Source organism: Triticum urartu, chromosome 3 (genome assembly GCF_003073215.2).
Source record: "Triticum urartu cultivar G1812 chromosome 3, Tu2.1, whole genome shotgun sequence".
Lineage (NCBI taxonomy): Eukaryota > Viridiplantae > Streptophyta > Magnoliopsida > Poales > Poaceae > Triticum > Triticum urartu.
In genome coordinates, this window is record NC_053024.1 from 5,688,203 (window position 1) to 5,829,634 (window position 141,432).

The window sequence follows — 141,432 nt, forward strand, 5'->3', positions numbered from 1 at the left end:
ACGCCCCTAATAAAGTGCTATGATGATCATAAAAGCTACTTAATGACCGACCGTTTGCGTGCAGGGTGACTTTAGATCTCCTGGCAGTCGAGTGGTTGGATCTTGGTCGAATGATTGCTTCATGGTTGAGTGTCTTGAATCCGTCGAGTGGGATAGCTCCAAGTCGATTGAAAGGTGACTTCTTTTAGGGATGTCCTTGGGTAGGGTACTTAGGACAGGTCCATGCCTCTACCCTAGGTACATAGCTTCATTAGGGCCCTCCAAAATTTAGGACCCCAAATTACTAGGTATTAGTAGTATTATGTATACAGATTTAATCACACTTTGCCATTAATCCAGCGGCAAGGCCTAAGCAGCAGCGTACGCAGCAACAAAAATCCAGCCCACGAGGCCCGCTAACTGCTTATTCAGATATCTATCGAGTGTTCCTGAATCCCATCGATCGCCAACTCGCCGCCGGTTCGCCTGCTTCCGCCACGAGCAGACGTCGTGTCGTCTCCTACGGTCCTGCCTTCCGCCAATCGCCCGCCTGCTGGTTCCGCTAGTCGCCCAAGACGCCGTCCGCTGCTGCCTTCCAAGGTTCGGCCAGTCGCTCGCTCGGAAAGCCGTCCGTTGCTTCCTGCCACGTCCGCAGTTCTGCCATCGGCGATCGCCCAGGCTGCCATTAGGTATACTTAATTTTATCCCTGTACTTCACTTAACATTAGATTTGAACAATATCAGGGGTACGAAAGACATTTGGTTTCTTGTTTACTTTGGATAGGTTGCGATCAATTGATGACAAGAGTTTGATGGATGCTTGCATTAATCTTGAAGAGGCACTTAAGAGTGGAGTGCACACATATATTGATGGAGCTGAATTGTGTCGCGAGCTAATTTTCATCCAGGATTCACGTCAAAAATCTATGGGCCCTCTTGATATTCTGAATTATTTGAAGAAGCGCTCCTTAATCTACTCTAATGTTGTTATTGCATATAGAATTTTGTTGACCATTCCCGTGACAGTTGCATCTGCGGAAAGGAGCTTTTCTAAACTCAAGTTGTTGAAGTCCTACTTGCGGTCTACTATGACACAAGAAAGACTCCCTGAGTTGGCGACAATAGCACTTGAAAATGATGTCCTGGAAAAGATTAAATATGAAGATATGATTGAAGATTTCATTTCAATGAATACTAGACGAATGTTGACTTTCGACAGAACATGAGGTTAGTTTATAGCTTTAGTATCCCTTTACTATTTTTTAGCATTAGTATTTGATATATGTCTAAATATTATGCGAAAGAAATCAGACTGGATTTGTGTAATAAATGGAGAGTACGAATGAGCTATATTAGTTCTTCTGTGATATGACTCTTTTTCAAGTTTTGGGCCCAATTTTGATTTTCGCTTCAGGGCCTTGAATTTCTGAAGACTGCCCTGGGTGTGCCGACTCGGATGCGTACGCTCCCTCTTCTCCCCCGTTCCCCGGCCGTGTGTGGGGAGATCATGGAGTACCAGTGAGCTTTCCATCAAAACCAAAATGTGAGAGGTCGTCATTTTCAATCAAGAAAAGGGGACTCCGACCAAAATGCAAGATTTTTACCAGAAAGCATTCGAGTCATGAGTAGAAGGAATCATTTCCCACGTTGAAATCCATGCACCGCACCTGGCCGAGACATATATGCACATAGCACTACGTACAGGGTTGACGGAGCGACGACTTCGACTATTATGGCACAATCCTTCCTACCTTAGATTCCCAGCTTCCGTTAGCCTATAAATGAAGCAGAGCTTATATATGTAGAAGCTCATCAGAAGTGACGGATCATGCAGCGTTCTTCTTCTTCCATGGCACTCGCACGCGCTGTGGCAGTGCTGCTTCTCATCTGCTCTTCCTTGGCGGCTCGTAAGTCGCTACTCTCCTCTCGATTGTTTTTTACTCCTTTTTTTTCCTTCATATAGAAAGCAACAATATTAACTCTAGGCCCGGCCGTCCGGCTTACATCCATGTAGCTGCGCCAAGAGATACCGGTGGATCCCGTGTGCGACTAAGGCCTCCGTCGCCGGATGCCCGCCCAGGTCGTTTTGCCAAGGGCCCAGACTGCCACTCCACGGTCGTGGTCGGCACTTGCTCCCCACCGCAAGCCCCTGCAGGCCGCCCCGGACGTCGACAGTGAGGTGCTTGGGCGTCAGGCAGCACCGATGATGGTGGTGCCATGGAACTGAATAAAAGAGCAGCGTACTGTGGGACTGGAACAGCCATTGCATGCCCTCCAGCAACAGCATGTAGACCGAGCTTCTTCGCAGAATCAGCCAGATCGTCTAACTAATACTAAGAGAGAGCCAGCATGTTAGTACCGAGACATCTATTGTGCCAATGCTTACTAGTTACTACTACTACTGGTTGATGTTGTTGTTGACTTGTTGTAACGCATGCTAAAGTACCAGTTATGGTTGGATGGTTAGAGAGATAGTGGTATCTTCAGCTCTCAGGATTCAAATTCTGGTGCTTGCATTTATTATTTATTTATTCTTAAAATCTCAAGAAGACTTATTGACTCAGTCTTTCGAAGGTGCTCATAGAAGTAGAATATGCATGTGTGCATTTATAAGAGTGAATGTATGCACGTTTATGTGAACGTTTGCGTCTCTATTATGTTCAAAAACACAGAAAAAAGGTAAACTTGCCATGCAAATTGCGAAGACAAAAGAACATGCAAGTAAACGTGCCATGGAAATTATGAAAACAGACATCACAAATTCACACACGCGCACACACCACTCGGAATTGTTAGACCGGAACGACTTTGACCATTGCCAGAACCAAAAGAGAATCTGACTTCCAATCTGCTCTTGATCACGACCTCCTATAAAACAACCAACAATCAAGGAGAACAGCAACATACTCATTGCGAAAGTCTGGAGTCTCTGCTTCAGGACTATGAGTAGGAGACTCTTGACTTCATTGGTCTATATTGTAGAAGTGCATGCTCTAACCAATGCAATCAAAAGACCAATCTGATGGAAGAGACTATGCAACACATTATACGTCAACACCCCCTCTCACGTGTGGCTTCCTCAGGCCTAAACGTGAACCGAAAGTGGGTTGCAATATAATTGCGCCAGCCGGGTCTTGGACTTAAGACCTCTTGGCTCTGATACCATATAAAAATGCATGCTCTAATCAATGCCACCAAAAGACCAATCTGATGGAAGAGACTATGCAACACATTATATCTCAACATATACAAGACGAAAGGATAGATTTTGACGACTACATTTGCCACAACTTCGTTGTTGCCAAGCTGCATTTTTCATGGTGGCCTCGTTGATGGATACCTACATCGTCAGACTTTGACCATGAACTAGAGCATATGTACGCCGTCGTGTCTCCGAGACCAAGAAGAGAGCCCAACCATCCCCTATGTGTATAGTGTATTACGGAAAGTTATCGTTCAGAACCAAAGGCATGAAAGAAGTCCACATCACCCCCTGAAGTTTCACGAACTGATCACATAACCCCCTATACTTTAAAACCAGGTATTTAACCCCTGGAGTTTTCAAAACCAGATAAAACACCCCCTGAGAGCTTTGGGTGGTGGTTTTGAGCATGTGGCCCATTTCACACTAGCTGCTGCTGGTCCCACCTCAAACAACTCAATGCCACCATTGCTAAGCACACGTATTCCATCAAGCACGCAGCCTGCAAAATGCACAACTCTTTGTTGTTCCTCTACTCTCCTCCATCTATTTGACTGCTAGTACGGGTTCTTTTGTGAGCACGTTGCTTCTGCTCTTGCACTCAAAGTGCCAGCCTGCGTCACATTGCTCACTTGCTGGATGGTCGCACATGGCCAACGCAAAGTTTGCGACACCGTGCAGCCATGCCCACACCATTGCAAGCGTTTCACAGCTGCAGCGTGCATTATGCTGACATGTTCGCATATGCCGTGTTACCTGTGTGATCAAGACGCGGGGTTAGCGGAATAGCACGTGCTGAGTTCGGCGTTTTTTCCTGTGCACGCTTACTCTCCAAGCTGAGTGGTCAGTTGTAGATTAAGCAGCCTCGGCAGGATACGCAGACAAACCCCAAGCAGCCAAGCAGGGCGAGTGGCACATGCGGAGATGACAAGGCACCAAACCGCCGTGGCGGCTGGTCGTCCGGTGACGAGCATAGGTGCGACGCAGCTGACGGCAGGCAGCGATGACGAGCAGCAGCGCAGACATCATTTTAAGCTAGCTTTGTACGAGAGCTACTTTGTATAGGTTCCAAGTTGCATGGGCCAAAGGAAATTAGCTTCACATATCAGGTTGCTCCGGACGGACATAAACTGGCAATAGAGTTTGATGTTAACAGAAGAAGAGCAGTCTCATGTGAAATGAGCCGCTGGACAAAGCTGGTCTTAAAACCACCGTCCAAAGCTCTTAGGGGGTGTTTTATCTGGTATTGGAAACTCTAGGGGGTTAATTACCCGGTTTTAAAGTATAGGGGGTTATGTAATCCTTCTGTGAAATATCGGGGGGTTATGTGGACTTCTTTCCCAAAGGCATGTATGGTGCACGTCCTACATCGCGTCCCTCACGTCGCCATCTCTGGCGACGGCGTGGGTACCCCAGCGACCAACCGCCGCAACCCCTTCCCAGCCCCTCGACCACCTCGCCGCCACCAGAGGAGCCGGACGATGAAGCCGTGCCGGCTCCTAGGATGGTGGCGGCGGGGCACCTCGTCCGGTTGCAGCCTCCTGCTGTCACACCCGTCCGCTGGCCTCTGCGCCCTCCGACGGCCGATCCGCCCTCTGTCTGTGGCGGTGGCCTTCTCCTACGATGCCCGCCCTCCCTGCCACCGGTCTTGCTCCCTTCCCGGTCCGCTCTCCGCGCCAGATCTCGGCCTGGAGAGGTCTGTCCAATCGCTGACTTCTCTCTCCTACTGGCGCTGGACCCGGGGTTGGGGGTGGTGTCCTCCTCGGCTTGCCTTGGGGCCACCCTTGTAGCGCCGAGATGACTTCCTCGATCTGCGGCCATGACTACAAGGATTTGATGCCGGGATGACAAGAGGTGTCGGCGGCGACCCCTAGGGTCGTTGTGCTGGGCATGTGGAGCTGCGGTGATGTGCTGGCCTTCCACATGTCACTACTAGGGAAAACCCTAGTAATAGCGCGGGTTTTGAGGCTATCAGCAGCGCGGACAGCCGCGCTACCAATAAGGCGCTACAGCTAACTGTTAGTAGTAGCGCGGTTTGCACCGCCGCTACTACTATTGACTATATCAGCAGCGCTTTTCCACAACATGCTACTATTACTTAGTTGTAGCGCTTTCCTAGCCCTGCGCTACTGCTATGTGTTTCATCATTTTCCCCCGCTTCCTACCCAGTTTCCTACCCAGTTTCAGTTTCAATAAACTGCAATTTTCAGATACTAGGTACTACTAGATATCAATTTCATAAAGCATTATAGGTACTAGGTAGTACTACCTCCGTTCCAAATTACTCGATAACGATCATCATATGCATCCTCAAGCAGTACAAAAGTGATATCGATGACGATCATCATATATAGTTCTAGATGATATCAACGACGATCATCATATGTAGTTCTACATGATATCGACGACGATTATCAAATGTAGTTCTAGATGATATAGCCACACACACATATGTAGTTCTAGCTAGATGATATCGACGGCGATCATCATCCTCAAGCCTGGGCGGTGGGTGTTCCTGATAGCAATTAGGATGGCATGTCCAACACGAAGATTCTTGCCAACGAGGAATCTCTTCCACCCAATCGAGTTTAAGTGTGTGCGACCGTCTGTGTCCATGCGGTAAGTACAGGCGGTGACGGAGCCCCTTGCGGTAAGGCGTAGTCCAGCTGAGCCTTCTTCATCAGGCTCGATACCACAACTCACAGATAGGTTCTTTGACAATTTCTGAATAAGAAAAACATATCAATTAATAAATAGCCTCGCACATACTCTTGAGAATATATTCCTATTAAGTATAGATTTCTACACTATCAAAAGACACAGTACTACGCATTTGTACTAATTAAGCATGAATTCTACAAATAAGTATATATGGATTATCTACACTACTAATAGATCTTTGGATTCTACACTAATAAGCATGTGATCAGACTCTACACTAAAGCATATCATCGACTAGATTCCACAAAGCATATCATTGGACTCTACACTAAGCATATCATCGGATTCACTAAGCATATCATCGGATAATTTGCATTTGTAAGTATAACAATAAAGCATATATATATCATCAAATTGCTACAGTCAGCATAACATACCATTTCATGCCGATCGACCATGGTACTTGTCAGGCGGGTCACGAATGGCACCCTGACAAAGTCATCACGTGGCGGAATTATGTCTCATAGGTTGCACACCTCCTCCTTGCTCAGCCTCATTCTTTGAGCTACGATGGCTTCATGAAGTGGGTTCTCATCATCTTCATCAAGTGGCTCCTCATTATCTTCATCATCTTCATCATCTTTGTCATCTTCATTATCTTCGTCATATTCATCATCTTCCACCAGGTTGAGATAAATGATAGCCATCTTGGGTCTTTCTGCTCTGAAGAAGAAGCTGATCAACTCACCACCAGTAAGACGCATGCGGGCGAGGAAACGGGCCCATCCATCTCCTCCAATCTGCGACATATTGCGTCCTTTCTCGACCTCCAAGGTGTACGGCCCCCCAGGAGCCTCAAATGTCACCGTGTCTCCTGTCAGCTTGTTGAATTTCAACCTCACATTGCATGGGGCGATCTGTGTAAAAAAAGAAAAATGACAATGCAGTAATGCCAACACTAAAAATAAAATAGTTATTACATTTCATCTAATTTCTTACCGCCGCATGACGAAAACTCGGCTGGAAGTAGATGTCGAACAGCTTGCCAGTTGCAAGGCTGTTGGCGCACCTTGACTTGCACAGTCGACATGGTGGTGGTGGTGGTTGTGGCGCCATTTCCCTAAAGCAATATGAGCAAAGGATTAACGATCCACTTCATAGGAAAGAAAAACAGTAGCATGTTATATTTTTGGTTCTTCTTCAGTTATATTTTCATAGTGGAACCCGATCCCAAAAAGTAAACAACAAGCTCTCAATTAACTTACTAACACCTTCTATAATAGAACCAACAGCTAGCAGGCCAATGCCAAATCAGCCAACAAGACTCACAGACAACAAGTTCTCAATTAGCTTACTAACACCTTCTAGAATATCTCTAGATAAAGAGATTCTTCCGTGAGAAGCAATTTCAGGGGCACCTATCGCCAAAAAAAACTATTTGGCCCCTACAAAAGGTATAATCCCAAGATCTGTAATAAGTTATCTACCAAATCAAGGTACCACCTACCAAGACACATTTTATCTAATTTGGCCCCTATTGCCTAAGATAACTGATTAAAAAAACAAGTGGCAAATTTAATTGGGATTAACTTAGCACTTGCAAACTAAATACTTCTACCACCTACCAAAGCATTTCAACTAAATTGGCACCTACATTTTGCAAAAAATAACTTATTACAGAAAAACAAAAGCATCTAGTTATCCATATGAAATTCGTAAGCCCTCGCTGCATCTAGGTAGGGCAACCCTCGGGGGGTGCTGACGAGGAGGGGGGATGGCATGGTGACCTCGGTCGGGGGTGCTGACGAGGGGAAGGTCGGTGACTATCCTATGAGAGGGGGCAACGACAGCGGCCGGCGAGGGTATCAAGGGCAGTCTGCCAAAGGCGCCTGGCCAGAGCTCGTGGGCAGCGACAAAGTGGGCGACGAGAGGGTGGAGGAGTAGCTAGCAGAGGGGCCGCGAGAGGGGGGAGGAGCATTAGCTTCGGCAGTGGTGGTGGTGGCGCGCGGTGGCGGAGGAGAAACCCTAACTGCAGCTGCCAGCGTCGGGTGGAGGGGGACGACTAAGAGAGATGAGCGTGCGGGGGGCGGGCCACGTGTTTTGTTTTGCTGTAGCAGTAGCGTGTGTACAGGGAGCGCGCTACTGCTAAGCCTAATATCAGTAGCACTTTGTCCTGAAAAAACGCTACTGCTAAGGCTAAGCATCTAAAAACATCAAAAATATACATTGGTCATCATTGATCTTTTTGTGTAGAATCTAAATAGTCAACATGAATCCTCACCGTACCTGTATAGGAACAGGTGAAGATTCATATTGCAGCCACAAACTCTACACATACAGTTCAATGAAGACCAAGTGCTCGAGATAGTTTGAGAAGTAACATATTTAAGGTGGTAAACACCTTGTTCGTTTAGCAGTATGGGACTAAACTTAATTAGTTGCAAGAGGGGATGATACTTAGCAGCAGCGAGTTTTAAAGAAAAACGCCGCTACTAAGTACTTTAGCAGTAGCGCGTCCAGGAGAAGGGCGCTACTACTATATCTAGCCTGAGGGCAACACCATGGCAATTGTAATAGTAGCGCTCATTTCACGTAGAGCGCTACTGCTACTGGGCTATTAGTAGCGTGGTTTTCTGGAGCCCGCTACTGCTAATTAGCAGTATCGTTTGTTTTTAAACCTCGCTGCTACTAAGATTCTGTGTATAAGGTTTTCCCTAGTAGTGTGTGCCGGCTGGCGACGCTATTATCTTCGGTTGGTGGTGCTATATATTTATACATCAACACTCACTCTCACGTGTTGCTCCTTCAGGACTAAACCTGAACTGAAAGTGGGCTGTAATTTAACTACGTCAGTTGGGTCTTGAATTCAATACCTCTTGGATATGATAGCATGTAGAAATGCATGCTCTAACTAATGCAACCAAAAGACTAATCTGATGAAAAAGACTAGACAATACATTTATACGTCAACAATTACGTCGCTAATGTAACTGATGTTGGGCGCATGACAAAGAATACTAGCTGTCCTACAGTGACATTTAGAGATGAGAACATCATAGATCTTAGAGGAAACTACTTTAGGCATATTACAAACAAATGGAAATTATACAAAAGGCGAAAGTCTATATTTCTCCCTCAAATCAAGGGTTAGATTATTGGTACTCCTTTTTTTGCGGGAGGAACCGTTAAAAAAATGCATGATCATGTACTTGAGGCAACACAATCCATGGAACAACCTCAGGAGGATAACACCCGTCCTTGTTCACTGACTGATACGCAGAAGAATATATTGAGCTCACTGAAAGAAAATAATGTCAAATATAATGAGCTCACTGAAAGAAAATATTGTCTCTTACTTAAAAAGTATGTCTGGGTTTTGTCGGCACTCATCCTTACTTACCAAACTATTTTAAATCTTCTTTACGCAACTGAATTAATACGGGCAAATAAATCACAGGCTAATCTACATGAATATTTATGCCCCGTTGCATGCCACCGGAAATTATCTACTAATAAAAGAGGCCTAGAGCTGACTTGTGTGTTGTCATGGCCGAAGCGGAAGCTTCGAGCAAACTCCTTCGATAAGGGCATGCCTGGCCTAGTCGAAGGCTTGATCAAGCTTTTCATCATAAGACCATGTATACTTGTTTTTCGAAACCAATGCTACCAAGAACATGTCCAGTAGATGGAGCCTTCTCACTTGCCAGATCCATGCACGGAGAGAGCAAAAGGCCCGCCCACACTGCAAGTGAAAACACCAGAAGTAGGTTCTTGGCCTCGCTGCTCCGCAGTAAGACACTGTCGTGCCAGCTTTGATCCTCATTACGGGGATGATGGGGGGAGGGGAGGGGTGCATTTGACGAGGGAATCATTGGTCCAGTTTTCTCATACTCCCTCCGTTTCAAATTACTTGTCGTGGTTTTAGTTCAAATTACTCGTCATGGTTTCGTTCAAATTATTTGTCGTGGTTTTAGAAGAAGGATGTGGGTGGCAAAAGGTAGATGATACGAGCAAACCGGTCTTGTCCCTCGTGTGTCTCAACCTCTTACCCTCCACCCCGCCTACCTTGGTGGTTCCACCCGTAAAGAGCGGCTGCTAGCTAGATAGGGAGAGGCTTGAATGGAGAGGAACAATGAGAATATAAGACGAAAACAACATTTCTTTCTTTTTCTCGGAAGAAAACATTTCTTCTAAGCTAGAAAATCCGATTATTTTGTTTTTGTGGTGCTTCACCGTGGTGCCGACAAGCTAGAAAATTTGTTTCTGTGCTGCTTTAATGTGGTGCCGACAAGCTGTATAGTATTGACTCCACTGGTCTATACAAGACGAAAGAGGAAGATTTTTCCAATCGAGCTTGCCACTAATTCGTTTTTTTCTCAAGCTGAATTTCCCAAGGTGCCCCTGTTGACAGGAGGGCGGACCATGACCATTCCATCAGAGCGCGTCTGCACTAGCCTCCAAGACAAAATATGTAGCCTGGCAATTCTCAGTGTAGTAGCGTAGTAGCTAGTACCGCTGTGATCCCTATAAAACAGTGCATGCACTGAGAGAAAATAATCAGAAGCCTGTGACAGGAAGGGGGGGAGGATCATGGCGAGTTCTCCTTCTTCCTTGCTACACGGAGTTGCGATCCTTTCTCTCATATGCTGCTCCTTGTCATGCTCGGCGGCGGCCGGAGGTAATTCATTTACTAAACTCGCAGCATCATGGATGCATCTTCTAGGTTATTCATGTGAGTGGTAATGATGGATGGTTCATTATCATGGATGCATGCAGATGCAGTTGCTCTCGACGGACGTCGTAATCACTGGAAACCTCCGCCGACTCCGTTGCCAGGGAACCAGCCCACTCCGGTGACTCCAGTTCCAACTCCAGTCCCAACTCCGCCGACTCCGGTGCCAGGGAGACCGGTGACTCCATGTCCTCCAGTCTATGTTCCTCCGCCACCGCCAACGCCCGTGCGCAGATACCCGGTGACCCCAAGTCCTTCAACCCCTATTTGTGGGCCGCCGCCGCCCCCGGTGCAGCGGGAGGTGTCGGCACTTTCGCCGCACCGCAAGACCCTACAGCAGGCTGTTAAGAACGTGCTTTAATTAAGAAAGCACCAAATGCTACCGCTCAGACATATTTTCTATGATATACAAGGGGGCAGTGTTGCTAATTAATTAGGGTATTAAATAATATGGCATCAGGCTGGTCATAATGAGGAGTTACTAGTGTCATGCATATGACACTAGTCTAAATTACTATTTTTATAGTGCAAAGTAATATAGTAGTAGTGTCATAGAGGACTTCATTTATTAGTTTGTAGACTCATTTTGTATTGGGAAGCGCTATGTTACAGTAACATATTATGTTACCACTTCTCATTAACTACATGTCAGATAAGCAAAAAAAAATTGAAGTGCGCTATGTTACTAGCTAAGTTACTCCCGCGCACCTCAAGAATTTTTTGCTTATGTGGCAAGTAGTTAATAAGAAGTAGTAACATAATATGTTACTGTAACATAGCGCTTTCCAAGACAACATGAGTCTACAAGCTATTAAATGAGGCTACATATGACACTAGTATTATGTTACTTTGCACTATGAAAATAATAATTTAGACTAGTGTCATACATATGACACTAGTCTAAGTTACTCCCCACTATAACCAGCCTCAGTGTAGTACTCCCTCCGTTTCATAGTATATGACGTTTTGACACTAATATACAGTGTCAAAAATATTCTTATATTACGGAACCAAGGATTAGTACTTACGTACAGTGTAACCGTAATTTTGTTTGGTGTACTGGTCATGAGTCATCCGTAGCTTCATTTCGCCTGCCCGTGCAGCCCCGTGCGTGCATGGCGACTATTCGTTTATTCCTTCTCGATGTTATCCGCTCGAGTCATATGTGCCAGTCATAATTTTTTAGACCAAATATTTTTAATTTTTCAAGACTTGTTTCTCTCTTTAGATTCATCGTATACCCATCAAGGAACATCAAGTGTATTTCTACCGACAAGATAATTTTCCTCATAGCTGGCTTTTCAAGGCCTTTGGCTTCGTCCAATTATGCATTCCTTTCGGTTGTCGCATATTTTGTAACGGTCTATCACATAGAGCCTCCTGATCGACTCTAGCCTTAGGATTATCCTTTGACTTCTCCTCTATGCCGAACAATGTACCAAAAAGGGCCTCGGCAATATTTTTTTCAGTGTGCATCATGTCGATGTTATGTGGGAAAAGGAGGTCTTTGAAGTAAGGCAGATCCCACAAGTATGTCTTGTGAGTCCAGGCGTGTTTCGAGTTATACCCCTTGAAATACCCTGGGCGCTCTGGATCTGGCTCTAGAGCGTTTAACTAATCCAGGATCTGTTGGTCTGTCAACACAGGTGATGCAGAGTTTTTGAAAACTCTACCTTTGATGAAGTTCTACTTGTCTTTGCTGAACTGATGGCGAGGATCCAGGAACTGTCTATGCAAGTCGAAGCAAGAAAACTTGTGACTCGCCTGCAACCAACAAAACTGAAAAGATGCCTTGCATGTGGGGCACGGGAACGTTCCATGCACACACAAGCTGACGAATAGCGCATATGCCGGCAAGTCATGCATCGAGTACATGTACCAGACACGCATTATGAAGCTAGCAGTGCCGTATGTCTCGAACCCATTATCCCAAGCTTCTTGCAATTCATCCTTAAGCGGCTGCATGTACACATTCATATTCTTCCCCGAATAGTTGGGCCCGAGAATTATCAACATCGGGAAAATGTTCTTTCTTTGCATAATCTGTCCAAGGAAGGGGGTGGGAGATTGAGTGGATTGACAAATACAGGCCAACAACTGTATTGGGTTGCCGTCGGACCAAACACATTGAACCCATCCGTGCTGATGGTAACTAGAGGATGCCTTTGATCCGCCGCTTTTTGTTCATGTAATGATTCAAAGTGCTTCCACGCAGAACCATCTGATGTGTGTACCATCATCTGATTCCTATCTGCATCTAGTTCGGTTCTTTTGCCCATTTTGTGTCATGTCATTTGTCTGGCCGTCTCTTCTACCATGAAAAAAAGTTGAAGTATGGTACGGTTGTCATATACCGAAGAACATTAACGAGGATTTTTCTCTGCCTCTTCTCGCCCATACCGTTGTCTACCACAACATACCTAAAAGACTTGCAAAATGAGACAATAGTTCAATTCTGCATACTCAAGCCTAAATAAGGCACATCCTTTCTCACATGCATCTATCTTCTCATAAGGCAGTTTAAGTGCACCGAAAAATTTATCTGGCTGATACATGGCCTTTGGGTAGAAAGCGTCCAAATACTGCATCGCGTCCTAGCATTCTCTGCCCAAGTTGAATTGAGCCTTCAGAGCCATTACTTGTGCGATGGCATCCATCTCACAAAGCTCAGTGTGCTTGTGGAGAGGATGTTTTGAAGACTCCAACATTTCATTGAAGGCCTCTGCATATTCCTCCATCTCATCGTGTGAATCCTGAGCATCATCAAAGTCTTTCACCATGTCTTCGATCTCGGAACCATGCTCGTCCGTGCGACGACGAACCACCTCAGCTCTGGCACATTGGGCAGACTTACCATGAAATGTCCACACCATATCGTTAGGCATAAAACCCCACTTCTGCAGGTGTTTACCCGTTTCACCCTCTTTTCTCTTCTGAAAGTAGTCGCACCGGACACAGGGGCACCAGGTTTTTTCTGGCCATTTCCAAATGCGGCTCACGTCTTTCTGACTAGTTTCACCAGTGTACGTCCACACATGATCACTCATCTTGCTTAGCTACTGGATAGACAAGAAATTGGTGATGTCGTCCATGCAACCTAAATATGTTTCCACGCATGATCACTACATATATTTGTCAGTTTTATAACGTCCATGGAACCTACACGCTAATAGGTGATGTCGTCTAGGACTATGTCAGTATTTCCCCAAAGAGGAAGGGATGATGCAGCATATCGACGGTAGGTATTTCCCTCAGTGATGAGACCAAGATTATCGAACCAGTAGGAGAACCAAGCAACACAACGTAAACAGCCCCTGCACACAAATAACAACCACTCGCAACCGATGTGTTAAAGGGGTTGTCAATCCTTTCGGGTAATGACACCAGAAATTGGTGCGTGGACGGGAGAAAGTTGTAATAGATTGAATAAATAGATGGCTAATAAAATAAAGTGCAGCAAAGTATTTTTGTATTTTTGGTTTAATAGATCTTAAAATAAATGCAAAGGAAAAATAGTTCGCAAAGGCAAATATTTGAGAAAGAGACCCGGGGGCTGTAGGTTTCACTAGTGGCTTCTCCCGAGAAAAATAGCAAACGATGGGTGAACAAATTACTGTTGGGCAATTGATAGAACTTCAAATAATAATGACGATATCCAGGCAATGATCATTATATAGACATCACGTCCAAGATTAGTAGACCGACTCCTACCTGCATCTACTACTATTACTCCACACATCGACCGCTATCCAACATGCATCTAGTGTATTAAGTTCATGGAGAAACGGAGTAATGCAATAAAAACGATGACATGATGTAGACAAGATCTATCTATGTAGAGATAGATCCCATCGTTTTATCCTTAGTAGCAACGATACATACGTGTTGGTCCCCCTTCTGTCACTGGCATCAAGCACCGTAAGATCGAACTCACTACAAAGCACCTCTTCCCATTGCAAGATAAATAAATCATGTTGGCCAAACAAAACCTAAATATCGGAGAAGAAATATGAGGCTATAAGAGATCGTGCATAAAAGAGATCAAAGAAATTCAAATACTTTCATGGATATAAAATATATAACTGATTATAAACTCAAAGTTCATCCAATCCCAACAAACACACCGCAAAAAGAGTTACATCATATGGATCTCCAAGAGACCATTGTATTGAGAATTCAGCGAGAGATAGGAAACCATCTAGCTACTAACTACGGACCCAAAGGTCCACAAAGAACTACTCACGCATCATCGGAGAGGCACCAATGGAGGTGGTGAACCCCATCCGAGATGGTGTCTAGATTGGATCTGGTGGTTCTAGACTCTGCGATGGTTGGATCAATATTTCGTCGACTCCCCTAGGTTTTTGGGAATACTGGGGTATTTATAGAGCAAAGAGGCGGTCCGGAGGGCACCCGAGGTGGGCACGACCCACCAGGGCACGCCTGGGCCTCCTGGCCCACCCTGGTGTGTTGTGCTCTACTCGGAGCACCCCCCCCCCAGGCGCAGCCAGGGCCCATTAGGTGTCTTCTGGTTCATAAAAAATCTCCGTAAAGTTTCGTGGCATTTGGACTTCGTTTGGTATTGATTTTCTGCAATGTAAAAAACATGCAAAAGACAACAACTGGCACTTGGCACTATGTCAATATCTTACTACCAAAAAATGATTATAAAACATCCAAGATTGATAATATAACAGCATGGAACAATCAAAAGTTATAGATACGTTGGAGACGTATCAATAGGTAAAGATAGGTCCTAATCCCACCCGGGTATGTGTATATTGCGTTCGTTTTCCCCTGCTCTGCTCCGGATCCGACGCAAAATTTCGGCAACACCTCCCCGCCATTCTCCTGATACACGTCTCGGCAATAAACAGAGAGGATGTGTACCCGAAGAACAACAGGGAGGCACTGACAAAATTATGCATCGAATCTGGACCAGAACATATGGGGAAATGAACCCAATCTACACATACTCGGGCTGTCCATGGATAACGTTGGACAATTCGAAAGAATCACGGTTATAAATATGCAAATGCATGCCTATTTATAATTGTAACCCTTTCGAACGGGAGACGCATACTGGTCACGCATAATGATGATTTAATCTACCTATAGCTAGCAAGTTTCATTGGCACAAACACCGGAACTGAGCAAATGAAGGGGGGAGGAGGAGATGCCATTTGTGCTCACCCACGAACACAGGGGTGGAGCTCGTCGTACGCACGGGGAGGTCGTCGAACACCAGACCCTCGCAGCGACGAAACAACTGCACTTTTAAATCCACCCGACCAACACAAATATTCAATCCTGGTAAAATATAATTGCACATATAAGTAATATTCTATTTTTTTTTCTTCTATTTTATTCCTTCTTCTTCTTCTTCTTCTTCTCCTCCTCCTCCTCCTCCTCCTTCTTCCTTCTTTTCATTTTTCCTCTTCTTCTTCTTCTTCTTCTTCTTCTTCTTCTTCTTCTTCTTCTTCTTCTTCTTCTTCTTCTTCTTCTTCTTCTTCTATTCTCCTCCTCCCCCTCTTCTTCTTCTTCTTCTTCTTCTTCTTCTTCTTCTTCTTCTTCCTTATTTTCCTTTTTCCTCTCCTTCTTTTTCTTCTTCCTTCTTTTCCTTCTTCCTCTTCTTGTACTTTTTCTTCTTTTCTTATTCTTTTTTTCATCATAAAATCTACTAACCTAAAATATGACTAACCTAAAATCTACTAACATCCCTAAAATCTACTAGCAGCCCTAGCACTAACCTAAAATCTACTAACAGTACCAATTAAATAAATAAAAAAGCAAGAAAAAGTACATCATCAAGGGTGGCGGCCGGCGGGTGTGATGGGGGTCGGGGGAGGAGAGAGAGGCAGAGAGAGAGAAGAGAGAGGAGGTGTGGGGGTGGGCCGTTAGGTAGTGACTTCTTTGCCATCTGCTAGCTGACGACAAAGAATCTTTGCCGTCAGCTAGCAGATGGCAAAGAGGTGGGGTGGGCCATTACAGCGTACTGCCCGACGCTGGCCTCTAGTGGCCTTCACCCACCTCTTTGCCGTTTGTTTTTGGGCACTTTGCCGTCAGTTAGCAGACATCAAAGAACTGGTTAATGGCAAATAGTATCTTTGCCATCAGCCCGTTCTTTGTCGTCTGTTTTTGGTAAGCAGACGACAAAGACATTATGTGTCGTCAGCTAGTAGACGACAAAGAACTAGCTGATGGCAAATTCTTTGATTCCAGTAGAGTTCAGCGCAACCACACTTCAAATTTACCTAGGCAACAAGCAACGGAAATATGGACGTCTTCCGATTCAAAATTAGTATGCTAAAATGGAACTCGGAGAACTTTCGATTGAAACTGTAATGCGCTAAAGTAGGAAATTGGAAGTTGTAGACATATATATGTATTGTTCCAAATTCCAGTTCTGAAAAAAAAGTTTACGATGAACATTTCATTATTTCTTTGACGGCTAAGTCTTTCGAGGGTTTGCGCAAATTTTCAGCAATATTCTTAACCAGGCCTATGGGATTCTGTTATGAGTGACTTAATTTCTCACCAAAGGAAGTCCCCGAGCATTACTGTCGTGCCATGGCGCACTTGTCAACGGCCTGTGTTTTCCTCCCAGGTTAAGATACTGTGATGTATTATACGGTGCTGTAGTCCGGATGACATGTAGGGCCGGGTCTAGACGGCAATGACCTTACAGTACTGTACAGTACTGCAGAGGATCCTAACCCTCTCCCCCCTCCTGATTGTCAGAGGGAGTGGGCCCCTCCTTCCTCCTAATCCTAATCACAATCTGCCAACTGTCTAACCACGTAAAATTTATGTAACACCCTCCATAGGTGTAGCATTGCTGGTTCTGCGGAGGTGACAACTAATGATACATTACTAGAATTTCCTACGCACCTTCTTCGTGTGACATGACTGTATTAGACTGCAGCAAGCATCTATCTCTTTCGTTCAAAAGACCGGAGCAAGTCAGCTTTTGTGCTCTCGAATCACCAGAAGGCGGTTGTGTTCATACTCAAAGTACTTTATTTTAACGATTTGGCTGGATGCACATCCGATCCAGCAGAGATGGAAACTCATAAATTTGAGGACCGCCAATTGTAAGACGGGCTGTAAACGACTTGGCAGTTTCGAATCATCTAATGTGTGTGCGTGTGTGATGGTTTACATAGAGATTCGCTAAATTTGATGGCAACGCACTTGGAAAACAAAATCAGAAGACTTTGACCGGCCGCATGGGATAGCAAATCAGAAAACATGAACATGCAATATGCATGTGGAACGCGGAGACACGTAGGGCGTCGACTACCAGCTGGAGTAATCAAAGCCACACAATATCGTGGGATGACTTTGACTGTTGTACTCCAGCGTACATGCTTAGAACAATAAGGGAACTTGCCTAGCAACAATTGTCTGCTGCTAGGATGACTATAAAAGTGACGCCGAACAAGAAGGTAGTATAGCTCATGGCGCCATCTTCTTCTTCTTCCCTCGCCCGCAGCATCGCCATCCTCGCTCTCATATGCTCTGCGTTGGCATGCTCCACGGCGGCACAAGGTACACTCCGAGACATGCTACTCATACATGTGTTGCATCTTTAATTCAACGGAATTGATTCTGTGCACACTTTCGAAATGGTGGCTAATGGTGACATGTGTAGTTGCTCAGGGCGGAAGCCGTGAGCCAGGTCGTCCTCCGTCGCCACAGTTCCCATCGCCAAGGCGGTCAGGGCAGGCACCCCTCACTCCACCGCCGCCGTCATCACCGAAAAAGATGAGGGCGTCCCCACCTCACCGGAAGACACTACAGGTTGCTGGTGGCTAGCTCTGAATTGAAGATGATGTCGACGTGTTATGTCTTGGTGTATCAATGCGTGCGCCTGATGTTATTAATAAGGCCTGGACGTAATTTTTTTACTTCTTCTGTTTTTTTGTACTACCTTACAACTTGATGAATAGATCAGAGGTTTCCTCACAAAAGAACACATTTAGTTGTACTCCTCCTTGATTCTAAAATAATTGAAGTTATATATGCGTGAGCATGGCATACGGACCGCATACATTCACTCGAGTAAGCACATCACCAACGCAGATTCCTAAAATGGATATAGTATTGTCTGACGACAATGATACCGGAGCCAGTCATCCAACGCTCATCATAAACCTCCGGCAACTGGACAAACAAATTTAGACAAAATTCATACAAATTTCATGGAATTGATTTATGTTTAGATATAATTTACATAGACCAAACAATATTAGGTCCACTGAACTAATAAAACCTGGAAAAAAAAGGTAAACTAGATTGTAGCGGATGCTGGCCTCGTACGTGTGGCCGGCGGCACCTCTGTCACCATGCTTGTTTTCATCGTCGTCATTGGACTGGTCTCTCGAAGGGTGCGGGGGCGCGGCGGCCCTGCTCGGCCGCTTTCTAGAACTTGCAGAGGAACCGCTTCGCTTCCTCCCGCGTCGTGCATAGGGCCATAGTGGCCAGCTCCCACCCTGGCTGGGGAGTCCCCTGCCGCCGCCGCTGGTGGCATCGGTCTCACGGACGGGTCCATGGCGAGCAATACTCTGGCGGGGGAGGGGTGCTACAGGGCCCAAGAAAGCAACTGTAGCGGATTGTGGGAAGAGACCACAAGGCAGATATGGCTCCTAGGCCCGGTGGGATCCACCGTATTCATTTTGTTCGAATACACACAATATAAAAAACAACCACCCACTACTTCAAACGTTGACTACGGTACACAGGTGGGCTTGTAAGCGCAAATCGCAACGCCATCCGACGTCTCTGCGGTACCCGGTAGGAACCCGTTCTGCTAGAATTGCATTTCCGGTGAATGAGATCAATCTATTTCTCAGCTAGCTGGGTTTTAGCAAAACCGAAATAATTTGGGAGAGAAATGTCGACCAGAGAAACATGTATGTTTGTGCCGACGAGATGCATGATTGGGATAGCCGATAATGTTGACTTCGCTGGTCCATACAAAACAAAAGAGGACCATATTTTCCCTCATTACCTGTTGCTGTCACGAGTCAAGACTGCTGACCCAATGGCAGACTTTGACCCTTACGCGTCTACACGAATCTCCAAGAGCAAGAATGTACTATAGTAAGCAATCCTCACTGCACTAGTAAGAGTGCGCGTAGGTACCCTGCCGTAGAGCCACCGTTCCCTATATATGAAACAAGGCATGCTTGCACAAAAAGAGAAGAACCGTGGCGCGTTCTGCTTCTCCTTTTTTCCTTGGTACGAAGGGCTGCGATCCTTGCTCTCGTATGTTGCTCCCTGTCATGCCTGGCGGCTGACCGAGGTAATTAGTAAATCGCATCTGGATCACCGGCAGCAGCGATGCATCTTCTTTATACGTATATGTCAGGGATGCTGATTCACTCTTCATGCATGGATGCAGTTGCTCTTGACGGAGGCCGAGAACCAGGGACTCCTCCGTCGCCGGTGCACGGGCCAACAGTGGACACTCCAGGTCCTGGATTCCCTGTTCCTAGGATTCCTCGGGCATGTCCTTCAACCCCTATTCATGCGCCGCCGCCACCGTCACCGCCACCCATTTATGGGAACCCGGTGACTCCAACTCCTTCAGTGCCCATTCCACCGCCGCCCATTCTGGTGCCCGGGAACCCGCTGGTGACTCCAATTCCTTCAGTCTCTACTCCTTACTGCCCCCCGTGCGGGTGCCGGTGAGCACGCCATGTTATTCAATCCCTATTCCATGTGCCGCCAGTGCCGGAGATGTCGGCACTGACACCAAACCGCAAGACACTGCAGCATCTTGTTAAGAACATCCGTTAATTACGCATGAAACACTTTTGCTCCTATATCTATTGTGTGTTATATGTTACGTATGATCAATGATGTTGCTAGTTAATTGAGGCTGTAATAGTTGTACTAACAAAAATATGACATTGCCTCGTTGTAATCTTATAAATTCAGGTGTGATTCAATTTTTTGTGAAATATATATGGCATCCCAGTAAGTCCAGTCCAAAAGCGTTTCACATACTTTGTATGTTTTATTGTTTCTAGAATGTAAACCGATAACACCCTTACATTTGGTTTTCATTAGTTTTAGTTGTTTTTTACATCTATTTATTTATGTCTTTGCTTAACAAGATTAATGTGTCATCCCTATGTGAGAGATGTTGCAGATGCTTGTAGCAGCAGTTGCGGTGTGGCTACTTGCAATACCTGGTGGCCAGACTACAATAGTGTGCTTGCAGCATACGTCGGCGGTGGTGACTGACGGCGTGCTTGCAGCTGTGGGCTTTGGTGTTCTTTTTTGGAGCACCTGTTCTCTTTGGTTGATGAAAAAGAGAGGCGAGGGGATAGAGATGCGACCTAGAAGACACGGGGGCATATGGCAGATAGCCAAGACAGTTAACGCTTACGTATAATCAGACACCCAATTTTAATCGTTTGGCGCTGTCATCCCCAAAGGTGAATCGGTCCATTTCAAAAAAAAAAGTTGAATCGGTCGGCTACTCGACTGTTCATCTCAGTACCACAGAGGCCTCCCAATATTTTCCCTCTCATCACTGTGGTCCGATTGTCTCCATCAGCCAAATCCCATGCGTGGATCCGGCCACAACGGGGTTCTGCTGCACCGGAACAGCTTGTGTGACGGTGGCGTGGCGTGGCGTTCTTTCATATGTGTCGTTGGTGCTCCTAGATGGGGACGGAGGAGGGGCGGTACGACAATGCTCGCAGCCAGGTGGTGGCACGCCCATGCTCCGGCCATCAGTGGTCAGCGTGTTGTGTGTCGCCTCCTTCCATGGTATCGTGGACTCGAACGCACAGCTGGAGCTAGTCTCCGGCAGTTACTATCGTCAGGAAGAAATTTTTGTCCAAATGCTGACCGAGGGTCGATGACTTTGACCATGGGAGTCGTCGTAGCTCTCCATCAAAAGGAACCTTCCGCGCAGGAGCTAAGCAAGCAAGTGAACTTACAACCTTCTCTGCGCATGTATATATAAACTACTGAGGTTATGCTCCTAACGGAAGGCAAACTGGCCGCTTGCACAAGTCTGTGGCACTCTTCATCTCCTGCCATGGCACGTTCCTTGGCAATCCTTGTTATCATATTTATATGCTGCTCCCTGCCATGCTCAACGGCCACACAAGGTTAGTACTTAGTAGTTAATCAGGTTAATGCATGTTTCGTGCACTAGCTCTTATATTCTAGGCCCGGGTTCATCCAAGCTTTAGCACTTGTATAGTCGTATATAAATTTATGGTGCACATATACACAGTTCATCTGGATGGAAGCCGTCCGAGTTTTGGTCCTCCGTCACCGCAGGGTGCGAACCCGCATGGCTGTGTTGGTAGATGCAATAACGGGCGCCCAGACACCACATCTCCGGCGACGGCAGCCCTCACCGCACCGCAAGACCCTGCAGCAGGCTATTCTAGATTGATATGTGTATATATGACACATGCAAGTGTTCCGCGAGAGTCTTGGAAAGTTTACCATTGACTATTGCCTACACTTTTTGTCAATGGTGTCTGGAAATGATTACGAAGATGGTGTATGACAATAAATAAATATGAGGATGGTTGTACTGCTTTTATATATTATAATTGTGAACTCTAATTAATCAGTGTATTGCATGAATAAACTGTCTATTTAGTGCTCCAAAATCCATATAGTAGGAAGCCATATGGAATATGGAGCCGAGTGCAGATTTTTGGTCCCCGAGCTCCAAAAAAATTAAAAAGCATATTTGAAAGTTTCAGAAAAATCTGAAAAAAATCCATGGAACTCATGTGTGTTCCCATGAACATGTGGAATTTCATTTAAAAATATTGCGATGTGTAGGCTGAAAAAACAATTCCAGCCCAACAACAAAATAAAGGGACCATTTGTGAAGTATGTATTTGCAACCCAATTGACCGGGACGACTTTGAACATTGCTAGAACCAAAACAGAATCTGCCTACCAATCTGGTCCTAACCACCCCCTATAAAAAAAAGCAACCCACAATCGAAGAGCACAGCCATATATACTCATTGATTGAGCAGCTCTGGACAGGATCGATCATGGCGCACTCTTCTTCCTTGGTATGCTGTTCCTTGGCAAGCTCAGCGGCGGCCCAAGGTACGAGAGTGGTTCCGGCTACGCCTTGCTTCCCATATGCATGCACACGTACTTCCAGTTTACCGAATCCTGATTATTTGCAGGTGCTCCTCGCGGAAACCGTGTGCAGGGTGCTGCTCAGCGATGTGATGCCCACTAGCTCGTTCTGAATTCAATATAGGATCGACATGTCTAATTTGTCTTAGTCACGGATTCCGCTTTTGCATGAACTCAGAAAGCAGGTTATGGTACTCTCGGATCACCGTAAGTCGGCTGGCAGTTCTGCACTTGTTTTCACACTCGAAAGATTTCCTTTTTCCTAATGCAACCACCAGCTGGCTTATGGTTATTAGAGAGTATTACGGACTAGCCCATAAGGACGAACTAGGGAGGAAGTCCCTAGCCGAGGGGTTTTTCACCCAAATATAATTCTCTTGAAATTTCTTGAACTTTCAACGAGCTTTTCAGAATCTTCCGAAACTTTCCATAGAATAAAACTTTTCCGGACACATATCATACATTTCTGGAATTCCTGAAACTCTTCTGAGAACATCCGAAACACTCCTGGAACTATTTGAAACACTTTCCGTGCTCATTATCCGATTTTCTAGTTCTCATAAATATTACTAGTCGCTAAGTGTGCTATCCTACAGGTTCGGAAATAAGTGGACATGACCTAGAACACTTTCGGGTCAATAGTTACTAGTGGGGTCCTGACATGCTTGTTAACTCTCACATATATACGAAATTCCTGAGCGAAGCTTTTGTTCCCGAATACCATTTCCTTTGCTTCGTGATACTTTACTGTCGGTACTAGAACAGGTAGATCTCGGGTATGGGGCCCGAGCTGTGGATCTTGGGTCGATGGGTAACAGGAGACAATATTTACCCAGGTTCGGGCCCTCTAGAAGAGCTAAAACCCTATGTCCTGCTCTGGTTGTATTGATGACGATGTATCAAGTACAGGCTTCATCTACCTCAAGATCATATATTATGTCCTAACCCTAAGGTGAATAATGAATGTATCTCTACGGACTAAACCCCTCATCTTATATAGGCACTGGGGTACCTAAGGTTACACATGGTCGGTTGCTTGCTAGAGAAACGCATGCCAATAGCCGAAGCAATCCTTGGTGTACACGCTAAGTCTCCGGTAGAGTCCATCTTCACCATGCCAGGAATCGAGATTTCCGGAGTCCTTCCTTATGAGATTGGTGGTCCATAAGCTCACCCATCTTATAAGATCCCTTAGTCTAGGACACCATCAGCAGGATCGCCACGGCTGATGTCACTTTTGATCTACATGCAGGCTATTAGGATACTAATAGTATCTCCTGTAATTTGGTTAGGGTTACACCGCAGCCTTTTGCTGCTTGGCTTCCTACTGAGCCTTTTGCTGACAGTATTCTGGACTAAGGGGTACCAAACTAGTTGTCCCGCCGAGATCTGCCGGTTTTAATGACTCTATTATAGTATCATCATTATCTCCTTTTGCACAGGTAAAAGTGACCCATGAATACCCGAGGTGAGATACTATCAATCCGGTAGGAGGTACAAGCAAGTCTCCAATCTATGCACCTGCACAAATAATCAAACACTTACACCCAACGCGATAAATGGGTTGTCAATTCCTTCACGGTAAATTGCAAAGGTAAGATCTGATAGAGATAGGTATAAAAGATTGCTAAAATGTCAAAAGAAATAAAAATAAATAAATTGTAGCAAGATATTTTTGGTATTTTTTATTTATAGATCTGAAAATATATGACAGAAAATAGACCTGGGGGCCATAGGTTTCACTGGAGGCTTCTCTCTTGAAGGCAAATAATACGATGGGTGAACCAATTACTGTCAAGCAATTGATAGAAAAGTGCAAAGTTATGACGATATCCAAGGCAATGATTGTGCATATAGGCATCATGTTCGTGTCAAGTAGACCAACTTCTGCCTGCATCTACTACTATTACTCTACACATCGACCGCTATCCAGCATGCATCCAGAGTATTAAGTTCATAAAAAACGGAGCAACGCCTTAAGTAAGATGACATGATGTACAGGGATAAACTCAAGCAATATGATGAAAACCCCATCTTTTTATCATTGATGGCAACAATACAATACGTGTCTCTCTACCCCTACTTTGTCACTGGGTGAAATCACGCAAGATTGAACCCAAAACTAAGCACCTCTCCCGTTGCAAGAAATACCAATCTAGTTGGCCAAACCAAACCGATAATTCGAAGAGAAATACAAAGATATCAAATCATGCATGTAAGAATTCAGAGAAGATTCAAATAATATTCATAGATAATCTGATCATAAATCCACGATTCATCGGATCTCGACAAACACACCGCAAAAGAAGATTACATCGGATAGATATCCAAGAACATCGAGGAGAACATGGTATTGAAGAGCATCGAGAGAGAAGAAGCCATCTAGCTACTAGCTGTGGACCCATAGGTCTGAGGTAAATTACTCACGCTTCATCGGAAGGGCAATAGCGTTGATGTAGATGCCCTCCGTGATCGAATCTCACTCCGGCAGATCGTCGAAAAAGGCCCCAAGATGGGATCTCACGAGAACAGAAGGTTGCGGCGATGGAAAAGTATTTTAGTGGATTTTTCGGAGGGTTTGGGAATATATGTGAATTTATTGCACGAAGAAGTAGGTCGGTGGACTCCCGAGGGGGCAACAAGCCAGCCCCCCCCCCCCAGGGCGCGCCCCTGCGGCTTGCCGCCGCCTCGTGGGTCTTCTGACTTGGAATCCAAGTCCTACAGGTGTCTTCTGGTCCAACAAAAATCATCGCGAAATTTTTATTCCGTTTGGACTCCGTTTGATATTCCTTTTCCGCGAAACTCAAAAACAAGGAAAAAAACAGAAATTGACACTGGGCTCTAGGTTAATAGGTTAGTCCCAAAAATAATATAAAATAGCATATTAATGCATATAAAACATCCAAGACAGATAATATAATAGCATGGAACAATCAAAAATTATAGATACGTTGGTGACGTATCAATAGCATCCCAGTTACTTCAACAATGCTCATGATCAGGAAAACAAAATCAATCATCAAAGCTAATGTTAGAGGCTTGACTTGGGATCAGATTGGTGTTTATGTTTCCACACATGCAATTGGGTTATCCTCTAAACTCATATTCAAGAATCAATGCAATTATAGCACAAAAATATAAGCTCAATTATGAACATAGAAATAAAATAATACATTTCTTATTGCCTCTATGGCACGTCCCTATTACAAAGCACACCATCTGGCATGAAGGTACATGACATTCTCATGGTCTAAGAAAGTGAGTAACACTTTCATGAGTATGCTTATACATTGTGATGATGTGTTCTCATAGTATGTCATTCGGTTGGGTCTGTTCAACACCATTGTTTCGTTAACACATGCTATTATTGTTATCGGCATCCCTGTTACTTTAACAATGCCCTATTATCAGGAGAATGGGATCATCATGCAACACATGAGGTAGTCTTAGAGGCAAGACTATGAACCTACTTTGTGTTTATGTTTCCACACATACATATGAGCATTGCTCTGAATCTCAAATTCAAGAACCATAGCAATTCTAGCACAGAAATATAAATGTTTATTATAAACACATTTAAATAAATAATAACATTTATTTGTGCCACTAGGGCATATTTTCACCATGTGACATAACCTCTGTAGTATCCTCTCCAGCAAGCGCCCAATCGTTCCTCGCCATGGTGCACTCAATAATGGAGTGACCCCTGGTATCATTCTCCCCACATGTTGCGCTTCTACTCGTTGATGACATATTCCTATCAAACAAAACTTCCCCTGATGCCAGGGAACTTTTGACATGGACCACCATAGATTTGGTCATTCCTTCTCCTCTCTCGGGCCATTCGACGTTGTTGTCCTTCCCTCTAGCAAGGTCTCTCTCTTTCTCTTCATTCTGACAAGTAGACGGTAAGCAGAACAAAAACTCAATAATCCCATCTGCTTCCTCATGCCAACCCGGGAATGATCTTGAATACTCGTGTTGAGAGGTATCTTCACAACCGCCTCAACATCCATTGGAGCAAGGAATCTTTGTCGTTTATCTTTATTCCGAGCATTTACTAACGAGACAATAAATTTTCTTACCCTCAGGGGTGGAGTATTAGACATGTATGCAGATGGTATCTAGGTCTATGGATTTATGGGCGGAGTGCATATATAATATGAACACATCTTACAAAATCTGGCATAAGCACAAGATATTTCACTTCACATGTCTATGTTATGTTTACTCCACTTATATTTTATGGGGAGTTACTATTGGTGCAATTATGAACCATGGTCCAGTTTTGCAAAACTAATCATTTGGAGAAGACAAATTTTCTTCAAGTTCTCACTGAGCGGACGACTTGCTTCTGGTTATAAACTCCTGCACCTGGAATCCCAACAACCTTTCTAATAGTCCTAGTGTAAGCATCAAGCTGTGTTCCCAAAGGAACAAGTCATTGTGTGCTCCTGGCATAGAGCGCGAAGGTGTGATATATAGGACATGTCACCGGAGGAAGCCTCATCCGTGCAGCGGCTGCTTCACATGCAAACCCTGGCGCCCTCTCGAAGCCATGGAACATTCTCAATTCTTTTAGTGCAACTTCTTGGGGCGGTATCATGACACCATGCCATGTTTCGTGATTTCCAGGCTTCATTTGAATTTGTGAGAATACAAATGCCAATAACCACCATGTTGTTTCCCACGTCTTGGCCACCTGGTGTGTGAGACTCCTTTTCTTTATTACTTACGTAAGGCCTAAAAATCCACTAATTAATGACAGCCAGTAATATTTTTAACACCACTTCTGGATAAAATTTCATGTACCTACGTTTCAAATTCGAATTATATCCATTAATGTTCTTGTTAATCCATTGACATAAGATCTCTTTATACACTACACACGGTTTGTCAACTTCAGTTGGTGACAATCCATTAGCTCTGGAAAGCAAAACCATGTAAGTATTGTAGATGTGTGTGGAATACTTTTTTTCTTTTCACGTCATGGAATCCATTTTTTAACAGTGTGTAAAGTTCTAGTGGAAGATCATGGAGTTCCAGTGAGCTTTCCACTAAAACCGGAAAGACAGAGGTCGGCATTTTCAATCAGACAAAGGGGACTCCGACCAAAATGCATGATTTTAAACAGAATTTTTTTTAGTCTTCAGTCGAAGGAATCATTTCCCACGTTGAAAATGCCATGCGTACGTGCAGAGACACGGAATCCATGCATGCACCGCACCTGGGCCGAGACATACTACGTACAGGGTTGACCGAGCGACGACCTGGACCATATTAGCACTAGCATGCATGCATGCATGCTGATTTCTGTCCTTGTCGCTCGTGCAATGAACTGGCCTCTCATGCAATGAAATGACCTGGACCATATTAGCACTACCATGCATGCATGCATGTATTAGCAGCTTTCGTTAGCCTATAAATGAAGCAAAGCTTATATATTAGAAGCTCAGAAGCAACCCATCATGCAGCGTTCTTCTTCTTCTTCTTCCATGGCACTCGCATGCGCTATGGCAGTGCTGGTTCTCATCTCCTCTTCCTTGGCGGCTCAAGGTAAGTCTCTACTCTCCATTCAATTCTTTTCTACTCGTATAGAGGAAACAATAATATTAACTCTAGGCCCGGCTTACGTCCATGTAGCTGCGAGCGCACAGCCTGGATATCGTCCGCCACAAAGGCCTCCGCCGCCGTATGCCCCGCAGGGCCCAGGTTATTCTAGGAAGTGCCCAGACTGCAACTCCGGCGCCACCCGGCGGGCGCCCTCGGCACTGGCTCCCCACCGCAAGGCCATGCAGGCCGCCCCGGACGTCGACAGTAAGACGCTTGCGCGTCACGCAACACCGACATATATATGATGCGGCGATCGCCGATGGTGGTGCCATGGAATTGAATAAAGGAGCAGCGCACTGTGGGACTGCAACGATCAGCCAGCCCCTTCGCAGGATCAGCCGGATCGTATAACTAATAAGAGAGCCAGCATGTTAGTACCGAGACATCTCCTGTGCAATTCTTGTGCGCATGCTTTCTATTACTGCTTGATGTCCTTGTTGCACGCATGATATTATATCTTGAGTCGTCAAATTTTGTCATATCTCGTGCGTGCCAAAAAACTTTGATTACCGGTAAATAGCGTGTGCCGTGTGCTCATCCTCGGCGACACGGGTTATGCCAAGGAACTTTGATTGTTTCTGAGTTCCTGGGACTGTTTACAACCATGGGTTATGGTTCCATTTCCCACGACAAATCCGCTTACCGTCTTTTAATATTATACGTTTAACTTCTCACGGTATGCGTAAAAAAAAGGGTTATATTATTAACTAGAAGAAGTATGATGCTATATACTGATATAATATTTGGAAACTTTCTTTCTCAAATTAAATTGTAGTATCACAGGTAAATATAGAGGTATTCAATTGAAAATTGAAAGCTTTCTCATAGAACAAAATGTATCATTAAACTACTTTTTTGTAGCAAAGGCAAACCAGCAATCAAACATCCTAAGTCATCCATCCAACATCTCATTTTCGCCTTTTTCCATAGACCCGCACCCATTCAAGGCCCTCCCAACTCCCGCCTTTAGTTTTATTAGGGGTCTAAACGCAGCTTTATTAATCAACAATGTTCATGAGTATACAACTAACATAAGGTAAAGCCACAAGCGAGAAATTTCGGCCTACTCCAAGAGATGATGCGACCTTAGTTAGAGCGTGAGCCTCGACATGAAAATCGCACTTTTCGTCGACAAAAGACACTTCATTGATAGACATTCCCCAAGGAATTGCTGCAAATTTTTAACAGCTCCCCAAAGATGTGCATACAGTAACCTCCTTGCAATCGGATGCAGACAACATATCATTGAGGTTAAGTTCAAGGGCCAATGAAGAGCTTCATTGCACGAGTCTAGCCATATCGGTAAGGCCTTCAATGACGAACACAAAGACTCCCATTGGCATGCCACCTACTCCCATCTTAAATGAGAGGGAAGCTACCTACACTGTAAGCGCTGAATTGACATGCCATTGGCATAGCCCATCGGATAATCTGTTTTCCTTTTATTACTACACCTACTAATATAAAAGTAATTGTTAATTTAAAATACATCATTGCTGTTTTAAAATATTTATTACTATTATAAAAATAATTACTAGCCCAGGGACATTTGTAAAACTACTATTTATACTAATATATAGTAAATACATCATTGGTATTTTAAAATAATGATACATGGACGTATTTCAACTGAATGTTACAGATCCTCGCCACTTCCGAAAATATCCATATATTTGTTGAAAAAGATAAGAAATTATAAAGTAATAAAATAAAAACAAGATACTGAAGGCTCAAAACATAAAAGGAAAGAAAATGGTCTGCAATTTTTAGTAAGTTAGGAAAGATAGAAAAAGAATATAGCCAACTTAATAAAATGAAGAACAATTATTTTGAAAACATAGAAAATATAAAGTAAAAGATGATGGGGAGAAAGAAACCAAGACAATCGGGTGGGACTAAACAAGATCTGTTTAGGCAGAGGGTCATCGGCTTGTATAAGTAGGAGTTTGGATTTTCAACAGGTTTGCTCTTCGGGCTCTTGGGATAGGCACGAGGTCCCATGGGCTATCTAGGCTTGCTACTTGGCTGGTCAAGCAGGCACCACAAGTGTTTTAGCCCAAAGGTTCCTGGAGTGATGACTTATAAATGCTAGATGACACCCCACACGTTGCTATGGTAATCGGTTGGAATAGATTAATTTCAATGAGATTTGATTGTGCGAGATATAAATATTTAGATTAATAACACATGAACTAAAATTAAAAATTCATATGACTTATATAATTGATTATGTATAGTTATAATATATATATATATAAGTACAGTAGAATAAAAAATATTTTCCCATGCACAGTTGCATGTAGTGGTGTGTCTTTTCCCATGCATTGTTGCATGTTGAGGTGCACCTTATCCCATCAATACTTATATGGTGATGTGGCATGATTGCATGATGCATGAGATAAAAATGTTAGTGGAATCACTCTCTTAGGTATATAGGATACACATAAAATTCTAATAACTACTATACAGTACAATTGTTGAGAGGGTAAAGGAAATTATAACATATATTTTCAATTGTTTTTCCTCTCAAGATAAATATTTACCTGACGTTGTGCTAAATTTAGGAAAAATTTAACTTGGCCTTTAGGGTTCTTTTTGAAATCCCAACATTCTTCCACTTTATACGTGTGGCCAAAATATGTCCATGTACCATGCACGTAAACTTCCCATGCAAATTGCGAAGACAAAGAAAAAACAGGCAAGTAAATGTGCCATGTAAATTGTGATTGAATGGTTAGGAGGATAATTGTATCCCCAACTCACCATAGTTCAAGCCCTAGACTTAACATTGGTGCTGGCACTTTTCTGGGTCTTTTCTCTCGATGGATTATAAACTCAAATCACTCAAGAGAGTGGGTTGCTCAACTATCTTCTCGGAAACAAACGGAGCAGCCATCGGACAAAGTCGATGCGGGGTGTCTATTTATAACCGCAACCTTCCCTGATGAGAAATTACCATTTTGGACACTCAGTCCAGCCATTGGCCAACCGACACGTTCTCAACGATTGGATTTTTGGAGCAACTGTAACATTACTTGAGGTTTAAGTAATGCTAAATCTTCGACATATATATGATGAGACGACGGATGATGTTGGTGCCAAGGAATTGAATAAAGGAGCAGCGTATTGTGGGACTGCAACGACCATTTGCATGCCCTCCGGCAACAGTATGTAGACCGAGCTTCTTCGCAGAATCAGCCAGATTGTATAATTAATAAGAGGGCCAGCATGTTAGTACCCATACATCTCTTGTGCAATTCCTGTGCGCATGTTTACTAGTTGTGCGCATGATATTATATCTTAAGTCGTCAAAATTTGTGATATCTCGTGCGTGCCAAAAAACTTTGGTTACTGGTAAACAGCTTGCGCTCTTCCTTGGCGACATGGGTTATGCCAAGGAACTTTGATTGGTTCTGAGTACCTGGGACTGATTACAAACATGGGCTATGGTTCTGATTACCGAAAACTTTGGTTACGTAAGTGCATGTTCCATTTCCCACGATAAATCTGCTTACCGTCTTTTAAAATCATTAATATAACTTCTCATGATACGCATAAAAAATAGAGTTATACCATTAACTATAAGAGGTACGAAGCTATATACTGATATAATATTTGGAAACTTTCTTTCTCAAATTAAATTGTAGTATCAGAGGTAAATATAGATATAATCAATTGAAAATTGAAAGCTTTCTCATAGAACAAAATGTTTCATCACACTACTTTTTAGTAGAAAAGGCAAACCAGCAACCAAACATCCTAAGTCATCCACCCAACATCTCATTGTCCATATTTGTGCCTTTTTTTCATAGACCCACACCGATTCAAGGCCCTCCCAACTCCTGCCTTTAGTTTTTTTAGGGGTCTAAACGCGGCTTTATAATCAACAATGTTCATGAGTATACAACTAATAAGGTAAAGCCGCAAGCGAAATTGAGGCCTACTCCTAGAGATGATGCGACTTTAGCTAGAGCGTGAGCCTCGACAGGAAAATCCCACTTTTCATCGACAAAAGAGACTTGATTGATAGACGTGCGTCGATGAGAGAACTCCAGAATAAATGCTGCAAATTTTTAACAGCCCCCCCCCCCCCCCCCCCCCCAAAGATATGCATACAGTAACCTCCTTGCAATCGGATGCGGACAACATATCAGTGAGGTTAAGTTCAAGGGCATCATTGGTGTTTTAAAATAATGGTACATGGACATATTTCAAATGAATGTTACAGATCCTCGCCACTTCCGAAAAATATGTAGGTATTTGTTGAAAGAGATAAGAATGTATAAAGTAATAAAATAAAAAGAAGATAATGAAGGCTCAAAACATAAAAGGAAAGAAAATGATCTATAATTTTTAGTAAGTTGTGAAAGATAGAAAAAGAATATAGCCAACTAAATAAAATGAAGAAGAATTATTTTAAAAACATAGAAAATAGAAAGTAAAAAATGATGGGGAAGAAAGAAACCAACACAATCGGGTGGGACTAAACATGATCGGTTTAGGCAGAGGGTCGTCGGCTAGTTTAAATAGGAGTTTGGATTTTCAACAGGTTTGCTCTTCGGGCTCATGGGAAAGGCATGAGGTCCCATGGGCTATATAGGCGTGCAACTTGGCTGGTTAAGTAGGCACCACAAGGGTTTTAGCCCAAAGGTTCCTCGAGTGATGTCTTATAAATGCTAGATGAAACCCCACGCGTTGCTGCGGTAATCGGTTGGAATACATGAATTTCAATGACATTTGATTGTGCGAGATACAAATATTTAGATTAATAACACGTGAACCAAAATTAAACATACATATGACTTATTTTATTTGATTATGTATAGTAATAAAAAATATATTAATATAAGTACAATAGAATAAAAAAATCCCATGCATGGTTGCATGTAGTGCTGTGTCTTTTCAGCACTTGTTTTGCAGCACTTGTTTGTGGCGGGGGCAGCCACCGCCACCATGGGATAGAAAAGGAAACAGAAGTTGGCGGTGGCCATGGCCGGCCGGCATAGCATGTCATCTGTGAGGGAGGGCGATCATCTACAGAGGAAGAGGGGAGAGAGCGCAGCTCACCGTGCACAGGAGGTGCATTTGTGCACGAGCAGAAGAATGAGTGGAGCCTGTTTGCCCCTGAAGAGATAAGGTAAGTTAAAGGGAGGCAGTCATTCGGTGGTGGACAAGGGCTAGCTTCTTGAATATTTATGCCCTATTGCAACACACGGGCTATTATCTAGCAATAAAAGAGGCCAGCTTCTTGAGATAACTTGTTTTTATCATCGCCTAACCGGAAGCTTCGAGCAGACTCCCTCAACAAGAGCACGCCTGACCTAGTCGAAGGTTTGATCATGATTTTCATCATCAGACCATGGATACTCATTTTTTGGAACCAACACTATCAAGAACCACTCCACTAGACGGAGCCTTCTTGCTAGCCAGATCCATCCACCAAGAGAGCGAAAGGCCCGCCCTCACCGCAAGAGTAAAATGCCGAAAGTAGGTTCCTGACATCGCTGCCCCGCCTTCAAACAGTGTCACACCATCTTTGATCCCTGTCGCCGGAACGCTGGTGGGAGTGGGAGAGGTGCGTTGGACGTGGGAATCATTGCTCCAATTTTCTCATCCATGCCAAGATGTGCATGAGCACCGCCATCCTTTGATCTGAATGTTCCAACCATATCAATATGTACAAGGGCCACCTCTATCGGACGACGAACGTTGTCTTCCTGCATGAGACTTGCCATCAGAGATCAGTCTGTGCTGCGGGGGAGAACCAACACGTGGTACCACTGTTGGCCGAAGCTTTCAACAGCATCCTCCTGTTGCGACAAGGGGAGTGAGGGAGGAGGAGGATTTGGGCGGCACCCCCCCCCCTCCCCTGGCCCTTGGGACGATACGAGTGAACTGGTCTTGTCCCTCATGTGTCTCAACCTCCTACCCTCCACCTCGCCTTCCTTGGTGGTGCCACCGTACGTCAGAGGGTAGGTCCCTGGCCTATGCCAGAGCGGCTGCTAGCTAGAGAGAGAGAGGCTTGAATGGATAGGAACCATGAGAATGTATGACAAAAAACATTTCCTTTTTTCAGAAAAAACATTTCTTTTTTCTTTTGTTTTTGTGGTGCTTTATGATGGCGCAGACAAGCTAGAAAATTTGTTTCTGTGCTGCTTTAATGTGGTGCCGACAAGCTGTATAGTGTTGACTCCTTTGGTCTACACAAGACGAAAGAGGAAGATTTTTCCAATCAAGCTTGCCACTAATTCGTTTTTTCTCAGGCTGAATTTCCCAGGGTGCCCCTGTTGACAGGGGAGCATAAGTTGACCAGTACATCAGAGCGCGTCTACACGACGAGTTTCCAAGACCAAGAATGTATGGCCTAGCAATCGTCGGTGTAGTAGCGTAGCAACACCGCTGTGATCCCTATAAAACAATGCATGCACTAAGTGAAAATAATCGGACGGGAAGGAATCATGGCGCGTTCTACTTCTCCTTCTCCTTGCTTGCTATGCAGAGTTGCGATCCTTGCTCTCATATGCTGCTCCTTGTCATGCTTGGCTGCGTCTGGAGGTAATTAATTCATTCACTAAACCTCTCGCAGCTCCATCAGCCACTAATTAATCCCACACGTACGGCGGCATCACGGATGCATCTTCTAGGTTATTTGTATCTGGGGTGATGATTGATGCTTCATCGTCATGCAGATGCTCTTGATGGATACCGTAGGCCAAGGCGTCCTCCCGCGCCGAAGCCCCTGCAACCTCACACTCCTGCTACTCCAACTCCAGCTCCAGTTCCATCTCGGCCACCGCTGACGCCGGTGCCTGGGAGGCCGGTGACTCCAGCTCCCACACCATGTCCTGTGGTCCTTGTTCCTCCGCCGCCACCGCCACCGCCCCTGCCCAAATACCCGGTGACTCCAACTCCAGTAGTGATTCCTTCGATCCCTATTTGTCCGCCACCACCACCGCCGCCGGTGCAGGAGACGCCGGCACTTGCGCCGCACCGCAAGACTCTAGAGCACGCTACTAAGAACGTGCTTAATTAAGCATGGAAGTACGAAACACTGTCACTCTGTAAAAGGAATAAGAGAGAATTTATGTAATGGATGTTGTATTGCATGAGTCTCATGGGTATATATATAAGAGTACATGAACTTCTTGTAGTTCAAGACAAGCTAGAAGGAATAAGAGAAAATTGGTGTAATAAATGTTGTATTTCTTGAGCCTCATAGGAGTATATATATATAGGAGTACATGAACTTCTTGTACTACAAGACAAGCTAGAGCAAATCCTCGTCTATCCTATACTTTCTAAACAATCACGATACTCAACATCCTCCGCAGTCACAACTGTAACGACGCGGACAATGAGACTGGAGAAGAATCAGATGGTAAGCAGACAGACATACCCCAACAGTCGTAACGGTCGATGCATCGCGGAAGTCGTGGCTGGAGTGAAAACCAACAAGGTTGCTCAAGTAAGGTGTTAGCTCTTTGTGCTGATGTCGATGTAGCCGAGAGCGTAGGGTGGTGTAGGCATGGTCGAGGTATCCGATGCCGAGGGGTGCTATGGTCGATGACGTTTGAAATTTGAATCGTATCCATTATTGTTCTTGTTAATCCATTGACTTAAGATCTCCTTATACACTACACACGGTTTGTCAACTTCAGTTGGTGACAATCCATTAGCCCTGGAAAGCAAAACCATGTAAATATTGTAGATGTGTGTGGAATACTTTTTTTCTTTTGAGGTCATGAAATCCATTTTTTTAACAGTGTGTAAAGTTCTAGTGGAAGATCATGGAGTAACAGTGAGCTTTCCACTTAAACCGAAAAAAGAGAGGTCGGCATTTTCAATCAGACAAAGGGGACTCCGACCAAAATGCATGATTTTAAACAGAAAATTTCCGAGTCTTCAGTCGAAGGAATCCTTTCCCACGTTGAAAATGTCATGCGTACATGCAGAGACACGGAATCCATGCATGCACCGCACCTGGGCCGAGACATATGCACATAGCACTACGTACAGGGTTGACCGAGCGACGACCTGGACCATATTAGCACTAGCATGCATGCATGATTTCTGTCCTTGTCGCGACGAAGAAGAAAAGGCAATGAACTGGCCTCTCCGCTGAATACTAAATTATTCCGTTAGCCTATAAATGAAGCAAAGCTTATATCTTAGAAGCTCAGAAGCGACCGATCATGCAGCGTTCTTCTTCTTCCATCGCACGCGCTGTGGCAGTGCTGCTTCTCATCTCCTCTACCTGGGCGTCTCGTAAGTCGCTACTCTACGCTTAATTGTTTTTCTACTCTTTTTTCTCCTCACAAAGGAAGCAAAAATATTAACTCTAGGCCCGGCTGGCCGGCTTGCGTCCATGTAGCTGCGGCAGGAGAGCACGGCGGGTCCCAGGTGCCGCGAAGGCCTCCATCGCCGGATCCCGGCGGGTTCCATGGTCCTTTTGTGAAGTGTCCAAACTGCCACTCCGGCGCCACTCCGCGGTCCCCGTCGGCACCGCAAGGCCCTGCACGCCGCCCCGGAAATCGACAGTGGGACGCTTGCGCGTCAGGCAACACCCAAGGAATTGATTGAATAAAGGAGCAGCGTACTGTGGGACTGCAACGACCATTGCATGCCCTCCAGGAACAGCATGTTGAACGAGCTTATTCGCAGGGTCAGCCGGATCGTGTAGATCATAAGAGAGCCAGCATGTTTGTACCGAGATCTGTATTGTGCCAATGCTTACTGCTACTGCTTGATGTTGTGGTTGTACGCATTCTAAAGTACCAATTATCTTTCAAAAAATATGAATTTAACTTCTCACGGTGTGCATAAAAGATAGGGTTACATCATTAACTAGAAGAGGTACCATGCAATGTACAAATATAATATATAGAAACTTTCTTTCTTAAATTAAATTTTAGTATCATAGATAAATATAGAGACATTCAATTGAAAACTCAAAGCTTTCTCATAGAACAAAAAGTAGCATCACACTACTTTTTAGAAGAAAAGGCAGACCAGCAATCAGACATCCTAAGTCATCGACCCAACATCTCGTTGTCCATATATGTGCCTTCTTGATAAACCAACACCGATTCAAGGTGCTCACAACTATCACCTTTACTTTTTTATAGGGTCTAAACGCATTATTACTGAACAATGTTCATGGATATACAACTAACATAAGGAAAAAGCCCATGCCACACATTGCGCTGGGACTCACAATGGGCGGCACACAGCCGTGCCCATTGCCTTCTGCAACCGTTAAGGTCGCGATCACCTGCAGGCGTGTCGAGAGAGGCCGGTTTCTGAAACTTTATGAAAAATAAGGACTGGCTTTGTGAAACTTATGGAATCTTTCATCTGGTTTTGGGAAGGTTCCATATGTTTTTTTTTTGTTTTTCCCAGTTTCCTTTCTTTTAATTTTTATCCTATTTCTTCCTTTCTTTTACAATCAAAATCTACTTTTCTTATTATTCTTCTCTTTTTCCTTTTTTTAATTCGTTAACTCTTCAAAATTGGTGAATAATTTCTTAATTAAAGAACATAAAAATTCATGAACGTTTTCAAATTCACTAATATTTTAGAATTAATGAAAATATTTTTGAATTCATGTAATGTTTAAATTCTGAATTTGTTAAAACCCGCGAACAATTTGACGAAAAAGGGTTTCCCCCCGCTTTGTATTATAAAGCAACCAACCGATACAACCGACGATAGGGGCTGGGGCGGAAGCAGCACAAACACGCCCAAAAGAAAGGAAAGAGAAAAAAAGAAAAGAAACAAATGCCGATAACGGCGGATCGACAAAAACAACGAAGTCTCGTGACCGCTGCGTCCACCGGAGATCACCCACCAAGCTCCGAGACTCCGAAGTGCCGGTACCCAACAACACCTCCAAGAAGGGACGCGACGATGACAACGTTGCTGCCAAGAGTTTCCCCCGGTACACGGCGAGGAGAGAGGAAGGGTAGCCCCGACGCCCTCCAAGAAGGTCCGGCGGCACCCTCAGGCGCCACCGCGTCGGTGTCGGCCAAGCCAACAAAGATTTCTCCCGATCCCAGCCTCTACCTCAGGCACTCCGGAGCTCGCCACCAGACCGACCACCACCCTGCGCCAACACGAACACGAAGCTTCCCACGCTGTCTCACCACAGCACCGCGAAGATGGTCTGCACAACGGAGAAGAGGAGCCGGGACTAGGGCAACAGCACCATCGGCATACGGGAGGGCCCCACCTCCACCGTCCACGACGGTAGCCGACCGGACGCCACGGCAGGAGCCTACCGGGCCCGTGGCCCCACAGGCCCAGCCAGGCCCTCAAAGGCCCGGACAGCTCCCGCCTCCGCGCAGCAGCTGGAATGCCGCCGGCGTCGCTGTCCCAGTCCAAGCCACTCCCCAGCCTCCCCATACAGAGAGCGTCGCGGTCGCGCCGGAGCCGACCCGCAAGGACCCAGAGGGAACCCTACGGGCCCAGATCTGGGCCGGGAACGCGCCCCCGGCCGGCCAGCACCACCGGACCACCCCGCCGCCAAGAGGCGGCACCACCAAGGCGAGCACCGCCGGCCTCCACACCAGGACGCCGGACCGCCACCGGCCGAAGCGCACCGCCGCCGGCCATCACCGCCCGAGCAGGGGAGGACCGCGCGCGGGGAAGGGCAAGCCCACCGCCGCCAGCATCACGCGGCCGAGGGCCGGCGGTGCAGGCTGACAGCGGCGGGAGGAGGGATGCGCGCGGGGAGGAGCTGAAGGCGCGCGGAGGCAGGGCCCCCGGCCGCCTCGCTCGGGGAGGCGGCGCGGGGGTACGGGGGCGAGGAGGAGGGGTGGGGGGAGGAGGGGGCTGGCGGCTCCGGCGGGCTCCGGTCGCCGCGGCGGCGGCTCCGCGCGGGGAAGCCGGCGGCGGCGGGGGGAAACCCTAGGGAGCGCGTGGGACACACAACGGAGAAGGGCTGAGCGCAAATGAAGAATTCACCCGCGAACAATTTCAAAAACTTTGTGTGTATGTGTAATTAAAAAATGATCATGTATTTCATAAGATGTTCAGAAATTCCAAAAATTGTTAGCATTTTACAAAAATATCAGGAATTTTAAAATATATCCATGTATTATAAAAATATTTATAAATTTAAAACTGATTGTTAGTAGATGAGTTTCGAAAACCCTGTTGACCGGGACGACTTTGACCATTGCTAGAACCAAAAGAGAATCTGCCTTCCAATCTGCTCCTGATCACCTCCTTATATAAAACTACATGCACTCGAGGAGAATACTCAATTCACAAGCTGAGACAGGATCGATCATGGGGCGCTCTTCTTCTTCCTTGGCGCTGGTGGCTCTCCTCATATGCTGTTCCCTGGCATGCTCGGCGGCGGCCCAAGGTACGTGCGTTGTGTTTCCGGCTGCGCTCGGCCTGAGTACATGCAGCTTAAGGAACCATGATTATGCGCAGGTGCTTCTCGTGGAATCCGTGTGCCGGCTGCTCCTCCATCCCCTAAGCCCCGGACGCCGAATCGGCCGGGCGAGGAACCGATCGATCCGTCACCGCCACCACCACTGGAGACATCAGCGGCACTCGCGCCGCACCGGAAGACCCTGCAAGCCTCTGCAAGACTTTGTTGTTAATTAGGTAGTACATGAAGAACTGCCAGCTCGATCTGAATTGAATCTGGGATTGACTTGTTTAGTTTGTCTCACCGTGTGTGTGTGCCTACGCTGTTTTGGTCTCGGATTTCTCTTATTTTCGGATGAAATCTTTTGCCTAAACTCTTGAATCACCAAAAGTCAGCTTAAGAAATTAAAATCGTTCAAGTGTGAATGCAGCCGCAGTTGACTTAATGGTAATTCAAGAGCACCGAGTGTGAATGCAGCCGCAAGTTCCTTCCGTCAAGCACTCGGCAAACCCTTTGTCAAGTGTCAGAACAGACCCGGGAACGTGGCACCAACGTTTGCCGAGTGCCGTCTGAGGAACACTCCATGAAGGACGGGGCACATGAGGGCGCCACGTGTCCCTCCAGTGTGCCGAGTGCCAACACTCAGTGAAGAAACGTGTCCCTTGAGTACTGATGCTCGGCGAAGGCCAATGCATAGGAGGGCGACACGCTGTCCCTCCAGTTCGCCGAGTGCCGGCACTCGGCAAAGATTTATACTCTTTGCTGAGTACCGACACCCAACCTATCATCCGGTTGGCACAGTCCCAGGGCGTGTCATGTGGCATATTCTTTATCGAGTGTCTAGCAAAAGCTTCGAGGAGTTACTAGGTCGAGCCACATGACACCTTTGCCGATTGTCGCACTCGGCATACATACCTTTGCCGAGTGTAACACTCGACAAAGCTTGGATCAACAGATTTTAAAAAGTTGCTTTGAAATTAGCCCTACAATAATATTATTTAACAACTGAGAAAGATGTGATAGCTCCCGCGTGCCCCTATATCCTTTATGAAACAGTAAATTCAAAAAGAAAAATCAAAACAATCTGAAACTTTGCGACATCAAGTATGGTCAAACTTTGTAGGTTCTTGCAACTTTTCTTAACAAAATGTTATGTAGAGCTCCTCAGATATAACAAGTTTCAGATTTGAGTGCTTAAAGTGCTGAAAACTTCAAGCATTGAAATATCTTTCTTGTGTAGAGCTCCTTGAATGTTTTTTTTGGTATGAAAACTTGCAAGCATCTACAATGTTTGAACATATTTGATGTTGCAAAGTTTCTGATAGTTTTGACTTTGTTTCTATTTTACTTTAATTTACTGTTCATAGAGGGTGTAGGGGCACCCGGGAGCTGAAACACCACTCTCTTTAACAATTACATTCCACATATATATCACATCTCACATATTAAAAAACACTGAAACATATCTAAACCACAATTCCTGAACATACATCACAAAGTGACAAGCACACAAGCACAAATTCATAAGGTCACAAGTTCTCAAGCACACAAGCACAAGAACAAGTATAGAAAATCGACAAGCAGGGCCGGGCCGGCAAAATCCGGGGCCCTGTGCGAAACTCTAAACGGGGCCCCATCTCACACGGAAAATTGAACTAACAAAAAATTCCAATGTATGTGACATAATAATTACCGCTCAAAAAAATGTGACATAATAATTTACATAACAATTGAATATATCGAGAATCTTACATATTTAACTTCAAGTTGCATAATGGTTGTTTAAACACCATCATTCCTTTTGTGTTCTTTGAAATGAAACCTTCAATGTTATCCCACGATGACTTAAATCTGTATTCTCTTGAAACACATGATACACACATGAATAAAATAAAATTGGACTATTGGAGATTAACAAAATTGCTAATTTGTTTCAATCTTTAGCAATAAGATGAACCGTCTAACTCACCTAGTCTATATGGCGATTGTCACTCGAGTTGGCCAGAACCTATTATCCGTGCCGAAATCGCTAGATCACCGTCACTGGTGCTAGCCATTGGAACTTGCAAGGCAAGCGATTTTTTCTGCCGAAATCGGGAGGCAGGGACGCGAATCGCTGGTCGCCGTCGTCTTGGAATTTTTCCCGCGGAAGTCTGGATTTGGATTTGGAATCGTTGGCGCCTGGCATCGGGAATTGCAGTTCAGGTAACGGGCGACGCGTTCAACAATTCACATGAGCGAGCGTCGCCTCCGCTAGGGATCGTGACTCAGGACTCGGGAGGGACGCGTTCACACGACGCAAGCGAGCGACGCATTCGCGACGCAATCCAGAGGGATGCGGCTCAGCACAGCGTCCACGAAGGTAGCTATACACGTATATAGGCCTATATAATATTTTTGGGCCCCCAAATTTGTGGGCCCTGTGCGGGCCGCACAGTTGGAGCAACTATTGGCCCGGCCCTATCGACAAGCACAAAGTTCGTCAACATAACCTGCAGTTTATATGCTCTTCGAGTTCGGAGTGGGACCACTAGGAGGCGTTATTGTGCTTCCTTGCAGAAGTCCATATCGACCTACCATTTCACTGATTGACAGCCGGTAGAGGGGTTGCTCAAGTTGACGATTTTGATGGCAAGTATGCGTTTAGTCCTGGTGAAAACCCATGATCTTGTCTCTCTAGTTAGAGCAGGAATTGTCGACGCGGGCATGTTGTGACCTTGTTAAAGGGGTTGGTTCTAAAGCTCCATTTTGGGGATCAAAATTCTATATTCAAATCCCAAGTTTGGCCTATAGTTGAACTCGTCAACATTGGTGCAAGTGCGGCGGATCTTTTTCAAAGGCTTGTCTATTAGTATATTTTTGTTTTTCAGTCATATATCATGGAGTTTGAGGTCGGATTATGGAGATTCCTGCGGCGAGGCTGATGACCACCGGTTTTTCTTTATTGTTTTGTAAGCCAATTTGATTGACATTAATGTGTGGTTTTGCTTGACATTGTTGAATAATCAATAATAGGAAAAAAGTTCAAAATAAACCTTGAACATGTAGATGAACGCTAATTCGAACCCTGAACTCTTCATCCCGGAAATCAGCACACCAAACTCTTCAATCCCAGTCTATTTTCAACCTTGAGTGTGTTCCCAAACAGGGATTGTCGACGTGGCATGTCGAATCCCGGGATAGTTCAGTGCGCCTGCAACTGGGCTGGCCTAACATACACGAACATATTTTTCTTTTTCTGTTTCGTAACACGGAAGTAAAAATACCCAAAAAATTATGAAGTCTGGAGTAAGCGAACTTGCGCCCATGAGCTTTAAACTCCACCCGCTAGCCACTAGAAGCATTGGCTGTTAGTGCTATAATTAGTGTCCGAGCAATTTAACCACAGACCTATAGGCAAAAAAAAATTAACCACAGACCGTAGTGTCCAGATTTGAAAATATATTTTAGGGCCAAACGAATATTGGAAACGTGCAGGCCCAAATGACTTTTGAAATCTCTGATTTTCTAAATTGCAAACACTTTGTGAAAATTCTTAATACTTTTTTTAAACGAACAATTTTTTGAAAACACAATAAAATTTTAAAAAGCGAACACTATTTGGAACATAAACAGTTTTTGCAAAAATGCAACAAATAATGAAACCTGAACACATTTTGTTTTAAAAAAATGTTCGTATAGTTTTATGAAATGTAAAATGTATATATGGCAAAATGTTATCCTGTCACATTTTCGGAAAATGTTTTTGGAATTTCGTAAATCATTTTATTTAAAAAATATTCGTTATTTTAAAAAAATCAGATTTTTTCAAGAAATATTTCAAAGGTTTTAAAAAATGTATTCATACATAAACGTTCCTGCCTATTCTTATATGTGACGCGCAATTTATAATGACTAGTAGCTGTCATGGGGATTGGCTATGTTGGGCCGCCGCGAGTTCTAGGTCCTTAGCTAGTTTGAGACCTCTCACAAGCTCACTGCTGCTTCTACTTTTGTCGCTCCTAATATACAAAAAGTGGGCTCGTGTATATTTTAAAATAATGTTTAGTTTCATTATAAAAATGTAAATGAACTTTTTATCATTATTATGAAAATGTAAAGCAAAGGAAAAAACAGAGCATAACGAAGGCGCGGGCGACCGCGCTAATGGACCAACCCGATTTGTCCTAATGTCCAACCATCAACAATCCTTCCATGTCAGCAAATACCAGCTAAACGCTCTCAAGGTTTAAAATAGATCGGGATTAAAGAGTTCGGTGTGTTTATTTTCAGGATTGAAAGTTTAGTGTTCGATTTAACTTTTGTATACAAGTTTAAGGTTTATTTTGGACTTTTTTAATAATATATAGATATGCAGATCAAACGATACATAGGTAGGGTGCTATTCTCATTTCAAGAAAGAATGACAAGGTTGTGACTGTTAAGCAAGATAGAGATAGAGAGCGCACGGTTGGTCCCAGAAGATGCATGTGATAAACGACCGAAGTTATTTCTTCTTCTTTGTGATTCGATTGCTAATAATTTCTCTGCTATGGACGTTTTGAACATGTGTATATGTATATAGGTTTTGTATATGCCGTATATGTAGTGTCTCTTTTTCTCTGTATGTATTTATATTTTGAGAGACAAGACACCGATCACATCCTTTATACCTATATATATGTGCCTAATGCACGATCAATAGGATCTCGATGCACCAAGTCATTCTCTACATGGTATCAGATAGCATCACAGTCCTCTCTTAAAACCGCTTCCGCCTACCCTAGCCGTCGCCGCCGCCGTTCCCTCTCCCCACGCGCCTTCCCTCCCAGCCGCGCCCTCCCTCCCCCCCCCCGCCGCTCCCCCGCCGCGTTGCCTCCCCCCCGATCCTAGCCGCCGCCTCTCCCCCTCATCAACGTGCCGCCGCCATGTCGTCCACCGCCTCCACCTACTCCGACCCCTTCGTCGGGCCGGACCCCGCTGACATCCGCGACATCAACATCCATGACCGCGTCCCCGTCGTCCTCGATGCCACCGACTCCACGTACTTCGCGTGAAAAACGTACTTTTCGCTGCTCTTCCGCGAGAACAATCTCGTGGATCATGTTGACAGCACCGTCGACTCCCACGCCATGGTGGGCGACTCCGAGTGGACCGTGATCGACGCCACGCTCATCCGATGGTTCTTCACCATCATCTCGAAGGACCTGTTTCATACGGTCATGAGCGATGGTGATGACGCTCACGCCGTGTGGGTCAAGCTCAACGGCCTTTTCACCGACAACAAGCTTCAGCGCCATATTTTTTTGCTGTAGGAATTTTTTGACTGTCATCAGGATGACCAGTTTCTCGATGACTACTGCCGCCGCCTGAAGACGTTGGCAGATGAACTCCGTGACATCGTTGCCAAGGTTGATGATGACCTCCTCCTCAGCACGCTCACCGTCGGCCTCAACGAGGACTTCGGCAACGCCGCCTCCAACCTCACCTTGATGCCGGAGTCCTCCTTTCTCAAGTTCGTGGCGTACTTGCGGTTGGAGGAGCGTCGGATGAAGGGGGTCAAGAAGCGCGTGCAGCACCATGCCCTAGCCGTCGGCACCTCACGCGGCGCCCTGCTACCGGCCGCCCCGCCCGGCGAGCCATCAGGCGTTCTTCACTGCGCCCAACGCCGCCCCCTATCTGGCATCGCCGGCCACGGGCAGCTATGGCGCCGCCCCCGCGCCTGCCTACGGCGGGTTCTACCCGTCCCATGTGCCGCCGCTATGGGATCCCACGTTCCTCACCGCCCTGCATTCGGCTCCGTCGCCGAGTAACTATGGTGGTACATGGACTCGGGCGTCACTGCTCACATGACTGCTCATCCCGATAACCTTACGTCTTCCACTCCCATTCATACTCCCACTCGCGTCACTATTGGTAATGGTTCCTCTCTACCCATTACACATGTCGGTCATATGTCGTTTCCTTCCCTCTACTCCTATTAACATGTCTAATGTTCTTGTCTCTCCTGACTTAGTTACCAATCTTGTCTCTGTTCGTCGCCTCGCTAGTGAGAACCCTATTACTGTTGAATTTGACGATGTTGGCTTTTCTGTGAAGCACGCCCGTACATGGAAGGTACTCCACCGATGTGATAGCCCGGACGAGCTCTACCCGGTGCATCCTTCGGCCGGCACCACCCACCTATCCCGCCGCCCTCGTCGCTAGTGTCGATCTTTGGCACGTCCGCCTCGGTCATCCCAACTCCACAGTTTTACGTCAGATTCTTCAGAGTTTTTCATTCTCATGTAATAAGGTGGACGACCACTCTTGTGAGGACCGCCGTCTTGGCAAGCATGTTCGTCTTCCCTTTAGCGATTCTACAAACATTTCCACTTTTTCGTTTCAGTTATTACATAGTGATGTTTGGACGTCCCCGATTGCAAGCAACACGGGTTATCTATACTATTTGGTGATATTGGATGATTTTTCCCATTATGTGTGGATGTTTCCTCTCCGTCGCAAGTCCGATGCTCTTGTCACACTGATCGCTTTTTATTCCATATGTCACCACACAGTTTGGTCGTCCTATTCTTGCCTTGCAAACTGACAACGGAAAAGAGTTTGACAATGTTGCCGTCCGCAATCTCCTTGCGTCTCACGGCACTATTTTTCGGCTCACTTGCCCCTACACGTCACAACAGAATGGTTGCGCCGAGCGCGTCATTCGCACTCTTAATGACTGTGTCCGCACGTTGCTCTTTCACTCCAACGTGCCTCCTCAGTTCTGGCCGGACGCTCTCGCCACCACCAGCCTTCTCATTAACATCCTCCCGTGTCGTCCTCGTTGGAACTATTCTCCTCACCAGCTCCTCTTCGATGCGGCTCCATCTATGATGGTCTTCGCATTTTCGGGTGTCTCTGTTATCCTAGCACCACGTCCACCGCCCCTCACAAACTTACTCCTCGGTCAGTTGCTTGCATCTTCCTCAGTTATCCTCCCAACACCAAAGGTTACCGGTGCTATGATCCAGTGTCCCACCGCGTCTTCACTTCGCGACACGTGTACTTTGATGAGCTGGTGTTCCCGTTTCAGCAGGTACCGTCCTCCTTGGTGTCTCCCGCGGCGCGGCTCGCCCCTGCCACCACCTACGGTGAGTCGCCACGCCGAGCACTGGGCCCGGCCCTGCCCGCGCTTCCGACGCCGGCCGCCTCCTCCCGCGGCGCTTCGGGTGTGGCTGCCCCTTCGGGCGCCCCCGCCGCCGCGGCCTCTGGCGCCCCCTCGGGTGTCCCCGCAGTCGCGGCCTCCTCGGGCGCCCCCGCCACCGAGGCCCCCTCGACCGCCCCCGTCGCCGCGGCCCCTTCGATCATCCCCGTCATTGCAGCCTCTGGCGCCACCACGGGTGGCCTTGGAGTCTTCGGAGACCGGCTCGACTTCCTCCTCGCTGGTCCCCCTCTCGGCTCCGCCGGCTGCGGTCGCACCTCTCACCAGTGTGGTTACTCGGGCTCGAACTAGGACGTTTCGTCCTAGCACGCGCTACACCTCTGACGAGTATGTGTGTGCCGCGTCTACCTCGGCACCGTCCCCGCTCCCCACCTTTGCCCGCGCAGCCCTTCGGGATCCGAACTGGCTTGCTGCCATGCGTAAGGAGTTCGACACCCTGCAGCGCAACCGTACGTGGCAACTTGTCCCAGGGCCTCCACGCGCCAATGTTATCACTGGCAAGTGGGTGTTCCTCACAAGACTCGCCCTGACGGTTCTCTTGAGCGCTACAAGGCGCGTTGGGTGGTGTGTGGCTTCCGCCAGCGTGCCGGCGTGGACTTCACCGACACCTTCGCCCCGGTCGTCAAACTGGGCACGATTCGCGCTGTCCTACAGCTTGCTGTCTCGCGCCCCTGGCCAGTTCACCAGCTCGATGTGTCTGCTTTCTTGCATGGCCATCTTGACGAGCAGGTGTTTTGTTAGCAGCCTACTGGTTTCGTCAACACCGACTATCCAGACCACGTGTGCTTGCTCTCCCGTTCTTTCTATGGGTTGAAGCAGGCGCCTCGAGCCTGGTACCAGCGGATCGCGGCCTTCCTTCAGCAGCAGGGGTTCCAGTCCACACGGTATGATGCCTCCTTGTTTGTTTATCACCAGGGCGCCACCAGCGCGTACCTTCTCCTGTACGTCGGCGACATCATCCTGATTGCGTCCTCGCCAGCGCTACTTCAGTAGATCACAGCTCGCCTCGGCATCGAGTTCGCCCTCAAGGACTTGGGAGCTCTCCACTACTTCCTCGACATCAAGGTTGTCCGCCGTGCCACTGGCTTCTTCCTGCATCAGCAGAAGTATGCCTACGAGCTTCTGGAGCAAGCCGGCATGCTTAACTGCAAGCCTGCTACCACGCCTATCAATACGAAAGCTAAGGTGTCCGCCGTGGAGGGCTCTCCGGCGTCCGACGCTCCCTTCTACCGCTCCATCATCGGTGCTCTTCAGTACCTCACACTGACGCGTCCGGATATTCAGTATGCTATCCAGCAGGTGTGGCTCCACATGGATGCTCCCCGTGACACTCATTGGGCTCTGATGAAACGTATTCTCCGGTATATACGTGGCACCGCGGCTATGGGTCTCACCCTGATGGCATCACCTGACACCAGCCTCGTCGCCTACTCCAACACCCAGCACTTGGCGCTCCACTTCCGGCTACTGCGTCTACCTTGGGCCCTCTCTGATTTCGTGGTCGTCTAAACGACAACCCACGGTCTCACGATCGAGCGCCGAGGCCGAGTACAGGGTTGTGGCCAACACCGTCGCGGAGTGCTCCTAATTACGAAAGCTGCTTCAGGAGTTGCTATGTGAGGTTCCTAAGGCCAAGCTTGTCTACTATGACAACGTCTCTGCGGTCTACCTCGCTGCCAACCCTGTTCATCACCGACGGGTGAAGCATATTGAGCTCGACATTCACTTCATCCGGGAGCACGTCGCACTTGGTCGTGTTCGAGTTCTGCATGTGCCCACCGATCAGCAGTTCACCGATGTTATGACGAAAGGACTACCTACCTCGACTTTCGAGGACTTTCGGTCCAATCTTTGTGTCACCGGCGACGCTTCGACTACGGGAGGGTGTTGAGCATGTGTACATGTACGTAGGTCCGGGTTTTTTATGCCGCACCTGTAGTGTCTCTGTCTCTCTGTATGTACTTGTATCTTGGGAGACAAGACACCGGTCGCACCCCTTGTACCTATATATATATGTGTGTGCCTAATGCACGATCAATAGGATATCCATGCACCAAATTATTCTCTACGGTTGGTACCGATAAGGTTCACAGGATATATGTGGTGCTTGGGCCTTGGAAAGCCTTTTTGAGAGAAGATACAAGTCGCCCCATCTCCACACCACACGGTAGTTGTATCACCTCGGGCAAGAAGCAGCAGCATCCATGGCGCCAGCGATGCAGAAGGCCGTCCCGTCCGGGAAGGATCTCAAGGGCGAGAAGCCGCGGCCGAAGGGCAAACCCGAAGAGAAGGGCAAGCCTGAAGGCAAGGGAAAGCCCCACGCCGTCATCGATAGGAAATTCTCCTAGTCGTAGGCTCCTTCCTATGCTCCTCAGCGAGAGTCCCCTCTGCTGGCTCCCTCGTGGTTTCCATATTCAGCTGTACTCTGACTATGTGTGATGTGATCTTGTAGTATGAATTATGCTCCTTGCCTGAACAACGGTGCGGCGTCCTCGAGCCCGGAGTGTGCTTGGTCTTCTCTATTCCTGATGCTATCACCGGCGTGCTCGCTCTCACACCCTCTCCATTTGTACTAAATCGGCGACAACTAACATGGAATGGAGGGAGTAGCATCTAGTTGCTCGCTCCTTCGACGTTGTTTATCATGTGTGTAGTTCGGTGTTCGAGCATGAAGCGCAACACCATCTGTTCAGTTTTGGTGTCTGTCATTTGTGTGTTGTGTTGTGAGCTCCTTTAGCTGCCCTATATCTTGTAATTTCTAATGGATTGATGGATTTTTAATTCAAAATCGGACTCGTCTTATGCCTACCTTCTAAAAGAACCAAGTAGGGTGGTAGAGAAGGGACACACAAATTGGGCAAACTTGACCACACTGGTAGTGCAGAAATTGCTACGTTATCGATAGAATTGATTGATCTGGTACCATGTCGTCTACGTTGCTGCAAATGTGCCCAAACGGATGCTGTTTGTAAACAGAACAATACCTCTGTCAGTGTTCAGAGAAACTAGCAAGCGCAAGAGTAAGGTTGCAACAACTGTTATGGACTTGGTGCGGATCTCGGAAGCAAAATTCTACATTTTGTGCTAACATCCAAACATTCTACAACAACCGCCAGCGCAGACGTATGACAGACACCAGTATGCTACATACAAACTTCTCATCATGTTTACAGATGCTACTGTTCAAAACTGAGGCACGAATCCGTCCACCCCCTTGTGGCGGCTATCGCTTGTCCGTCGTCTTCACCGGCACCCCCTTGTACATGCCCACACGCGACTTGAGGTCGTCTCGGCGCGGCCTTGCCACCTTGTTGTTCGGATCAAAGAGCAATACCTCCTCGAACGCCCTGAGCGCTGACGCAAGGTCCTTCTGCTGCTCATATGCGTCGCCGAGGTTGTTCCACGCCGTCACGTAGCCTGGTTGGAGCTCCACGGCCTTCTCGAATTGCTTGATTGCCTTGTCCAGTTTGTTCTCCCGCTTGTAGCTCACCCCCAGGGCATTGTACACCTGGTCATCACGGTAAGACTATTTCAGAGAGAAGAGACAGGACATGGGTGGAGCATGGACGATCTGCACCCGTTTTTCAAAAATGTACTTTTTACGCGTTTTGTAATGTTAAAAAATTCTAAAAAAATTATGCATACATGTTGGCAAAGGTATGTTCACGGTACAAAGTTTTGTGTAAAAAAGTATTTTTGTTTTGTCTCAGTAAAAAAGACAAATTTTACTGCTTCTAAATAGCGTTTCATGGCACAAAATTTTGTCTTTTTTGCACAGGCTACAAAAAAAGTTGTTTTTCTATGAAACTTTTTGCACACACATAGAATATGGAGATATCCGTGCGCACCCTTTTTCAGAATTTTTTGACATTGCAAAATGTGTTTTCCAAAGTGGGTTCATATGTACCCGGGTTCATCCATGCACTTCTCGACATGGGTGGCCGTATAGGACAATCATTTGGGACACCTAGGTGTCCAGGCTCCTTACCTAGAAGCCGTTGGATCATACTTGATCTCACTATTAAAATAGGTATAGGCTTTGCATGCATACCCGTATTATTACTTTCCTATTTGTTTGCATGACGCTACTTCTATGGAAAGTAATAAAGGTTGCCTAATTGATACGTGTCATTATTTTTCCTTCATGAAAATAGTAAATTGCAATTAATTATTTAGCATACTCGTTGCCATGTATGACAGGTGCATAATAATTAATTAGAAAAATACCATGCAACTTTTTTACCACGTACACCAATACGTACATATTTTCATTGGGTATAACACTAACACGTATGTATTTTCATTGGGTATGACACCAACACGCACATATTTTCACTAGGTATAATTCCCATTAATTGCCATCGCGGTTTAAAAAATATACACGTGGGTATCTCGGGTACATATACCGCTTATAAAATGTGTGACATGGTAATATACAAGAAAAATTCACATCGAGGTATGTATATTTATTTGTATATACGTATATATTTATTTGTATATTCGCATCGAGGTATGTTTTTGTGTATATTTTCATTGGGTATAACATCAACACGTACTTATTAAAATGTATGATATTTATGGGCATATTTTCATTGGGTATAACATGAACACGTACTTATTAAAATGTATGATATTTATGGGCATATTTTCATTAGGTATAACATCAATGCATACAAATTTGCGTCAGGTATAATACCCACTAACTAGTATGTCGGTCTAATAACATATACACGTGGGTATCTCGAGTATATACGTACCCAAGTATATATGTTCAAACTATTTTTGTTATGAAAAACAATAATGACTATTTAGGATACTAGTACATGCAAACAAAACATGGAAGGTCATTATTTTGTCAATTGTACACCATGCATTAATGAATAGTACTTGCCATAACACGCCTAGGTGCCTGGGAACCTAGGTGAATAGTGTTACTATTCATCACCCAGGGTGCAGAATAAGTTATTCTTCACCCGAGGTAACCTTACGATCATTTCATAATTAAATTACGTTTCGAATTCAAATAGTTACATTCCTACGGATTCACTACGTAAAATTTAACATAAGAAAATAAAAATATAGGTTATAAGACAAGAAAATTTGTAGTTTATGTGTATTTTAGACTATGTTTTTACGTTTGTAATTTTACATAACATAAATTATTTTTTACGGCAATTATATATTTTCTTACAGTCCCTTTTTGCGTCGGAAATAAGACAAAAGTTACGAAACGTAAAATTATGGTGCATTGATGGTAAAATAGAGGGGGTGAAGAATAACTATTTCTCACCCAGAGTGACGAATAGCATGACCCTAAATATAAGACCTTTTAGAGATTTCAATAGGGACTACATACGGATGTATATAGACGCATTTTTTAGTGCAGATTCATTCAATTTGCTCTGTATGTAGTCTATATTGAAATCTCCAAAAGGAATTATATTTAGGAACGGAGGGAGTAGTTCTTAAACAGCAAACTGCACCTTCTGTTAAAAGAAGGGAAAAGGTTTCTACGTGAGCATGATACCAAATTACCAGCATCACTCTTTCTAAGAACAGCACATATTATGTAGGCTAGCAGTATCAATGCATGATATCATTGCATTTGTAAAAGATAAATTTCCTGATGTCAGATTTTAGAATGCAGAAAATAAATAGCTAGTTCTTCTGGATATCTAACCTGTGCAAGATCTTGCTCATCTCTATCCCATTTTTGGATTGCTTGCTGTAGATATTTGATAGCTGCAGGGTAAAACTTTCTCCGGAGCATGACTGCTCCAAGCTCAAAAAGTTCTGTAGCGCTTCCCTCACCACTTCTCACTTGTTCCTGTAATTAAGATAATTAAGTATGGTTGACGTAGCGTGCGAATACAGTGTTCATTATGAAGTGAGCAACATCAGTAAAGAACTTGTATAAAAACAACATGTTCTACCATGATATGAGAATTTGCACATGTAATGAATATGTACAACAAAACAGAGCTAACCAAGTTCTTTCTCAGATCAGAAACAAAAAATTGGAAAGATTGACCAGAAGAAAAGGATGTCCAGACTTCAAGACCATTTTTTTAGAAGACTAGTGGAATGCCCATACATTCCATCGAAGTAACAAAATAAATCCAATCATGTGGCACATAAAAGTCTATACAAACCCAATGGTCATAAAAAAATAACTTCAGCTTGAGGAAACCATAAGAAGCAGTCATACTGCATAACGTAAAATCCCGAGAACAAACACTGCAGGCAAGCTCCCATGTTAGGAAGTTCCTTTGGTAGAGAGAGCTGAGATGTCAGCCAGGTCATCGACAACAACTCCCATAATCAAGGAGAAATGAAACTAACTATTTTTTAAATGAGAAGAATTTACCTTTTTGTTGAATAATTTCAGAACAGTACAAATTTCTTTGAAAAATATGTATACATGCCCGCATGTCACTCGCCTAGATATTGCACTTGCCTAACAGAACTATGGAACCAAACAAATTCATCACAGTACTGCAAATGTAGTCAAATATTTAACATAAGACAGTAGTAAAATGTGATGTTACATCACAATCGGTGTTGCCATTGTTTATTATCTACATTAAACTGAAGTTTAATACTTGAGAGTATTCAGTAATTCCAGTGTGGTGTTATTAGGAACTCATGTTGCCCGTTCTGAAGAACAGAGTCTTCAGCGGGGTGTGGGTTGGGTAAGTGTGTTAAAGGCAGGAGGGGGGGAGGGGGGGAATAATCTTGCTCGATGACAAATTGACAATATAAGGTAGTTATTCGTAAAGCTAAATAACTAAAATAATAAAAATCCAGATTGCAACCTGTGTTACTTCCTGCACCCTCTTGTATCTATCGCTCAGCAATCGATAGCACCAAGCCTGCTGAGGCCCAAGAGGCATCACTGATGGGAAGTGGGAGCAGTAGCAAAACTGGAAGTGATGCCAGCAGCAATTAAGGTTAACTACCTGCTCTCTCTTTCTCTCATCCCTCTACCCCTTGTGATCAATGACAAGCATCTCCCAGCAAGAACCAAGATCGCTGGTCGACTGTGGGCCCACTCAATCCCCAGATATCAGGGGAACTATGTTGATGCAGGTTTTGCAATATAATACTGACCCATAGTAGTATGAATGCATGTAGAAATGTTAGCAGGATGCTTACCTGCAAGTCTTTCGCAGAAAGATCAAGCTCCCTGCGGACAAGAACCTGGCGGATGACATAAAATGTACCAGTTCCAAGCAGACCAAGTAGTATGAGCAGATACGAAAGCTGAATTCCCAGCTCAAACAGCTCGCCAACCTCGTAAACCATATTTAACTTTGCTCCTTCACTAGACTGTGCTGATTGTGCAAAACTCAACCATGCCGTAGCACCACAAGGAAGTATACCAAGTTGCTGCAGCAAGTTCATATTTCTCTTTAGATCCTTGTCAGAGTGGGGACCGGAAGTTTCTGGTGTGAAGATGGTACATCATGTACGCATAAATCAGTAAAAACATCAGTCCAGAAACAACAAACATTCAAGATCTAAAACTTTTACCTTTTACTTGTGTTGAAAGAAAAACCTCCTCTGCTCTCTTGATAATCTGCCTTCCTTAGAAATAAGGAAACAAGTCCGAAATGAGATTGGTTTTGCAACTGAAACAAGGTCATTAATTATATATCTGTAACCAAAAAGGGTGGTAGAATAAAAAGGGATCACAACATGTGTGAACAAACAATAAGCTCAAGTGCACGGTTGAGTCTAGTTTGGCAGAAACTCTACATCTAGGGCTTAGGAACTACTCCCTCCGTCCTAAAATAAGTGACTCAACTTTGTACTAACTTTAGTACAAAGTTAGTGTAAAGTTGAGTCACTTATTGTGGGATGTACTACAAAAACTATGACTTTGTTTGGCACCATGGCCAACAAAATAATAAGCTTGCAATCTCGTTGTATTGTTAAAAAAATTATATGGCATAGGGGTTACAGTTCCCTAGTTGGAAATTCTCAGCCAGTAAAGATCACAGTAACAAACTACTCCCAACATGATAATTTGAAGAAGAGAAACAATTATACTAAAAATGCAACACATAAGATATTCTTCAGAATTAGCAGAAGGCCACAACATGATAAGTCAGAGAGATAATTTTCTGCGCATATATCTAAATCATAAATTTTCAGTTTTTGACGAGAACAGAGAATGATTCTTTCAGTACAAAAGAAATTATATTCGTGTCAAGCACCGGTACAGTGTCGGCTTTCGTACTAACAGAACTAGCAGGCGCCAAGTACCTACGCCAGTGCAGCAGAGGGGGCCGACGGTCTCCGGCGTCTCCTCGCCGCCGGGCGTCCCGTTTGCCGCCTTCATCGCGACGCCCCGTGGGACAGCCTTGGCAGAGCCAACAGAGAAAGCGATGCCCTTGGCGACGGCGCGGCCGCGAGGCAGCGGCGCGAGGCCCAGCGGCGCGGCGAAACGGCAGGCGACGGCCATGGCTGGCTACGGCTCGTCCGTCCGTGGTTGCTCTCTACCGCGTAGGAGAGGGCAAGACCTCGGCCGTGGTCTTGCAAGATCTTTGTGGGCGGCGAGCAGCGCCGACGCCTGGCCTTGCAGCACGAGCGGCGGCAGGCTGAGCTTTGGGAGTGCGGCAGGCTCAGGCGCGGTGGTGAGAAGATAAGGTTCGGCTGTGTGGGCGCTCGTTGCGTCAACTTGTGTCGCTGATTCGCACAGAGGCGAGCGACCGGGATGGGCCGGCCTAATTACGAGACGAGGTAACGCACGCGCAACAGTATCCGGTTTTGGGAACCTTCTAGAACGTTCCTGGCCGTTTTTTTTATTGTTCCATTTTTCCTTTCTAATAGTAGTATTTTTTTCTTTTGTCGTTTTTTTATTATTCCATTTTTTTCTATCACTTTTAGAATTCCTTTTTCTACTGGTTTTTATTGTTTCTTTCTTGTTTTTCAGAATTTCATTTTTTCCGAAAATTTGAAACACGTTTCTGTTATTATTTTTGTTCACAAATTAAAAAATGTTGCTAGTTTCTAAAAAATGTCCGCACATTTTGAAAAAGTATCCTCCTTTAAAAAATGTTCATAAGTTCAAAAATGTTCTTATTTTAAAATTTATTTCGAAAATTCAAAAAAGTTCGCTTTTTGCTAACTTTTCTCATAGTTTCAAAATTTGTTCACAGATGTAAAAAATGTCCCCTTTTCAAAAAATAATAAGTTTCCAAAAGTTGATTCACAAATTCAATAAAGTTCCCATTTCTAAATGTGTTCACAGATTCAAAAGTTGTTCATATCTTTAAAACTTGTTGGTCTTTGTCAAATATTGTTCAGAATTTAATAGATGTTCCTGCTTTTCAAAAGTTGTTCACAAATTCATATATTCTTCCCATTTTTAAACTTTGGTCATAATTTTGGCAAAACTTGTTCATGGTTTATAAAATTTTGTTCAAAACTTTAAGAATGTATTTAGAATTTTCCTGAAATGTTTGAAAGAGGGAAAATATTTGTAATGCCGATGTAGTTAGATCTAAAGAATTCGCACTGCATATTCATCGCGATCGTTATACCGCTGATTTCTCCTGTTTCAGCTGGCCCATGTGGAGACTGCCCTATCCGAAGCACCGCTAGTCTGTCGTAGAATGCAGCAGATAGGAGGTCCCGGGTTTGAATGCTGCTAGACGGGAGACACAAGAAGATTTGGGCTGGGCTTGGGCTTCTATTTTTCAAGTTTTTAGGTCGGGCTTCAGCCATAAGTAATAATGAAAACATGCATTCATGTCAGGCTTGGGGCTTCTTTTGGGCCTACTTTGGGCTTACAAGAGTACCTTTCAGAGCTCTGGGCTGGGCTCGGTGCATTATTCTAAATGTTAGGCAAGACAGCCGAAACCCAGCCCGGCCTGGCAAATGCTAAAGTTTACAATGAACCCAAAAGTGGTATTACTCATTACCGGTTGTTTCATTTGATACGGTCACATTGATGCCCTATGGTTGAATTATGCCAATGGTCATTTGTTTTAGAACTATGATTTTCGCTAATATTCAGCATGGTGTCAAATCTTCTTCATTATCCGGTGCTCTATGTGGCAAATAAGCTATTTCATCCAAAGAGTTAGTGATATGTGTTATACAATGACAATTCATTCGGTCCAAACGGGTAAACATGTCCTGTAAACACAATTTTATTTTTTAGTTGGTAAACCCAACTTATTGTATAGTTTATCAACCCCATCATTAATAAGAGAATAATCAGTTCGGTCCTTGGATATACCCAAAATCCAAAACTATGGAAAGGATGAAATTTGGCATGGTGTCATCACTTGACCGCTATAAAGTGTGGTACAAATTTGAGCCCGCTAGGAGGAAAACCTAATGCACTCCGCCTACAAACTGAACACTCCTCGACGAAATATCAAGGTTTTGAACGGAAATCTTCGATTTCCATATATAACTTAATTTTGTGACATCATTTCCCCATTGAAATTTTTCTATGTTTAATACACACCATTCAAATGTCATGTCCAAATTTTAGACTATTCTAGGTTTAATAAATATGTGTTTTTTAAAATCACTTTGTGCTATGGTTGTCTACTGTAAAATCTCAGATAGTTTGGGAGACAATTATTATGTTTGCGATGTAGCCAGTTCTGTGAGGGCTGAAAATTTGCATTAGAATTCAAATCAATTTTGTATCAAATGTTCCCGCCAATTGCAATATAATACAAATTGACCGCGCCTAAATACTGTGGAGGTTATGCACACCATCACAAGCATATGGACCCACATGTAAGAAGCCACGACACCCACGTATGGACCCGCTTGCCATCATCCACGTCAGCACTATAATAGGCCCACATGCCAGAATCTTTATCCGATGAAGCGACACATCATGACAGAAAAAACTATGTCTGGTTCCACATGTAAGCAGCCATGTCAGCATCTTCTAGGTCCATATATTAGTAGAGTTGACCGGTCAAAACTGATGCCTGGCTTATTCAGACGGGACCGTCGATGATAAAACCCAAGGCGGATCCACATGAAGGCAGTCACGTCAGCAACTGCTGGTCCCACTTATCAAAATATTTGATCGGTCAAACCCGCAGACCGATCATTATAGACGGATTATTGTGACCAAAAACTATCTTAGGCGACGGATTGGCCTACCATAGGTGTCATTCTAGACCATCACCGTAAACGGCCATCAATGACAATTTTGGGTTCATCACCTAAGACACAATCTTGCGTGACGGAGGAAGTCATATCGTCAAGCTTTTTTTATGACGGTGCTTCAGTGACACGGGGATGACGGCCGGAAAACGTCATCAGGGCATTTTCCGTGACAAAGAACGGTTTTATGTGACACAAGTAAAACATTGTAAAATAGCCGAGATTTTGTAGTGACATGGTAATCTAGGCAGTAAAAATGGCAAAAAGCTCTTGGATTCAAAATAACGTCCAAATGAGCTCAGAAAAGGATGAAACTTGGCAGGTATTCATTATATGACACCTATAGTGTGCGCTAAACATTTGAGATCATTAAGGGGAAAACTTGATGTAATTCGTATAGAAACATAACACTCTCCGACGAAGTAATAGGGTTTAAGATGGAAACTTTGGACGTCCACATAGAACTTGGCTCCGGGATTTCGAGGGGTTGGGCGGTGGCAGATGGGGCTGAAGGATAACGATGAGGAGAAGATAAGGTTCGGCTGTGTGGGTGTTGGGTTGGAAGGAATTGCCTAACGGACGCTCGTTGCTTCAAACTGTCGCTGATTCGCATAGAGGCGAGCGACCGAGATGGGCCGACTCAATTACGACATAATGCAAGCGCTATATCCGGTTTGGGGAACCCTCTAGGAGGTGTTTGGTTAAGAATATTTTTGCCCGTCATCTGACTACACTGCAACCTATTACAATTAAACTTGTTTGGTTGATCAGGCCCGTAAATGGATACCGTGTATACAAATCCCGCCGCAAGACACAGCCCATCCCCCCCCCCCCCCCCCCCAACCGTAATTTGTTAACGATCTCGCTCTGCTCTGGTCTTCTCTCCCGATGGCTTCGCTCCTTCCACGACCCCCTCAGCCATGGATTTGTGTTGCAGCCCCTGTTATCTCCCGCGGCGGCGGCTCCCAACGGCGGATCTCCATGTTGCCCTCATAATCCTCGTGCGTCTTTCTCCAAGCCGTGAAGAAACGCTAATGTTTGCTGTTGTGGAAAACCAGGTGACGGCTCTAGCGTGGATCCGCGCCGCCATGATGCAAATGCAATTTTTGTTCTTCTCTTTGGTTCATTCTTTAATTTTCTTGCTAAATTTTTGATCGGTATGTGAATCTACTGCTATGGTTTTATGTGGTAGTCTCACTGTTTCAGTTCGGGACTACACATCAGCTGACCATACGCTGATTACAGTTCAGTTTTGAAGTTGAACCAAACATGTTTATAGATTTGCTGATACCGTTTACAGTGACGCCGTGACCCCATTATGATTATGTTTGCGTTACCATTTTTGAACCAAACACCTCCTAGATGGTTCCTGGCCGGTTTTGGGAGCATTCTACAAGGTTCCTGAACCGTGGTTTTCACTGATTGTTTTCTTTTTAGTTATTCTGTTTCTTTTTTCATTTTTCCTTTCTTTTTCGTTTTTCCAGTTTATTCTTTTCCTTTTTTTGTTTAATTATTTCATTTCTTTCTAGTATTTCTTTCTAATTGTTTTTTCTTCTGGTTTTATTATTTCTTTTTTGTTTTTAAGTTTTTGATTTTTTCGAAAATTCAAAAAATGCTTCTTTTGTTAATTTATGTTCACAAATTTAAAAAATATTGTTGATTTTTAAAAAATGCTCGTATATTTGGAAAAGTGTTCTCCTTTAAAAAAGTTCTTATTTTCAAATTTAGTTCAAAATTCAAAATAAAATCGTAAATTTCAATTAATGTTCGTTTTTCCTAATTTTTGTCATAGTTTTGAAATTTGTTCACACATGTAAAACATGTGCCTTTTTCAAAAAATGTTCATGTTTTTCAGAAAACAATAATCTTTTGGACACAAATTCATTAAAGTTTCCATTTCTAAATATGTTCACAGATTCAAAAATTTTTCACATCATTAAAACTAGTTGGTATTTGTCAAAAAATGTTCAGAATTTAATAAATGTTCCTGTTTTTTGAGAAAAAAAATCTAAAATTTGTACATTTCTCCCGTTTTTTATTTTGGTAATAATATTTCAAAAACTTGTTCGTGGTTTTAAAAAAAACTCAATTTTTTTAAAAGGTATTTAGAATTTTCCTGAAATGTTTGAAAAGGGGAAAATATTTGGAATTTCCGATATAATTAGTTCTAAAGAATTCGTGCTGGTCAGAAACCCATAATTAGTTTTAGGAACCCATCAACATTTTTTTTAGTTTTTTCTTTTTCTTTTTTTCCCGTTTCTTTTTTGTTCATTTTCCCTTTTTTGTTTACTTACTTCATTTGTTCTATTTATTTTCTAATTCATTCCTTCTGGTTTTTATTTTACTTTGTTTTCTTTTCACAATTTCAATTTTTTCGAAAATCCAAAAAATGTTCTTGTTATTACCTTTGTTCACAAATTAAAAAATGTTGTTGATTTTTCAAAAGGTTCACAAAAATGTTCTTGTTTCCAAATTTTGTTCACAAATTAAAAAATGTTCGCAAATTTCAAATAATGTTTGCTTTTTCCTAATTTTGTTCATAGTTTCAAAGTTGTTCACACATGCAAAAAAGTCCCTTTTCCCAAAACATGTTTATGTTTAAAAAAAATCATCCGCTCTTTCAAAATTTGTTCACAAATTCAATAAAATTTCCATTTTTTAATTTCTTCACATATTCATAAATTGTCACATATTTAAAACTTGCTAGTGTTTGTCAAAAAAAATTTGGAATTTAATAAATGTCCCTATTTTTTAAAATTTGTTCACAAATTCATACATTCTTTCAATTTTTGAAGTTTGATCAAAAAAATTCCAAAACTTTTTCTTGGTATTTAAGATTTTGTTCAGAATTTTTAAAAGTATTCAGAATTTTCATGAAATGTTTTAAAAAAGAAAAATATTTAGAACTGTTGATATAGTTTGTTCTAAAGAATTCGCGTTGCATATTCATCACGATAGTTAACCAGCTCCACCAGGTAGGTACCTTGTGTCTACTAGAGGCGGATCGCGAGTTTGAAACCTGGCTAATGCGCCGCATTATATAATGTTTTTTACGCCGCTGGATTCTCCTGCGTGGGCCAGCCCAGGCGGACACTGCCAGGTGCGAAGCCCCGCCCGTCTGTCATAGAATGCGGCAAATAGGAGGTCCCAGGTTGGAAGGCTGCCAGATGAGAGACACAAGAAGATTTGGGCTCGGCTTTGGCTTTTATTTTTCAGGTTTTCAGGTCGGGCTTTCTGGGCTCCGGCCTGGGCTTGGTCATGTATTCTAAATGTTAGGCCAAGACAGCCGAAAACCCTGACCGGCCTGACAAATGCTTAAGTTTACAAGGAACCCAAAAGTTGTATCACTCATTACCGGTTGTTTCATTTGATACACTTACATTGATGCCCTATGATTTAATTATGCCAATCGTCATTTGTTTTAGAACTATACATTTTGATAATATTCAGCATGCTGTCAAATCATCTTCATTATCCATTGCTCTATTTGTGGCAAATCAGATATTTCATCCAAAGAGTCATGATATGTGTTATGCGATGACAATTCATTGGGTCCAAATGGGTAACAACGTCCTGTAAACACAACTTTATTTTTTAGTTGCTAAACACAACTTATTGTATTGTTAAGCAACCCGATCATTACTAAGAGAATAATCGTTCGGTCTTTGGATATACCCAAAATCCAAAACTATGCATGGAAGATGTATACCTATCTCATACATCTGAAGAGTCATTCTATAAAGTAAGTTAAATTTCCCTATTACTGTAAGTTTCACACTCTGGATCATCTAGAAACTCACATGTTGGTAGACTCAAACCTGACCAATTTGCTAGCATTTTCATCTCTTTAACCTTTTTTTCCCTTCTTACAACAATTTCTTGTAGGGAAAAGATTGTGCTAGCACCTACTATTTCATAGAGGTAAGATGGCCTTGAAGGTTTCAGTAATCACAAATCCTTTCAAACATTGGAATACTCTATGGATTTGTGTTTGGGGGGGGGATTTCGTCATATTCCCATGTCGTGCATCATGTATTTTGGGTCGTGTTGTGTATGAATGGTATTGAGGGGCCGTGCCTGGGCGACTGACTCCCTTAAACGTGTACCCTTGCTTTCATTTGAAGGGAGTCACACGACTACCAAAGATGGAGGAGTCCTCAACATGCGAGGCAAGTTGCTCAAGATGAAGGAATGTCAGTCACGAAGCAGGACCTCTATATAGAGGTACCTGACCAAGATAAGGACATATCCAACATCTCCTAAAATCCTAGGTTAATACGTTAGCTGTCAAGTAGATCTCATCTTGACATCTCGCCCTGATAGTCCACCTCCAAACTGGGTGAATTGACATCCAACTCCCCGTACATATCTTTGTAATCCTGCGTTTTAAACCATATGTGGTATAATCTATATCTATATCTATACCTAATAATAAAGGGGTACGTCACTGAAATTTCCCTTAAAGTTGTAAAATATTACCCACCGACGCTATCTATAAGTTTATTTTGAGGGGTGCCATCTATAAGTGATAAAAAACGTTTCACACGGGGGAATCCCCAGCTTGGGCCGGCCCATGCAGTAGAGATCTCCTATACTGCCCTCTGCGCGCTGGGAGAAGATAACGCGCCCGTTTGCCCCGGCCCATGTCCGGGCAACCTATTTCTAAAATTTCGTCTTTTATTTTTGGTTTCCTTTTCTGTCTTTATTTTTTTGTACTTTAAATAGTTTGGGACTTCAAAAAAGTTTCAAAAGTAAAAAATGATAACTTTTAAATAATTCATAAATGGTTGTGAATTCAGAAAATGTTCGCATATTCTAAAAAAAATCAAAATTTTGAAATCGAAAAATATTCATGATTTTTAAAAAGTTCATGTATTAAAAATGTTAATGAAATTGAATAAAATTTCCCAATTCAAAAAATTTTCACGAATTAAAAATATTCTAAAAATTGAAAAACTGTTCATGACTTACAAAATAGTTCATTCATTCGCAAAATGTTCGCTGATTCAAAAATGATCATGCAATTCAGAAAATATTCATTAAACCAAAAACTGTTCATGAATTTCAGAAACGTTCTACCAATTTCTAGAAATATGTTCGTTGATTCTAGAATTGTTCGCCGATTCAAGAAAACTGTTTAAAAAAATGTTCACAATTTTAAAATTTTGTTTGCAAATAGTATAAAATGTTGATGAACTCAAAAAATGTTCTTAATTTTAGAATGTTTGAAAATTTGTAAAAGTGTTCACGAATTTGAAAAACGTTCATGATTTCAAATATGTGCACGAGTTTAAAAAATGTTCAAGATTTCATGAAATTGAGAGTGATAGTGTATGTTGGTGATGCAGCAAAATGTGGTCATGACTATTGGAGATTATGATTTTTTTTCCGTTGCAACGCACGAGCCCTTTTGCTAGTCAAATATAAGTAGGAGTAGGGTTGTTACTCGCTTATCGAGGCCCCATACCTAGGTAAAACATGTGCCCGTGTCCATCCTGTAACTTGAAGTTATGCCCCCCGGTCTCAACAACCGAAGGAGCATCTCCACAAGCAGCGGTCTCCTTCGCTCCCTTCTCTCTCTTCTCTCCACAGAAAAGGGCGACTAGAGGGGCGACTGGTTTTCCGGCGCCGGCTCCGGCGGCTCTGCTTTCCCGAGGGATTTATGCTCGTCGGTGGGAGTGGAGTCGTCGGATCCGCCGTGCGGTTGTATATGTTGGAGTTGTGTCAAATATAGTGTACAAGGTAGGTTACAGTTGGACTATGAGTTGTATTGTGTTTACATAGGATGTGGAGTCGTGTCCTATTAGGACACTTGTATCCTAGGCCTCTCTTATATAGCGGGGGTAGACACACGATGTAACCTATGCCAACATAATAGCACCAGAACGCAGGGGAAGCCGACGACCTTTGCCGGTGTCTAGGGCGACCGGGTGCGGTATTGTGACGGTGTCACGGGGAGGAGCGCCCGTAGTCAAGCCCCGGGGATGTAGCCATATCGGTGAACCTCGTTAACAAATCTTGGTGTCATGCTCGTGTGATTGCTTGATCCTTGGATGATCGACGGTATGTCTCGTTTTATTCTAACAAGTGGTATCAGAGCTAGGTTATTTGAAGGTTGCTGGATTGTTGATCTAGAGAAGGAAGATTCGATGTCGTGATCATCGTCGGCGTGAATCCGTCGAAGGATAGGCAGCCGATGGAAGCGATCGGGAGACGTCGTCAGATCGAAGAAAGTAATCGGAAGCATTGGCGAGCGGCGTGTGGTTATATGGGTTATCGGTCAGATGGATCTGTAGATCAGATCGCTTCGCGTGTGCAGTTCGGAGGTCTCGGCGAGTACGCGGCGATTGGCGAGATATGATTGACAGAGCTACTAGGGCCGGCCCACGAGTCACAGCGTGTAGTGGCCATGTGGGCCTGGAAGCACGTGTGGAGCTGAGGCGTGTTGCCGCCGGAATCAACGTATACGAGATTTGTTTGAAGACAAAAACAGGACCGAGTCCTAACGTGACACAGACAGGCAGATCAAGTCAATTGGCGAAAGAAATCCATCAAGGGATATGTGCATCCATTGGAATTGGCAAGTGCTTGGACAAGGCAATTAGCCAGCATCTGGGCTTACTGCCAAGGAGCTACACCACGTGAAGATCGAAGGTTTTTTGGTTGGATTTTGCTATTAGTACATAGGGGTGTACCTCATCAGGTTTTGCTTGTGTACTTGGAGCATTGCTGTGGAAGCTCAGTTAATTTTTCATAGGGTCAGCCTATGAAGAATCATGACGCCATCGGGCATCGGGTTTGAGGTGAAGAAATTCAACGGAACTGGAAACCTTGGTTATGGCAGGCATGTGTGAAAGATTGTTGGCGCGACAAGGATGCTTGAGGCATTGCGGGAAGTGATGTCAGCGGTGATGGAATTATCATGTGATGGATGGAAATTCGAGGAAGATGATTTGCGAGCCTGGAGCGTGTCATGTAGTCGAATAAGTTCGGCTGGGTCAGACTTGAACAGTCTGACGGATCGACGCAAGTCGGTTGGTATAGAAGATGGTGGTGGGGTCGGCGATGACGACATAGGAGCGTGATGCTGATGGTGACCGACTTCTGGGCGTGGAAACACGTGGCGCAGGCCCGATGGCTTGTGTGGCTTCGACAAGACTATGGCGCGGGGTTGATTCAAGGTGATGTACACCCCGGAGTTTGGAACCGACGGGGCGCGAGGGTGGACTGATCATCTACCATGGAGTCATGTTGAAGGTGGACCTGGATTGAGGGGCTACGGTGTAAGGATCCAGAGAATCGAAGCCTATTCAGCTGGGAAAAGCGAGTGACACGTAATTCGGACTGGAGCCCAGTGGTCTGATGGAGGCGTGAAACTCGTCATCGGTCTATGATGATTGGTGGTACTCTGCAGTGGGGGTTGAGTGGTGTGGGTTCACGACCCTTGAGACTCGACCGAGACAGCAGAGGCTCGACGCGGTAATAGCGGCGAGGCGTGCGGTATGCACGGGACATGGAGACGGGCCAGGGCTCTGGTGGTCATACATGTGGTGAGACAACTGTGAATTTGACTCGGGATGACTACAAGCAACAGTGAAATTCCTTCAAGTTTCAGACAGGCGGTCGAGAAAGGAGCGGTGATGTTGAGTTCAGGTAACACTTATGTTTGACACCCAATATGTGAGTTGTTCATTTTCACGCAGGTTAGTGATCAGTGTGTGATGCGTTGAACGAAGCTCTGGAAGTTGGGAGCATACACTAGAGTAAAGAGGAACTTAATTTTGCTCGAGTGTTGACAGTGGTCAAGAAAAGAAGGGACTACAAGTTGCAGGTGGAGTCATATGGAGTCTTTGAAGTAGCAGCAGTACTCATGGGATAAGCTCAAGTCTAATGTACATGGAAGTTTGACGCATGGACAAATCTAGGGTGGTGGAGAATATTCGCCAAGGTGGAGTTTGTTTGAGTTGTGTCGAATATAATGTACAAGGTAGGTTACAGTTGGATTATGAGTTGTATTGTGTTTACATAGGACGTGGAGTCGTGTCTTATTAGGACACTTGTATCCTAGGCCTCTCTTATATAGCGGGGGTAGACACACGATGTAACCTATGCCAACATAATAGCACTGGAACGCAGGGGAAGCCGGCGGCATGTGTCCGTGTCCAGGACGACCAGGTGCGGTATTGTGACGGTGTCACGGGGAGGAGCGTCCGTAGTCAAGCCCCGGGGATATAGCCATATCGGTGAACCTCGTTAACAAATCTGTCGTGCTCGTGTGATTGCTTGATCCTCGAATGATCGACGGTATGCCTTGTTTTATTATAATAAGCAGTAGACTAGTTGTAGTTTATGTAGTTTGGGTATGGCCGTCCCTCTGTTCTGCTCTCGTGGAGACGACGATGGCGGTCAATAAGTTCTCTTCAGATCTCCGTCCGGCCCATCGGTTTTCCAGGGCGTCGGTCACGGATCTGGGAGATGCGTCTCGCGGCGCCTGGTTTCCTTGGTTGGAGTTGGGCGGGCGCGTTCGTTTTCCAGGCGGCGGTGGCACCATCGGCGTGGACTTTTGTTCTTCCCGGTCCGCTCCTTCTCTGACGTATTTTTGCCCGGCGGCTCCAGAGTTCCTAGGAGGATTTGTACAGGATGTGGCCGGCGGCTGCTGCTTCTTTCAGGGGTAGCAGCGTTGGTGCTCTACAGGTGAACGGCTGCTTCACCGCAGGGTTGTTGGGAGGCAGATCCGGCCGGCTCTCCTTGATGTGGTCGGTGGGGTGCGGAGGATCTGGATCCAGCGGCGTTTCGGGGATGACCACGGCCGACGAGCCACAGGGACAAAGTCTTCGTCGTTCGCGGCGGAGCACTCAATCGGTTCACAAAGCCATGGTGCGAGAAGACGCATCTGGATTTGGGCTTCGCGGCGTCTTGTCTCCTCCGGTCGGCGTCCTGGCGGCGACTGCAGCAGGCGATGGGCAATGGTGTATACGACACAGAAGATTCCAGGGACTTGTTTGCTTATTGTTTTTTCTTTAGGGTTCTTTATGTTGTTGTGCCTGGACAGGTGTTCTTTTTGGAGCTTTCCCGATGGGTTCCGCGTGGGTGTGCTCTCTATTGTACTCGTGTACCTTATAGTTGTATGAAATAAAATGCTGCGCGGCTCCCTCAAAAAAAACTTATGCTCCCCCCTATCAAACAAATCAATGTGTGACTATTGTACTGTTTTTAGGAACTTCCGAAACACCCTTAACAGCTAGCGCCGACCATGGGGATCCTCATACCATCGGATTGGATCAGAGGCACCAAGACCTTCGCCAGCTTCGTCATCTATAGTGCTTACCTCTTCACCATGAGCTTCATCTTCACAGACATCATCATCTACATCGCCCAGGTCTTCAACATTGACTTCATCTTCATTGCTACTATCATCATCAATCTATGTATTCACCAACTTCGCCTTCACTGTCTTCATCACCCCATATCAGACTGTGACATCGACTACGTTTGTAGCGTCACCACTGACCTCGTTGCCTGGTACCTTGTAGATTATGAGCTCCAGCAAAACCTCTTCTACCACACGTTATGACCTTGACTATCTAATGTACTACATTGAGGTCTATTATGGATCTCCTATGATCTACCCAGACTATGCCACCTAGGTGGACTTTACTTACCGCTTGTGAGACTTCAACATGTACACTACGCCTTGGTAGAGCCGATCCCGGAGACAACGCGTCCCATGCTCCCCTGACGTGCATGGAAGGAGATACTATGCGGCATGCTAGTACGCATCGTCAACCATGGTGGCGACAAGATCATACACAGGAGGATTCCCATCTTGCAAGTCCAACTCGAGATCACTGATCCAGCTAGGTTTCCTCTGCAAACCAGCGGCGAGCGCTAATTTGTTTCCCGCCAGTGCTGCTTTTATCCCACGACTAATTTTGTAAAAACTTACGAGTGGCGGGGGGTCATATAGCACTGGTCGGCGGCCTTTTCCACCCACCACTGGTATTTTGCCAAAATAGGAGTGGCAGGTTCGGCCACCACTAATTTGACCCCACGTACAAGCATTTCCCCAGTAGTGATTTTTTCTATGAATGTGTAGATTAAATTTGGATACGAATTTCTTCAACTTGCATATCTCAAGAGAGATCGACACGTACTATTGTCCACTTTTCTATCGTTTAAGCCCTGCATGCTAGCTACTCACCAGATCTGACCTATCGAGGAGTATGGGTTATAACTTAAATTAATCAAGACTATGCTTAGAAAAATTAATCTGTCTCATGTAATACCAGAACGACATTTTTTTCAATTGAGTATGCCAGCCATAGAGAATAAATGGTTTACAAGCACAGCGTAGATTTTTTCCCCAGTAGTGATGTTTTCTATGAATGTGTAGATTAAATTTGTATACAAGTTTGTTCAACTTGACAGATCCCAAGAGAGATCAACATGTACTATCGTCCATTAGTCTATCGTTTAAGCTCTGCATGCTAGCTACTCGCCACATCTGAACTATCCCTGAATATGGGTTATAACTTAAATTAATTAAGAGTATGCTTAGAAAAATTAATTTGTGTTGTGTAATACTAAAACAATATTTTCTTCAATTGAGTATGTCAGCCATAGAGGATAAATGGTTTACAAGCTAGTAAAATAGAACAAACAAATACATTGTATATGAGACACGACGATGCTGTTTTCAACGTTTGTCCGCGTAGGAGTTTATTAATTCTGGTTGTCTGCCCAAAACTGAGCCTGAAGCCAGTCCACAGTCTTCCTCTCCACTTCGAATGCCTTGGCAAGAACATCATCTGAGATTGCCGGTTTTGACCCAAACACAGCGTTGGCAATGGTGTTGGCCCCAGGATTCTGGCTGCTAAGTGCAGCAATTGCCACCGCCGGTTTGTAGGGGTTGGGGTTGAACTGAAAGTGGATGAGACCTTCTGGGAATACATAGACATCACCCTTGTTAAGCACCTTTGACAAGAACTTGTTGTTTGGGTTGGATGTGACGAAGCCGACATAAAGGGTCCCTTCAAGCACGGTGAGGATCTCAGTCACACGCGGGTGAGTGTGTGGCGGGTTCTCGCCTAAAGGTGCATATATAGTCGATGCGTGTCAGGGAGATGCCCAATGAGTTTAGGCCGGGAATCCGCATCACATTGATCAATGTGACATTGGACCCAACTTTGTCCATCTTCGTGTCTCTCGGCATGTCGAGTTTGGCAGCCAAGAAGAAGTCTTCGGCCTTGACATCCTTTGGGTATTTGCATACAAATCCATTAACTAGAACTGCGTGACAGAGGACATATATATTTACGTTAGTTGAGTCTATCAATAATTTGTGAATGGATGCTATGCTGAATATAACCTAAGAACTATGAGGTGTACTTGATGTTCACCCAGTGTAGAGAAGACATACCACGTGAGCTGTTGTCTGCGACACAAAAGTCTTGCAGGGGGCTCGGATCAGGAGCGATAGCCTGCCATGAGGCCAACGCAAAAAGGGCAAAGAGAAAGAAATAGGAAGAGGTGGCCATTTGAGTTTTTGCTGAAAGCAAGTGTGTTTTGTTGCTTCGTTGTGTTGTGTGGTTTGGGTTTGGGAAGGCTATATATTTATAGCAGCAAAAGGAGTAGGTGATTTTGAGAAACAGTCAACCAAAACGTATATGTGTATGCATGGCCATGTAGAAATGGTCATTAATTTATTTAATCTGTAGAGTGCCCGGACCAAAATATAGCCTGAATCCAGCAACTTTATGAAGTTTCTTTGTATGGTGTACCACTAGCTATCGTTGAGTATGGGTTATAACTTAAATTAATTAAGAGTATGCTTAGATAAATTAATTTTTGTCGTGTAATACTAGAACGACGTTTTCTTCAATCGAGTATGTTAGCTATAGCGGATAAATGTTTTACAAGCTAGTACAATAGAACAAACAAATACATTGTATATGAGCCATGATGATGCTGTTTTCAATGTTTGTCACTGCAGGAGTTTATTAATTCTGGTTGTCTGCCCAAAACTGAGCTTGAAGCCAATCCACCATCTTCTTCTCCATTTGGAACGCCTTGGCAAGAACATCATCTGAGATTGCCGGTTTTGACCCAAACACAGCGTTGGCACTGGTGATAGCCCCAGGGTTCTGGCTGCTAAGTGCAGCAATTGCCACCGCCGGTGTCGGTGTACTAAAGTAGGGGTACCCTAGTATCCCGAACTTGTGCACGGGCAGTCGCAGCATCCCGCGGCAAGGCTTGCCGGGTGACCGCCAAGGTCCTCCGTGGTTCCCCTGGAGCCATTCAAGGAAACAAGACCCCGGCAAGAGGAGCTTGTCGGGAAGGCCAACCGAGGCATCTCAAGAAACTGACAAGACCCCGGCAAGAGGAGCTTGTCGGGAAGGCCAACCAAGGCATCTCAAGGAACTTGCCGTGACGCGCCACGCGTCCCGGCAAGGCCCGGTGAGCGACAAGCTCCCGGACGCGACAAGACAACGACCGCGGCAAGGCGCTTGCCGCGGCAAACCACCACTCTGTGTCCGCGCTCCAGCACACCCACCAACGTGTCGCTCTGGGACCCTTCCAAGCGTACGTGGCGGGAGGCTGTGCAGCCAGCGGTGCGCGGTGGCAAGCGGCGCTGACAAGATTGCCATCGTGGCGAGCGGTGGCGTCCCTGACGGTCCCTTTTGCACTATTTAGGCGACACAGACGGGCATTTAATGCCCTTGTCCCCTGCCGTCAGGGTTAGGTATGATACACTGTAGCAGGTAGCTGTACCAACCGCAGCACCTTTTCATTTTTACCCTTGTCTACATTGCCACCTGTCGGTGACCCCTTGAGCATATAAAAGGAGGCCCATGCGCAACGTAGAGGGGGGTTGGCGAAAAAGAGAACACTCACGCTCGATCTCGTTAGCTGCTGGAGTGTACTATAGCACTCCGCGCTCCCGAGCAAGAACTCAATACAAACTACAAAGCATGAGTAGGGTTTTACGCATCCGTGCGGCCCGAACCTGGGTAAACCGCTCGTGTGCTTCGCCTCGATCCGCTCTTCGTGCGACCCTCGCCCCCGCCGAACCGAAAGGGACTCGGTCCGCCGGTCCCATAGGTGCTCGTGGGTCAGTGCCCCGGCAGCCGGTTTGTAGGGGTTGGGGTTGAACTGGAAGTGGATGAGACCTTCTGGGAATACAAACACATCACCCTCACTAAGCACCTTCAACAATAACTTGTTGTCTGGGTTGGATGTGACGAAGCCGACATAAAGAGTCCCTTCAAGCACGGCGAGGATCTCAGTGGCACGTGGGTGAGTGTGTGGTGGGTTCTCGCCTAAAGGTGCATAGTCGATGCGCGCCAGGGAGATGCCCAATGTGTTTAGGCCGGGAATCCGCATCACATTGATCAAAGTGACATTGGACCCAACTTTGTTCGTCTTCGTGTCTCTCGGCATGTCGAGTTTGGCAGCCAAGAAGAAGTCTTCGGCCTTGACATCCTTTGGGTCTTTGCAGACAAATCCATTAACTAGAACTGCGTGACAGTGGACATATATATTTACGTCAGTTGAGTCTATCAATAATTTGTGAATGGATGCTATGGTAAATATAATCTAAGAACTATGAGAGGTACTTGATGTTCACCAAGTGTTGAGAAGACATACCACGTGAGCTATTGTCTGCGACACAAAAGTCTTGCAGGGGGCTCGGATCAGAAGCGATAGCCTGCCATGACGCCAACGCAAGAATGGCAAAGAGAAGGAAATAGGAAAAGGTGGCCATTTGAGTTTTTGCTGCAAGCAAGTGTGTTTTGTTGCTTCGTTGTGTTGTGTGGTTTGGCTTTGGGAAGGCTATATATATATAGCAGAAGAAAGAGTAGGGATTTTGTGAAACAGTCAACTAAAACGTATATGTCTATGCATGGCCATGTAGAAATGGTCATTAATTTATTTAATCGAGCAGGTGTAGAGTGCCCGGACCAAAACATAGGGGAGCCTGAATCCATCAACTTTATGAAGTTTCTTTGTATGGTGTACTACTAGCTAAGAAAACAAACCTGACGTGGTCTTCGTCTGACGTGATAAATTATGATGTGTATGGATTACACGCCTTTGAACCGTGTCACTGTCATGCATGACATAGTAGGATGAAGCTATAGCTAAAATTGATGAATATTTCTTCCCGTTGAATATATGGCGTAATCTTGAGAGCTAGTTGACGTAGCCTTACCTAGTCGCCTCATGCATGCTAGGTTTGTTGCTACCGGGAGTTAATTAATTAGCTATACACAAGCTAGCTAGCATGCGTGACGGGAGAACCGGCCAGCCAGTTTAACCGCGTCGTCAAGACCTGTTAATTAGACACGTGGGTTGCTCTGCAATTAGAGACCATGTCAATCTAGTGTTGCTATGCTACGCCTTGGATTTTACTAATTCGCAACTCGGACAGCTGCAGCCAAGCTATATATATCCATACATACTCCCAACATGGCCACAGAATCAGCTACGACCCCTCAACACACAAAGCTAGCTAAGAGTTAGACAGCATCCATTTCACCGGCAGAAAAATGGCCTCCTTCTCTTCCTCCTGCTTCCTTCTCTTCACTGCTATTCTCGCATTGGTCTCATCGCAGGCTCTAGCTTCCGATCCTGGTCCTCTACAAGACTTTTGTGTGGCGGACAATAGCTCGCGTGGTATGTACCAAGTTAACTCTTTCATCACATCATATTTGAACTATATCAAAATAGTTTGTAATCAATTTTCCCTTGTGTGTGTATTTATATTATTTCTCTTGATGCAGTACTTGTTAACGGATTCGTATGTAAGGACCCAAAGGCCGTGACAGCGGAGGACTTCTTCCTGGCGGCCAAACTCGACATGCCGAGAGACACAAAGATGAGCAAGGTCGGGTCCAACGTGACCTTGATTAACGTCATGAAGATTGCTGGCCTCAACACGCTTGGCATCTCCCTCGCACGCATCGACTACGCACCCCTAGGCGAGAACCCTCCACACACACACCCCCGTGCCACCGAGATCCTCACCGTGCTTGAGGGTACACTCTACGTCGGCTTCGTCACGTCCAACCCAGAAAACAAGCTCTTCTCCCAGGAGCTCAGGAAGGGTGATGTCTTTGTTTTCCCGCAAGGACTCATCCACTTCCAGTTTAACCCCAACCCCTACAAGCCCGCAGTCGCGATTGCCGCACTTAGCAGCCAGAACCCAGGGGCAATTACCATTGCCAACGCCGTATTTGGATCAAAGCCTATGATCTCAGATGATGTTCTCGCCAAGGCCTTTCAGGTGGAGAAGAAGACCGTGGACTGGCTCCAAGCTCAGTTCTGGGCCGACAACCACAATTAATTTTGTGTTGCAACGGTCGCTAGGGTTTGATGACAAAATTGTATTCCTTGTGATTGTAATTATTTATTGTATCTAATCACCTTTTTAATATATGTTATGTTTTCTTTGATTCCCACGTGAATAAAGTATTACTCTTATTTCCCATGCTGTACACAACAAGTGCTCATTATTGTAGTGAATGATAGCTTGCAATCTCTAATTTGTTTGGATTGGTAAGTGTCGAATGTCTCGCGACCCTTGCTTAGTATAGGCAGATACTAGCTTGGAAGGATCCTTGATAAAGAAACTTATTTATCGTGCTTAGCTGAATTAAGCTTTAGACGGGGCTAATGGTTCTCTTTTGTATAGCTTGCCGTGAAAAGTGTAGTCATACCTTGTTGCGGATCCGCGTTTTACATCTTGTGAGCTATCGTGTGTGATTATGCTCAATGATTATACTCTGATTACAAATAAAATTCTTCTCTCTATTTGTGGTGTCTTAATTTTATGATCATTCTATGCATTCATCATGTACATTTGTGCTATAGTGTAATGTTGGACTGGTTACAATGAAAGGACAATAGAGGGAATGCTATGCATTATATGAAGTTTATATTCGTTGTGATTAGCCCGGTCATCTAAATGGTTAAAACACATTTTTATTGCCTGACTGAGAATAAGAAAGTGTTTTTTATTATCTCATTATTATTATAGGGTGTGTATGGGGGTGTGTATGGGTGATGTTTGACCTCTCCTTTGCGAGGTCATGGAAACAGTGAGGTCTCGATGTTCGGTGCCCTTCGACGGCGTGTGAGGTTTGGTCGCCTCACATAGTGCTCCGGTTCTCTCTAATTGTGATGGTGGCCATAGTGCAGGGCTGTCTCGGCGGAACATTGCCCTTCGGCACAATTGGTGGTTCTCTTTGTCGTGACGTTCCTAGGCAGTGAGATGCCCTACGACGGTGGTTATGACTTCCTAGCTCTTCAAGGGGCAGAGTGATCGCAGGGTAGCAGGCGGCTTCTTCTCCACGTCTTCTCTACTGATGCAACAATGCTAGCTCCCGCTCTTCTCGGTCCGCTGGTAGTAATGGGTGCTAAGTTCTTGGTGCTGGTTGCGTGTTGTACCTCGCTTCCGTTTCTCCGTCTGTTGCTCCTTATTTTCATCTTCTGACTGTCGGGTGTTGTTGTTTCTTATTCCTTCTAGTGTGTGTCGGACTGATTGTCTAAATAAGGAGGAAGGGGTGGGGTCGTATAGCATTAGCTATAGAGAGACTAGGGTTTTGTGCTAGTCAACTGGCTACATATTTATTTCCAATTTATAGAGACTTTATTTGACGAAATAGGCGATGTTTTTTTTTGTGCTAGTCAACTGGCTACATATTTATTATTGTTCTTATAACGCTCTTCTGATTTTCGGTACCATTTGGGGTACTGAGTTCCGGTTTTTTCTATTTCTATTTTTATATTTATTTCATATCTTTTATATATATTTTATCCATTTTTAAAAAATATTTACTAAATTATTTTTGTTTTTAAATTTTCTTTTATTTCTCATGTTTTTGGTTTTTAGTTTTTCCGTTTCTGTCTATACAAGATACATTTTTCTGTTTAAAATACTTTCTGAAAATACATGAACATCTTTTCCTAAAGTGTGATTTTTTTAAATACTACTTTTAAGTGGAATATTTTAAATACGCTATGAACATTTTTGTAATTCGTGAACATATTTTATTTTAGTGCACATTTTTAACACCGGTAAAAAATAAAATAAATTTATTAGAATTTTTTGAATTAGTGAACATTTTTAAAAGTCATGAACTTTTAAGAAACGCCAGAACATTTTCAATTTGCTAATATTTCAAAATGCACAAAAACAGTTGAGTTGCGTAAAAAATAATTACAATCATGCTGTTACATATCTTTTACATCTATAAAAAAACTTCAGCTGGGTTACTTTTGGAAAACAGCCAAATTCAATCTAAAGAGTAGTAGTGCAACATCTCACGCAATTGAGTCGGCCCATCAAGTGATCGTTTTGTGGGTCGCGCTTTGTGTCATATAGGAGTTCTCGTCTTACGGGGATGATATTTGGGAGCTCCTATATAACGTTTAGTACGTGAAAAGGAAAGAATGTTATGTACTGCGCCATGAGAAAAAATACTTCTTTTTTTAGTTGAACAGAGCAAATACGAGTATATTCCTTGCTAACGTAGCAAAGTTTCCTGGGCAGGCCCATTAGAGCAATTATTAGCCCATGCAGCGAAATGTTTCAGGAAGCTTCTGGAACCTTCAGTCTTGTTTTGTGAAGGTTTCAGAAGGTTTTTTCTTAATTGATTTTTTATTTTGTTTCTTCATGTTTGTTTTTTCCTTTTTATCTTTTTATGTTTTTTATTTTTCTATTCTTTTGCATCAGCAATTGCTTACGTTTTTCTTTTATCCATGATAAGTGCAAATTTGCATCTTGTGGAGGCAAATCTATACCTCCACGAAAAGCAAACAAGTGCTTCTCATTGAAGCAAAAAAAAATCACAAAAAGAATGTTGAGTCGTCCATTAAAACATCTCTGCCTTTTGAGGAAGCAAATCTATGCCTTCATGAAAAGCAAATCAGTGCTTCTCATGGACGACCCAACTCAACCCATTTCGTAATAAAGCAAAGTGAAATGGGCATGCAAACATTGGTACCGAAACCACAAGCAAAATTGCATGAAACAGTTAATAGGCAATGTGCTATTTTTGTACAATGCCAATTCAATGAAAGAGTAATGCCTGCCAGGGAAAGACACTGGACATTTGAAGAACTGATCTAGATCTACGCATAGTCTCTACGAACTGTACTATCTCCACTCAATCCATACCACAGTTATCAAAATGGAGACTACGAAAATCCAAGTATATCAATACAGAAACGCTAAAGAGATTCAGATAATTTGTTTATTCGAAGAAATGGCCACTGATTATAGCTAGCTTGGTTGGACCTCGGGCTTGTCTAGTTGAGCACCAATTTGTTAACCGAACAAAATCACCATTTGTCCATACCTGCAAGGAGGAGCATGTCAAATGGTAGCAATGCCCATAAATGTTATGAATGCGGATAATAATCTCTACCCCCTCTGTAAAGAAATATAAGAACGTTTAGAACACATCCCAAATGTAGAGTTATGTGTCCCTTGCACACTTTTAAATCATAGTTTCTGCTGTTTTATTACCATGTTTTGCTGTTTTATTACCATGTTTTGGTGTTAGCACCAGAATCTCAGCATGTAAAAATTTACACCATTTAATGCTCTGCCATTGGTGTTTGGAGTGGGGCATGCTAGCAGGAATACTGAGGTCAACTGTAAGGAACGGAATCATATTAAGTAAATAAATCATGCCTCTACGGTTCATATGTTTTTTATAACCATAGTATATTACCTAAAACGGCTTCCGTCCCACTTTATATATAAAACAATGATCATGAAACAACCCGATACAAACGCACACCACCACAACAAACACACACACATCCAAGGCATGATACACAGGCGCTGAACGCAACAACACCACCCCTATACGAAGAGATGAAGCCGCATACGATGATCCATGGACTTCAAGGCAGTGCCTTCAGGAAGGATACGACACTGGAGCGCCGCCACCGCCCGATCCGAGGATCAGAGTTTCCCATGGAGCAACACGATGGGGATGAAAGCCGCGACAACGCCTTCAAGAAGGGAACGAGCTTCGCCGCCGCCGGTCCATCTGAAAAAAGAATAGGTTTTCACCCCGGCCAATACTCACCGCCACCGAACGCCGCACCCCAGCTGCCACGTCGCCCACACAGCCATGGACACCAGGCAGCACCATGCCGCGGGCTTTGCCCAAACGCACCGCGCTACCACCACCAGGGCCGCCGCCCCGGCATCCAAGACCTAGGTACTGTAGGGTAACGCAGCAGAAAACAAAAAATTTCGGACCTACGCATCAGCCCAGGACCACTATAGAGACTACATACATGGTTTGATCTTTTTCGTTACCGACTCATAGCGCAGCGGGAAGTAGAGTCGATGACGATCGGCGGTGCAGATCCCCGCAGCTAAGATTTACAACCTCCCAACTGCGATGTTGTATACCCTCATCTGCCCCTCGGACAGCCCTCCGGGAGGTGGTCGGACAGTCCCCCGGACGGTGTCACGAACAGCCCTTCGTGAGGACCTTCGAAAGTCGGACAGTCACTTGGACAGCCCTTCGGAAGGACCTTTGAAACTCGGACGGTCACACGGACAGCCCTTCGGGAGGCACTCTCGAACTAAGACCAAAACTACAATCTCTCTACAGAGTTGCACACATACGGTGTCATCGATCCGGCAGGGCTTTGCCGTCCAGAACTAGTTCCTGCCGGAACCCAGACAACCTTTCGGCTCTATGAAACTATTTCGCTGGGAGGGAGAGAGAGAGCTAGATCATGCATGGCATTTGTATGAGAGCAAGAGTGTGTCTTTAGGCAGCCCCCTCCACCCCTATTTATAGGCCAAGCCCAAGGGTGGCTTCTCCAAGAAGCCAAGGGGATAATACCAAAAGGCCCTCAAGGTGGCTTCTCCAAAGAAGCCAAGCAAAAAACACTTTCACTATTTATGATGACATTTTTCAACGTCGATTTGAACTGAAAATATTTATGTGGGCTCGGAACATTTCCAGTACCCACTAAAATAATTTTCAGTGCGTTCTGAAACAATTCCGGTTTAGTGATTTTCATCTGCGAAAAGCAAACAAGAATGTGTTTTCACTATTCATGAAGACAATTTTTCGCGTCCATTAAATCTGAAAATATTTCTGTGGGTCTTAGAATAATTTCAGTACCCACTAAAATGATTTTGGATTCGTTCTGAAACAATTTTAGATTAGTGAATTTCATCTGCGAAAAACAACCAAAGCGGTACCGGCAGCTCCGAAACATTTTTGGTTTTTATCCCCAAAAATTCCCAGAAGTTTCCAGAATAATTCTGGCACCCTTCAAGAATTATCAGGCGTGTCCCAAAATCAATTTGACTTAATGGTATCTCTCTCCGGAACTCTTCCATTGTCTCCGAAACTTTTTCGGCAAATTTCTCTCAGACTCCCTGTCTAGTATTCAGCAAATAGATGACCCTTAAGCGTGCGACCATATAGGTTCGGTGAAGCATAGACATGACCGGAACACTTTCCGGTCAATGATCAACATCGGAGCCATGGACACCCATATTGACCCCTATAACCACACGAATGAATATTCGAGTGAACCTCCAGTTGTAGTGAGCTATTCCTGTTGCTTTGCGATATGTCACAAACACCCGAGGTACGATTTATTGCATCCTCGTGGATGAACAATTTGTCCACCATGCAAGTTACCTCGTTACCTGTTTTGTTCTCTTTTCTCGTTTTCGTGTTTCGGCATCCCTGTGATCAAATCACACTGTGTCTGGCCAGACGTTGATGGATACCGTAACACCGAGAGGGCCCGAGAATATCTCTCCATCGTCGGAGGAGCAAATCCCAATCTTGAGCTATCAAGTTACTTGACACACTTTTCCATGAACCCGTAAGCCGCTGTAATAGCCACCCATTTACGGATGACGTTTAACAAACCCCAAAGTTCATGAAGCAAGTATGAAGAAACTCGATACTCTCATGGACTAAGGAATTATGCAAACATTAACCATCTCTGTGTTATCAACCATAAACTTGTGACGAATGAATCTCATAGCATAACATCAATCAGGGTCGATTCAACACAAATGTTCTCTTAACATTGTGCCCTCAAAGTTGTTGGCATTGACATGCCCATGATCAAGAAAACAGAATCATCATGCAACACTTGAGCTAGTCTTAAAGGCCAGACTAAGAATACTTCTTACCGTTTATTATTCCACACGTGCATATGAGTCTTCCTTCGAGCCTCGTGTTATGGCAGACTCGAGAACCATAGCAGTTATAGCATGGAACATAAACATAATTATGAACTTGGAGATAAATAATATCATGTATTATTACCTCTAGGGCATATCTCCTATAGGCACCACCTAAACCGAGACCCGCCGCTACCCCAATCCAAGGGACGAGCGGAAAGACACCGCCTTTCACACCCCTGGACGGCCCCCAGGGCCGACACCCAATAGGCTGGCCAAAATTGGCCTCCATCGCCCCGTCTTGCAGCCCTGAGCACGAGACGAGCTTGATCCTCCCGTCGGGCGCGAGACGAGCTCGGTCCTGCAGCTCCGGGCACGAGACAAGCGATGGACTGCAGCTGGGAGAGGGCCATCCCTTGGACTGAAGAATTGTCCGGACGATGAGGAGATGGAGCGAAGGTCGACACGGTCCGACCGCAAACGAGCCGACGTCGGAGTTAAGCCGACCGTCACCGCGGGCAGAGCCGCCGAGCCACCGTGTAGCCGACGCGCCCCCGGGAGGCCACCGTGTCGGACCTCCGCGCGCCACTTCCCACGGCCGGAGCAACAACCATGCAAGGCCGCTGCCCCACCCGTGCCGCCCACCCGGATCGTAGCGCCAGATCCAGGACAAACCCGCCGGAAAATGCGAGATCCGGCCAGCACGCACCACCACCACCGCCACCAAGCCGCCGAAGCGCCGGTCACTTCTCTGCCAGCACCCCCGACGCCCAGGAATGCCAGGCATACCTCCCTTATATGTGTACATGCTGGTGCTTTAAAACATCACCTTGGGTCATTCATTTTTATTTTGCGGGATTGAATCATTCATTGTTGAACTGGATGAATGTAGTGGATCCTTTTGTGTTGATAATCTACTGATAGAGCGAGAGAAAGCATGTTTACTGTGGAGCTATGCAAATGTACTATGCTCCTGTTTGTCTTCAACTAAGTCAGAAATGCATTGTACTCTGACAGGATGAGTGAAAGAAGATGGGTGGTTGCATATGTGCATTTTAGTAGCTAAATTAAGGTGGCTCTGAAATATATGGTGATTGGAGTGACGGCGAGGGCGAGGTCAGACAAGCGCTATGCCGCTCAAATCTCTCCCGTCTAATTCCGCCTCTTGATAATTGGATCCTCAATCCGTATGCTCTTGCAGTTGTGCTTGGAAGTTTGTATGACACTGTGATTGAGCGCTTTTGACACTGGGATAGAGCTCCCAATGGCTCCTCAGTTTTTAGAGATACAAACTGAATGTCCGTGCATTGCCATGGAATGATATCGGTGCTAGCTTAGCGATGCCGACCCAAGCAACTTTGGCTTCAAACCAAGGGAATTGTTTGGGGGGCAGTGAGAATACAAAACTGAATGAAAACCGTGTTCCTCCTCAACTAATCCTACACCAAGCCCATTCACTCCTGGAGGAGCGCCGCCACGTCCCGTCGACCTTAAATAATGCTCTGCTTTCACCCCGTTCACTCCTAAATGGGCTAGCCCAAAGCAGCGACAGAGAGGCGACAGGGGGTCCGCATTTGGTACATATTACATGCGCTATGCGGGGAATAGGATCCGCGGGAAAGCACCAAGTTCATAACAAATTTAAAATCAGAAACTCATGAAGAAATGCGCAAAGTTCATAACAAATTTAAAATCAGAAACTCATGAAGAAATGTAAATTTTAAGGGAACCCATGTTTCACAGATCGGAACATATTCCAATGCACACAGCAAAAATATGTACTTCTACAGTACAAATACATAACGCTGATCACATAACTGAATAACCCCACTGAGAACAATCTCTGCAGCAAACTTGCATTGGCATAACTCAAACACGCAATTCATGCTCCATTGCTCAAGCTTTATTTTCCTCCATTCCTCAATTACCTTGCAGGAGGGAGGACCTTCGTAAAATATCAATCGATTTCCATGATTGCAACTCCTCGCTCATGTCCAATAGCGAGGCTACATACATATGATACCCTGGTCAGAAGTTTGAACTGTGGAATAACATTGTGAAGAAAAATCCCCATGCTGAATTACAAAACCGTCCTACTCTGCTATCCCACACTTTAGTGGTTGTTTGGATAACTGCTACATGGAGCAATTTTTAGCAAAATCGATTTAAAGAGGATTTTTAGAAAACCAGTTTTAAGTTGTTGTTTTGTTAAAATTGGTTTATGGAATACTTTGTTTGGAGTTAATAACTTCAAATAGGAGACATGTGTATTAGATAAAGTTTCATATCGGACGCAAGATCACAACCAAGTTTTGATGTTGCCACTAATTCGGGTGATCGTCAACCTCGAGGAAGAACCCAAGCTGCCACAAGATGTTGTCCGGGCTCGCCTTTCAGAACCAGCCAGTGTATCTTCTCACTACGCATCACCGTCCTCTTTGTCTCCAGCACGTGCCGACGGGCCTTCTCCCTTGCTCTGGACCTCGCCTCCTTCTGCTGCCTTTCCGAAGATTCCTTACCACAGGCGATCAGTTCGTGTGCGCTTTGCTGGAGCTGTATTGTCGACGCTCTCATCTGAATACGAGTTGCATCAATCACTGCTGGAATTTGAATCAGAACAACCGCTGCTGCAATCACATGCGGAGTTTGAATTGCATATGTCCATGTACTCGTCCTCCTCTTCCACGAGCTCTGGTGCCGACGTGATCACCAAAGGAAAGACGCCGCCGACTATGTCAACATCTTCCTCCTGTTTGGTCATCCTCTTTAGCAAGTGGCATCGACGATGGGCAAGGGCCGGCAGTGGCAGACTGCTTCGAGGGTGGAAGCGGCGGTGGGTAGGGGCGGCGCTAGGGGTATTCTTGGGTCTTCATTTGAATACCTATGATTTTTACAAAACAGTGTTGATTTTGGCAAAACAGTGACAACTTTCGAAAAACAACAATGATTTTGGCAAAATGAATATACATGAATACCCGGTTGCAAATTCCTAGAGCCGCCATTGGCGGTGGGGCCAACAGTGGCAGAATCTTTCATGGCCGGTGCTACAGGCCGGGGCGGACGCGCCACCGCCACCCCAAGAGCCTCGCATATCCAGGACTGGCTTTGGGAAAACGACGATGGAGTTGGCTCACCGAACAAGATTTTATAAAAATGTATATTAATCATTTTCCCTAACGCGAAATTACGGGTGTAGGTGTACGGAAGCACTGCTCTTTCGTTGACTATGTTAGTACTTTTTTCTCCTCAAAGGGCTGATTGAGATTGGATGTTGGCACTGGATGAGATGGCTTTAGTTTGTTAGCCCGCTTTGTTCCCAACAAAAGGTTGAAAAGAAGGTGTGTGGGGGTCAAGTACAGGAGTTATAGGAATTTCTTCTGTTACCTTCTTATGCCCTTGACGTATGCAACACATACAACCTTGCCGAGACCGAAATGAACCGTTCTCTCACACCTGCGAAATTACGAATCCTACTATTAATTTCCAAACTTGTTACAGAATTTAGCCACGTATACTCTACATCATAAAACAAAGGAAAGCAGAGGAAGAGAAAGGGAATGGTCATGGTGTAGCCATGCTCTGGTCCTCTGGTTTGTATATAATTAAGTTTTTGAATTGAAAAGCAAGCTTGTACAGTTAGAGTGTTACTTTTGGACTGCCTGCTTTCTCCCGGATGGATTCTGACCCAAATTTAAACTTTCACGTGTTACTATGTGATTGATGATCAAAGGAGATCTAACATATATATCAAGGAACTATGCCCGAGGAGAGTAGTAGGAAGCCACAATGTATAGTAGCGGCTGCCGGAGCGTTATACCTGTAGGTTGTGGAGTCATGGAGAGAAACACCACAGCTGCCTGATGCGGTAACCAACACTGCTGGACGATCTGGGTGGCAATCGATCACACCAACTTCACAGTATGAGTTGAGCCCCTTGATTTCACGGATACATGTCTGTGTTCGCAAATCCCAGATCTGAATGAGAGACGTTAGTTTGAGATGTGCCGCATGCATGCAACCACGCAGTACAACATGTGATATCATTTGTTTGTTTGTTGAATGAATTAAGAAGATGATCATACGCGTGCCGTCGCATTGTCCGGTCTCAACTGCCATCCCGATCCTGAAACCATGTAGTGCTGCTGCTGCTGCTGATCACCACCCGTGGGATAGTAATCAACAGAGCGCTGCCCCTCTTCGCAGTTGAGGCTGGTGAAATGAGTGGGAGAAAAAATTCTCCAGATCTGTGAACGAGAAATAAATAAATTATACCAGATGGTGGACAAACGATATTTATTTTTAGGAACAAGTTTATTATATGAGTATAAGAAAAGGAATATTAATTAACCTTCACTGTGCCGTCCCCGGAAGCACTGGCAAAAGTGTTGTTGTCATGCGGATTGAACTTGACTTGGTTCACCCTGGCTGAGTGCCCAGTGAATGTCCTGATGCACACCCAGCCCTTCTCCCAGTTCCAAAGCATGATTAGTTGGTCGCGAGATGCCGACAGCACAAATGGTTGAGTCGGGTGAACGGCGAATGATGTGACCGCACAGCCATGAGCTTTGAATTCCTTGACTCTCTTCATTGTCATACAGTCATGCACGTGGATGTACCCGTCCTCATCACCCACCACGAACAATTGCTCCGTCGACTTCACGATAAACCTAACGCTGCTAACGAACACCCTAGAGGAGAAACTAACGCTGCTAACAAACACCCTAGAGGAGAAGTTTCTGAGGGAATGAGCAAACCCAGGGTGGAATTCACGCTCCATCATTCTTGTCTGCATCGCACAAAAGATATGGATACAATTGGAAATCAGTGTGCAATATACTATGTGAGGGCCTAGCCCATCAATGCATGCATGATGCATCCCAACAAGAATACGGCTGCATCCTACGTGTATATATATGCGTACCTGGGTCTTGTAGTTCCAAATGACAAGCCGTGCCTGATAGGCAGTCAAAATCCTGCGTGACACGAAGAAACATAGTAGGCATATATAGAAAATAATTATTAAAACTAGTCATCAACCTGTGCACATGCACAAGATAGCATAATACTATCAAGGAACAAGGTGATAAAATACCTGGAAAACACGTGATGTACTTCATTTTTTGATTTACAAATACATGACAAATTATATCCATGAATCTTGAAGTAAGAGAAAACCATATTCACTCAGGGCAGATTAAATAGTTTACAGGCAAAATGTATATGATTTGTTTTTCTTTGAACTGCACTATAACCGATTGTATGGTTTTGAATCTATCTATATATCCATTAATTATATACTAAATTATACCATTTTAAGCTGTCAAGCTAAAATCTAATGAGCTCATGTTAGCTCAAGATCAACAGTTTTTATTTTATTTTATCAAACTACATAAAATGCTCATACACAACTCATTTCTTTGAGAATCGATCTCACATCCAGGCAAAAAATAAGTTGATCGAGACTTGAGCTTTTCTTGCAGCCCTAGTTGTCACAAGGAGCAAGAACCACATACTATGCACCGAAGGAGCTAAAAGAAAGTTATAATCCCGTGAGTTGTGACCAAGATAAAGGTCGAGCGTAGAGGTTATGGGCTGCTGCATTTAGCTATATAGTTAGGTAAAACTTGTGCTTCCACCGGTTTTCAGAAAGTCTACATGATACATGGCGTTCATTAGGCGCAACGGACGGAATGACCCTCACCGGTAGCCCTGCCTCGTTGTCGGTACCTTCGAGGCCTTGTGGCCCACTTTTGACAGATTTTGCGAACGAGGACTGCATCAGCACCCTCGGTGACTTCATCGGCGGTGGTGCCCAAGGTCGGGCATCATCGCAGTGGCCGGGTGCGCGGGCTCGATGGTGGCAGCGTGGGGCCTCGTCTCCCGCTGTGGAGTCGTCTCCATCTGGGTGCACCGGGCATTCCCCGCCGAGGTTGTTCATTAGAGAGGCGCAACACGGCGTCACGGGGGGACCTCCTGGCTGTGGAAGCAGGGCAGCGCGAGGCACGCGGTCGCTTCGTTGCGCTGCTCTCGAGTGTGACCATCGTCGGTGCTTCCCCGGTGGGCACAAGACCGCCACCGCCGACCCTCTCGCGGATGGGGAAAGGGTTCCACCTATGAACCGCCCTCACTCCCCCTCGGGATGGGCCAGTACCAAGGCCTAGATTGGCCCAACTCTCTCCTGGCACATGGGCCCCAACTAGGATGTCTGGGTACTCCATTCAGCGAAATCACTAATTAAGAGGTAACCCTTGCAAAGGCTATCCCAAACTCCTGTGGTGGTGACAAGTGACGCGACGCATGTGGACCACTTGTCGCCACCAGAGAGTTTTGGTGGGTTTTTCACACCCATGCATGAGGAATGTGAGGTTGGTTGTGGTTTTTCATAGATCCGTTTTAAGAAAATGAAATATCTGGTGAACCACTATTGGGAAAAGCCCTATAGGTGAACTATAATTAGTGGCGGGCAGGGCAGGTCACCCACCACTGCAACATTTCTAAAATAGCATTGGCGGGTAACTGGAAGGACCCGCTACTGCTAGAGACAATCCAATGGCGCGCTCGATCTAGCACCCGTCACAGGTAGGCTCTTCCAATTAACCCACGGGATGGAAAGTGTAGTGACGGGCAGAAAGCTAGCGCCCGCCACTGGTATATGAGAAAGCAGTGGCGGGCATCGCCCAACGCCAGCCACTACTACATTTTGGCAAACCACGGCAAATAAATCCAAATTCTGAAAAAGTTTGCAGTGGCGGGTGTCCTTTGTCGCCCTCCACTGCTCTGCACGGACAGTTCTACTTCCGCGCCTGCCCAACCGTCCACGGCCTTTTCATTTCCACCATTTCATTTTCTCTATGTCAGTTCCTCTCATCTCCCATTACGCGCCGTCCTGCGCCTCGACAACTGTTGTCGTCCCTGCGACCCGCCTGCGGCTCCTTCCAAGTGTCCGCCGCCAGATCAGCTCCCCGTCGCGTCGTCCGCCTCGAGCGCCACCAGATCTGCTCACCGTCGTGTCGTCCGCCTCGACCGCCGCCAGATCTGCTCACCGTCGTGTCGTCCGCCTCAACCGTCGCCGCCCAGTTCTCCGCCTCGACTGCGGCCCCCGTTGTCCGCCTCAACCGCCGTCGCCGTCCTACGCCTCGACCGCCGCCGCCTTCCGGTCGTACTTTCCTCCGCCATCACACCTGCGGCCGGGAAAACCGCCAACGGTATACTATCTCCGTGGCTAAATTACGCTCTAGGGTTTAGGATTTGCCTCGGGTTAATTTCTAGATTAACTTATGCTTTGGGTTTCAACTTCAGCAATAGTACTAGTTGTACATCATATAAGAGAGCAGCACACCAGCACTGGTACTAGATAATTCAAATAGCTCTTTCTCGTATCAGGAGGTGTCCGAATATTTGGAACATTGCTAAATATGACAAGCGGCAATGATGTGGCTTCATGTTATTCACAGGAATTTGAAAAAGAGTGACAAAGTTTGGCTGAAACGTTAATCCATTTCCGTTTCACCAAATTTCTGTCACTCAATATGTTAACTTTTTAAGCAAAGTTCATGCCGAATTTCATTTCTGTCACTCTATATACGTGGAATTGTAATATCTCACATTGTTCAATATTACATTCGTATGCTTAGTTATGACAATATTGTTTCATTTGTTTACATATGAGTGGAATTGTGTGGAGTTTTCTTTCATATGACAAGTGCAGGGGCTTAGCATGTTATTCACGGGGATTTGAAAAAGAGTGACAAAGTTTTGGTGAAATGTCGATTCATTTCCGTTTCGCCAAATTTTTGTCACTCAATATGTTAAGTTTTTAAGCAAAGTTCAGGCTGAATTTCATTTGCTATGACAATATTGTTTAATTTGCTTACATATGACAAGTGCATGGGATCAGCGTGTTATTCATAGGGATTTAAAAATGGGTGTCAGCGTTTTGATGAAATGTTGATTAACTTTCATTTCGTTAAAGTTCTGGTACTCAGTATGTTCAATATTCAACAAAGGTCATGCCACATTTTCTCCCATCCTTAGCCAGTTCCTCTTCTCAATATTACTTTCATAGGCTAGTATTCATGTCAACCATTTACAATTGATAAGTGTTTCATAATGATTATTAGTGATCATGAGGCGTAAGATCCACCATATCTGCAAATGTCCATGTATGGATAGTATGAAAACTGCAGTACAATTCAGGCTCTTCTTGAAGAACGGTTTTAAAAGATGAGTGGTGACGGTCTTTAACTTCAATTAGTATTCAATTCTAACCATGTGTATAATTCTTGTACTGACTTTAATGTTAATTATTAACTGCTGCATAGTGTATCCCATGCAACGTAAGGGTTGACTTCAACAATTTATGTGGTAACGTTATGTACTTTGAGGATGATAAGGGGCGCACATTCGAACTGGCTGTGCGAAAACGAAAGGATAGAACCATCATATATGACGATGGATGGGAGCAATACATTGCACAGAATAGTTTCATCGGAGGAGAGTACATATCCTTTTCCTTGAAAGGAGCGGTCAACAGGTTAAGGACACTGTATTTCTCCTACGATGACGATGACGATGACCAGGATGATGGAAACAACCAAGATTATGAGGACAACCATGAAGATGAGGATAGCCAGGATGATGAGGACAGCGAGAATGACGAGGATGAGCAAGATGATGAGGATGACAATGGTCTATTCAATTATGCAATTTTTCTCTCAAAGAATGAAGAAGCTTAGACGGGATGAGACTCAAGATAGCAACGGGGACGAAACCCACCGGGTTTTGCTTGCCCAAACCCATCCCCATGAGAAAATCGCAAACCCGTCCCCGTCCCCATCAACGTGCGCGGGGTTAAGTTTTTGCCCGTCCCCTAGACCCGTCGGGTTTTCAAAACCCACGGGGAACCCGTCCCCACGAGCAGTCAATGAAAACAACAATATTTGAAAGAAAAACATGAGCATATTACAGCAGCAGGCGACGACTGGGGGACCTAGGTTTAGGTTTAGGTGTTGTGTTGTGCGGGAGAGAGAGACTTGAAGAGCGAGCGACACTGTAGCGACCGAGCGTGGGGTTGGTTTATACTCCAGGGCCTCGACGCTGTGGGGCTCAGCTGCTCAGGCACTGTGGCTTTGGGCCAGTTGAGTCAAGATGGATCGGTGCATGCTAAATAACGTATTTTGGCGGGTTTTGTCGGGTTTCGGGTTCGGGTAGTACTCAAACGGGTTTAAACCCGCGAAACATATCAGATTTTATAATGTACCCACGAGCAGCCCCGCGGTGATAGAAAGTCGCCCATCCCCGTCCCCTAATAGGGTAAAAACCCGCGGGGACGTGGGTTTCAGGGGCCCATTGCCATCTTGAGATGAGACCATGAATGTTACCGCGATGTTACCATCCAGTGTGGCCTTCTTGGGGAAGCCCCTTGTGCACCGTTTAATTAAAATCAATGTCATCAAAAAAGTCATGGTGAGATGTTTTGTATTCTTTCATCTTTTTTTTTCATGACCAAGTATGGTGAGATGTCTAACATTGTGTGCTCTCTATTTGCTATTAATGATGGAGAGTTTAGAAGTTACCTATGAAGATGTTTTTTCGGAGTGGACATCCCCACCGTTGGCACCGCTGGAGTAAGCCATGGACCAACATGGCGTGTCATCAACGTTCAGTACAAGACGGAATCAGATGGACGCATATCCTTCTATGAGTCTGGCTAGCGGAATTTCATGACAGTAACTAAGGGTCGACACACTTGTGATAATCACCATAAGGAAGAGCAACCACAATGACTTATAGATGATGTTGTCGTTGACCATGTTTGGAAATGAGGTCTAAGTCATGCATATATTAGCCGATGAACTGTTAGTAAGTTAAGATGGATGTGATATATTGATGTTTGTTTCTTAAGTCGAACAAATTTGAAGTTTTACATAATTAGTTTGTCATTTGTTTCCAAAATGAATTAAGTCTGGTTCAGTTATATTGAGAATCATATCACTAAGTGAATTAACTTTCTGGAAATAATATTTCGTCAACGCGCAATGCCAATAATTGGTGTCCTCTTTTGAGCCTAGCCGCTCGGTGGCGGGTAGTGAAGAATGCCCGCCACTGGAAGTAATGTACCAGTGGCAGGCGCGTACCCGCCACTGATGTCGTATAGCAGTGGCGTTACATCATTGGCAGGTGGCCCTGAGAGCCTTGCCCGCCACTGCTGGGCTTTTTGCACACGCCACTGCTAGGCATTCCTGCAGTACAGAACCATGAGTCCAAATTACAAACCATTTTCATCATTGTATTTCTCGTGTAGGTATCTTGAAATTTAGATCCCATGTTAGTAATCTTGACAAACTTCTTTTCGGGCAAAATTTATGCTCCCAGCTAGGACTAACTTGTGCATCCCAACATGTGCTCCCAACTAGTATTAACATGTGCGCTCCTAACCACACTAATCTATGCTCCCAACGTGAACTTGTTTGGACATGTGAACGAGCTCAGCCTAGGGCCCTGATATCCTTCCTCAGACATTTCTCACCAAGTTCTGGAGCACCATCAAGGGAGTGGTGGCTCAGATGTTTCGAGACTTCTTTGTCAGGACCCTTGTCCCGAATTAATTAATTTGGATCCCTTATCATCAAAGTTGTTGGGGCCACTGACATTAGGCAAGTTAGTCATATTACTGTGATCAACGTCCTTCAGTGCATATTTTCAAAGGAGTGTGCAATGCACCTGACTCCAATTGCTAATAGGTTGATCCAGCCCTAGCCAGTGAGTCTTCTTCTAAGGTCGGGATATCTTCGATGGGGTGCTCATGCTTCATGAGGTTCTCCACAAGGTTAAGTTCAAGCACCAGAGGGGGGGGGGGGTCTTCCTTAAACTTGACTTCTAGAAAGCATATGACCAGCTAGAGCGCCTGTTCCTGCGCCAGGTCCTAGAGCGGACGGGCTTTGATGACCGCTGGATCACCTGGGTGGTGCAACTTATGTAGTATGGCCATCAATACCAATGGTGTGCCAGGCCCTTCCCGTGGTGTGCGCCAGTGGGGGCCCGCCCTCTTTGCTCCTATTTTAACCTCGTCGCTGATGCCATTGCATATATCCTGGATAAGCCCAGAGTGGCTGGCCACATCCATGCGGTGGTGGTCCACTTGATCGATGGAGGCGGTCACCTCTAGTATGTGGACGACATGACGTTCATGGTGGAGGGATCCAACCTTGACATCATCAACCTGAAGTTTCTCTTGCTTTGTTTTGAGGTGATGTGTGGTTTGAAGATTAAATTTCCCAAGAGCGAGGTGGTGGTTATGCGGTACTTGCCAGACGTGCAACAATGCATTGCAAACAACCCAGACTGTTAGATCCCCTCCTTTCCTGTTACCTACCTGGGTTTTCCAATTAGTGACCCGCGGATCCTAATCTAGGTCTTAGGCCTGCTATTAGAGCGGTATAGGTCCCGTATGGAGCCTTCACGCGGCAACTTCATGTCCAAAGGCGCTAAGAAGATCCTAATTAACCCTCTAGCCTACCCATGTTCCTATTGGTTTGTACCTTCTTCTCGATGGGATCCACACAGAGATGGACAAGGAGGTTTATCACTTCTTCTAGCAAGGGGTGATAAGAAGAAGCACCACATGGTCAAATGGGCATAGGTTTTTTCCACCCCATATACCAAAGTGGTGTAGGGGTTTTTGCACCCCGGACCATCAATGTGGCCCTACACCTGAAACGGGTTTGGAGGATCCTTTGGGTGAGGGGGCCTTTGGCTTTATCTGATCAAAGCAAATTACCTTCATGACCACCCTCCTCTCGAGTGCTCTCGAAAGGAGGGGTCTCTATTCTAGCGGTCGATACAAAGTATTAAGCACCTCATTCTTGAGGGGGCCCTGGTCTGGCCATGACACGCTGCAGGATTCTTTCAAGTCGCTCTTCGCCATTTGTAATGAGCCTGACACTGCCATTGTCATGGTCTATTGTAATGCCACTGGAATCTCTCATTCCACCAGCCATTCAGAGATGAAGAGGCGATTGAGTGGTAGGCCTAGTCGTGATGGGTGTGCACTGGCTTTCCCTGGGCTCGCCGAACTCAGTGTCCTGGGGGCTCTCGCCATCAGGAGTGTTCACCTCTAGGTCTATTTACTGCTTGCTAGTGGGCGGGCCTTGTCCCGGTTGGGTCGTCGAGCTTTGGGCCTTGCGCATCCGACTCGAGATTCGGATCTTCCTGTGGCAGCTCACCCGTGGCCGTCTCCTGTCGGGTTCTGAAGTGCTGAAGAGGAATGGACCTGAAGATGGCCTTTGCCCACTGTGCGGGGTTTGTGAGGGTTTTACTTATATTTTCTTATTGTGCATGGCGGCTCAATTCCTTGGGGGTTGACTTCGCGAGGCCTTGGGTGCAATCGGTGCCCGGCGGACTTGCGTGACCTTGTGGTAATTATTGAGTCTCTCACCAGCAGGAGGAGACGCCTCCTTTTGTCCCCTTTGCGGCCATGGCTTGGGCCCTTTGGACCTCCCGAAATAAGCTTGTGATTGCTCATGAACCTCTGCGACATGTGACTGATCTTATCTGCATTTATTTCTTTTATGCAGCAGTGAGGGCATCTTGTGGGACTTCGGGAGCGAGACGGTGAGTCGTCTGGTTCCGGCGAGCTAGCACGGGCCGCCTCTATGTACCCGTTTTCAATTATTATTTTGTGGCTTGTTTGGTTATATATGTCCCCAACAGTCTTCCTTTATCTTTGTACTTTTTGTATGGATCTTTGGTTGATCTCTGAAGTGATTAAATGCACGTCACTTGTACCCACACCAAAAGAAAAATACAGCTAGAAGCTTGAACTCACCAAGGCTCTGTAGGGTGCACATCCATTGACTTTAGTAGACCATAACAATCATAATGAAGTAAGACCTGAAGTAAGCATGGTTGATCAAAACATGGGCTGTATCAGGCCGAAAACAGAAGGTGAAATATATGGGGAAAAAGTATCAGAGAATATCCTAGGTAGCGTCTACTCCGTATTTGATACCTCAGATCTCGTCTTCTCACACGTTGTTGCACAGGCGGCCTTCAGGGTCACCTCAGGAAATCCACGGCTGTTATCTATTTTAGCATGCACAAATTTCGAGGAAGCACTATCAAAAAAATAACTATATTTCGAGGAACCACTATAAAACGCACTGTACTCAACTGCACTTCACCTGGGAAAGTCTGTAGTACAACGACTATGTCAAGCACGTCCATGTTGGCCGGCGGCTGCTCCACTTGTTTCATCGTTACAACGAAGGTGTGTGTGGACCTTGGTGGCACAGTACCGCCCAGCAGATTCAGATCGTAGTAGTGAGGTGTTGCCTCCTCGTGTTTTGGGACACACCTCACGGACACATGCTGATCGTCCATGTTGTTAGTTACATGAAATGGGCAGGAGATAGACTTGTTGGATCGGAAAGAGAAGAGGAGCTGGAGGGGATGGACATTTATCAATTCAGTGTCCTTAACCATCATCTGCATGCAAGAAGGAAGCCACAGTAATACTATTTTTGTAGGATGGAAAAACAAGAAAATCAACTAAAATCATGCTAGAAAAATAGATTGTGGTATTGTTGATCATACCTGGTCATCTTCCTGCTCCCCCTATTGCATATAGTATATGGTTTAGTTTTCTGTTCGTAGGGATATATGTGACATCTATAAAGCAGAGAATATTACCCAAATACCCAGCCTTGAATAGGCGTAGATTTTTATTAAACAAGAGTTCCTCAACAAGACTGGTAGAAAACAAAATATTGTAGCCCGGGAATTAACTTGGGCACGGTAGTTAATCAAATATTTCTAACCATGTATATATGAAATTGTGAATGATTAATCATACCCGATAAACTTTTCCATATGAACCGCTACCAAGCACCCGCTCTTCAGAGAAATTATCTGTCATACTTTCCAGTGAATCGAGCCTTACACAAAGCAGCTGCATATTTTCCAGTGACACACGGCTTGGTCCATCGGCCATGTTATTGCTTCCCCTGGATGTAAAACTAGAAGAACCAGCTGCATGTTTACACAGAAAGATAATAAGCGTCAGTTCAGATTTATGAGCAGTTTAACAGCTGCTCGACTCTTTCTTGGTTCTCCGCCAGTAACCAATCGAGCCTTACACAAAGCAGATCGAAAAATACTACTCAGTGCTAAACCCATATGAAGATGGAACAGGGATCGAGAGCACTAACCTGCAGGGGAGGGCTTGCAGCGGCTTGCAAGGTGTTTCAAATTGGGTTGGTGAGTCAATCGGAACCCAAAGCTACGAGATGAACAGATCTGCATATGGAGATTCGATTCCCCTCCCCCGGTTGACCATAAAAAATGGTGGGTCCACAACTGACAAGTCTTCATTTTGGACAACTTAAAAAACTCAAGGGCTCCAGTATCAAGGCCAAGACTAACAAAGAATCCAAGGTGAGAGTCTGGGCCGAACGAAAAAAAAACAATGGTCAACAAAATGCAGTGTGGCTAAAAACAATCCCTAGGTAAGCTATAAACGACCTCACTCTTGTTCACCAATGTCTTAATTTCTTTTTTTTGGAGAACTTATGATCCATTCATCTTTAATCACGACAATACAACGAACACTACAAATAATGAAAATTACATCAAAATCCGTAGACCATAGAGACACGACTACAAGCACTGAAGCAAGCCGAAGTCGTGCCGCCGTCATCACGCCTCCCTCATGGAACCGGGCAAAACTTGTTCTAGTAGATAGTCAGAAAAATCGCCGTGCTAAGGTCGTATAGGACCAGCGCAACAGAACATCAACCATCACCGTTGAAGAGTACCGTAGATCGAAATGATCCAACCTGAAGACACACGAATGTAGATGAACTACGACTAGATCTGAGAAAATCCTCCAAGAACATATCCGCCAGAGACACACCTCTGCACACCCACCAACGATGCTAGGCGCACCACCGGGATGGAGGCTAGGCGGAGAAAACATTATTCCATCTTCAAGGATCCGCCGTCGTCTCGCCTTCCTGAGCAGGACATAAAACCTTACAAAATTCGAAGAAACATCTAAAAACATACCGCTCCCACCAGAAAGGGTCGGGATCCACCGCGCCGCCACGGCCCTAAGGCTACCGGAGACGAGTTAGACCGGCGGGAGGCAGAGGAACACTAGGCTTTGTTAGGAGAGGCGGCGGCAGCAACGAGGACGTACTCTAGCATACTTTTTTTTTCTCTTGGAGGGCTAAATTCTGGGGTCACAATGTCAATGTCTGAATTTCGAAACTCTCTATGTTCGTGGTCCAAGGTCAAGAGGGGGGAAGATGGCTACTAGCGTGTTGCATACCTGTCCAAATTGTATGGTGGGACGAGATAGAACCCAGACTTCACTTACAACATCTATAGTCGGGCGCCTCAAACCCCCTCTATATGCCCAGGTGGATGCCCCGATCATCGACCGGCCAAAAAGCCCGACCCAGACGGACACCTCATACCCGCCCCAATACGCCCGGGCTGACAGGCACCCCTCATATCCAGCCCGAATCTGTTGCAGATATGGCGCGTCCACCACGTCAGATACGGCCCATGCTGGCCCACCTCGACCCCACATATATTCATCCCCATCCGTTCCCTGGACGAAACCCTGGCCACTTTGCACAACTCTAATCCAGCCCACTGCGGCCCAAGCTCCCTTCTAACGATATACGGCCTTCTCCACCATGCTGGGCAGCGGATCTGAGTCCTCGATCACCCGATCTATGGACTGGGTCCTCGTCCCATGTGGGCCTGAGGAGGAGATGGTCATTCGCATTGCACTTCGCCGCTCCTATGAGGAGATCGCCTGACAACGGGCGGACTTGATCCGGCAAGAATCCATTGCATACGCCCAAAGGGAGCTTGGACGATCCAGGGCTAGGCGTGTCGCTTGTACCTCATCGGAGGTCGTGTGGTCTGTCTGGCTCCACAACGCCGTGGCGGAGGCGCAAACCATTTGTTGGCGTGCCGACTCGGATGTAAATGTCCGTAGTTATGCCCCGATCGGTGGGAACGCTATGGTGTGGCGTGCCCACCGTGCGAGGCAGAGGGCGTGGGAGGCCGTGACAGCCCTCGCGGCAGAGGCGAGGTGGAGCCCTCGAGGAGATGAACCCCGGAGAGCAGGTCGCGGACAGCGTGAAGTTGGGTGGCTGCCTGAGCGCAAGGCCATCCGCCACGACAGCAGCCACTGAGGCGTTCGGCCGCGATGAGTGAGAGAACAACGCCTCGAAGGTGAAGCAGAGTGCGCCGCCCGGAAGCCAGCGATCCTGCCAGAAAGAGGTGGAGCACCCATCACGGAGCTGCACGCGCATGATGGCCCTGTAGGTGGGAAGGGCAGCCTTCCGTTTGGGTCGTCCCATTACAGAGAAATGTTTTCTGGGCCATCCCATTACAGAGAAATGTTTTAAGAAGCTTCTGGAACCTTCCGTTTGGTTTTAGGAAGGTGTAAGAAGCTTTTTTCTTTCCCTTTTTTTCTGTTTTTATTCTCTTTTATGTTTTATTATAGTTTTCTAGTTTGATTACTTTTTTCTTTTATTTCCTTTTTTACTCAAAAACTCTTCAAAATCAAATCAGAATTTCTAAAAATTCATGTGCATGTTTAAATTTCTGAACATTTTCAAATCTGTGAAAACATATCAAATTGGTGAACATTTTTTACTTCCATTAACATTTTTGATTTTTAAAAAAAAATCAAATTGGAAAACATTTTTCAAATATGCAAACAGTATAGGTATTTTTTGAACATTTTTAAATTCATCTTTATTGCTTAACTTTTTTGAGCTCGCAAACAAGTTTTCAATTACTCATGAAACTCAATAATTCACGAACATTTTTCAATTTCATGAACATTTTTTTAAACTCGTGAACATTTTGCATTGTGTAAATATTTTTAGAACGGTAAATATTTCATGTATTCCCAAAGATTTTCTAAATTGTGAACTTCTTTTAATTGTCTTTTGTAATTCGTAGACAATTTTTAAATTCATGATCATTTTGAAACGCAAATATTTGTGAATTCACAAAGATTTTAATATTCGTATATAAGTCAACTCGAATAAAAAATTATGAATATGTTTTCTGTTATTTGTTACTATATAACCAGCGCTCCGGCGAAGATAACTTGCGGTGGCAGATCGCTTGCCCGTTTTCACTGTGATGGCCAGGTCCATCAAGGAGGAGCTGTAGGCGAGGCTAGCCGTTTTTGCTCGCTTTAAGCGATACATAGCATCACGTGTGAAAAGGCCGCCCAATAGCACACAGGGGGCGTGTGGTGGGCCAGCCAATCTCAGCTTCAGGTTTCTCTGGAGCATTCCCAAATTTCTGCGTGCGTCTTTTTTTCTTTTGGTTTTTCTAATTTCAGTCTTTTTTTGTTGGTTTTCAAAAAACACAAGTCTTCTTTATTTAAGAAAAATTACCATTTCATAAAAAAGTTGGAAACTTAAAATTTTTGAGAAAAATTATGGAAAGACATGAACATGCTAGAACTTCTGTGAACAATTTTTATAAAATTTGTGAACATTGTTTAGAAATTTATAAACATTTCTCGAAAACATGATTTTTTTTTTGAAATTTTGGACCAAAAATAAAATTGTGAACTTAAAAAATGTATATTAATAAATAAAGGGAAAAACGAAAGAACATTCTAGAAGGTTCCCAAAACCATTAAAAAGAACAATCAGAATCAGAATCCCTGGTAAGCTAGCTGCATGTGAGTCCATGAGGGACGATGATTGATTGGCTTCATAGCCTTTCATGAGCTGCTTGTCCATTGGATGGCTTTTGATTTATGGCGTTCACTTTTTTACCCCGCTGATAATTAGCCGCCAACGGCACTCGCAATATCTCAGTGGAATCATATTCGTGCCATCGGGCAATTGCTGATGTTGTAATGAACGCCTCAAAACACATTTCGTAATAAAGCAAAGTGAAATAGGCAAGCAAACATTGCTACCGAAACCGCAAGCAAAAAGTTGCATGAGCAGTTAACAGGCCATGTTTTATTTTTGTACAAAATGCCAATTGAATGAAAGAGCGATGCCCGCCAGGGAAAGACACTGGACATTTGAAGAACACTAGGTCTACCCGTAGTCTCTACGAACTGTACTATCTCCACTCCACCCATACTGTAGTTGTCAAAATGAAGATTACGAAAATCCGAGTATATCAATAAAGAAACGATAAAGAGATTCAGATAATTTGCTTATTCAAAGAAATGGCCACTGATTATTGCTAGCTTGGTTGGACCTCGGGTTTGTCTAGTTGAGTACCAATTTGATATGCGAACAGTATCACCATTTCTCCATACCTGCAAGGAGGAGGAGCATGTCAAATGGTAGCAATGCACATAAATGTTATGAACAAGCCAGGAAAGGTTGGCACTCTGGAAATTTGAGAAGGGGCAGAAGCACACAAATATATTCGGTTGCCATCAATAAATCTTCCACACCTTTGTGTAAGCACCTCATGAGCACAAAACAGATATGATTATATATTCCAGTCGTTCCAGAAATTACTCAATTGACTCTAATCACAGTAATCATATTTACATACATAGACAAAACAAGTACTGACTACATCCATGTTACAAGGAGGATTAAGCAAAGAAGGGAAATGGAGAGAAGTTAGGACTCACCTCCTGAGGGGAAGAGAAGGAGCAGCGTCGACAGCAGCACCTATAATGCAGGAGGCGGAAGCTGCGGATAAAAAGGAGAATGCCCCTGTCTCCACCCGGCTGCTTCCCTGGTCGTTGAGGGTGCTAGGAAACAGTGGCGTGACAAGTGGCAACCACGGTCCTCGCTGGGCGAGAGACAAGCAGGTTGCATGGGTGGGGAGGAAAAATGTTTGTATGTGTTGGTGTGGGCATGGCTTCCTTGGTATGGCAGCAGGATGAAGCTTCCTTGCTGCTCTGCTCTTCCTCTTCTCCTCGTGAGCGATCCGACATGGATAGCCCCAGCTAACGCACCTTCTCTCCTGGTCACTTGCATTATTCAATCCATCCACGGGCTGAAGCATTTCATCAGAAGGGTGGTATCTGAAGCTTGATCAACAGTTATTTGCACCACCAAATGTTTCTTTAGATGCACTGAAAGAAGTTCCATTGTTGATTATGTACAAGTTAGTGTACACCTAAACAGTGCAGATGATGCTAAATGGAGACAGATAAACAGCAAGACCTGTCTCGGCATCTTCACATTCTGAAACATGCACACTAACTGAACTTTCAGCATCCGCAGTCAAAAAGCTACATGACTGAAAGTCTGCTGACCCAAAAAGCTTGTTTCACGCGACAGAAGCTTTTGTTTGCTACCCTGATATCATTTCACCTGAAACATGAGAGAAGGAAATTGATTATTTATAACATCAGACTAATCTAGTAATAAAGGCACCACAAAAAGGTAAAGCAGAAAGCTATTCCCCTATAAGAAAAATGTTGGGACTTTTCGGCAGCAGAATGTACTTCTAAACAATCATTAGAATTTATGTGAAGTTCATAACAGAATGATCAGCACAATAAAGTCCAGGGCAGCTTACATCCTGCATATTTTTAAAACAAAAGCAGAGCAAAACTAAGAATAACATCTAACGATACAAATCAGATTTAGGTTGTCGTATTTTTACAATATCTAGCATGCGATAAATTGATGCCCTACCTCTTCATCTAACTTGAGGAGTATCTTCCAACAGTACAAAAAATAGCTTTGGTTTTTCCAGCTGAACACCTAGCCTTGAACAGAAAATTGTCAAAATCAATCATAAACTTGTTGCCTAGCAGAAAAAGAGGCCCTAATAAGATAAATCCAACTCAAAATGTGCATTTTTATATGCAGTTGGCAGTCCTAATATCTTACTTGATTATTTGCATGAGCCAATATCTAACCTGTAATTATCTATCACACCATACAGGTATTGAATAGGATGACATCATCAAAGTGAAAACTTTGACCAGTTTCTTTCCCTCACTTGTTCAGATGATGGCAGTGGCGGAAGCAAAGGGAACAGATGGAACTAATACTTGATGCAACAATACCATGAGCTCATCACCTTATGGAATCATTCTGTTGACCAAGTTACCGTAGCTCTGTGATAACCTATGACTATGATACATCCTTATCTTCCTGAGAATCACCAAAATCATCCCCATCATTACCAAGGCCCAATATACAGCTCAGCTTGGCATCCGGCGTAATGCCTGCCTGCAGCATACTGTTGTACATCGCCATAGCTTTTTTCTCATCTCCAATTTTGAAGTATCCAATTATGAGGTCTGTATAAGTTACTACAGTAGGTGTAAGCCCCTTGTTTATCATTTCTTCCATAAACAACTGTGCGCCATCCATCGCAAGCACTTTACTGAAGCCACCAATTAAACAAGTGTAGACAAAAGAATCTGCTGACAAACCCTCTGTTTCCATCTCTCTAAAGATTTCCAGAGCGGCCTTCATGTTTGAGCGCTTACAATAGCATGCAATCAGAGACGTATACAGAATTCTGTCTGGTGTCAGCCCCTCCCCAATCATATGCTTAAGCAATGTCATAGCTTCAGGAAGTTTATCATCATGGCACAGACCATTTATGAGGCTGGTATATGTAAAGATATTAGGCTTTGTCCCCTCATCGACCATTTTATAATACAACCTGAAAGCCTCCTGCAGATCCAAAGCCTTCACAAAACCATCGATAATAATACTGTAAAGCACAGTATCAGGAACATAGCCCCTTTTTATCATGTCTGCGAAAATACCCCACACGTCATTAGGTTTATTGACCTTGCACAGGCCATTGATGATAACTCTGTATGTACAGAGGTTGGGGACAACCCCAAACTGGCGTACTTTATCCAGGAACAGGAAGGCCTCACCAATCAGCCCTTCGTTGCTGAAGCCATGAACAAGAATTGTGCAGGTCACGATGTTGGGGCATATCCCATCACTGACCATGAGCTCAAACACCTCCAATGCTTCTTTCAGTTGCCTATGCCTACAGTACGCATATATCAGACTACTGTAATTGTAAGCATCTGGAACAAAATTATGACGAACCATGTCATTCCAAAGGTCGTAACAAATCTCTAGATCTAGATGTTGACAACAACCATGAAGAACGATGCTGTAAACTATGTGGTCATGCTTGAATCCTTGATCTTTCAGCCTCTTAGAAAGCTCAAACGCCAATTCAACCCTTCCAGCTCTGCAAAGACCATGCAAAAGCGAACTATAACTCACCAGATTAGGACTGATCCCATTCCTTGCCATCTCAACGAGCATGTAATAGCCTGTCAAAACATCCCCTTGTTTGCATAAGCCATCAACTAATATGCTGTAGCTGTGAACATCTGGGACAAACCCACACTTCTTCATCCCATCAAACACTTCTATGGCCTTGTGAACCTGATTATCATGGCAGAAACCATGAATAACTGCATTAAAACAATAGCTGTTGCAAGGGTAGCCTCTCTGACACAGCATTTGAAGGAAGTTCCATGCAGATTTCACCTGTTTGGCACGGCAAAGCCCATAGAGGTAAGTGCCATAGGTTGCAGCATTTGGCCTCACACCTTCCGTTTCCATTTCAGAAAGAAGCTCTAGAGCTTCCTCCAGGCATAACTTGGCTCCATGTGTATACATACTCATCAGAACTGAATAAGAGTAGATATTTGGTGAAGGACCAGAACTCTTCATATCATCAAACAAACTCCTTGCATACATGATCTGGTTCCCCTCAACTAAGCGCTTCAGCAAGAAGTTGCATACCTGCAAGTCAACTCCAACCTTCTTGGCCTCGACATAAGTGAGGAGAGCATCCTCAAACATCGACAGCTCTACAAAAACCCGGATGATTGTGGCATAAACCTGTACCAACGTCATCGACCCACCCAAATTGCTAGCCAACAAGGACGCCAACTCAAACAACTCCGGCCCGGCATTCCCAAAGTGGTCGACGACGCTCTGAATCAGGCACCGGACCTCCCTAATCCTCCGTGGCAAGAAGGACTGCATAAGCAACGCAAACAGACCGATCGACCGGGGTAGCCCATACACCCTGACACACTCCCTGAAGCTGATCTTCCTGGCATCATCCCAGCTCGATGTCCGGATTGCTCGTGTGATCACAGGATGAAAATACTGGCGTCTATCCTCATTGCCAACAGAGCGCTGACTGGGTTCCTCCTCATCATCATCCAAGCTCTTGGCGCAACAGGCCAGAGAAGAGAGGCGTGGATCCAGGGGTCGATGTCTGTTCAAAAGGGCTCGACGCAGACACCCCGGCACTGCACGGCGCATAGACGAGGGACGCAAACCCCCTCCTCCTCCTTACACTGACCACGCCATTCGAGTAAGGGTGAATCCACGCAGGAATCACACCTCATGGACCAGGCTTCCTTAATCAGCTTATTGAGAGGACAGCCCAAGAATGAACAGCGCGAGCTTGCGAATTAGCATCAGAATTTCCTGCAAGAAACGATAAAGAAAACAGTCATTGCTGCAGCTGTCATCCTGAATCTCAAGCCTCATTTGGGGCAACGAATCGAAGCACCCACCAAGCACCATAACAAGAACGAAAATGGTGGGTGATTCGCAGAGTGCGGAGAGGGTGTCCCTGGTCAGGTACAGCCAGTGGCAAGCGAGAACAAGCACTCTAGTGTTTAGAACACTGCCGGCACGGGGGCGTGGTAGAGGGCAGCTCCACGCCCCAAAGACAAACAGCTAACGGGCTGCAGCTCACGACTAATGACGGGGGCGTAGCATAAGCAAAGCAGAAAGATTGGCATGTAATATGAGCTCCATTGATAGCAACACAGCCAAGGAGAAAGATAAATTTGGGAGCGGATTGGAGAGCTTGAGCAGGTCAGAGAGAGAGAGAGAGAGAGAGAGAGAGAGAGAGAGAGAGAGAGAGAGAGAGAGAGAGAGAGAGAGAGAGCACGTACGGGTCAGCAGCCGGCGGTGGAGCCGCGACGCTGCGGGGGACGCGGGGAGCCGGCCGGCGTCGGAGGTGGAGGTTGCGCCGGCGTCGAAGAGGGGTGGGGAGGGCGCCGCCAGGACAGAGGAGGGGGGAGGGAGAGCGAGCGAGACAGAGCTGCTTTTCCTTTCCTGGGAGGGGCCGGGCCGGGCCGCCGGATATCCATGGCCCAATGTAAGTAGTGATTTTCTTGTTCCCCTCGAAAAAAAAAGCACTCTAGTGATTTTCTTGTTCCCCCCTTAATAAAAAGTAGTGATTTTTTTGTCTGAGCGCACACAAAATCGCCAGGGCATGAGCTTTACCATGACATCTTTAACACTAATCAACGACCATAGCCCTTAACCCTAAACACGAAATCGCCACGGCCATGGCTTTAACCCTAGCTAAGCACCAGATCACCACGGCCACGGCTTTAACCCTGCGCATGAAATAGCCACGGCATGAGCTCACCTTGTCGCGTCTGGAGCCGAGGGGGAGCTCGTCGTCGTCGTCGTCGTCGCCTCCTTCACCGGTGTCGAAACCCTAGAAACATGATGAACGTGACTAGACGAGAATTCCCACGTGTCCTTGAGAACGCTTTGCTTTATATAAAAGAACTTTCCGGCTTGTCATTTGTTGTAAAAAGGATTGAGCCACCTTGCTGCACTTTGTTACTATTGCTACTTGTTACTCGTAACGACTTTACGAATTACCTTGCAGAGAATACCTTGCTGGAAACCGCTTATCATTTCCTTCTGCTCCTAATGGGTCCGACACTTTTACTTACCAAAAATACTATGATTGATCCTTTATACTTGTGGATCTTCATCAAACCCCATGACCCTTTTTATCCCACACCATATGGAATTTGATCAATAAAACTTGATTAATAACCCCTGAAAAACTAAAACGGGCGCATGAAGCCCTAAATAGGGATCACCCCCGTTAAGTGCTCCCAGAACACCTGCTGTGTAGGGGAGAGGGGATTTGTCTTGCTCATCACGAGACGAAAGAACCCCTCGCCTCTGACGCCACCTAAACAAGCCTTCCCATCACGGGAGAGGGTTGGCTCCTAGCACACTTTTCGATTTTTTTTTGTTTTATTACTATTATTTATATTTTTTGAATGGAAATATATTTTACTTTAATCTTAAAAACGTTCATTTATCATTTAAAAATATTCACGCAGTGTAAAATATGTTCACACTGCTAAAAATATGTTCTTAGCATTCGAAAAGAATGCTCACGGACTTCGACAAAAGTGTTTGTGATGTTAAAAAAAGTTTGTACGATGTAAAAAGTATGTTTTCATAATTTCAAAAATATCATCCGTGCCATTCAAAAAAATGTACATGGCATTTCAAAAAAATGTTCACGTGTCTCAAAAATATGTACTCAACATTTATAAAAATGTTTATAAAATCTAAAAAAATTTTCATGTAGTATAAACAAATGTTGAATACCATTCAAAAAATGTATGTGACATTTTAAAGAAATATTCAATCATTTCAAAAGAATGGTTCTAACATTTCAAAATTTTAATACAATATGAAAAGGCTTTTTTTATCATTTATGAATAGTAGTTTCAACTGCTTAAAATGCCATCGCTCAGTAGGCGCATGCTAAAAAATGCCACTAGACACCATTACTGCCAACTCAAAGCCCGTTTACTATGGTACATGGCCAACATCCTCATGGACCAACATGACAACTCATCTTACTACCGTAAAGTGTGAGTCCCACTCGATCCCCACAATTTTCTTAGTTTCCTCTAAATTATTCGCTTGCTTGCTTGCTGACAAGTGGGGCCAACCTTATCATTATGAGATAGAGAGAGCTGACATATGGGTATTTCGGTCATATAACATGATCAATGGATTTGACCTGGCATTAGTGATGTCTGATGGTGTTTTAGCAAACATCTAACGAATGATGAAATTTCAAGGTGCACTTTTTAGCAAGCATCTCATGAAACAATACAATTTTTATGCGGTTGTAACTTCTAATGGCAAACTGGATAGTGAGACACAACTAGTGGCCTAAATGATAAAATCTCTATAAAAAAGTTCACATAGTTAAAGTAATGTTTCATGTCATTAAAACAATGTCCAATGTGTATTTGAAAAATGTTTGACATGTAGTACTGATATTTGAGAAAACGTATAGGATATATTTGAAAATGTTCCATGCGTACCAAGAAAATGTTCCACTGTGTACTATATGTACGACGTGTACTAAAACATTAGACATGTGTTAAAAATAAAAATAAACAAAGAAAAAAACTGAAGAAATGCTGAAAAACTTAAAAAAAAGATAAAAAAAACAATAAAGAAAGACAGAGAAAAAAACTTGAGGCCTACTTGGATCTACACCCGTCCCCTTCCGCCCCACATTTCACAGAAGAATAAAAAAAGAGCTGCTTTACTCCCGTCCCCTGCCGCCGCCGGCCGGCTGCCCCACCACACTCCCCGACGGAGCTCCGGCGGGGGAGTCGGCGCTCTAGACCGCCCCCCGCCCCCCGCCCCGGACACCCTCGCGCTCCCATGGCGCCAACCGCTCTGCCGTGCCTGAGCATTTTCTTTTCCCGCAGACGCCACCGCTGCCGTCCCCGTCTCCGGTAGCTCGCCGCCGCACCGAGAAAGGTGAACCTCTTCCTTCCCCTGTCTCTTGAGTGCATTACCATTCCGTAACACAATCAAAGGTGTATTGCCTACTTAATTACCTTGGCCTGAGTGGGATTCCTTCCGAGCACATGGATATGGATTGCTCGCTGGTACAGATCCGGCAACGAGGAGGCGAGGACTAATTCAGTGAGGCAACTTTTTACCATGGCTTGTACACCAGTTTGCAGTCTGTTGTGGAATCTGATGCCATGCCCTGGCAATACACTACATGGTGACAGTAGCAAATTAGCTAACTGTAAGTCGAGCGGCAATTTCTGAAACACACAAATGCCACCACAAGGTGACTGATGACGGCTTTCCGTCAGGTGTGCCGACCACCACATTGCAGACAATTGTGATGTTTCACATGACGGGATGCCGTACAGTTTACCATTAGACTGCTTATCGAGCTGAAAACCAAGTGTCATACACAATACAATAGGCATTTATTACTGCAGCAAATTAAGTCTCAGTGTCCAAAAGAAATACATTCAGAGTCGCAGTGAAACAAATCTCTAGATTTGCGGCATGGGGTGGCCTGGAGACGAAACAAATGGCTTGGGGGGCATCGTTAGACTCTGCAAGGTTCCTGTCAGCATGTTCAGCACTTTCGGCATGGACGGGCGATTTTTTGGGTTCCACTGAATGCACCAGAGTGCCACAATGGCCAGCTTTCTTGCTGTATCCTTCTCTTCTTGCGTCATGTCCCTTGATGATTCCAGTTCTTGCTCCGTGCTTATTTTCTCATATATCCATTCTGGGATGTAAACCTCGTTTTGGTTCTCAATCCATGGATCTGAGTTCCTTCTTCCGCTAACCATTTCCAGCACCAGCATGCCAAAGCTATAGACATCGGACTTGCTGGATATTCTCCCAAAGTTTCGAGAATACGGTTCTGGTGCAATGTAACCCATTGTTCCTCTAGCTGCAGTCAGTGTGACGATGCTATGGTCCCTTGTACACAGCTTCGCAAGCCCAAAATCAGAAATCTCTGGACTAAATCTGTAATCTAGCAAGATGTTGTGAGGCTTGATGTCAAAATGGAGGATCCGCTGATTGCACCCTTGATGCAGGTATTCTATTCCCCGTGCAATGCCTGATGCTATCTCCAGCATCTTGTTAGGTGCTAATAGCTCTTGACAAATATCTGATTCATGTGCAAATATATACTTCTCGAGTGATCCGTTAGGCATGAATTCATAGATAAGAGCACGCCTTGTTCCATCTGAGCAGAATCCCAAGAGACGGACCACATTAGTATGGTGGATTCTACCAATGGTTGCAACTTCATTCATGAACTCTTCCCCGTCACTCTTTGAGTTCTCCAGCATCTTTACTGCCACAGGTACTCCATTTGCCAGCTGACCTTTGTATACGCTTCCAAATCCACCCTGACCCAGTCTATCTTTGAATCGCCTTGTTACTTTTTTAACTTCAGAGAATGTGTACCTTGTTGGTTTTGATGTGCCATATGCCTGGAGAAACATTTCGATTTTCAAACGCACCTCTTCATCGACCTTTGATTTTAGGGACCGATAGAGTGCTGTGGCTGCCGTCAACAAGAGAACCACAAATGTGGCTACCGATGATGTTGCTGAAAAACAAGAATGCAGGCAAACAGTGAGTTATACTTGGACTAAAACAATCTTGCTTTCATGTCTTTCCTCTTATATATGGGTAAGATGCAAGAATAAGAGTAATATACAACAAAATGTATGCATAATACCTGCAATGACTTGCACACGTGAACCTGCATGTAGGAAATAAGCGATTTAGATTTTTTGTGCAAAATAATACTCATGCCTGAACAAAGTGATACTTTTCTAGTAAGAATTTAACTATAAAATTGGGTTACTTTTAATGTTGTATATGCTATCTGTATGGGGGAGTATCAGAACCATGCGAGTGTGAAATATTTACTGGACTCAGATATGCTGGTAAACAGAGACATATTTGCATATATAGCAAAGGTTGGATAAAAAGAAGTGGTCTTTATTTCGATCATTTAGGTACTCTTGTCAAAAATATTTAAGGCATGCAATTTATTCAGAACAAATCCTTCGATGCTTAAGAATTACTAGAAACAATACCTTGGCGCTTGCAGAATGCTTGCCTGCGTTGTGAGCTGAATCCGCAGGAATGCCCGTTTCGCTCGCAGTCTAGACAAATGTCAGTTATGTTAGGAACTGACCAAGTCAAGGTTGTCTCACCAAATGCAATGACCCTTCTGGCTCTTTCAGTGAATAACACATCATTGACATCATAATCCCACGGCGTTGAAATACCATTTGAAACCACTTTGCAGTCTAAGGGAAGAATATACATTGGTTCACTACCGTCCATCAAATATATGAACTGGCTTGTGTTGCTCAGGCAAGAGATTGGGCCAACAATACTGTCCCCCATACCTGGTGTCGTACCGGCCTTCTCTGTTGGTATCAACTCTCTTGAATAGCGTACCAGGATTGCAGTTTCACCCCCGTAACTGTCAGGTATGTAGACACTAGTTGATAGATTGGTGGCAGAGATCTTCTGAAGCGGGCACCTAGTCCATGATTCTTCAAGCGGGATGACATTCAGGCCACCAAATCTGTAGTCAATTGCAGTGACCTTGCATAGTCCAAGGATTGGGTGAAGTAGGATGGTATCTGCTTCCATTGAGCATGCTAGCTCCAAGCCAGGTGCTCCACAGGATGGGGAGCTGGTTGCTGGCAAATTTGACAAATCTGACCTATAGACGAAATCAAATCACAGAATGAACTGTCCGTCAAACTATTTCACGCAGCTGACCCGTGGCGCCTAGCTCTCAGGCGCTGCACACTGTTTTAGTAATTTTCGGGTATGACGCTGGCCGTGTAGCGCCTATCTGTGAGGCGTTGCACAGTGTAGTGTGGCGCCGTCGTGGCGGGCGCTACACAAAAGGGTCAGGTGTGTGAAATAGTTTCACGGGCAGTTCATTCCGTGATTTGATTTCGTCTATAGGTCAGATTTGTCAAATTTGCCCTGGTTGCTGGGCGGAATGGAAATCGGATCTCTATTGTGCCTTCTTCGCTGCACCTGGATGGTGCGCAGTTATGGAAGAAATCTTCATCACCACTTGCTGTGGCTCTGTTGATTCCATAGTTAAGAACAGAGAACAACAGAGCTACAACCAAAGCTTCAAACATTTGTGTGAAAAATGAAGATGAGGAGGAAATGAGATGAAGCTATGCCTACAAAAACTGTGCTTCTTTTGTAATGTTGAAATCATAAAGAAAAGAAATATCTTCCTGGATGTTGCCTTTGACAAGTCAAAGACTATCTTCCTGTACACTGGTCAAGGCTTGACTATTCTTCCTCTTGTGTCTCCATCAATCCATATGCACCAGAAAATCCGTATATCATCATTCTGAGACCATATTAGCCTTCTTCTTAACTCTAGTACCAGCTTCTATGCCTGATCCTGCATCTGTAAAGCTCTCATGACGAACTCCGTTGCATTTCCACGTTCTGTTATACTCCAAGCATTAGCAATCTCCTCCACAGTTTCAGTTTTTCTAACAAAGACTGGAGCGGAAGATACTCTGGGGCAAGCAGTTTGCCCCTCTTTCTCCTGTGGGCATCTCCAAGACATCCACCATCCTTTTCGATTACGAGGGGATCCACCTGGTTGTGGTGTTCAAGAATACGAGCTTGTTTGTAGCGATGACCAGGCTATAATTCAAGTCAATACAGGAAGGTACTTCATCACCAACATCTCCTACCCCGACTCTGTTTTCTGGGTTGTTGATGCCAGTTTGGATAATAGCAGCTGCCCTATTCCTGAGAGGAATCAACATCCTTATATCTATGGATTGAGATCAGATTACATGTTCCTGTTATATATGCGTACGGTTAAATGGGCTGCCTTTGTCAGTTGTTCGCGGATGATGAAAGATAATCTTATTTATAAGCCTGTCGCTTGCCCGGAGTACGAACAATTCTTTTGTTTATGTGTTGAGTACCATGCAATCTTATCAGGTTCAGAATGTTGAGCCTTCATGTGGATACTTGGCCATGACTCCTTTGGGAAGCTGGCGTCCGGGGCCAAATGATTATTATGCAAGTTATGATTATGAAGATATTGTAAAATTTATGAGGGATGGGTTTGCTCTTAGATTTCCTTTCCCAGCTCCAGAATGGACATATTCTTGGATCCTCAAGACATGCCTGGAAAATTCAAGGAGGTGAGTCTCTATCCTCTCTGGTTGCATTTTTCACCTCAAATGGGTTTGTCTTACCAAAAAACTGTTTATGCAGCGACTTCCACGAACAGATGTCTAGTTCAAGCATCCAAAATAAGATTTCTGTGATTTTTGCCATCGACGTGCGTTTCTTGGGATGTGTAGAAAACAACTCCTTGTCTAAATACACTAAATTATATTGGGCTGTGTTAGTCATAGTATCTGCTATAAGTATCATGAAGCTCATTATCGGTATGACAGAATCATCCAATCCTTATTATTACAGCTCCATAACTTTATACATGTAACTCATGTCTGTAATCTTGTTTATGCAGTGTTTGCAGTACTATCCAGGTTAGTCTTTGCACCGTTGTCTGTATTGATCTTCCTTGGCTACAAGTACTGGAAAACAAAGGTAGTAATTGACGCAGTTGAGAAGTTCCTCCAGATGCAACTAGCCCTTGGCCCAACAAGGTTCGCTTACACAGACATCACTGCGATCACTAGCCACTTCAAAGACAAGCTGGGCCAAGGAGGCTATGGGTCCGTGTACAAAGGTTTGCTTCCCGGTGACGTCCATGTTGCATCAAAATGTTGGTCAGTTCCATGTCCAATGGAGAAGAATTCATCAGTGAGGTGTCCAGCATCGGAAGCATTCACCATGTCAACGTAGTGCGTCTGGTGGGTTTCTGCTCGGAGGAAATGAGGAGGGCTCTTGTCTATGAGTACATGCCCCATGGATCTCTTGAGAAGTACATCTTCTCGCCTGAGAAGAGTTTCTCCTGGGACAAGCTCAATCAGATTGCTCTGGGCATTGCCAGAGGGATCGACTACCTGCACCGAGGGTGCGATATGCAGATATTACACTTCGACATCAAGCCGCACAACATCCTGTTAGACAGTGATTTCACCCCAAAAATTGCTGACTTTGGGCTGGCGAAACTGTACCCCAGGGACAACAGCTTTTTGCCAGTGAGTGCTGCCCGGGGAACAGTTGGTTACATAGCTCCTGAGATGGTGTCCCGTAGCTTTGGTGCCATATCGTCCAAGTCTGACGTCTATAGCTTCGGGATGTTGTTGCTAGAGATGGCCGGAGGACGGAGGAACGTGGACCCACATATCGTCCAAGTCTGACGTCTATAGCTTTGGTGCATCCAGATGAAGCCAGACGATCGACCGGCCATGAGCGAGGTGCTAGACATGCTCGAAGCTGGCATCGATGGCCTGGAGATGCCTCCTGAGCCCTTCTTCTGCGGGGACGAGTATGCTCCTGCTGCAGATTCTTCAGTATTATCAGAGTTAAGTACATTATCGGAGTGAAATACCTATACATCGTAGTTTTGGACCAAATTTTATCCTCTAGGCAGCTCAGGTGCGCTCAGCGAGTCAATATTTGTGTGCAATGTGAAGAAGATACTCTTTTTCTTAATACGAAGAGGAGACATCGAAAATGATGATGCAAATTGTAAATGTGAACCTGGAGAGAACTGCTTTCTGTAAAATAATCCCATTGGCGCTGTTGTTACTGTTACTGTACAACATTGATCCCATTCAGTTGAATATTTGAATGGCAGTGCATTGTGCGGTGCTGTAGTATTTGTTTACCAAAGTGTATTCTTTTATGGGTGTAATTGCACAAAATTTGCATGGATTTGTGGGTTTCATATCCTGCGAACGGATATGAAACGTTTTGCTGCAGGAGCAATCATCATTCCTGCAACACATGTAAGTGCAAAACTTTCATCATTTCACAACAGAAGTTAACTGACACTCCATGGATTGTACACAGGTAGAAGGAGCTGTATCATCAAGAAGAAGAACCAAAGGAGAGGTGGAAATTCTTCTTATAACCCAAATCTGCTGCAATTTGGAGGTCACAAACCCAAATCTCTTTTTGTTATATTAAGTTACACACCCACACAACCTGTAGCGTCGCCCATAGGCTTCTCTCTTCTCTCCTGCGACGCAAGGTTGATTTTCCTCTCAAACATTTACACAGAAGGATTACAACATGTTAATTAGGAAGTTCAGGAACTCTGTTTCAAACAAAAGTTGTGCTGTGCTGTTTGTTGCTGGTTCAGAAAAGATCATAAACTGCCCTGTTTGTCATCGTCGGTGGCGGTTCGCTCTGGTGAGCAGCAAGACGAGCATCACGAGAAGGGAGCAGGGTACGAGTGAGGAAGGAGCAGCAGTATCTTTGCTGCCGCTGCTGCTGCTGTTTCGCTTTCGTCCGTCTCAAGTGTCACAGAACTGGTCGCGTGCAGTACGCCATGGCCGGGCTACCCTTTGCCCGGCAGGATACGGTGGCCCGGCAAAGTGGAGGCCTGGTGAGGGTCCCTGCTGGGTGCAGATACGGCAGGGGAATGGACGCCGTGTCGACCTCCCATCGACTTCTGACCTGCAAAGTTGAGATCATCATCGAAACATTCAGGAAGAAGAACACACAGCTACTCTCGCACAGTGCTAGCTACATAACATGGTAAGCAAGTCCAGAAAATGATGTTCCACGGAAGTTCAGAAACCGGGCTTGAGCTTGCTACTCCAAGTTTTGAAATGGGCTACTCCATCATGGTTATTGAAGCAGAAACAAAGCATGTCACCTCCATCCTTGAACTCTGAAGTGTCAAGTGAACCTCTACCGAATCCTGTACACATGGCACCACAAACTAGTTACGAACCTATCTGCCTTTCTTTTCTGAATTTAGCTGTGATCTGGTCTAACATCATATAAGGCGCATTTTATTTTTATGTAGCTCAAATCCTGACCGTCGACACTGCTGGTCGTGGCAATGGTGGGCGCATACGTGGCAATGGCAGAAACAACCTCAAGTGCCAAGTTTGCTCCAAATTCAGGCATGACGCGCTACAATGCCGCAACCGCTTTAATCATGTGCTCCAGCCCGAGGATCATCATACTTGAGCGTTCCGTCGACGCCGCACCACTGGTTTGTACACTATGGACATGAACTGGTACACATGATTAAAGTGGTTGCGGCACTATGTCTGAATGAATCGGGATCAAACATTGGGCTTGAGGTTGGTTCTGTCATTGCCGCGACCGCGGTATCTTGCCTCTGTTACTAACTCAAATACAATGTTTGCTGTGCGATACCCCATAGGGATTTGCCTTGTATTTATAAAACTTGATCGCTAAGGTACAACCAATCAATCTCTACAAATAATGTCTTATCTAGGGATCCTGATTGATACAAATCACAACAATATATCTTAGGTTTAACTCAATCGATTCGATTAGGACCACGCTCATTAAAAGTATTCTCCACGTGATTTTTTAGTAATGCTAGTCTATAATAGATTTTCTACTAACCCGTTACTTACCACATCTCAAGTCAACTGACCCTGCCACTGGGCTGCAAACCAATATTCTTTGTAAATATTATAGGGTTAATTTTTTTCTCAGACCTCACGTTTATGGCAACAAGTAGCATGGCATTTTGATGTCATGTATTTTTTTTTATTTTCAATAATTTTGGTTGTACATATTGTGTTTTTGCAGAGGCTGTGTACTTGCTATAAAAATAATCTTGATATAAATATATCATCGTTTATCAAAAGAGCAACCGCTTATTATAATTATTGCAATGCACGTGTGTATGGCATAAATGGAAAATGTTGGTTTGATCAGTAATTTTCTTGAGGTGGTGGCAATTTGTTTGTGTATCGCAGAAGGAAATCAGATTCATTTGCTCAGTTGTCTTTCCTAAAAAGGTGCCCATCGTTTACTCAACTCACTACCATGGATTCCATAAAAAAATCATCACCATGCATTTCCGATAGCTCGAGTTATTACTATAATTATGTTTGCTTTAGGGGAAAAACACGAGTAAAAATTACACACAACACCATACATAGATGCCACCATGCATGGATCATTGATCATTTACGAGTATTGTATATGTGGAAAGAATATAAGCGAGCTTAGTAGCAGCCATTGCGCACGCGCATCTACATTCATGCACGAGGCTAGTTTGTTGATGGTCGCGGTAGCCTGCTGCAAGGTCTAGTGGTCCGGCACCGCGACAAGTGCTGGTTGAAAGGGTCGAGATTGGGAGGGGGGTTGAAAATGGAGAACTACAAATTTTAATTTGTTGATTATTAGCAAGTTTGGGCAATATAAAGGTGTGTTTAAACAATTGTAATGAGATAAATAATCTGTATGGTGCTAGCAAAGTTAAGTGACCAAAGTAAACCACAAGTAATGAGTTAGGGCTAGAGATAACCAAAAAGCACCCGAGACGATGATGTATCCCGGTGTTCACTTCTTTGGAGGGAAACTAGTCACTGTTGGAGGGGTGGTGTTACCATGAAGGCACACCAACACCATGAAAGCTCATCCTCTTCGCATTGAGATATCACCAAGAAGTTGATTCCCAACCACTGGTGGTATACCTTGAGGCGGCCTCCAAACCTTCACAAACGACAGAAAAAAAAATCACAAATCGGTTTCTCACTGAGGACTCCTACCACCTAGGAGTCTCCATCCTCCAAGAGTAACAAGATCCATCAAAGAAACAAGGGGGAATCAACTTCTGCTTTGGTGGGAGTATAGATCGGGCACTTGTGTTTCAGTCCCCCAAAATCAACAAGTTTGAGTGAAAGGGGAGGAAGATCTCCAAAAAAGTTGAGTTACAATCAATGAAGGGACGATGGAGTCGTCTCCTTCACAGGAAGAAGGGACTATTTTTAGCTAGCCCCCAATCGAACCGTTACCACATATTTCTGCATGCTCCGGAAGATTCGTGCCCTGAAAGTTTCGGGGAGCGTAGATAGTTAGCTTCCTTACTAGAGGTGGGACGCCGCAATGAGCGGCGCTACAGCCAGAGGAGAGCTAGATGCCAGTGGTTGAGGAAGAAGGACCGAGGCGAGCGGTAAGTATAGTCTATGAAACTTTTCTTTAGCTTGTGCATGCAAGGGAGTCCAGGTCGCACGCGGACATGCTCAATACAGTTTGCACGGTTACACGATGTCCGCACTATTCCCCAAGGAAATATATATAGAATGTATATTTGATATTTTGTGCTTTATGATTCATGGTTGCTCGTCTTTTATTCAATGCCCAAAGCTAGGCGTCTTTCAACCAACCAGTTGCCTCCCCACCCGCCCAATCTCATTTAAGTGTGTGATCTCGACCGTCTAATCCTTGCAATGTATAATCCCTGACACAACATTGTTCTGTACATATTCAACATTATCACAACATTTTTCTTCATGGTGCATAAAAGATGGGCACATTTTAAACCCCCATATAGCGAAATAATAATAATAATAATAATAATAATAATAATAATAATAATAATAATAATAATAATGATGATGATGATGATAATAATAATAATAATAAAGGCGTGCATTGCAACAAATCCCCATTCCTTGCAACAAAACCGTTTTGAAATGTGTACAAAGGCGGCATGGGGTTGTCCGCTGGGCTGGCTCCGCCCCTGAGTGGATCACCTTTAGATTCATTTTGCCTAGAGCTTCAAAATTGCCATTACATGGTAGTTTCGGCAATTACGGTCATAAGACCGGAACAATGCATTAGGTTCGGTGGATCACTGTTATCTCATATTGTCTTCGCTCCTCATAGATATCATCACCTGTCACCTGGAGGTCACAGATTCACTAAACAATATGTGTTACATCTGTAGGTCTTTGGATCATGTTGTCTGGGCCCTAAAATTGAACAGCGCGCATTACATGCACCATAGATAAACAACTTACTGAACAATCATAACTTGATAATCATGAATGACAACATATAGAATAGGCGCATATTAATGTCATCAATCCCTACATTTCCCACGCCTATGGGGAATTACTCATGCATGAGAGGGTTATAAACAAGCATCGGAGAGATAAAACCAAAGGAAACCATACCAATAATATTGCGAAGATGACTACAAATAGAGTTGCAAACCCTAATCTTACAACTCCAAATTCCCCTCCCAATGCGAGCACCCTGCCAAGTTTAGGACATGAGTCCGGGTGGGCTGGTTCCACCACAAGGAACTAACCATCTGAGCTATGCTTAGTTCGCACTGCTGGCCAAAAGTTCCTTTTCCTTCCACACGCCTTGGCCGCTTTTTATCTAAGGCAGAACAATCAATCTCCACACGTCCAAATCTCTGAATTCAAAACAAAATGAGGAACCTGGTCTTCTCCACTTAGTGCAATTAGAACCTGTACATTATTCCTACTTGGGTACCGATAGTGAAATAAAGTTTTAGTTATCACAGATGTTTCTGTACTATTTTATGAACATTAATTGTCAAATAAAGATTCCGCGTGATTTGAGACTGTTCTGGACCTACAATACTGCTACTGGTGCCAATTATTGACTCGGTCAAGTCGTCGGCTCCGTCGCTGGTCCCTCGTTGCAGTATCCTTTCCGCGTGATTTGCTATCCATCTAGCTAGTTTAAGGGTTCCAAACCTGCAACTGGCAAGCGCATGCTAGCTCAGCAGTTCCACGGTTCCACCCTTAGAGAAGAGCAGGGGTAAGCTCAGGTATTTGCAACCTCTTCTGGTTTCTCTCTTTTCTACCAATTCCTTAATTTCCTAGTTCGAGGAAATTAATGAAACGAACGTGATCTGTTTGTAGGAACTTCTCACCAAGCTCATCGGACACCTTCCGTTCGGACACGGTTTCGAGATGGTACGTACGCATGCCTCTCTATCCCTTGAACACAAATAGTAGAATTTTCTGTTTAATCTGTTTCACTGAGAACTGAAAGTAGTAGCGACCAAAATCAGGAACACTAATACAGAAACATGCAACCCAGCAGCCAAGGCACTTTGTACACTTATTATACCATCTCTTACTATATAATAAGATGCCAATACCAAAACTAAATAAGTAGATCCCCCATATATCCATGTCTTAGTACGTCTACCTTGAACAGGCAGGGTGCAACCTCCTCATTTAGACAAAAATGATATTGGAATTTAGATTTTGCCTCTCTTTTTTTCAAAATTTGTGGAAGTATAAATATATTCTTTAACTTTTCATTTTTCTTACACAATATTTTTATGCTTTTTAATGTATTTCATTATTTGATTGATAATCAAAGTTTTTTTTTTGCCATTTTTCTGATTTTCAATAGATTTTGTCACTCTAAGCACATTTTTACTTTTTCTTATTACTCGGCCATGACATCATGTTATGATTTTAATTTTGATTTAGGCTGAACTGCTAAACCGTTCCCGTGGCTTGGCAGAAGGAGTGGTGGTTATGATATGCCCGGTGCTTCTCGCACTGGCACTCAACTTAGTTGACCTCAATGGCGACGTGTACGGACATGGTGTCCCTATACCGTTGATCACCATGGCAGGCTTTACTTTGATAACTGGCATCTGCCCCTTGCTCGCGTGCTGCTTCTTTGAGCGATTCCTCGGCCTGGGCGTAAGTCCTATCCCCGTAACCACGAGTCTGGCAACCCTTTCGTCTTGTTGCCTCGTCGTCCTCGCCTGCTTGATTGCACAGTTCATTGTCTCCAAATCCATTTTTGTCACTGTTGGAGTCATCTGTGGAATCTTGGTCTTGGTTCGGACCGTCTGCTACTACGTGCACGACACACGGAATGACGTTGGTCGGGAATACACAACGGACATGCACAGCGTACTGGATGAATCACATGAGTTCTTGACCAGTGTCACTGGAATTCTTTTTCTGGGGTTCGAAGGTCTGGCCCTCAATGGTCACGGTCAGACGGGTCGCAAGGGCGAGGAATTAGTGGGCTACATCAGTTTCATCGTCTGCACTTTTGGAGTGTGCTTAATGTTCCTCGAGATGACCCCACCTCCATGTTTTGCGGTACATAGGCATGGTAGCCAAGAAGAAAGAAGTGAGGGAGAGCAACAAATTGTGTGTCTGACTCTCGTCCTAGACTGCATCATGGCGGTTGGTATCTTTGTACTATTGTTGGTCGTCATGCTTAAGCTCACACCGCTTGAGTTTGCCTTGTGGGTCTTGCTACCTCCGGCTGTAAGCTTCGGTCAACTTCCGGTCCTGGTTGCATTGAAGGGAAACACACAAGATGAACAAGAATCAAGGCCGGCGTCGCTGGAACTGACAAAGGCCACCTTCACTGGATTCTTGGCCGTGTCAGTAACAGCCATAAGCAATGCTTCACCCAGCAAGTTGACCAGATTTTTTCTACTATTATCTTCCATGGCTATTGGGTTTGGTCTCTCATGGAGGCTCCTGACTCAGATTAACATAAGGAGTGGTCTCGCCGGTTGTGTTTCATCTGCACATGTTTCTTCCGCTGCCAAGCTTGCTTCCTTCTGCGCTCATTTATGCATTGTAATCGCTACAGTTCTATTCGTAGTAATGGCTGGTAAAGCAAGTGGGAAATGATCATATCTGTAAAGTAGTTGTGATTATAGTACTGCATAAGTAGGCTATCTTTGCACAACCTTTTGCACCTGCACAAGTATATATGTTGAGAGAAGTGTATAATAGGTCTTGAACTATTGACCAAGTGCCAAGTATGTCCTGAAACTATGAAAATGATCAATCCAGATTCTAGAAGTACATTAAGTGAATCAACACAAGTCTTAACAAGGCCAATGAGGCCCAAACCATAACACATGGCATGCCATGTAATTTGGTGCCAACAACTCCCGCCAAAGACATAAAAAATTATGGAAAAACGCTCCTACCATGCAACGAAGATGGGTGAAATTGGTTGGGCTTTAGTTTCTCGTGGGTACTATTTACAAAATATTTGTGGTCTATAGATATATGAAATGGCAATTATACGAGGTGATATGGAGTCAACGGTCATGTGTAATAATCAGGTCCTAATTGGCCTTGGTAGGTCTTGTTTTCTTTGAAGGTTAGGACAGTAGGAAAGGCTCCTACTGCTTATATATTACCACAATGTACAAGTTTTTGTTACATATGCACAGAGTGGGTGGTGGGGGGGGGGGGGGGGGGGGGGGAGGGAGGGAGAAAAACAATTACATAGCTAAGTTACAAGGTGGAGGCAACTTCCTTAGCAAGGATCCCTGTACAGCTACCCCTGGATCCTTACCACAATGTAAAAGTTTTGGTAGGTCTTGTTGTGACTCGTTTAATGTACTTTCTGGATCTAGATTGATTATTTTCATAGTTTAGGAGCTATTTGGCACTCTACTATAGTTTAAGTACCTACGATGCATTTTAATTGTATACTTATGTTATATAACAGATGTTGTACATCTTTAGGTAATTTGGTCCTTCTTTTAGGTAGGCGTACAATTAAGAGTGCATAGAGCAGCGTAATTTCCCTTCTTTTACTCACTTGCCTTAACAAAATATTCTGATTAGACACACTGACGCACTGGCTTAAGAGAATATCCAATAGCTAGCCTAAATTTGGCCACCTAAAATGGCTTTTAGGTACAGGAGAGAGAAGATTCAGGGAATATTTTTTTCGCTCTTCTCCAAGAGATTACCTAAAATTGCTTACCAATATTTTATCACCTAGCTTCTATATCTATTTTAATTGTGCAAATACACACTAAAAATCTCACCAATTCACCGCCTAATGAATCAAACATTTTTTTATCATCCACCACACATTTACAAACATGATTTTTGATTTTCAAAGTTTAACTCAAATCCAAATTCAAACATAAATCAAAATGCAATGTCAGCACAAAGCATACATGGTGTCATCAAACAAACATGAAAAAACTATTGCACGTGTCGGCCATGGAACACCCACAACTCCCCCACAAGATCATCTCTGAGTTGCTCATGGGAAGCTCAGTCTTCAATATCTTGGTGAACTTTAATAAATCTTCTGGTTTGGTATTCATTCCTACGAACCATCCTCCATCTTCCGAAACCCTTGTACTCATAGCCCACCACTTGACCACGCTCGTGCTCAATGATCACATTGTGCATGATCACACATGTTGTCATGATCCTCCAGAGTGTCTTCTCTTTCCATGATCTAGCCGGGTCACAAACATTAGAAAATCGGGCTTCAACGCCCCAAATGTCCACTCCACATCCTTCTTAGCAACTCCTTGAGCCTTCACAAGTGACTCTTGTTATCTTGGTAGTTAGACATTGGCTTCACATATACGGCCCATGTTGGATATATCCCCTCTGCTAGATAATATCTCATGGCATACTTGCGATGATTTTCTTCAAACTATACAACGTTGCCTATCCACATGATCTGTCGCTTTTCAGCAAACATGTGGTTTAAAATAATGTGTTTCATATCCTATACAGGTTACTCGGTCTATCCTACAGAGACCGGATGACATGGACCTTCTTATGACGGTGTCTATCCAGCTGGAGCATATATACATTGAGATTTTCTCCCATCATGGATGGTGGTGTTCAACAATATTTTATATTTTTTTCGACATGTTGGCTATGTGCATCGTGTTATGCAGAGGCCAGCCATTCACTCACTATGGTTGTATCACCTTAATACATCGACTGAATGAAAATGTCCTTTATCGAAAGAAAAATTTACTGCCATCTATTAGTGCATGTTGGTCAAGCCTTCCGTTAAGACAAGCCTTCAGGCTTGTCCTAACGAAACCTGATAGGTAAAGTATTTTGAAATAGAGAGAGCATAAATTAGACTAAATTCCATTTTACCCCAGTATTTCATATTTGTGATAGAAAATATCTCATTTAGCACAATTTTCACAATTTTACGCAGTTAAGCAAACTGCTGCCACTTTTCACCCATGTTTATTTGTCCCCAATCTGACAAGTCGGCCCCACATTTCAGTGCTGACTAGGCTAGATGGCTTAATTACCCAGCTGGTTTTTTGCATTCTGTTCGCTCAGATTTTTCAGTACACGTCCTATTGGAGCAACACACTATTCAGTGGTTCCAGGAGAATATTTCATTGACGTCATGTGCAGTATTGTATTATACTCCCCCTGTAGTAAAATTGTTCTAAATTAGAAACACTTATTTTGGGACGGAGTGAGTACTAAGCAACGACAGTCCATCTTGGACACGCGTGTTTTGCCTCGCTTTCCTGCTGCTGTTGTGTTAACAACGGGACAACCCGTGGAGAATTATTTACTGGACCCGCACGCCAAGTGGGGATGTGCCAGCACCTCTGGTGGGTACAGTTTATTCCCCATCAGACGCATGGCACAGCACGGGGTTTTGCTAGTTAGACAAAATGCTATACCATAACTAGTTTATTTTCATATATAATTTTACTATTGGGTAATAGTTCATGAAATCTAACTAACACCTATGTGCCGGTTAGTTTTCAGGACGTGTTATCTCTTGCAGGTAGCATTATGCCCAAGTGTGTGATGTTCGTGCAAAATTTGGTGAAGTTTGACAGTCGTGGAGCTCGTGGCAAGAAAGATAAACTTCGGGTGTCGGAGAAACTTCTGAAAACAACATTGTTCACATTTGATTTTGTCGTTTTTGCCACGAGCTCCTCGAAATTCCAAAAACCCTGAAACTTTGCAGGAACATCACTCCTTTGAGCATCCTGCATCACAAAAAGATATTGGATTTTTTAAAAACTTTATGCTTTTCATTTTATTTTACAGTTCACCGGGTGTAGATGAGCCAGGCACCCAATTGAATTTTAGCTATCTTCCTCAACAATTTTTTTTAGAAAAATAGGAGCTGCCACCTGGTTTTCGCATCGCTCGAACACCACCAAAAAGATCTTACAACATTTAGGAGGCTGGCGTCACCAGCTCCAAACAACAGATCAGGAAATTAATACTGTGTCCAAATCACTTATATTACAGAATAGCAGCACAGGCTTCCTCAATTTAATTTTCTGAGTATAATTAATACAGTACAGTGGTCGAGCGTTGATCTGTAGGCCTCATCGATTTGGTTTTCAGGGAATAATTAATACAGTAATGTGGTTGATTAGTAATCCATTGCCTTCCTCGATTTAATTGTATTGGAATAATTTGTACAGTAATGTAGTTGAGCGATAAGTCTGTAGTCTTCATTGCTTTCCTTTTCTTGGAATAATAATGTGGTTGAGCGATAAGTCACGGCCAGTGATTTCCCATCCACGACATCTGATCGATGACTGAACTCGCCGCTCTTCTCAGGCCGGCCACGCAACCTGGGGTCCTAGTAGTAATAGGTACAAAAAGTCAAGGTTGCTTCCAAGACATGACTACTAGCTCTTGTTCCTCACGCGTGATCAACTCTGCTTGATGCTCTTCTACGCGTGTTTCCCATCCTGCTTCTGACCGGTACTCTTATTCCACACGTATGTTGCTTAATTTCTTCCATGTGAACATAACTATGATTGAAAGTTGTGTTCTGATTCCATGATTTTGTGGTCTGAAAGTGGCTATTGGGCGGTCAGGCAGTGCAGTTCTAGAGGTTATCGCGAGAATTAATGCCACCAAATGCAACTGATAGAGACCGGAGACCAGAGAGAGGGAGATGGGGAGAACAACAAACCATTCACTCCACATTGTGAATCAGGTGGTGTTTTGCAAAAACATATTTGAGCCCTAACCTATTCGGTCTCCGATCATTCCCCTTATTGCAGAACATTACCCAAATTTCTTTATCTAATTATTGTCTATTGTTACGAACAACAATCCCTAGTTCATTAGACATGAACCACTGGTTTTATTTTTGCTCGCGGTTGTAGTTTTATCCACCAAGTTCAATATTTTCAGAGAAAAAAAGGATCGGATTTTTTAATTTTTTCATAAAGATAATAGAAAGAAATTGTTGAATGAATTTTAATATTTGATGTCTTAATGTTCATGCGCAGGTATATGATCTTTGAACCATGTCCAGTAAAATGATTGAAACTTGTTTGCAAACCTTCCAGACACATGCATGTATAAAAATTCATGTGAAACATCTACAACGGCCTGGCAACCCCAGTTGGCTTGTACTTGTGGTTTTCTCAGAAAGCCAGGCCCTTTTGGATTTGTTTTCTAATAACATCTATGACGAAACTCTATGAATACAAGATGAGCAGGAAATTAAGAATTTTGGCAGTAGTTTCAGTTCTAGTTGAGATAAATTTAAGGGATGTTTTGTCAGTTTCCTAGATATGTTCCATTAGTTATAATCATTTTTAACAAGTTTCATATGTTTGTGTTCTTTCTACATATTCTTCAAAATAGTTTCACTCGGCTAGGCAACGAATTATTATCAGAATTTTCCACTCTGATTTTTTATTTGGAGCCATTTCATCGTAGTTACTATTGTGAGCAAACAAAGCTGATCTAATAAATAAACCAGATCATGCATGAACAAAGAATCATGAAATTATTTCTTCGGAGTTTCATGAACAAATAAGAAAAATAACCTTGCAAATTTCACGAACCAGATCTTGACCGTCTCATGAACAAAAAAAGAGAGCATGAAATATCCACTTTTTCATTTCCAAGCATTGAAGGAAAAAAGCAATAAAAGATCCACGATGGACTCAAGAAAGAGGAACTCTATGTGTATCAAAGAAAGACGGAACCAAGATCCACTATGAAGGAAAAAAATGATGAGGCTTCGAGTTGTGACCCAAGAACCGAAACTGCGTATCACTGTTAATTGCCTTGGTGCTGGGACACGCGTTCAGCCAGCTTCTCCATGGCTATTTTCATCCATCTCGCTACGCCAATGGACAACATGATGAGCATGGTGATGCAGGCGGAGGTCCTCACCCTCCCGCAGCACTCGGCTGGCCGAAGAGCTCAAGGATAATGGTGGCGTGCACAAGGAGGCGTCGGACCCCAATCACTAGATGTCCCATACGTTTGTGTGTGAGGTGGCGATGGCGCTGAAACGAGGTCCTGATCGCGACCTCAGCACGCCAGTACAGCTGCTGGCTGGATCCAGCGGAGGTGGAGCTAGCTCAGGTAGGAAATGATGGCGTGGATGGCATCGGGCGGTCGGGAACAATGGCTCGGTACGTGCACTGTTTTCTGGTAGAAGAAGGGCATTTAGGGGAGCTGCATCCATTCATGAACTACCACGGTGCTTCAAGCACGGCATGAGTGCGAAAAGAGATGTTGGTGGTGGGTTCCTGTGAACCAGTGAGATCGATTTTCGCCAAATGCTGCAACCCAGCAGGCACTGCGAGCTACAATCGACGACATTTTTTGTTGCAACTGTGTCATCGGCATTTGCTATGACCGACGATGGAAATTGCTGCGACGATGATGGCAAGGCGTTTGTGACCAGCGAGGCGTCTCCCACAATGACGACGAGAGACGATGAGCGTGGGCGGCTGGGGGCGAGCACGGGGTGCCGCCGGATGGCTGGCAAGTGCAAGCAGCCTAGGGCGAGGGTGTGATGGCGGAGGGCAAGCGCGACGGCCATGTTTCCGTTAGATTTCTGCTATGTAAGTTGTACGCAGGGCCGGCCCTAATATTCTAGAGACCCTTGTGCAAGCCCGGTAAAATGGGCCCGACTCTAAACGTTTCCCTATATGATAGGTTTTTGTTCTCTCAGCAGTGATACTTTTTCAGGTTCAAACAACCGATATACAATTATTATTTTCTTCCTCACAACCAGATAAATGCCTTTTAGGCAACACTAACAAAAGAGCCCGTGCGTTGCAACGGAAGAAAAAAAAATACATGTTCTTAACTTAATAACCATCACTCAAGACCATAATAGGTCCACATCCTTTATTTTAGCGAGGCATCACATTTATGTTGCCGCTTATCCTCCTGCTCACCCTCGCCGACGGTGGCCTCAGTGTTCACACAATCAAAATGTGTTTGAATGTGGTTAATCCTAAGGCGTCTCTCGCCCTCTCTCTCTCTCACGCGCGCGATGAAAAATCCGTTGTTTTTCCCCTGTGAGGGTTTTCAGAGGTGTGCATGTGTGATTCTCGATGTTTTCTTTTGTCTCCATGTGGTTTTAGTGAGTGTTTATTTGCAATCCGGATAGCCGCCGGTACGGAAAAAAAGGACCGTGCGCTATAGATTATAAGTTTGCTTTCAAAATAATATTTGAAAAATATTTAACAGGTAAAAATAACATAATATTTAGATTCTACATATTTTTAATCAAATTTTATGTATAACATGTTAAAATTGGAGTTACGGTTTAAAAACATGGATTATTTAGAAAATCATTTGTTTGATTTAATATGGCCCGCGGTTGAATTGCCTAAAATGTCAGAGGGTTTTCAAAAAAGGTAAAATAACGGCTCAGCTGTGACTTAAGTGTGTACTGCAGGTTTATTCACAGAAAGTGTAAGGGGTTTCTGCAAAATACATGAAAAAAAAGGAAAACACCTGATTTCTTTGAGTCCTTGTTCAAGCAATCAACATATCTCCTGCCTCGCAGCCGGCAAGAGTCGTATAGAAAGAGAGAAAGTTAATCATCACTTCACATAACAGAAATACATAGACAAGCATCAAAGTATTTGCTGGAAAAATCACAAGAATGCCTTACGTTGCAGAATAAAAACTCAGAATCAGAAACTCCATGATCTGGACCCTCGCCTCGCCACGGCCCTGACGGCCATGACCGCCTTCTCACCGGTCGCTGGAATATGCTGCAGCCTGCAGCGGTGCTTGTCCTCGGCACTGCCTTCAAAGCCTCAAGCATCGGGGTGGTGTGGCTGGTTCCCCGCGCCGGTCCTCGCCGATGTCCATCGAGGTTGAGGCTTACATGCGGTCGCACTCTTCGCCATGACCCAGGGCCAGCCCTGTTTGTACACGAGGATGAAGGATGAGGTTCGACTGAAGTTACAGGGACACAGTGGCGGTGCCAGGAATAGGCGAGGACCCAGGCCGCCCCAGGCTACAGTTTTCGAGACAGTACGAGAAGGAAGCGGCCCTCACGCCTGCCAGGGGCTTGCTTGTCTCCGCCGCTGTAGGGACGATGGGCCCGACCGGTTGAAAGTCTGCGCCTAGCGTTGGCCTTCGGCAACGCTAGGCGCCGATGCGCCGGCCGAAATTTGCCGGTCACACCCGGGCCACCCGATTCAACCGGTAACGTCCCTTTGATTTGCCAGCTGGTATCTTTCTTGGCTTCCCGCAAAGCACAGTCAATGCAACAAAAAAAGAAAAAATCTTCATGACTGCGCGTGTGTGTATCTCCTTCGTAGCACACCCGACGCCTCTGCTCGTCACCGCAACCGCCGGCCGTGGTTTCACAGCCTGCTCGCCGTTGCTCGACGCTCGCCCGCCATCCACTGCTCGCCGCTGCCCGCCGCTCGCCCGCCGTCCACTGCCCGCCGCTCGCCCGCCGTCCACTGCCCGCCGCTCGCCCGCCGTACTGCTCGCCGCTTGTCACTACAAGAAATATGTCAACTTGTGACCACCACTATTGGTCACTGAATGGTCACAAATTTCCATTTGTGACCTTTTTGTGACCTTTTTGTGACCAAAAACATAAGGTCAAAAGCTGGCCGTCGTAAACTGACTATAGCGACTTTTCTTCTGCAATGGTCGTAGACGTTTATGACCAAAATACGTCTACTGTGGCGTTTTGGTCACTAGCAACCTCCCCAGGCCACGTAGGCATCCAGCGTGGCAATCTGACATGGCACAAGATTCAGCCCGGTCCAATTCGATTTTCTACATGGGACTAGCCCAACAATTCAGCCTTTTTAATGTATTTTTTTTCTTGTTAATTTTCGCTAGCTACATGGGCTTGGGCCACTAATTCAGCCTTTTTTGCTTTCTGAGGTGCAGCCTTTTCACATTCTACATATTTTTTATTTTTGGGTTTTCTTTTTTTTGTTACATTCAAATTTCAGATTATTGTAGTCAACTGGATGCACATTGTCAGATTCTTCACTAGGTCCCAGACATCAGGTTTTAATTTTTCACAACTTGTAACTCAATGATATACCAATCAGAGAACACATTTTAAATATATACAAATAACAACCAAATCACCGATGTATCAATCAAGTTTATTACATTCCACCAATCACAATATAACCATACAATATTACACCAATCACAATATAGCCCTCTACAGATAAAACGCTCAACAAGTACATGCACGTCTCCAACACCTTAGCGTCTTCAACCTGCAAAACATCACATCCAGCCACATATTAACGATCAAATCAATTCACCCCTTGACGCCCTGGTAGGTGACGACGATGTGGTAGTGGTGGAAGCCGCCGCCGAGGCCGACGGCGCCTGCGGTGTCCTCGTCGTCATCGAAGGCGATGACGACGGATGGGTCAGCGTCGAAGCAGGTGCGCTGCAGGCCACATCATCATATTTGAGCATTAATATTTCCGTATTACTACACAGGAACTACAGCACTAGGAGTACACAGCAACTAGTAGCAGAACACCAATATCATTAGGAACATGAGTATAACAAGCATCTTGCTTTACTGGGATAAAGTGACACAGTAGAATTACTAGGATACAGTGACACAGCAGCAATAAGATAACATATTATGTGCTACAGGCTGACATTTCCAAAGTGGCACGTTTGATATGCTAAGGACTTGTTGATCTAATCCAGGTTTTGTTTTACAAATTAGTTTTGCTGTAAATTCAGCTAGTGTTCAAGTTATAAACAGTTTCTTTTTACTTGCCATCTTTGTTTCTTCTCCGTGACATTTAGTAGCACACAGGAGTATATCCTGCTGTGCCTATGCATTGCAAGAGCCAAACCAATACTAAATATTATTGCAAACCTAACATACTTGAACAGCTTGGTCAGGGCAAGAACAAACCTGATGAGCTCTGAAGTTGAACGAATGGTGAACGAGCCCAGCCATGGCCACCTTCTTGGTCTTGTCCAAAAACAGAATAATCCATGATTAGATGATTGAAATAGCTCAAGAAACAAGAACACAGAGCGTGCAGTGTATGGTTAAGAGGAGAAGGGGGCATACTGGGCTGACCTCGTTGGCGTGCTTCTTGTCGCGCACGAGTCCATGGCGCCGGGGGCGGGGTAAGGCTCCTCGATGCTGGCGCTGGAGGCAACGCTGCTGCCCTGCTCGCCAGCATAGCCGCTGCTGCTGGGGCTGGGCTCTGCACTAAGCTGGGAGTAAACAGAACAATGTCAACAAATGCATCCAGGGAGTTGCCAACATCACGTGTTAAATAAAATGAAGGTGAAGTGCTCCACACCACTGACTTATCTATAGACGCAGATTTGTACCAGATGACATGATGCATACAACTAATCTACAAATGGCTAGCTGTTATGATAGGCTAATCTGCAACAACTAATCTATGCCATATCTATGCCATATCTTTACAACCAACCATTCATTCCAGCAATATATTACAACCATGTCAAGCAAGCAAACATTTTACTTCTGAAGATAGGAAACCCGGATCAGCACCTTCATCGTGACCACAAGCTTGACTTGGGTATGCATACTGCAAAATCAAAGGGCATTTGATTAGGCGAAGGAAAATAGCAGTTTAAATCAGCTAATTATATTCTGTAGCACATAATTCAGTTAACAAAATCACATCTGAACTCTGACACTCTGTCTCTGGCAATTAACTCCAGTTTCCATCCTATCTCAAGCATCATTCAAAAATATTTTTTAACGAACAAAATTGTTATAAATACCTCTTACAATGGATACCACCAACCTGTATCCATATTGTCCGATCCCAGGAGAACTGGCTACGATTGACAACATAAAAAAATGAAACATGCAGGACACAGACACACGCACACAGACAGACACATAAATGTGTAATCAGAATCAACTATCCTATACCACTGGATAGTCCAGTCCCTGCCCGCTTCTTAAAAACTGCTTATATCAAGTGCTAAGTTGTCTAGAAACTGTGGATTAAGATGAACAAGACAAAAGACTATCTACCCCAGCATTAGCACCAGGTCCAGAAAACAGCACCCCGCCCCAACAGGCGCAGAAATTGGTGTTTGCATTATATCTCCAACGGCAACGGGGTGCCGCTCAACCATGCAGCATTGTGCAGATGCAAGTGAGGCCAGACGTAAGCGCACAAGAGCAAACCCGCACGCTTTAAGAATTACTTGATGTGCGCGTGCAGATGCAAAGTTTGAATTACTTGATTTAACAATTCATTAAGTGACTTTGGCATAGAAATAACAGGGAACTGGCCATAGAGATACACCACGGAAACAGACATGTTTCTAGAAAGGTAGAACAAAGTTAGATATGTGGACAGGCATCTCTGAAAAGAGATTGTACATGGTACATAAACAATAAAACAGGGGTGCAAATTAACATAGTTGAACTAGTTGTAGAAATTCGGACCATACAAAGTTACAAACTAACGAACAAAGCAAACAGACTGAATTCGGCATGAGAATTAGTGGTTCTGGGCACTAGCTGACCTCCTCATCATCAGCTTGAGGTTGGGAGACAGGGGGGGCTTGGGAGGGGGTGTTACCAAGCGAGGTGCACTGCGTGATGACGACGACCTCCTCCCGTGAGACGCCGGTGGCCGCCGCCAGGTCCCCCACCGCGCGGAGCGGCAGGGCCAGCTCGTCCGTCACCGCGAGCGCCACCACGGCCGTGGACGCCATGGACCCGGCCCTGATCGAATCGCCTGCAACCCCGCGTGAGGAAGAAAATGGTGCGCGTTAGGGAAGGGAAGGGAAAGGAGGAAGAGCAGATCGAAGAGGGGGTGGGGTGACCTTGATATCGAGCGGCGTCCCGGGCAGAGCGAGTTCATGGCCGGTGCCTGGCCTCTCCTTCCTGATTTGAGGAGGGGAGGGAGACGGGTCATGGCGCCTGGGGCATGCGTCCGCACCGTGATCCCGATGGGATCTACACGAGGCCGCCGCTGCCCCTCCCCCGCCGCGGGGCCGGGTGCGGGTCACCTCCCACGAAAGGAGACAGAGATGGAGCCGGAGTGGACATGGATGGGACTCAGACGCGCGGCGGAGGTGGTTGACGAGGCGGGCACAGAGACGGGGTGGGTCACCGGGATTCGTGGCGTGGTGGAGGCGCCGTGAGGAGGGGAGCAGGAGAGGGTGAGGGAAGGAGGGCGCCGCCGCCGGCGACGGGAAGCGAGAGAGAGAGGGAGGCGGGGTCGATCTGGATCGGGGAGAGAGAGCGGGAGGCGGCGTCGATCTGGATCGGGGAGAGAGAGAGAGGGAGGCGGCGGGCGGGTGGAAGGAAAACGGGGGAGAAGAGAGCTAGGGTTTCGCCTCACGTGGGGTTGGTGGGGAGGCGAGGGGTGGGGGCTGCCGTTGGATCCGGGAGGATCCAACGGTGTTTCGTGCATGATCCGCGTGTCTGGTCCACGGACCAATCAGAACGCAGTACAACATTATGACCAACTAAATTGGTCGTGATAGATTTGAAAATAAGATGTTAAAATCATGTAAGCTATTTTATGATCACAGAAATTCAAAAAAATAAAAGACCTTCTCATTGTGTCACCAATTGTGAACTACCTTTCAGGAAAATAACAAACATGGAATGGCAAACAATGTTGCCTAAGAAAGTTTTCATTTTTTTTGCACGAAAAAATCATTTTTCATTTTCCGAGTGCCCAAAATGGGTTTTTTTGTGAAGGACCTACCAAATAATTGTTGCAAAATTGGACCAAATCAATTTTCTAAAATACTAGGACATATTTAATGCACAATTGACATAATGGTTGGGTGTAAAAAGGTTTGATCCACCTCTCGTGAAAAAGATAAATTCCTGCCGATTCAGTTGGAAGCGGGTCAAATTTGAACTGTAGCTGCCTCATAGTATGCTATTTATTTTTTCCAAAAAATATTTCTAGGTACATAAGTACCTATTTAATCAGAGAAACACCAAAGAAAATTCAAGATTCAACCACTAGCTAGGAACGGTCATTCCCGCCGTTTTGACCGCATTTTGAAACGGGCATAAAAAATTCAAAAAAAATCAAAAAATTGGGAAACCTTCGCATTGTGTCATCATATGTGACCAAGTTTTCAAGAAAAATAACAAACTTGTAATAGGGAAATTATTTTTAAAAAGTGTTCTCAGAAACGAGCTATCACGTGTGGAGATCAATGGCTTTCAAGCCAAATGATCAATCTTATGGCCACATTCATGGCATAGTTTGTTCAAATGATCTCATATTGTGCACAAGGGTGCATATTGGAATGGCAAACAATGTTGCCTAAGGAAGTTTCATTTTCGTTGGACGAAAAAACCATTTTCCATTTTTCGAGTGCCTGAAAGGAGGTTTTTTTGTGAAGGAACTACCAAATAATTGTTGCAAAATTGGACCAAATCATTTTTATAAAATACTAGGCCATATTTAATGCACAATTGACCAAATGGTTGGGTGTAAAAAGTTTTGATCCACCTCTCGTGAAAAAGACAAATTCCAGCCGATTCAGCTGGAAGCGGGTGAAATTTGAACTGTAGCTGCCTTGTAGTCTGCTCTTTATTTTTTCCAAAAATCATTTCTAGGTACATAAGTATCTATTTAATCATAGAAACACCAAAAAAATTACAAGATTCAATCACTAGCTAGGAACGGTCATTCCCGCCGTTTTGACCGCATTTTGAAACGGGCATAAAAAATTAAAAAATCAAATAATTGGGAAACCTTCGCATTGTGCCATCATATGTGGCCAAGTTCCTAGGAAAAATAACAAACTTGTAATATGTCAATTATTTTAAAAAAGTGTTCTCAGAAACGAGCTATCATGTGTGGAGATCAATGGCTTTCAAGCCAAATGATCAGTCTTATGGCCACATTCATGGCATAGTTTGTTGAAATGACCTCATATTGTGCACAAGGATGCATATTGGAATGGCAAACAATGTTGCCTAAGGAAGTTTTCATTTTCGTTGGGCGAAAAAACCATTTTCCATTTTTCGAGTGCCCGAAAGGAGGTTTTTTTGTGAAGGAACTACCAAATAATTGTTGCAAAATTGGACCAAATCATTTTTGTAAAATACTAGGCCATATTTAATGCACAATTGACAAAATGGTTGGGTGTAAAAGTTTTTGATCCACCTCTCGTGAAAAAGATAAATTTTAGCCGATTCAGTTGGAAGCGGGTCAAATTTGAACTGCAGCTGCCTCATAGTTTGCTATTTATTTTTTCCAAAAATCATTTCTAGTTACATAAGGACCTATTTAATCATAAATACATGGTTTGGTGGCGATACGTTGAGATTTGGGCGGTGGCCGAGGGCCCCAACTCTAGAGCACGTAAACTCGCATGCCCGTCGCGTGGTCACCGCGTGACCGTAATGTTGCCATGTGTTCTGGGCGGCCTAGGCATGTCTAGTGGGTTGGGCACTCCCCAGGTTGGTGCTAGGAAGAAAATTACAACATAAGATTCTCACGAGGAGACCGATCGATGCTCAAACATGAATTAGCAGCCAAGTGTTTGATTAGCGGTACGGGAAATGCACATGGTCAATGGGCGTGAGTTTTTGCTGAGGATGATCATCTACTAAGGAGAATGTCTTCACAAATTTTGAGATCAAAAGGAGGATCATAGGTGGTACTTGCTTTGCAAAGTACCACGCTGGACAAAAATATGAATGTTGAAGATGGGCTCAAAATAATGAATGGAGTGAGCTGAAATTTTGTGGAGGATGGTTATTTGGGCATAGGAAAGCATTGTAGAAAATTGATACCATTTGGACATGCCAAAGTAGTACTTCCTTCACAATGCTCTTCTATGGACAGAAACTTGGGAAAACTAGTGAGAGAGATTGGATGAATGAAATGAGCTCAAAATTGGTGTAGGTAAGTTACTTAGGTATGGTCATGCGCTGGTAAATTTTAAGATCATTTGGGTAAGCCTAGCTAGTACTTACTTCACAAAGCTTCTCTCGAGGTAGAAACTTTGGAAATTTCCCGAGAAAGATTTACTTGGAAAATTGAGCTGAATATTATCATGTGGCAATGATTTCGGTATGGAAGAGTGCCCGAAAAGTTTGAGGGTAATAGGAGGGGTCTATATAACACTTGCTTTGCAACGTGCCAATTTGGCCATAAAATATAAATTGAACCTGGGCTCACATAGATGATTTGATCGAGCTGCAATTTGGAGGAGGGTGATAATTTGGGCATATGAAGGAACTGTATAATTTTCATGGCATTTATAGATATAAAAAAGGTACTTCCTTCACAATGCTTCTAGGTGGACAAAAACTTTGGAAATTTGCCGAAGAATATTTGCTTGGCAAATGGAGCTGAATTTTGTCATGCGGTAATGATTTGGATAGGAAAGAGTGCCCAAAAATTCCGAGGGCAATAAAGAATATATAAATAGCACTTCCTTCATAAAGTGTTGTTGTGAACAGAATAGGAAAATGAATATTGTTGAATTAGTTTTGAACTAGGCAAGGAAGGATTTTTACATATTTGATGAAGATATGCCCCAAAGAATTTATGAGATTGTTTTGGGAATTTTGGGAGTGATAGAAATATAGGTTGCTTCACAACATAGGGCAAAAACTGCCACATGGACATGACACATAGGCAAAACTGATGAGATGGCACCTAGTCATCACAACCCACCACAATCTACAAGGCTATGACCATCTATATTGGTCATTAACAACTAGAAATAAGGCAGCGGACTAGCACTGTTTGCTTTGTGACCATTTCGTGTATGGAAACTACGACCTTTCTGACCAAAATGGTCGCAATGGTTTAGGGTTTGGAGCCCCCTGGACAGCTTTTGACCAATTGGTCTAAAATAGTCATAAATTTAAGACCAATTCTTCGAGGGTCACTGACAGAAGGTCATAAGTTGAAATATTTCTTGTAGTGTGTCGCGCCGTCGGTTCCAGCATCACCGGCAACGGTTGTAGCATCTCGACAGCTGGTTGTAGCTTTGGACGTCCACTACTCGCCCCTCGTCCTGCCGTCGGTGCCAGCAACAGCGGCAACGGTTGTAGCATGGCCCTCCATTGCAGCACATCACGCCTTCAGTTCCAGCATCACCGGCAATGGTTGTAGCATCGCAGCTGGCATCGGATTGCATCGCACGCCGACAAAGCAGGTTGTAGCATTACAGTTGGCCGATTGTAGCAAATAGAGTCGACGGTTCCAACACCTAAATTCGTCTGTTCCAGCAGTCGACATCTCTAGTACGAGCATCCATTGCCTCCGTCTTCCGGCATCGGCGATTGCCGGTTGCAGCTTTCCATGTCGATGGTTCCAGCACGGTGGGGTGCCGGTTGTAGCATCACAATACCGGCGACGCACCGGTCTTCCTGTTGAACCATAGATGGGCTTCAGGCCAATACTTCCAGTATCGGAGATGTCGGTTGCAGCTTTTCATGTCGACGGTTCCAGCACCACGGAGTGCCGTCCAAACACCTGCGGCTCATCCGACACCGACGAGGAATGCTATTCCAGCACCGACGGTCATGGGCGTAGCAAAATGCGACAACGGTTGTAGATTTTTGCTATGTGGTCGCAGCAAAAAAGTGCCTGCGTAGTCCGCTCTTCACACCGGAGTCATGGTTGTAGCAAAATGCGACGCCCGTTGTAGCTCTTCGCTATGCGGTTGTAGCAAAAAAGGTTCACGGTAGTCTGCTCTTCGCACAGGCGCCATGGTTGTAGCAAAACGTGATGCCCATTGTAGATTTTCTCTATGCGGTTGCAGCAAAAACAGTGCTGTTGTAGTCTGCTCTTCGCACCGGCGCCATGGTTGTAGCAAAACCTGACGCCCATTGTAGCAGGGCGCGACGTTGGTTGCAGCGTTTCTGAAGGCCGGTTGCAGCTTCAGCTTGGTCTCGCTGAAAAAACTACAGCACGTTGCAGCTCCGGCACCCCTGACGGAACTACCGGAGAGGAGGAGGACGTGTGCGGGCGCAGCCATCAACTCAACGGCGGCAAGTGGTGTTGCCAACTCGCATCATCGCCTAGATGGATCATAGAAGAGAAAAAACATGGCCGCGGCCGTCAGACAGAGTTCCCCATTGCGGCCCTCGAGCAACGCCTGCTGGTATTACTTCCATCTCGCCTGGGCCCGGTAAATGCCTGTACCGGCCAAAAATTTCGGCCCAGTTTGAAATCTTTTTGGCCCAGTCCAACTTATGGATCCTCCCCACGCTTTGCCCAATATAAAAGGATCGAACCAAACGCCCTAACCCTAAACAAACCACGACCCCGTGGTCGACCTGTGTGTGCGGCGGCAGCGCTACGCCCAGACGTGGCTCCTCCGCTCGTCGCCGCCTGCCTCCCCGCACGAGCATGTGCTCCTGCCCCGTTCGCCCCTTCCCGACAGCCCAGCTCCTGCTGCCGACCTCTGCCGGCTGCGGGCTGCATGCTGCTCGTCATGCAATGCGGCTGAATCCATCGGCAACTCCCTCCTCAACTCTGAAGCACCTCTCCCTGTCCTTGTTTCAATCTTTTTCACAGTTTTTAAACCCCAAAGCTTTGCTCTGCCATACTCCTCATTGTTGTTTGACTGCCATACTTTTGTTCTTCTTGTTTTCAAAAATTTCGGCCGAATTTCGGCCAGTTTTTGTTAAATTTCGTTTGAAATATAAAATTTGGTTTTGTAATTTCGTCCGAGATTTTACCGTAATTTTTAAAATGACCGAATTTCGGCCATCTCGTTCAGAAGCGAAAATAAATGCAAACCGAAAGCCAAAACACAGGCTCCTGTTAGCGAAGTGACCGGCCCAACGCTAAACGTTTCCCTTATATATTTGCGGCTGCCTGTGTTTGCCCGCAGATGGCCGCACACTTGCAGCATCGATCGGTACCATCTGACAGCCGACAAGGTACGCACGCCTGATGTACTGTTTGTGTGCTTTTTAGCTTTTCCTCTTTATTTTTATATTAGGGGGTGGTAATTTTTTTTCGCGGTTGAGGGCGTGGTAGCTCTTCAAATTTGTGCCAGCTAGCTGGTTCTGCGTACGATTTTATTACGAATATACCCCACTGTTTTTGCTAATTATATCTTGGCGGCCAACGGAGTCCTACGCGCTCCATGCACGTGTGCATCTGGTCGCCCTATAGTTCCGCCGCGGGATTTGCCGGGCAAGTGCCCGTCTTCGGCGGCGGCGGTGGTCGACTTCATACTTGTGCAGCTGGCCAAAGAAGGAATAGCTAGCAAGTCATGCTTTGATCTGGCTGAGTACATGGGATGTTCTTGCCGTGTTACCATGTACTACATGGTTTGGAAAGAGCGTAGCCGGAGGATTTTCGATCACAAAGTGGTGTCGATCGGCTGTTGGCTTTGCCAGTTTGATTAGAGATGCTTTGGCTCTTTCTTGAGCCTCCTTCAGGGAGGATTTTTTGTTGCTGTGTTGTCATGGCGGGTGGCCTCGTCGGTCAGCGGCATCCAATGACTGTAATAGACCAAGAACCACTAAAGAAGAGGATGGTCTGCTCGGCATCCCTCCATCGACTCCAGTCATCAGCAACAAACTCCACGTCTCTACCTCGCCCACATGTCCTTGATCACTAACCTCCTCGCCCGCGTTGAATTCTCAACAGACAGGCCATGCTGGTACGAAATTCTTAGAAGGATGTTGATTGACAGGACAATATTTAGACTAATAAATGGAGAATAATTTACATCTATATAAAAAATCCATGCAATCATGATAGCAACATCATAAAATAATTATTCTTCACATATCGAAAGGTTCACCGCAAGAATTATACATAAGTGATCACATTCATGTGGGGCAGCTCATGTGATCTAATCAGCGAAGCACATAGAGAGATTTGCTACGTAGTTACTACTGCGAACCCATGCATAGTACAGGGGATGGACTACTCACACCTCATCAGGGAACACCAGAGGGGTTTTGTTGATGAAGATCAGTGGTGAATTCCCCTCCAGCAGGGTACCGGAGAAGCACTCGAGACAACCTTTTCTCAGATCTCGAATATCTAGAAGTGGTGGCGGCGAAAATGTTCTTCTTGAATAGGTTTGCGAATTGGGGGTATATATGGAGCTAACGGCCGAATGAGAGAGCATGGGGCACCCCCGGGCCCTCAAGCGTCTTGGCCATGTGGCCTTCCCTCGGGCCATGTGCTAAGGTCATGCGGGGGACCTAGGTTGGCCATAGGTTCCTCCTTCTGTGAGCCTTTGTCTTCTGGAAAGTTTTGACCCGTTGATTTTTCACGGATACTTCTGAGTTCCGGAAGGTTCCTAAAACCATCAGCATACAAAAATGCGATTCTTCCCTCTCGCAATTTATTAGTAGGTTAGTCCAAAAATATATCATATTGCATAAATGATAAAGAAATAAGCATAGAAACTTCAAAAGTTATAGATATATTTTGGATGTATCTATGGGGGTGGGCTTCACGACAATGAAGTACATGTAGACGTGGCCCGCGGTGGAGGTCCAGCACTGCTTCAACTGTTCCTAGGTGTATGGGGAGCTCGGAGACAAAGAAAAGACAGAGGGATACGACACCATGGCTATCCCCTTGGCCTTCCGTGACGCCTCTGCCACCAAGATCGTGTTCTTCACCCCCCTCCCCCATGCCCTACACGAGATCGAAGTCTTCCTGCATAAGGAGGAATCCCGCCTCCTCCAACTTCCTCTACATCGGTCGGCATGCTAGCGAGATGACGTCTAGGTCCCGGGGGTTCTCCCTACACCACGTCACCAGTCCTAGCCCCATGTCAGTGACCCCGAAGGGCAATGCCTCCTGAGCAACCGCTCTTTGCCACCCATTGTTGGGAGGTGCCCTCCTGATATTTCGTGACCCGTAGGATGGTGAAGAGGGGATGAGGTTGTGGACGACTGGGTAAAAGTGAAATCTCAGCAGCGGCACAAGTTGTCAAGCTTTGGGGACAACCCGGAGCATGAATCAAGCTTCAATCAGCTACAATGAGGACACCTTCACCAGCTTCGCCAAGCTTGCGCTGGTGGTTTCCCTATTTTTCAACATTTTCGTCGCCTTCCAAAAGGCTTACCACCTTCGTGTAAGCAGTCATATTGGATCCACTTTTCAGCTGGGATCTGTCCTGGTTAGTGGAGACGGGCTTCTCGCAAGCGACCACACTGAACAGGTCATCCCATCTACTCAGTAACTCGGACTCTTGCAGCCCCCGAGCATAAAATCACCTAATGGGAACATGCTATTTTAATGCTTCTCCAGAACTGTTAAAACAGAGGTCATTACATACTTTCCGTAGTGACCATAACATCGCAGAGTGCAGAAGATTATTTGCTTGCCATTTCTCATTGCAAACCTACCATTTAGCAATGGAATCATAAGTGACAACCTGCTCAATAGCAGTCAATCTACTTCTATTATTACACACTTCAGTAACAAAACACTAAAAAATGACATATCGTCAACTGTGTGACTCTTAGCAAAATTTTGCCTGGTTAGCAGCTTATCATTAGCTAATAGCCACAAAAAGATATGGGTTATGTGGGGCATAGTCAGCTGCCATATTGCAGGAGCATCCATATGTGTAACCACTCTAAACTATGGCATAACTATATCTAACAAAGTACTCCCTCCGTACTTAAAATAGTGCACTACCAACTTTGTTGGAAAGTCAAACTTTTTTATGTTTAACCGTGTTTATACAATAATACACCAACATTTATTATATCAAAGTAGTATCATTAGATTCATGATAAAATATATTTTCATCATATGCCTATTTGATTTCACAAGCATTGATATATTTTTGCACAAACTCAGTCAAACATTGACCAGGTGTAGTAGCGCACCAAGTTGGCCCATCGATCTGGCAGCCAGCTAAGCTGGGAAAAACTCTGCGCGCGAATCAATGGGGCGGAGCCGATCATCCCAACGCCTAGAAATCGTGTCAAACGGCAGACACGCTCGTCTGCCACAACCTCATTCGCGATTATTTAGTAAGTCTATGTCGACTCTCTTCCACGTCCAAGTTGTTAATACACTATAGTAGCTCAATTTAATATATGTATGTATGTATGTATGTATGTATGTATGTATGTATGCATGTATGTACATATGTACTCCCTCCGTCTCTAAATATAGGTCCTTTCAGAAATTCTATAGTATGGACTACGTACACACGGAATAAAATGAGTGAATCTACATTTTAAAGTACGTCTATATGCATCCGATATTTAGAAATGGAGTGAGTATGTTCTTCCTTGCTGTTATGCTTCCATACGTCGAATTCAATTAGTTATAGAGCCGATTTTTTTTCACGGCTCTAAATTTGCACGTTTAACTTTCAACTAAATAATTATTTAGAGTTTAATCTAATACTCATATATATCTTCATCTGCTGTTCTTCCATGTTGAATCGCGAAGAGGTTTTCCCGCAATTTTTTTTGTTAATAGTTTGAAGCGGCACCTTTTTTGAGTAACTTTGCTTGCTTTATTGGTCACTTAGACACCAAGGAATACAAGCAAAGTTTGGTGGCTCTACTAGCCACGACTGACAACCAATCGAAAGACTGATTGACGCCTTAGCTAAATCATGCGCTTCGTAAGTAGATTCAGGGATTCATGCCTAAAAGTAGCCTATTCAAAATTACTACGACTTGTCTCTATCAGCTTGATCAGTACCCCGTATGCTCGAGCCGAGCCACAATGATTGCTAATAGTTTTTCCACGTAAAAGAAAATAAAGAAATTCGCCTATAGTTTTTTTTAGAAAAATCACTAATAGTTTGGTGCACCACCTATGCTAGACAACGAGATTTCTTACTTGCACTAGCAGTTGTCCCAGTTCCCAATGAAATGAACTCGACAAACACTTGGAACTCGGTGGAATCCCAGATTCCATTAGTGTTAGATGTACATAGCTAGAAACTAAAAGATTTAAAATAATAATTCAAAATGGTTTTTAATTCATGAATTTAAAATAATGGAGTAGGTCTGATCATGTCCAATAAATCTGTGTTTCAGGCAAGCTTGAGGATTCAGATGGAGCATTGTTATGCCTAATAGCAGCAACCTGCACACTGGCCAGCAGCGTCGGCAATTTCCAATTGTTTTCATTAAGTGAGCATGGTCTTACCAACAAAGAATACTATGAGTTGGTAACTGGCACAATGGAGGTTGCTATTTGCTACCCTTATATATTTCTGAAATTGCACGAGTTCGTGCCCAATCTGCTTCCGACACCGGCTGCATTGGCGCCAATGAAGTTGTGGTTCGCGTGCCGTCCTAACGTCCGGATTTTCAGAGACACAGCCGTCCTTGTGATTATATCTTATCTGCTATTACTGGGCATCAACTTGAGCTTCGCCTGGCTCGCCATCTTTCCCGTCATGGCCATTGTTTTCATACGAGCGCTGTACTTGAAGCTCAATCATCGTAAAGTTACTCCAGGATACTCTAATGTCGACGAGAAGTCCGTCGAGACACCTGTGGAGCTTCAGATTATAGTGGTGGTGACGTTCGGAGCGCTCTTAGTGATGGATCAACTCGACGACGATGCAGCTGCGGGGTTCTCCATCTCCCAGTTCCTCCTGTTCCTGAGCTCCATTGTGGCCGCACTGACGCGAATGATGATGAAGCTGCCCGCTGACCCTTTTCCTGGCAGCGCACCGGCGTCAGAGTTGCTCCACAAGACCTTGCTTATCCTCCTGCTGGTGACGGTGCACACGGTGGCCGTGGAGTGGCTGGGCGAGGACGTGGTTCTGTTCTGCATGCCGGAAGTCGCCCCAGTGCTTCTCTGGTGCAGCCTTCACCTTGACCGCCCACGCCACAGCCCGCTCATCAGCGTCGACAAGATGAAGCCATACATGAAAGAGATCATTGCCCTGTGTGCACTGGTGGCAGCTCCTCTTTTCGCATACCTGGTGAACTCCATGGATGTTTCTGGGCTCTCCTGGTGCACGAGGATCATGGTGTCATGCGGCGTCTCAGGGGTTCTGACCTACTACCTGGCGTTCATGCTACACCACTGGCCATGGCCGGGGCGAAAACAAGCTGGCAGAAGCAAGGATGATGTGCCTTCCTCCGGCATGCTCAAGTTTTGGGCAGAGGCTGTACTCGTGGCGGCCGCATTGCTGCAGCTGCTAAGGTATCTGGTTTCTGTCCGGCTTGGTCTGCAACAATCACTGGTTGGTACACTCTGTCGAAATGCGCAACGACTTTGATAGTACACTAGTATTTTCTTGCTTGTTTGGTGTTTGGTTGGAGATAGCTAACCGGGCATGCCACCTTGTACTAGTATTTGCTTATTGTGCATATGTTGTAGTACTATGTGTTGTTAAGCCTCAGCTGCCATGCCTGTGGTTGTAGAGATTTTCAAGCATTGCTCAGGAGTCAGGACGAAATGCCATTGGAAATTAGAAGCAGCATTGGCTATGTTGTGTTTATTTTCATTGATTGTTGCACTTATATAATTATTGTACATAAATCTTTAAGGGCTGCATTTTACGGTAATGTAAACAGCAGGTGCCCAAATTTGTACCTTTTTACATGGAGCATGGTAGTACTACTACTAGCTAGTACCTAATCTATCGTACCATGTTGAGAGAGAGAGAGAGAGAGAGAGAGAGAGAGAGAGAGAGAGAGAGAGAGAGAGCTTTTCCAAAACTAAGCGCTCTAGCTGTGTTCTTTCTTGAATTTGCAAGGCAGTCTTGCCCCTTTACGCCAGTCTGGATGAGCGCATCCAAATGTGAGATATTGCACAATATGGAAAATTGAGCGGTTCACATATGTATTGGCTGATATGGAGCCGCTCATTGCGGTTTGAAGATTAGTGCAACACTGTGCAGTTTAAAAAGCGAAGCATTTTGTTTCGGGAAATACCTAGCTATATAGGACCTGCAAACAAGGTACACGGATCCTGCCAATGTCAGCTTTCGGTCAGATGATACAGGGGTCTTGCATGCATGAGCTGCTTATTCTATCTCTTCTCTCTCCCAGATTAATTCCTTTTGACCGTTGTAACTTAAAGTCATTCATATATTTTAAACCAAATTTCTGATTTTAAAACTTTTTATATATTTGAAGTCATGTCGCAAAAACCTTTGAAACAAGACTGATTTTGGATACATTGTAAATGAGTTTAAAATTCATGAAACACTTTTCACATATTTCACCTACTTGAAATCTTACGAGTATAATTATTTCAATCAGTTTCACGAGTTCACATTGCAGTTTCATGTTGTTTTTCACTTTCAGAACTTACATTTCACTGACTTGTTTTACATAAATTATATCTATTTCAAACGCATAATTTTTTAAAGAACGTCTCTCGCTCTTTTTTAGAATAAACTACTTCATGTTGGGAAATGACCGGTTTCACAAGTTGACATTTCAATTCATATTGTTTTTCACTTTTCGCTGGCTTTTTCATGAAAATCACATCTATTTCAATTTCACATTATTGAAATAACATATTTCACTCTTTTAAACCGTTACACATGTCAATTTCACAACTTGGCATTTCAGTTTATCATATTCTTCACTTTCAGAAGGTACATTTAACTTTATGGCTTATTTCACAAGAATCACATCTATTTCAATTGGAAAATTTTAAAATAACATATTTCACTCTTTTGAATCAGTTTCACAAGTTGGCATTTCAGTTCCCTATTTGG

General features: G+C 44.6%; 10 protein-coding genes, 6 long non-coding RNA genes and 2 pseudogenes across 34 annotated transcripts; 11 read left to right on the top strand and 7 right to left on the bottom strand.

Annotated features, from left to right (window-relative positions):
• The first annotated feature begins 10,318 nt into the window (after positions 1–10,318).
• LOC125547532 lies at positions 10,319–11,723 on the top strand. Its single transcript, XR_007300703.1, has 2 exons — positions 10,319–10,520; positions 10,619–11,723. It is a non-coding gene; the product is annotated as an uncharacterized LOC125547532 (long non-coding RNA).
• An 8,022-nt stretch (positions 11,724–19,745) lies between these two features.
• Positions 19,746–22,196, top strand: LOC125547533. Its single transcript, XR_007300704.1, has 3 exons — positions 19,746–19,881; positions 19,981–21,706; positions 21,835–22,196. It is a non-coding gene; the product is annotated as an uncharacterized LOC125547533 (long non-coding RNA).
• Positions 22,197–27,893: 5,697 nt separating this feature from the next.
• LOC125547534 lies at positions 27,894–28,809 on the top strand. Its single transcript, XR_007300705.1, has 2 exons — positions 27,894–28,271; positions 28,359–28,809. It is a non-coding gene; the product is annotated as an uncharacterized LOC125547534 (long non-coding RNA).
• A 5,938-nt stretch (positions 28,810–34,747) lies between these two features.
• On the top strand, positions 34,748–35,611 carry LOC125547535 (leucine-rich repeat extensin-like protein 6). Its single transcript, XM_048711364.1, has 2 exons — positions 34,748–34,883; positions 35,018–35,611. The coding sequence occupies exons 1-2, from the start codon at positions 34,787–34,789 to the stop codon at positions 35,359–35,361; spliced, it is 441 nt and encodes a 146-aa protein (XP_048567321.1). The 5' UTR covers positions 34,748–34,786; the 3' UTR covers positions 35,362–35,611.
• Positions 35,612–39,572: 3,961 nt separating this feature from the next.
• Positions 39,573–40,001, top strand: LOC125547536. Its single transcript, XR_007300706.1, has 2 exons — positions 39,573–39,696; positions 39,768–40,001. It is a non-coding gene; the product is annotated as an uncharacterized LOC125547536 (long non-coding RNA).
• An 8,780-nt stretch (positions 40,002–48,781) lies between these two features.
• Positions 48,782–49,425, top strand: LOC125542304. The gene is made up of 2 exons (XR_007297854.1): positions 48,782–49,241; positions 49,344–49,425. It is a non-coding gene; the product is annotated as an uncharacterized LOC125542304 (long non-coding RNA).
• A 487-nt stretch (positions 49,426–49,912) lies between these two features.
• LOC125542302 (tetratricopeptide repeat domain-containing protein PYG7, chloroplastic) lies at positions 49,913–55,596 on the bottom strand. Of its 4 annotated transcripts, none has more exons than XM_048705275.1 (5): positions 55,164–55,596; positions 54,425–54,470; positions 54,047–54,336; positions 52,572–52,718; positions 49,913–50,399 (listed from the first exon to the last, which is right to left on the bottom strand). In XM_048705275.1, exons 1-5 carry the CDS (start codon positions 55,356–55,358, stop codon positions 50,115–50,117), a joined length of 963 nt encoding a protein of 320 aa, XP_048561232.1. In that variant the 5' UTR covers positions 55,359–55,596; the 3' UTR covers positions 49,913–50,114. The 4 variants fall into 4 exon arrangements, with proteins under 4 accessions (XP_048561232.1, XP_048561231.1, XP_048561233.1 ...); XM_048705274.1 differs by having other exon boundaries at positions 54,425–54,478; positions 55,160–55,596; XM_048705276.1 differs by having other exon boundaries at positions 54,425–54,474; positions 55,160–55,400.
• Positions 55,597–68,758: 13,162 nt separating this feature from the next.
• Positions 68,759–69,573, bottom strand: LOC125547537 (annotated as a pseudogene).
• A 342-nt stretch (positions 69,574–69,915) lies between these two features.
• On the bottom strand, positions 69,916–71,834 carry LOC125547539 (germin-like protein 8-11). The gene is made up of 3 exons (XM_048711365.1): positions 71,684–71,834; positions 71,169–71,553; positions 69,916–70,213 (listed from the first exon to the last, which is right to left on the bottom strand). Exons 1-3 carry the CDS (start codon positions 71,799–71,801, stop codon positions 70,036–70,038), a joined length of 681 nt encoding a protein of 226 aa, XP_048567322.1. The 5' UTR covers positions 71,802–71,834; the 3' UTR covers positions 69,916–70,035.
• Positions 71,835–72,527: 693 nt separating this feature from the next.
• On the top strand, positions 72,528–73,519 carry LOC125547540 (germin-like protein 8-8). Its single transcript, XM_048711366.1, has 2 exons — positions 72,528–72,712; positions 72,820–73,519. The coding sequence occupies exons 1-2, from the start codon at positions 72,586–72,588 to the stop codon at positions 73,380–73,382; spliced, it is 690 nt and encodes a 229-aa protein (XP_048567323.1). The 5' UTR covers positions 72,528–72,585; the 3' UTR covers positions 73,383–73,519.
• Positions 73,520–80,927: 7,408 nt separating this feature from the next.
• Positions 80,928–93,580, bottom strand: LOC125542307 (putative coatomer subunit beta'-3). 2 transcript variants are annotated; one of them, XM_048705284.1, is made up of 12 exons: positions 93,431–93,580; positions 93,076–93,251; positions 92,817–92,837; positions 92,405–92,708; positions 92,233–92,306; positions 92,050–92,114; positions 84,145–84,196; positions 83,572–84,009; positions 83,306–83,467; positions 83,041–83,198; positions 82,608–82,676; positions 80,928–81,229 (listed from the first exon to the last, which is right to left on the bottom strand). In XM_048705284.1, the coding sequence occupies exons 1-12, from the start codon at positions 93,522–93,524 to the stop codon at positions 81,181–81,183; spliced, it is 1,662 nt and encodes a 553-aa protein (XP_048561241.1). In that variant the 5' UTR covers positions 93,525–93,580; the 3' UTR covers positions 80,928–81,180. The 2 variants fall into 2 exon arrangements, with proteins under 2 accessions (XP_048561241.1, XP_048561242.1); XM_048705285.1 differs by lacking the exon at positions 93,431–93,580 and adding an exon at positions 92,913–92,971 and having other exon boundaries at positions 93,076–93,217.
• A 3,608-nt stretch (positions 93,581–97,188) lies between these two features.
• On the bottom strand, positions 97,189–102,336 carry LOC125542305 (pentatricopeptide repeat-containing protein At1g63070, mitochondrial-like). Of its 5 annotated transcripts, XM_048705280.1 has the most exons (6): positions 102,166–102,336; positions 99,118–101,689; positions 98,891–98,964; positions 98,414–98,563; positions 97,873–98,322; positions 97,189–97,545 (listed from the first exon to the last, which is right to left on the bottom strand). In XM_048705280.1, exon 2 carries the CDS (start codon positions 101,519–101,521, stop codon positions 99,335–99,337), a length of 2,187 nt encoding a protein of 728 aa, XP_048561237.1. In that variant the 5' UTR covers positions 101,522–101,689; positions 102,166–102,336; the 3' UTR covers positions 97,189–97,545; positions 97,873–98,322; positions 98,414–98,563; positions 98,891–98,964; positions 99,118–99,334. The 5 variants fall into 5 exon arrangements, with proteins under 5 accessions (XP_048561237.1, XP_048561238.1, XP_048561235.1 ...); XM_048705281.1 differs by having other exon boundaries at positions 97,873–98,563; positions 98,891–98,959; XM_048705278.1 differs by having other exon boundaries at positions 97,873–98,563.
• Positions 102,337–104,453: 2,117 nt separating this feature from the next.
• On the top strand, positions 104,454–111,440 carry LOC125542309. The gene is made up of 2 exons (XR_007297855.1): positions 104,454–104,818; positions 110,831–111,440. It is a non-coding gene; the product is annotated as an uncharacterized LOC125542309 (long non-coding RNA).
• On the bottom strand, positions 104,861–108,130 carry LOC125542308 (rust resistance kinase Lr10-like). Its single transcript, XM_048705286.1, has 4 exons — positions 107,856–108,130; positions 106,930–107,565; positions 106,566–106,589; positions 104,861–106,433 (listed from the first exon to the last, which is right to left on the bottom strand). The coding sequence occupies exons 1-4, from the start codon at positions 108,004–108,006 to the stop codon at positions 105,355–105,357; spliced, it is 1,890 nt and encodes a 629-aa protein (XP_048561243.1). The 5' UTR covers positions 108,007–108,130; the 3' UTR covers positions 104,861–105,354.
• Positions 108,175–110,577, top strand: LOC125542306 (annotated as a pseudogene).
• Positions 111,441–115,491: 4,051 nt separating the features above from the next.
• LOC125547541 lies at positions 115,492–117,420 on the top strand. Of its 2 annotated transcripts, none has more exons than XM_048711367.1 (3): positions 115,492–115,565; positions 115,660–115,713; positions 116,242–117,420. In XM_048711367.1, exons 2-3 carry the CDS (start codon positions 115,711–115,713, stop codon positions 117,415–117,417), a joined length of 1,179 nt encoding a protein of 392 aa, XP_048567324.1. In that variant the 5' UTR covers positions 115,492–115,565; positions 115,660–115,710; the 3' UTR covers positions 117,418–117,420. The 2 variants fall into 2 exon arrangements, with proteins under 2 accessions (XP_048567324.1, XP_048567326.1); XM_048711369.1 differs by having other exon boundaries at positions 115,492–115,555.
• Positions 117,421–125,895: 8,475 nt separating this feature from the next.
• LOC125542310 (mucin-5AC-like) lies at positions 125,896–128,363 on the bottom strand. Of its 9 annotated transcripts, none has more exons than XR_007297856.1 (4): positions 127,290–128,363; positions 126,872–127,011; positions 126,701–126,760; positions 125,896–126,214 (listed from the first exon to the last, which is right to left on the bottom strand). XR_007297856.1 is itself a non-coding variant. In XM_048705295.1 (4 exons), the coding sequence occupies exons 1-4, from the start codon at positions 127,352–127,354 to the stop codon at positions 126,080–126,082; spliced, it is 357 nt and encodes a 118-aa protein (XP_048561252.1). In that variant the 5' UTR covers positions 127,355–128,089; the 3' UTR covers positions 125,896–126,079. The 9 variants fall into 9 exon arrangements, 8 of the variants coding, with proteins under 8 accessions (XP_048561252.1, XP_048561248.1, XP_048561246.1 ...); XM_048705295.1 differs by having other exon boundaries at positions 126,701–126,751; positions 126,872–127,006; positions 127,319–128,089; XM_048705291.1 differs by having other exon boundaries at positions 126,863–127,006; positions 127,319–128,089.
• Positions 128,364–134,586: 6,223 nt separating this feature from the next.
• LOC125542312 lies at positions 134,587–140,304 on the top strand. 2 transcript variants are annotated; one of them, XM_048705297.1, is made up of 3 exons: positions 134,587–134,677; positions 137,595–137,755; positions 138,782–140,304. In XM_048705297.1, exons 2-3 carry the CDS (start codon positions 137,668–137,670, stop codon positions 139,978–139,980), a joined length of 1,287 nt encoding a protein of 428 aa, XP_048561254.1. In that variant the 5' UTR covers positions 134,587–134,677; positions 137,595–137,667; the 3' UTR covers positions 139,981–140,304. The 2 variants fall into 2 exon arrangements, with proteins under 2 accessions (XP_048561254.1, XP_048561253.1); XM_048705296.1 differs by having other exon boundaries at positions 134,632–134,677; positions 137,580–137,755.
• The last annotated feature ends 1,128 nt before the right edge of the window (positions 140,305–141,432 follow it).

Coding starts and splice junctions, on each gene's coding strand:
- LOC125542308 (XM_048705286.1), bottom strand. CDS start 108,006: ATGTTTGAAGCTTTGGTTGTAGCTCTGTTGTTCTCTGTTCTTAACTAT. Junction 107,566..107,855: donor AGAGATCCGATTTCCATTCC/GCCCAGCAACCA, acceptor TCTATAGGTCAG/ATTTGTCAAATTTGCCAGCA. Junction 106,590..106,929: donor AGCATTCTGCAAGCGCCAAG/GTATTGTTTCTA, acceptor TCCTACATGCAG/GTTCACGTGTGCAAGTCATT.
- LOC125542307 (XM_048705284.1), bottom strand. CDS start 93,524: ATGCAGATCTGTTCATCTCGTAGCTTTGGGTTCCGATTGACTCACCAA. Junction 83,468..83,571: donor CCGGGGACGGCACAGTGAAG/GTTAATTAATAT, acceptor TCTCGTTCACAG/ATCTGGAGAATTTTTTCTCC. Junction 83,199..83,305: donor CGGACAATGCGACGGCACGC/GTATGATCATCT, acceptor TCTCTCATTCAG/ATCTGGGATTTGCGAACACA.
- LOC125542312 (XM_048705297.1), top strand. CDS start 137,668: ATGGGGCGGAGCCGATCATCCCAACGCCTAGAAATCGTGTCAAACGGC. Junction 137,756..138,781: donor ACCTCATTCGCGATTATTTA/GTAAGTCTATGT, acceptor TCTGTGTTTCAG/GCAAGCTTGAGGATTCAGAT.
- LOC125547535 (XM_048711364.1), top strand. CDS start 34,787: ATGGCGCGTTCTACTTCTCCTTCTCCTTGCTTGCTATGCAGAGTTGCG. Junction 34,884..35,017: donor ATGCTTGGCTGCGTCTGGAG/GTAATTAATTCA, acceptor ATCGTCATGCAG/ATGCTCTTGATGGATACCGT.
- LOC125547539 (XM_048711365.1), bottom strand. CDS start 71,801: ATGGCCACCTTTTCCTATTTCCTTCTCTTTGCCATTCTTGCGTTGGCG. Junction 71,554..71,683: donor CGCAGACAATAGCTCACGTG/GTATGTCTTCTC, acceptor ACTGTCACGCAG/TTCTAGTTAATGGATTTGTC. Junction 70,214..71,168: donor TTCAACCCCAACCCCTACAA/ACCGGCTGCCGG, acceptor TAGTACACCGAC/ACCGGCGGTGGCAATTGCTG.
- LOC125542305 (XM_048705279.1), bottom strand. CDS start 101,521: ATGCGCCGTGCAGTGCCGGGGTGTCTGCGTCGAGCCCTTTTGAACAGA.
- LOC125542310 (XM_048705287.1), bottom strand. CDS start 127,354: ATGCATACCCAAGTCAAGCTTGTGGTCACGATGAAG. Junction 127,012..127,318: donor AGCTTGTGGTCACGATGAAG/GTGCTGATCCGG, acceptor GTTTACTCCCAG/CTTAGTGCAGAGCCCAGCCC. Junction 126,761..126,862: donor ACGCCAACGAGGTCAGCCCA/GTATGCCCCCTT, acceptor TTTTTGGACAAG/ACCAAGAAGGTGGCCATGGC.
- LOC125542302 (XM_048705274.1), bottom strand. CDS start 55,358: ATGGCCGTCGCCTGCCGTTTCGCCGCGCCGCTGGGCCTCGCGCCGCTG. Junction 54,337..54,424: donor TCTTTCAACACAAGTAAAAG/GTAAAAGTTTTA, acceptor TCTTCACACCAG/AAACTTCCGGTCCCCACTCT. Junction 52,719..54,046: donor TTTCTGCGAAAGACTTGCAG/GTAAGCATCCTG, acceptor TCTTAATTACAG/GAACAAGTGAGAAGTGGTGA.
- LOC125547540 (XM_048711366.1), top strand. CDS start 72,586: ATGGCCTCCTTCTCTTCCTCCTGCTTCCTTCTCTTCACTGCTATTCTC. Junction 72,713..72,819: donor GGCGGACAATAGCTCGCGTG/GTATGTACCAAG, acceptor CTCTTGATGCAG/TACTTGTTAACGGATTCGTA.